General features: G+C 40.7%; 1 protein-coding gene across 2 annotated transcripts; it reads right to left on the bottom strand.

The window, feature by feature from the left end:
• Positions 1-49,112: 49,112 nt before the first annotated feature.
• Positions 49,113-127,870, bottom strand: LOC132899350 (zinc finger protein 883-like). 2 transcript variants are annotated; one of them, XM_060941143.1, is made up of 9 exons: positions 127,695-127,870; positions 124,237-124,309; positions 120,074-120,209; positions 114,151-114,261; positions 112,237-112,508; positions 101,328-101,395; positions 101,021-101,211; positions 89,623-90,306; positions 49,113-50,062 (listed from the first exon to the last, which is right to left on the bottom strand). In XM_060941143.1, the coding sequence occupies exons 2-9, from the start codon at positions 124,297-124,299 to the stop codon at positions 49,422-49,424; spliced, it is 2,166 nt and encodes a 721-aa protein (XP_060797126.1). In that variant the 5' UTR covers positions 124,300-124,309; positions 127,695-127,870; the 3' UTR covers positions 49,113-49,421. The 2 variants fall into 2 exon arrangements, with proteins under 2 accessions (XP_060797126.1, XP_060797125.1); XM_060941142.1 differs by lacking the exons at positions 89,623-90,306; positions 101,021-101,211; positions 101,328-101,395; ... (3 more) ...; positions 124,237-124,309; positions 127,695-127,870 and adding exons at positions 55,561-55,757; positions 55,883-55,950; positions 56,041-56,312; ... (3 more) ...; positions 69,161-69,694; positions 70,341-70,438 and having other exon boundaries at positions 49,113-50,476.
• Positions 127,871-128,830: the final 960 nt, after the last annotated feature.

The raw sequence follows: 128,830 nt of genomic DNA, 5'->3' as shown, positions 1-128,830 counted from the left end.
GAAAGAATAATTACAATTAAATTATAAAAGAAATCAAAGAATGCAAGAATTAAATATAACATTTGAAATGCTGATATGTTTGGGCCTTTTCTGAAGGCCCTGACGGTTCCCCTCTGACAGTAATGAACTGGCCTGGGAACCAACCCACGTCAGATTACACCATGCAGTTCGGTGTCGCATCCACATTCACATCCACAACACAGACATCAAACATCAAGAATTACATCCTGACCATATAGTGTAGTTATACAATGTAGTTCACCAGAGAACTCAGCAACTTCCTTTAGGAGTGTTTTAACCCTTAGAACCCAACTGACACAAACTGCATCCAAATTCAAAGCCCTTCTTCTCAGTTGAATTACTCACGAAGTGTTCATCACAGCAAGGTGTATCACATATCACATGAAATGGCACAACTTAACCTTTCCAATGATGCTAGTTGCTTGTTTATGTGGTGAAGTGTTAATCAGAAAAAAAATTGAAGTTTCATGAAATTTAAAAAGAGTTACAATCTGCATTGATCTCTGCATCCATCTCCACACCCAGTACTCTTGTTTGAATTACTCATGAACTCGTCATTGCTTAGATATGGAACATATATCACAAGAAAGAGCAGAACTAGTGATTTGTAATAATGCACATCTGAACACATTTGTATAGTATTTGTACATACTGAAGTAAGCATGTTATGAATACAGATCAAACTTCTGCAACATAATATTTTTACTAATTTCTTCACCCATTTTCACACTCCTGCTTCTTGGTTGAACAAGTCTTGAAGTCACCTATCGCTTCACAACATACTGCAAAGTAAACAGCAGGACTTATCCTTTCTGATGATATTAGTTGCTTCCCTGTGTGACAAAGTAATCAAGTAATCTGGTTTTGAGATCAGAGGGTCACTGGGTCCTGAGAAACCAGTGGTGCTGACCTCTTCTGCTCTCCAGACCTGCCTGATCCATCCTGATGCCCTACGTCTGGCTGGAGTCTCATCACATTGCTCCTGTGGAGGATGGCTCCATATGGACAGTAGAAAGTCGCACTTGGAAGACGGCTCTGGACACTTACAGTAATACATTTATGGCTGAGGACTACAATTGACTTGCTAACTTTAGGACTGCGGTTGTCATGAACAGTTTTGCATTCAAGTTTCCATCAATGAACAGTTTATAACTTTAACAAAACAGACTTCATGTTAAAACTATAATAATTTTCCTGGTTACACAGTTATACTTTGTGAGTCTACAGGACACAGTTATAGAAGCAAGTTATTTATACTGTAATCACGCTATCTGTTATCACCCAAATGAGGATGGGTTCCCTTTTCAGTCTGGTTCCTCTCAAGGTTTCTTCCTCATGTTGTTTGAGGGAGTTTTTCCTTGCCACCATTGCCACAGGCTTGCTCATTGGGGATAAATTAGCGATAAAATTAGCTCATTTTTAAAGTCTGTAATTTTCTGTAAAGCTGCTTTGTGGCAATGTCTGTTGTTAAAAGCACTATAAAAATAAACTGATTTCACTTGATCAGAGCAAATAAAACAATGATCTTAATTTCCATTATCCACTAAGAATTTTATAAGCATTTTATGGTGAGATACATGTAAAAACATAACAATTTCACAACCATTTTCCTCCTTGATGTAAAGGTTAATTAAAAATGTGTAAGTATTATTGTATCAAATGATGGAAGATCTGTATGGAGTGATCTGAAAAAAAAAGACAAGATACTACATGTATGGCTGTGGTTCTGCTGCAATCCAAACACTGAGTGTGATGTCTGTATTACCTGTAGACTGGGAAACTCCTGAACAGAGTAAAGATTCAGGATTGTTTCTGATGATAGCTCATAAGAGAACCTGGATTGCCTGACACCTAAGCCCAGTGAGAATCCCTCACAGTCAGGTGGTTCACAGTAACACAGTGTAATCCCTTACCTGGCCACCAGAGATCTCAGCTCACCACTAATTGCACAGGTGTAGTTAACCAGAGGGTGGCACTGTGGTGTAGTGGTTAGCACTATCGCATCACAGCAAGAAGGTTCTGGATTCAAGCCCAGTGGCCAACAGGGGCCTTTCTGTGTGGAGTTCTATGTGCATTTCCTCCCCGTGTCTGTGTGGGTTTCCTCCGGGTGTTCTGGTTTCCCCCACAGTCCAAAGACTTGTAGTTACAGCGCCCTCCACAATTATTGGCACCCCTCATTAAGATGTGTTCTTAGGCTTCTAATAAATTCATTTAAAAAAAAATAATATAGGACAACAATGCAAAAAAAGAGAAAAATCCAACCTTTAATTCAAGTGCATTTATTCAGTGGGAAAAAAAATCCCACATTAAGAAATAATTATTTTACATGAAATCATGTGTGCCACAATTATTGGCACCCCTGATGTTAATACTTTGTACAACTCCCTATCACCAACAAGACAGCACTTAATATTCTCCTATAACATTTCACAAGATGGGAGAATACAGAGAGAGGGATATTTGACCATTCCTCTTTGCACAATCTCTCTAAATCATCCAGAGTCCTGGGTCCTCTCGTATGCACTCTCCTCTTCAGCTCACCCCACAGGTTTTCAATTGGGTTGAGGTCTGGGGACTGAGATGGCCATGGGAGGAGCTTGATTTTGTATCTGGTGAACCATTTTTGTGTAGATTTGGCCACATGTTTAGGATCATTATCTTGCTGAAAGACCCAGTGATGACCCATCTTCAGCTTTCAGGCAGAGGCCACCAGATTTTGATTTAAAATGCCCTGGTATTTCAAAGAGTTCATGATGCCATGCACCCTAACAAGGATCCCAGGGCCTTTGGAAGAGAAACAGGCCCACAGCATCACCGATCCTCCCCCATACTTCACAGTGGGCATGAGGTGCTTTTCCGCATACTCATCTTTTGTGATGTATTAGAGTGTTTGTTGCCAAAAAGCTCTATCTTGGTCTCATCTGATCAAAGCACACGGTCCCAGTTGAAGTCCCAGTATCGCTTAGCGAACTCCAGACGTTTACATTTATGCTTGTAAGTGAGAAAAGGCTTTTTCCGTGCATGCCTCCCAAACAGCTTGTTGGCATGTAGATAGCGCCTGATGGTCGTTATGGAGACTTTGTGATCCCAAGATGCTACTCTTTGATGCAATTCTCTAACAGTGAGCTTTGGAGAACTTTTTACTTCTCTTACCATCCTCCTCACTGTGCGTGGTGGCAAGATAAACTTGCATCCTTGTCCAGGCTTGTTTGCCACTATTCCAGTTGTTTTAAACTTCTTGATGATTCCTCTGACTGTAGATATGGGCAGGTGTAGGTGAGTGGCTATTTTCTTGTAGCCATTGCCTGACTTATGAAGGTCGACACACATCTGCCTTACTTGAATGGTGTGTTCTCTTGTCTTTCCCATGTTGAAGAGTGGATAAGAGAAATAGGCCTCTGTGTCACATTATATTTATACCCCAGGGAAACAGGATGTGATGAATTACTAATTAAAGGTTCCTAGATACTCTAATCAACTTTATAAACTACAGTAGAAATGACAGAAATGCTTCAATTACATTTATTTTCTAGGAATTGTTATGGGTGCCAATAATTGTGGAACAGGTGATTTTATGAAAAATAATTATTTCTTAGTCAGGGATTTTTAATTTTTTTTAATTCACTTGAGTTAAGGGTTACATTTTTTCTACAATTTTCAGTGTGAGATTATGCTTCTGCAATAAAAATTGAATTTATTTTAAGGCTTTTAACACATCTTAACCAGGGGTGCCAATAATTGTGGAGGGCGCTGTAGGTTAACTGGCTACTCTAAATTGCCCATAGGTGTGAATGTGTGTGTATGTGTGAGTGTGCAGAAAGGAACTGGCCACTCTACTGCTGCAATTCTGGCCAAATCAACCAAACATGGTTTGCCTCAAGCCCTGATCGGGTTCAGCAGTGACGACGACAAGTTTATCAGAAATAGTTCTCACAGATCACAGTTACTCGTGTTTACTCAGACACATCCATGTACGTGGATATGTCATTAACCAGGAGAAATGATTTTGAGCCTGGTGGTGTAGTGGTTAGCACTGTCGCCTCACAGCAAGAAGGTTCTGGGTTCGAGCTCAGTGGCCGACGGGGGCCTTTCTGTGTGTTCTTCATGTGTCTGTGTGGGTTTCCTCCGGGTGCTCTGGTTTCCCCTACAGTCCAAAGACATGCAGGTTAGGCTAATTGGTGGCTCTAAATTGACCGTAGGTGTGAATGTGAGTGTGAATGGTTGTTTGTCTCCATGTGTCAGCCCTGCCATGATTTGGTGACTTGTCCAGGGTGTACCCCGCCTCTCACCCATAGTCAGCTGGGATAGACTGAACCTTGCCCGCGACTCTGCACAGGATAAGCGGCTACGGATAATGGATGGATTTTGAGCTGTAATGAAAGCCAACCAGTCGTCCATGAAATTATTTTACTTTTTATATGTGTACTGGTGTAAGCTATGAATTGAACCTGGAACACAGTGGAGGCATTGGTTATTTTTTATCAAATAAACATACAAACGAATAAGTAAGTTAGAAAATATCCTAACTGATATCCCTACAGGTGCAGTAAAACAAAAGTGTCACTATACTTTAATTCAGCAAAAATCTAAAGATTCCTGATGCAAAGATTTCTATTTCTGCAGAGAAAAACCTGAACTAACCACAGAAACTTTTCAGCCTCCGGGGTAGCACATGGTGAGATGTTTATCTCACAGAGTCAGCCTTGTAGAGAAACACACACACACACACACACACACACACACACACACACACACACACACACACACACACACATCTCACTTCACCTTCAACCTGTGAACTCTCAAACCTGTGCTGAGTTTCACAGATGCTTTTTACAACAGGAGAAATGTGAAGCTGCGTGTCTCCTGAGGTCTCACGATCCCGCCTGAGCCTCAGTTTCCTCTGTTAAGCACACTAAACATTTCCTGAATGTGAATCAAAGCCTTCATCACACCCTCTTTTTTCAGGTATGTTGTTCTCTGCTGTGATTAAATCAGCCAGATTTTAGTGAGGTTCAGAATGAGCTATCCCACAAACCCACAGCTCAGGAACCAAGTCTTGCAGGAGAAAAAAAAATCAGATAGATGTCGTTTTAGGCGCTTTGGGTTACCTAATGACCTTATGGAATCACTCTAATTTATAAGAAACAAGATCAGGAGGTTCTTGATTTTGGGGACAAGGGAGTAAAGAGCAAACTTTCTTTTGGTAAATTTCAACACAGAAAAATTCCACAGACGCCACAATTAAAATGTATTCATTCCATCTCTTACCATTCTAAACATGCTCTCTCAAACACCTCACCACAGCAGCCGTGCTCAGAAGGTGGGCAGCACATCCAAATGAGCATTATGACTCACATCAATGATTCACTGATTCAGTTCTTTTGAACGATCCTTTACTAACTTTGATTAATTTGGTTGAAGGACCCCTGAAGTACTTTAGTGGTGAAAATGAGAGGCAGATTCAGACTGAGAGGTGGGGTTAATATGATGAGTGGAGTTAAGCTGTTGGCAGGGTTAGGATTTGTCACTGCTATCACTGATACGGCAAAGAAAGAACTTGAATATCTGCATGATAAACTTGATATTTTGTGTCGAGAGTGGGCTACAGAAATATGAATAATTAATGAGTGCATGCAGTTTTCATCCTATTACTGTGTAACTAAACATGTGGCAATGCAGGAGCTGCATCCCAAACTAGAGAAAATGCAATCTATAGGATCCTAAAAGAGTAATGACACTATTGCTGATATACAGTGTCTTGCAAAAGTAATCATCCCCCTTGGTGTTTGTCCTGTTTTGTCACATTACAAGCTGGAATTAAAATGGATTTTTGGAGGGTTAGCACCATTTGATTTACACAACATGCCTACAACTTTAAAGGTGAAAATTGTTGTTTTATTGTGACACAAACAATAATTAAGATGAAAAAAAAAACAGAAATCTGGAGTGTGCATAAGTATTCACCCCCTTTCATATGAAACCCCTAAATAAGAGCTGGTCCAACCAATTCACTTCATAAGTCACATAATTAGTTGATTAAGATCCACCTGTGTGCAATCAAAGTGTCACATGATCTGTCACATGATGTCTGTATAAATCAACCTGTTCTGGAAGGATCCTGACTCTGCAACACGACTAAACAAGCAACATGAAAACCAAGGAGCACTCCAAACAGGCCAGAGACAAAGGGGTGTGAATACTTTTGCAAGACACTGTATTTAGCAAAGCATTTAACACTGTCTTATGCAGTTCTCTAGATATACACCACATTTAAGTAGATAGCAATCTATCTTCCCAACATTTTTATAAAATAAAAAAGGGAGACTAAATGGTTAAAATTGTTACTAATACACAGTCATGCTCTGATTTAGTCACTAAATATCACAGAATGATAGAGCGCTTTATAATATCAAGTTAAATTTGTGTTTCAATAAAAATGGGTTATAATTTGGGGATGACATTAGTTTAGAGAAATCAGGAAAGAGAGTAACTCAGTGCTGGTGGCAGCATGGTGGTTAGCATTGTCGCCTTACAGCAAGAAGGTTCTGGGTTTGAGCCCAGTGGCCAATGGGGGGCCTTTCTGTGTGAGTGTGCCTGTTCTCCCTGTGTCTGTGTGGGTTTCCTTCAGGTGCTCCGGTTTCCCCCACAGTCCAAAGACATGCGGTTAGGTTAACATGGGGTGGACTTAGGCTGAGGTGCCCTTGAGCAATTGCTCCTCGGGCACTGTAGCATAGCTGCCCACTGCTCTGGGTATGTGTGTGTGTGTGCTCATTGTGCATGTGTGCGTTCACTGCTTCAAATGTGTTAGCCACGTAGCTCTGCGTGGCTGAGCTTCTCTGCTCGCTTTGTGGATCCACGGCGTGGTGTTCGAGCGATGTTGCTGACGGTGTCACGGCGGCGGTGCTGGAGATGTGGGACTTGTTTTCGTGTGCCTTTTGGTGGGACTGTGGCTGCTACACCACGGGAATTACATCCTGACCCCTACTTGGTGGACTTTTTACTTTTTATTTATTTTTTATTTTTTTTATTATTATTATCTTTTTTTTTTTCTTTCCTTTTCTATAATTGTAAAGCGTCCTTGGGTTTTTTGAAAGGCGCTATATAAATTTAACTTATTATTATTATTATTATTATTATTATTATTATTAAATGCAGAAAGGAATTTCACTGTGCTTGAGTGGAGGTGTGATGAACAAAGTTGTTGTTCTTCTTCTTCTACTTCTTGAGACCTAACTTCATATATCTCAACAATACACATGGGAATGTGTTAACAATCCCATTAGTGGCATGTTTATATTTACAATCCAAAAGTCTGCTGTTAAAACAATGCTTAAGAGGCAGAGAGTAGAAAGAGAGTACTTGTTATTCTGTGAGATAAATACAGTGTCTTGCAAAAGTATTCATCCCCCTTGGTGTTTGTCCTGTTTTGTCGCATTAAAAGCTGGAATTAATTTGCTAATGATTGAGGTATAAAGCCTGTGTTGTTTGAGTAAACCATGTATGCTTATTAATTATTCACAAACTTTCTCTAATTATGTGTAGAAAAAAAATGTCCTACCCTAGCCATGGAAAACAACTTAAATACACAGAATAAACAGTTCCATCTTGACATCTGTGGTGTTCCGTAAAGACATGAAAACACACACACACACACCTCAGTGGACTTGTTAACTAATGTCTCCACCTTAAAGGTTAATCTGTTGTTTACCCAGAATCCCCTGCTCAGACCAGGCAAGGGCACTTCCTGTTCCAGAACACGTTCCTGTTTCCTGAAATAAATATCTCTTTCACACCCACACTGATGAAGTGTTTCAGAAGAACAAGAACACTTTATTCAGCACACATACACTTAAGCACACACTGTAAAAAACAACCTATAGAATTTACCCAATTTATCTAAGGTAACAATTTGCATAGACTTTATTTGGGTAAATTTCAACCATTATTTTGAGTAAATACCACCTACATTCAACAGCTATAAATTACTCAAAGAAATAAGGTAAATATTGCCTATGATTTTCAATAAAAATTACTCAAAATTATTGAGTAGTAATAACACTAAATGTTTAGCCATTATTTATGTAATTAATAATTATTAATAATTATTAGCTACTATGACAAATTAACTATTACCTATTCCAGGAAGGTTAGATTTACTTGAAGCTATTTTCAGACACAGCAGACGCCAGACAGTATTAAAGTCAACTTGTTTAATCAGTCACTCAAGTCTTAACATGCAACATATCCAACATACTGTATTTAAACAATGTAAAACACAATGCACACATATATACACTCACCGGCCACTTTATTAGATACATGTGTACAACTGCTCGCTGACACAAATTTCTAGTCAGCTAAACACATGGCAGCAACTCGATGCATTTGGGCATGTAGAAATGGTCAAGAGTGGAGGGCACAGTGTAGATATAAAACAATAAAAGCTGTTACAAAAATAGAAAACAAATACACCACACAACTGTTTTTCCCCTTAGAGAAGTTTGCACATGTATTCATACAAATGAGAATAACTAAGAACAATTTAAGAAAAATATGAACACCTGCAGCACTCACCCAACAGTGCGTTTTACCAATTATTCAGATTAAGCCACTGACACAACACAACACAAGCTCTGTGTGTGTGTGTTCAAAAAAGACAAGAGAAATCTGTTTGTGTGTAGCTTAACCTGAGTAAAAGCAGTTCACTCTCTCTCTCTGCTGTGCCAAAGGTAAAAACCTTCCAAAAAAAAGTTAGTGCCAAGATAAAAGTTTAAGAAAAGGTTATTCTTGTACATATTTAGCACTCTTCCGCCCCCAAGACAAGTTTAGACAGTATTCACATAAATCAGAATAACTTAGAATGTGGAGTGATGCTACATGTGTTCATATCTCTTAAATGGTTCTCTGTTCTGCCAGACATTCAGGTCAACTGACACACACACAACAAAAAAACAAAATAAATCCTGCTCAACTGTTTGCGTCCTTGTAAATGTTAATTCGCAATTCCCTTCGAGACGCAGACTCGCTCCAGTCTCTTCTTCTGGGAGCACTACATGCACGAGTGCTGTTTTCTGCTGAATCATGAGCACGGTACGAGCATGCTCCCATGAATCATTGCGCGTAGAATCGAGTAGGCTATATTTTAGTCATTTTAGGTAGTTATACCCTACCTATTGCGTTACATTATTTCCTGCCTAATATTTCTGATTATTATTTAATCCATTTTCATCACTTCAATTGGGTGTAGTTTACTCATTTCTCACCATTAGAAGTTTATACTCTATATTAATAGGTAGCGCCTGTATGATCTACCCCCTTGCAATCGATTACCTTTGCTTACCTATTTTTTTTGTGGAAAAAAGAATCATTTTTTATCAGTAAAATATACAACCCCACAAAATCATTTTTTACAGTGCAGTGAAATTTCTCCTCTGCATTTAACCCATCTGAAGCAGTGAACACACACATGCACACACATGAGCAATGAGCACACACACATATCCAGAGTAGTGAGCAGCTATGCTACAGCACCCGCGGAGCAGTTGAGGGTACTGGTAGGTGTCCTTGCTCACTTCAGCCCAACCTCAGCCCAAGGCTGCTCCATGTTAACCTAACCTGCATGTCTTTGGACTGTGGGGGAAACCAGAGCACCCAGAGGAAACTCACGCAGACACAGGGAGAACATGCAAACTCCACACAGAAAGGCCCCCATCGACTGCTGGGCTCAAACCCAGAACTCTCTTGCTGTGAGGAGACAGTGCTAACCACTACACCACCTCGTTACAGTTTAAATCACTTAATTATTTCAATCAGTTTTTTGAAACTTAATTGCTTCATATTAATGACCTGAAAGAAAGTGATTCCAAACCAAAGCCATAAATGAACACAGAGATTTAGTGCACACTGTGCTTAGTAGGTGCTCTTTGGAGTTTATGGAGTTTTATGGGTGTCGCTAAATGTAAATCACTTGTGTGCTTGGAAATTTATGGTTAATTAGAATTTATCAATATACACATGTGAGTACAAAGAAAATCAGAAACTTTTGTAAATCTGGCAGGAATCTTTTAAACCTAACCCTAATCCCCAAATCCCCAACACTAACCATAAACTCTAATGCTTAACTTTGTATTTTTCCTGACCCCTTGCATCCACAGTACTTCAGTACCACAACAGAACCCCGTGTTTGTAGTGTGTGCATGTGAACCATGTGGATGTGTAGTTTTTACACACATGTACCCATTTGTGACCTTGAGTGTTTGTGATGTTCCTTTTTAAACATCATTTCATTTGTGTTAAAATAAATAAAATGTGCAAATAATCAAGATAGTTTTATTGCAGAACCTACACACACATGCGCACACGTACACACGCACACAAACACATGTCGCTCAAAGATGTTTATTTTCCTCTTTAATAAGGGCTTTATTAACAGAGGGTGAAAACAATTACGTGTGTGTGTGCAAGCGATTTGGCTTTAATCGGACTGAATAAGTGCACTCACATCCAGTTGGCTTGAAGAGTTGAGTTAACTACAGACAGAACCAGTGTGCGTGTGTGTGACAGAGTTTTTCTGACACATTTAATTAGCTGTAATACACTCTCACTTTCAGTGTTTCAAACAAAGCAGCAGTTATGGGCTGTGTCCCAAACCTACATACTGTTGCACCATGGTTACCATGGCAACACATGATTGTGTGTGGCTATACGTGTACAAAATGACATGGTATTGCAAAGACAGCAGATTTCCACAGAGCAGAACACTGCCATAATGTATATTACATTAGTATATGATTTGGGACACAGCCCATGAGCCTATGATGAAGAGCCCTTTATTCACATTGCATTTTCCCTTTCATACAGTCATGGGCTAAATCCCAAAAAGTACTAAATAATGAAATGTTATAATAGTACCTTAAGTGTCCTATTATTTTGGAATTATATTTAGGTTAGTAGTCTAAAGGTTTGGGACACAGCCGAAGGCAGCAGTGTACAATACCACATTGTGACCTGTAGGATGTGATTTGTGATGTGGCCCATGGGGGGACCTGAACACACACACCATGATGATTTACACCAAATGCACACCAGTATGAAAACAGTGTATGGTTATGAAAGGTTATAATAGGTTTATGCTACTGTTATGTGCATTCTTGCTTCCCTCAGTGTCGCTCATACACAATAAATCTGTTAAACATGGAATTAAAATACACAAGATTGAAAACAGACCTGCTGTAAGTACCACCATCTTGGACTAGCCCCCAAGCATAACTACTTCATCACTTGTTTACCGCAATGCATTGTGGGGGATCGCCAGGGTTGGTAGTTGAGCGATATAATGGATGTCAGATTAATTTTACTTGAGCGCGATGTGAGAGGAGCGATTTTGCCATGCTCTGTCATGGAAGACAATGAAATTGGTGATTTAAAAGAGGTGGATAACATGTCGAGGGTTTACAGCAGGAAAATTGGAATCCAAATCAAGCTTGGTGAGAAGGTAAGTCTAGACCAAGTCTACCACATTGTACAACTACATCAAATCTCAGAATGTCTCATTTCTGAGGACGTATATTGGATCACAAAGCAATCTGAGACTTAAGTCTAAATTTGTTTCTTTTAATCTTCAGTTATTCCTTACCATTTTCTAAGAAGCTTTGTTCTAATGAAATCTTAGCCTTGTACTTAATCTTGATCCAGCACAATGAAAGTTACAGATGCAGTAAGGGAAACTATTCTGAAAAATCAACTGTTGACTGAAGTCTAAGATTGCTTCGTGATCCTGGGCCCAGATGAACAGCATCAAAACATTTATAAATGAGTGATTAGTTAAATAAAACTTGACATCAGGAAACATTACAAAAAAAATCTTTGGAAACCCGCTGATCTGCCATGTCATGTTCAGTATAAATGCATTTTCTTCAATAAATGCTGCTAGTGAGGTTCACTGAACATTATACATACCCGAAAGAGAACACTTTGTGGTTTGGGAGTTTTATCGGTCCGACAGGCTCGTTTGGCTGCCGAGTGCTTCGGCATGTTGAGAGGCAAAGGCCGAAGAATGCTTCTTTGTTTTACAGGCTTTGGAATATCGATAGTTTCAGACAATGAACAGTGTTGATTGTTATAATCTTCTATAACCGAAGGCCATTCCACAGACCATGGAAATATTGCTGGGTCACAGTTTAAGTCTGTCTTTTTCCCACCAGAGAAATGTAAACTACAAACACTTGTCCACTTCGATTCATTTCAAAGGTTTTCATTGCGGATTAAACGTATCCATTTCTTTCTTCTCTTCTTCTCGACTGGCAGCTGATAAAAGCTCAAATTAGGTGTTGTCTTTGTTGTGGAGACACAGTAAGGCACACAGCAGTTCACTTTAGGCATGGTTAAAACTGGTTAGACAGAACAATGCAGTGTTTAACAAAGGCAAAAGTAAACAATACGGTCATGCTGACCCTGGGTATCGCCCATAATGTATTGTAGTAAACAAGCGATGACGTAGTTATGAGTTAGGTCTATTGTGGAGGTCATATGATGTTTCTGTTTTTGCCCCGTCCCCATATAATGTGCAGCATGGTGGTGTAGTGGTAAGCACTGTTGCCTCACAGCAAGAAGGTTCTGGGTTCGAGCCCAGTGGCCGACGAGGGCCTTTCTGTGTGGAGTTTGCATGTTCTCCCAGTGTCTGGATGGGTTTCCCCCACAGTCCAAAGACATGCGGTTAGGTTAACATGGGGCAGCCTTGGGCTGAGGTTGGGCTGAAGTGCCCTTGAGCAAGGCACCTAACCCCCAACTGCTCCCTGGGCGCTGTAGCATAGCTGCCCACTACTCTGGGTATGTGTGTGTGCTCATTGCTCACTTGTGTGTGCATGTGTGTGTTCACTGCTTCAGATGGGTTAAATGCAGAGAGAAATTTCACTGTGTGCTTAAGTCTGTGCTTGAGTGTACGTGTGATAAATAAAGGTTTCTTGTCTTCTTGTCTTGTCAGTTGTGTTCATGTGTTCTGTAAAAGCTAATTTATTCATTAGCTTGTGTATTTGTACCTTGGTGTTTCACAGATATTTTTTCTGATTATGATCATTGATTATTGCAGTTTGTTATTGTTGCCTGTGTAGTGTGCTCTGCCATGAACTTTAGCCATGCTTCTTGTCTGGAAGTTGGACTTGAAGTTGAACTTTTTGCACAGAATATTTTTTTAAATGAGTGTACAATTAGTCTGTCTTCCAGTTTCTGACACAGATTTGTTAGACATTTTAGGTTGATATATATTTTAAAATGCTCAATATCAAGAGATAGGCTCTCTCTTGACTCTGTGTGTGTGTGTGTGTGTGTGTGTGTGTGTGTGTGTGTGTGTGTGTGTGTGTGTGTGTGTGTGTGTGTGTGAGACGTGTGATTTCAGCTGTGGAACACAGTGAAGCTTCAACCCAGGAACAAGGAACAGTTTAAAAGCACCAATTGCTGATTTCATTTCATAGCGGTCATTGAGTCTGAGAATACACACCCTCAAACATTCCAAATAATCTCCATCAAGAATAGTGTGTATACTTTAAAACATTCTGTAGATTTACGATATTTATTTTACAGCAAAATACCATTTAATCATTTTACAGGCATGTACTCTAAATGATTAGGGAGTGCATTTGTTTACCGTAAAATACTAGAAAATGCAATGCATAGTGGGATATCTAATGTTTTTGCAGGGGTGAGGAAATAATCCTCCTTGTGTTGAATCAGTGCAGGCTAGTTAAAGGAGAACTGAAGGCAATTTTTTTTATCAAAATTCTATTTATCTCATTTTATTAAATATTGGAATGCATTTTTGATAGCTATTTTGTCACTGCTATAGCAAGTTATGAGTGTTTGAAATATGCTCTGTAATATATCAGTCCATATGTCACAGCAATGGCCGTAAATGAGATTCGCTGAGACCTGTGCGAGACATCATAGGACGGAAGTAAAACATACAGTGGAAATCAAAGTGACCGACGTCTGCCGATGTTGTCAAAAGACGCGCATGCCTTCTTTCAAATGCTGATGTAATCAAGCCGGAAGTTTTGTTTGTTTTGATAGCAATCAGGAAAGTTTGAAAAAAGTAGGCAGTAATCATCATTTAAACTTGTTTTTGTGCAATATTTCGTTTGGAAAACAGTTTTCAAAATGGCGGCACTGACACCTGGCTGACACTTCACGTTTCGAAGTCTTGCACAAGTCTCGTGAAGATCGCGCAGATAAGCGACGCCTGCCGTGGACCAAACGAATTTAAATTCAACATGGCTAAAAACCGAACAGGCTGATAAGTATATTTAATTGCAATTAGTTGCCAATATAAGTCACAATATAAGGTTACTAAAACCGAAAACGTAATTGAATAACACGTTAATTAAGAAATAAAGCAAGTTTAAAAATGACTTCAGTTCTTCTTTAAGCTAATTGTGGTGGCTCAGAAGATTGTGTGTTCAAATCCCAGCACTACCATGATACCATTACTGGGTCCTTGAGCAAAACCCTTCACCATCTGGCAGTTGTATACTGCCTCAACTGGAAGTCACTTTTTTGAAAATCATCAGCCAAATGAGCGAATTTACTGGATTATGTGTTATTTTATACTATATCAGATATTAAAGTACTTTACTGTGTTTGGCAATTATTTATTGTACATTTTATAGTACTTTACTGGCAACCCTGCTATCAGTAAATTACTATGAAATTTGCAGGGGGTTTTTTTTACACTGTGTGTGTGTGTGTGTGTGTGTGTGTGTGTGTGTGTGTGTGTGTGTGTGTGGTGTGTGTGTGTGTGTGTTCTGCTGTTCAGGACTGAAGCTGTAAAATGACCAGGGACCCAGTCAGCATCCTAACTTGTGCCATAATGAGGTTTGGGATTGAGCTGGTGATAAACAGAGCTGTGAGTGAAGAAGATGACTCGCTTGACTTCAGATCTAATATTTTATACCCCGGAGACTCATTAGTAATAACACAGTGTAAAACAATCCTCAGTGGTAGGATGCGACTGACAACACGAGAATGAAAACCTCAAAATCCACCCACAACAGATCATTATGGAATAGTTAAGGAGGAATAAAGCAGAAAAGTATGTCTCTGGTTCGCATTAAAGGATTTGGTAAAGATTATGTAAAATGGAAAATTTTGACCGTGTGTGTGTGTGTGTGTGTGTGTGTGTGTTAAGCACATTAATCTGAAAGCATTTGTCCAGAAAGTGGAAATCAAAAAATTGAAGCTGGAGCCCTAAGCTCTATAAGAGCAGAATAAGTGTTTCAGTATGAGCGGATTTACATCAAATAACAAGAGAAACATTTTTTTTTAAATGAAATAAAATAAAATGTTTTGTCTAAAGACATTTATTAAACCTGAACTAGATTCCACCATTGTTCACTAATAAAAGTAAAAATAAGTAAATAAAACCCACAAGAAGTGCAAACAAATATCTAGCGAGCTAGCAAATATCTAGCTAGCTATCACCACCCAAACAATGTGTATTAAAATGAGGTGTGTGTAATACACATGATCTTTTGAGTGTGATGAGCATGTGTACATGGTGAAGAACTCTGTGAATTACTACAGATACATGGATTAATATTAATAACAATGTTATAACGGGGGAGGATTCTGTAATAACATACATATAAAGCTCTCCGACAGTTTATTTCCTCTTTCTGAACATTTTGTCCTGGAGAACACAAACACCTGAGGAAATGTGAGAAAATTCCTCTCTGATTACTGACACACACTATTATAGCCCCCCCCTACACACACACACTTGAACTGCTCCTTTTCTCTCACGACATTCGCTAAGTAAACGTTATAAAATCAGTGAACACTCGTCAGAAACACAGCTCCCCAAACACCATGAAAACCTGACCTGTCCATCATCGAAACACAAACTAGCATAGCAACTGTGCTGAAGTGATCCCAGCAAAGTGACCTTTGACATCACTGCAGTCTCACATGGCTTGTGAGTGAGTGAGGAAATGCAGAGAAATGTTCACGCTTTCTTCTGAGACAAGAATAAGTATCAGAGAGGACGAGTGTGTGTCAGAGAGGACAAGTGTGTATCAGAGAGAACAAGTGTGTGCCAGAGAAGACGAGTATGTAAAAGAGGAAGAGTCAGTGTCAGAAAGACAGTTATGTGTCAGAGAGGACGACTATACAACAGAGAGGAGTGTGTGTCAGAGAGGAGGAGCGTGTGTCAGAGAGGACAAGTGTGCATCAGAGAAGACAAGTGTGTGTCAGAGAGGACGAGTATGCAATAGAGAGCACAAGTGGGTGTCAGAGAGGACAAGTGGGTGTCAGAAAGGAAAAGTGTCAGAGAGGAGGAGTATGTGTCAGAGAGGACAAGTGTATTAGAGAGGAAGAGTGTGTATCAGAGGGGAGGAGTGGGTATCAGAGAGGACAAGTGGGTGTCAGAGAGGAAAATTGTCTCAGAGAGGACAAGTGGGTGTCAGAGAGGAAAATTGTGTCAGAGAGGACAAGTGGGTGTCAGAAAGGAAAAGTGTGTCAGAGAGGACAAGTGTGTGTCAGAGAGGAAGAGTGTGTGTCAGAGGGGAGGAGTGGGTGTCAGAGAGGACAAGTAGGTGCCAGAGAGGACAAGTGGATGTCAGAGAGGGAAGTTGTGTCAGAGAGGACAAGTGTGTGTCAGAGAGGACAAGTGTGTGTCAGAGAGGAAAACTGTGTCAGAGAGGACAAGTGTGTGTCAGAGAGGACAAGTGTGTGTCAGAGAGGAGGAGTGTGTGTCAGAGAGGACAAGTGGGTGTCAGAGAGGAGGAGTGGGTGTCAGAGAGGAAAAGTGTGTCAGAGAGGACGAGTGTGTGTCAGAAAGGAAAAGTGTATCAGAGAGAAGGAGTGTGTCAGAGAGGACAAGTGGGTGTCAGAAAGGAAAAGTGTATCAGAGAGAAGGAGTGTGTCAGAGAGGACAAGTTGGTGTCAGAGAGGACAAGTGGGTGTCATAGAGGAAAAGTGTGTGTCAGAGAGGACAAGTGGGTGTCAGAGAGGACAAGTGGGCGTGAGAGAATGAGTGTGTGTCAGAGAGGAGGAGTGTGTGTCAGAGAGGACAAGTGAGTGTCAGAGAGGAAAAGTGTATCAGAGAGAAGGAGTGTGTCAGAGAGGACAAGTTGGTGTCAGAGAGGACAAGTGGGTGTCATAGAGGAAAAGTGTGTGTCAGAGAGGACAAGTGGCCATGAGAGAATGAGTGTGTGTCTGAGAGGAGGAGTGTGTGTCAGAGAGGACAAGTGGGTGTCAGAGAGGACAAGTGGGCATGAGAGAATGAGTGTGTGTCAGAGAGGAGGAGTGTGTCAGAGAGGACAAGTTGGTGTCAGAGAGGACAAGTGGGTGTCAGAGAGGACAAGTGGGTGTCAGAGAATGAGTGTGTGTCAGAGAGGAGGAGTGTGTGTCAGAGAGGACAAGTTGGTGTCAGAGAGGAAAAGTCTATCAGAGAGAAGGAGTGTGTCAGAGAGGACAAGTTGGCATCAGAGAGGACAAGTGGATGTCATAGAGGAAAAGTGTGTGTCAGAGAGGATGTGTGTGTCAGAGAGGACAAGTGGGCATGAGAGAATGAGTGTGTGTCAGAGAGGAGGAGTGTGTGTCAGAGAGGACAAGTTGGTGTCAGAGAGGACAAGTGGGTGTCAGAGAGGACAAGTGGGTGTGAGAGGAGGAGTGTGTGTCAGAGAGGACAAGTGGGTGTCAGAGAGGACAAGTGGGTGTCAGAGAGGAAAAGTGTGTCAGAGAGGAGAAGTGTGTGTCAGCGAAGACAAGTGTGTTAGAGAGAACGAGTGTGTGTCTCAGAGAAGAAAAGTGTGTTAGAGAGGAGGAGTGTTTGTCAGAGAGGAGATGTGTCAGAGAGGACAAGTGGGTGTCAGAGAGGACAAGTGGGCGTCAGAGAGGGCGTGAGAGAATGAGTGTGTGTCAGAGAGGAGGAGTGTGTGTCAGAGAGGACAAGTGGGTGTCAGAGAGGAAAAGTGTATCAGAGAGAAGGAGTGTGTCAGAGAGGACAAGTGGGTGTCAGAGAGGACAAGTGGGTGTCAGAGAGGAAAAGTGTGTCAGAGAGGAGAAGTGGGTGTCAGCGAAGACAAGTGTGTTAGAGAGAACGAGTGTGTCTCAGAGAAGAAAAGTGTGTTAGAGAGGAGGAGTGTTTGTCAGAGAGGAGATGTGTCAGAGAGGACAAGTGGGTGTCAGAGAGGACAAGTGGGTGTCAGAGAGGACAAGTGGGTGTCAGAGAATGAGTGTGTGTCAGAGAGGAGGAGTGTGTGTCAGAGAGGACAAGTTGGTGTCAGAGAGGAAAAGTCTATCAGAGAGAAGGAGTGTGTCAGAGAGGACAAGTTGGCATCAGAGAGGACAAGTGGATGTCATAGAGGAAAAGTGTGTGTCAGAGAGGATGTGTGTGTCAGAGAGGACAAGTGGGCATGAGAGAATGAGTGTGTGTCAGAGAGGAGGAGTGTGTGTCAGAGAGGACAAGTTGGTGTCAGAGAGGACAAGTGGGTGTCAGAGAGGACAAGTGGGTGTGAGAGGAGGAGTGTGTGTCAGAGAGGACAAGTGGGTGTCAGAGAGGAAAAGTGTATCAGAGAGAAGGAGTGTGTCAGAGAGGACAAGTTGGTGTCAGAGTGGACAAGTGGGTGTCATAGAGGAAAAGTGTGTGTCAGAGAGGACAAGTGGCCATGAGAGAATGAGTGTGTGTCTGAGAGGAGGAGTGTGTGTCAGAGAGGACAAGTTGGTGTCAGAGAGGACAAGTGGGTGTCATAGAGGAAAAGTGGGTGTCAGAGAGGACAAGTGGGCATGAGAGAATGAGTGTGTGTCAGAGAGGACAAGTTGGTGTCAGAGAGGACAAGTGGGCGTGAGAGAATGAGTGTGTGTCAGAGAGGAGGAGTGTGTGTCAGAGAGGAGGAGTGTGTGTCAGAGAGGAGGAGTGGGTGTCAGAGAGGAAAAGTGTGTCAGAGAGGAGAAGTGTGTGTCAGCAAAGACAAGTGTGTTAGAGAGAACGAGTGTGTGTCTCAGAGAAGAAAAGTGTGTTAGAGAGGAGGAGTGTTTGTCAGAGAGGAGGAGTATGTGTCAGAGAGGACAAGTGGGTGTCAGAGAGGACAAGTGGGCGTCAGAGCGGACAAGTGTGTGTCAGAGAGGAGGAGTGTGTGTCAGAGAGGACAAGTTGGTGTCAGAGAGGACAAGTGGGTGTCAGAGAGGACAAGTGGGTGTGAGAGGAGGAGTATGTGTCAGAGAGGACAAGTGGGTGGCAGAGAGGACAAGTGGGTGTCAGAGAGGACAAGTGGGTGTCAGAGAGGAAAAGTGGGCGTGAGAGGAGGAGTGTGTGTCAGAGAGGACAAGTGGGTGTCAGAGAGGACAAGTGGGTGTCAGAGAGGACAAGTGGGCGTGAGAGGAGGAGTGTGTGTCAGAGAGGACAAGTGTGTGTCAGAGAGGACAAGTGGGTGTCAGAGAGGACAAGTGGGCGTGAGAGGAGGAGTGTGTGTCAGAGAGGACAAGTGGGTGTCAGAGAGGACAAGTGGGCATGAGAGGAGAAGTGTGTGTCAGCAAAGACAAGTGTGTTAGAGAGAATGAGTGTGTCTCAGAGAAGAAAAGTGTGTTAGAGAGGAGGAGTGTTTGTCAGAGAGGAGGAGTATGTGTCAGAGAGGACAAGTGGGCGTCAGAGAGGACAAGTGGGCGTCAGAGCGGACAAGTGGGCGTCAGAGCGGACAAGTGTGTGTCAGAGAGGAGGAGTGTGTGTCAGAGAGGACAAGTTGGTGTCAGAGAGGACAAGTGGGTGTCAGAGAGGACAAGTGGGCATGAGAGGAGGAGTGTGTCAGAGAGGACAAGTGGGTGTCAGAGAGGAAAAGTGTGTCAGAGAGGAGAAGTGTGTGTCAGCGAAGGCAAGTGTGTTAGAGAGAACGAGTGTGTGTCTCAGAGAAGAAAAGTGTGTTAGAGAGGAGGAGTGTTTGTCAGAGAGGAGATGTGTCAGAGAGGACAAGTGGGTGTCAGAGAGGACAAGTGGGTGTCAGAGAGGGCGTGAGAGAATGAGTGTGTGTCAGAGAGGAGGAGTGTGTGTCAGAGAGGACAAGTGGGTGTCATAGAGGAAAAGTGTGTGTCAGAGAGGACAAGTGGCCATGAGAGAATGAGTGTGTGTCTGAGAGGAGGAGTGTGTGTCAGAGAGGACAAGTTGGTGTCAGAGAGGACAAGTGGGTGTCATAGAGGAAAAGTGTGTGTCAGAGAGGACAAGTGGGCATGAGACAATGAGTGTGTGTCAGAGAGGAGGAGTGTGTGTCAGAGAGGACAAGTTGGTGTCAGAGAGGACAAGTGGGTGTCAGAGAGGACAAGTGGGTGTCAGAGAGGGCGTGAGAGAATGAGTGTGTGTCAGAGAGGAGGAGTGTGTGTCAGAGAGGACAAGTGGGTGTCATAGAGGAAAACTGTGTGTCAGAGAGGACAAGTGGCCATGAGAGAATGAGTGTGTGTCTGAGAGGAGGAGTGTGTGTCAGAGAGGACAAGTTGGTGTCAGAGAGGACAAGTGGGTGTCATAGAGGAAAAGTGTGTGTCAGAGAGGACAAGTGGGCATGAGACAATGAGTGTGTGTCAGAGAGGAGGAGTGTGTGTCAGAGAGGACAAGTTGGTGTCAGAGAGGACAAGTGGGCGTGAGAGAATGAGTGTTTGTCAGAGAGGAGGAGTGTGTGTCAGAGAGGAGGAGTGTGTGTCAGAGAGGACATGTGGGTGTCAGAGAGGAAAAGTGTGTCAGAGAGGAGAAGTGTGTGTCAGCAAAGACAAGTGTGTTAGAGAGAACGAGTGTGTGTCTCAGAGAAGAAAAGTGTGTTAGAGAGGAGGAGTGTTTGTCAGAGAGGAGGAGTATGTGTCAGAGAGGACAAGTGGGTGTCAGAGAGGACAAGTGGGTGTCAGAGCGGACAAGTGGGTGTCAGAGCGGACAAGTGGGTGTCAGAGAGGAAAACTGTGTCAGAGAGGACAAGTGTGTGTCAGAGAGAACAAGTGTGTGTCAGAGAGGATGAGTGTGTGTCAGAGAGGACAAGTGGGTGTCAGAGAGGAAAAGTGTGTCAGAGAGGAGGAGTGTGTGTCAGAGAGGAAAAGTGTGTCAGAGAGGACGAGTGTGTGTCAGAGAGGACAAGTGGGTGTCATAGAGGAAAAGTGTGTGTCAGAGAGGACAAGTGGGTGTCAGAGAGGACAAGTGGGCATGAGAGAATGAGTGTGTGTCAGAGAGGAGGAGTGTGTGTCAGAGAGGACAAGTGGGTGTCAGAGAGGAAAAGTGTATCAGAGAGAAGGAGTGTGTCAGAGAGGACAAGTTGGTGTCAAAGAGGACAAGTGGGTGTCATAGAGAAAAAGTGTGTGTCAGAGAGGACAAGTGGCCATGGGAGAATGAGTGTGTGTCTGAGAGGAGGAGTGTGTGTCAGAGAGGACAAGTGGGTGTCAGACAGGACAAGTGTGTGTCAGAGAGGACAAGTGGCCATGAGAGAATGAGTGTGTGTCTGAGAGGAGGAGTATGTGTCAGAGAGGACAAGTGGGTGTCAGAGAGGACAAGTGGGTGTCAGAGCAGACAAGTGGGCGTCAGAGAGGACAAGTGAGTGTTAGAGAGGAGGACTGTGTACCAGAGAGGAGGAGTGTGTGCCAGAGAGGACAAGTGTGTGTTAGAGAGAAATAGTTCGTATCAGAGAGGATGATTGTGTGTCAGAGACGATGAGTGTGTTTCAGGGAGGAGGCGTGTGTATCAGAGAGGAAAAGTGTGTAACAAAGAGGATGAGTATGTAACAGAGAGGACAAGTGTGTTTCAGGGAGGAGGAATGTGTGTAAGACAGAAGTGAGTATCACTGAGGACGTCTGTGTCAGAGAGGAGGATTGTGTGTCAGAGAGGATGAGTCTATGTCAAAGAGGAGGAGGGTGTGTCAGTGTGGACTCAGAGGAGTATGTGTCAGAGAGGAAAAGAGTCTGCCAGAGAGGAAGAGTGTGTGTCAGCGAGGAAGAGTTTGTGTTAGAGAGGAGGAGTGTGTATTAGAGAGGATGAGTGTGTCAGAGAGGAAAATTATGTACAGAGAGGTCATGTGTGTAACAGAGAGGAGAAATGTGTTTCAGAGAGGACGAGTGTGTCAGAGAGGATAAGTATGTGTCAGAGAGGACGAGTGTGTATCAGAGAGGACGAGTGTGTATCAGAGAGGATGAGTGGGTGTCAGAGAGGACGAGTGTACTGTATGTACGGTATGGCCTGTATGAATATTACTACATTAAATACCACTATGATTAATTCTATTAAATATTACCACGTCATTTGAACTGAATCTGTGGGTTTTGGAGTTTGACATAGTGTAAGTAGAGGAGATCAGGGAGACTTGGGACAAGTTTTCATTTTTTGTAGGTTGTGTGAAATTCTTTGCAGGTAGCGTCACATTCATATTGCATTAGAGAGTATTTACTATATCATCTTACCACAACATTAGTTTCTCAGCTTGTCACATACTGTATACTGGCCTTCAGGCTTCACTTTTTCTCTCTATGTTTTTGTGGAGAGACATGAGACATTGAGGGGAGATATGGGACATTATGTTGGGAGACTTGGGATATAATGGGGAGACATGGAACAAAAATAAAATACCTAGGCCTACAGGTTTCATTTTTATTTATTATCAAAACTTGTAACATATGAACTGTATGACCACACACTGTTGGTACATTGCTAGAAAAATATCAGTTTACCCAAAACCTAACTAGAAAAAAAAACCCAGTTCCATTCTCAAGAAAGAATGAAATAAGCCTCATCCTCATACAGGTACACTCAGAACACATTTTTCACAAATATTTTTAAACAATTTTATATTTGTAAACTACAAGAAAATACCTGTAACATGAACTGTCCCAACTCGACCCATCTGGCCAGTTTGAAAAAAAAAATCCTGAAAATGCTTCCCCCCCAGAATATGTTGAATAAATAATACTATATATGGTAACTCTAGGCTATACATGTTTTAATTCCTAACAAATCCTGAATTCGCCAGCGTACATTACAGCATAGAATGGAGGTGGACTGAAGTAGAAAATACAAGTTTTGGTTGATAAAAATATTTAACTGCACAAACCTTCCTGCAGTGTCCAGCTTCATGGCTCCAAAGGAAGTAGATTACTCTAATGGGGAACATCTAACTTCTGATGTAATCTAAAACCTGATTGGTTGAAATTAATTTACGAGCATACAAACCGTCCCAAGTCTCTCCGCTCCCCCCTGTGTAGTGTAAGTGTAAAACAATGAAAGATTTTGTGGTATAAAATTCGCTTTAATGAGCTGCAGAGCATCCACAAGTCCTGAATCCTGAATGAATCAGCAGACGAGAGGAAAAACTCCCCTGCTTTAGTTTCACCCCAGGGTAAAAGGGACAATCCTCACAGGGTACATTACAGGGTCAAAGGTCAACTATGCATAGAGTTCTGTAGGGCTCAAGTGCTCATTAGCGTCACTCGTGGTCTGAAACAGACTGACAGCAGCTTTAATACCTGTGAATATGTTTAACTGCTGAAAATTAAAACCAGCTTTAAACAGCAGCACACATTTCAGCCTGGTGTTTAAATGGCATGTGGGCAGAGCCTCAGCACATCACCTAAAAATATAAAGATTTTAATCCCAGCTCCTTCACAACCTCATCTCCTCTCTGGTCCACTGCTTCCTGCCTCACTGACACGCCCATGATGTTGCAATCTACTTTCTGGTTTTGCAGTAAATACAGAAGCCAAATTTCATCTCATTCTCCAGTTCGTTCAGATTTGAACTCGCATTTTCAGGTTGTTTAAAAAATTTCAGCATTCAGTCAGTAATATAAATGAGACCAAGTGTTAGCTCTGAGTAGGTACAGCTACTGATCAGGATTAATATATTAATATGCTAATAAGAATTAACAAAAGAATATGAATGACATCAAATTGATTATTTTAAAGAGTACTTTTGTTACTTTAGCTGTAAGTGACTGTGAATTTTTCTCCAATGTTTTCACATAATGATTTTTATCTTTGGTGAATAAAAGTAATGGTAGCCATGAAAAATATTTTTTGTTTATTTAAAGCCAAGTATGCATTGTCTATTTGATACAATATTTCTTGTAATTATACTAATAACTGAAGTTATATACTCATTCATTTCAGTATTTTGACTATTTTCTGCATTGCAGAACAATACTGAAGACATCAAAACTATGACATAACATATGGAACATATATGGAATTATGTGGAATTAAACAAAAAAGTATTCACAAACAAAATATGTTTCATATTTTACATTCTTAAAAGTATCCAGCATTTACCTTCATGACGCTTTGCACACTACTGGCGTTATCTTAACCAGCTTCATGAGGTTGTCACCTGGAATGCTTTTCAATTAACAGGTGCCTCGTCAAAAGTTAATTAGTGCAATTTCTTGCCTTCTTAATGCGTTTGAGATCAAACAGTAAATAGTAAATAATAAAAATACAGTAAATAGTCCTATTTCACAACTGTAGTAATCCATATTATGTCAAGAACCGCTCAACTAAGTAAAGAGAAACAACATCCATCATTACTTTAAGACATGAAGCGTCTTTTAATTCATAAAAATAAAGAAAAAACATTGAATTAGATGGTGTGTCCAAACTTTGACTGGTACTGTATACACTCACCAGCCACTTTATTAGGAACACCCATACACCTGCTGTTTTACGCAGTGATCTAATCAGCCGATCCCTTGACAGCAGCACAATGCATAAAATCATGCAGATACAAATCAAGAGCTTCAGTTAATTTTCACTTCAAACATCAGAATGGGAAAAATTGTGATTTCAAATTGTGACTTTCACCGTGGCATGGGTGTTGGTGCCAGATGGACTGGTTTGAGTATTTCAGAAACTGCTGATCTTCTGGGGTTTTCACACACAACAGTCTCTCGAGTTTACACAGAATGGTGCCAAAAACAAAAAACATTGAGTGAGCGACCTGTTCTGTGGGTGGAAACAAACGCCTTGATGATAAGAGAGATCAGAGGAAAATGGCCAGGCCTGAGTTTCCCAAAAGCATCGCAGCAGCATCCAGCATCCAGTCACTAAAAGAGGTCATTGTTGAAGAATGGAAAAAGATTGATGTTGCAAAATGTTGCCAACTTGTTCATTCCATGCCTAGAAGACTTGGTGCTGTCATTAAAAATCATGGAGGCCATACAAAGTACTAGATGTAGTAGTTTTTGTTGTGGGGTGTACTCATTTTTGCACCAACCTAATTTGAGTAAAACTGAAAAAATGTGTAATCTAAGTTATATTATTAACCTTACTTTCACGTTATAAGTTAAACAGATGTTATATTAAACTTTGTCTTGTCAACATTTTGGAAATTGTTTGTATTCATTGAGATATTGTTTAAAATGTTACTTTTCAAAGGGGGTGCACTCATTTACGCTGAGCACTGTGTGTATATATCACATGTAATAACACAGTGAACATCATGTATGTATTAGCCAAAGAAATGCAGTTAGCATCTAACTAAAAGTGCAAAACAGCAAGTAGCATGTACAACTGTAAAAAAATAAAATAAAATAAAAATAATAATAATAACAACATCTGGTTCTAAAATTGACATTTAAAAAAAAAACTCTGATTGCTGTAATAGAAACACCTAGTTTCCAGTGAGGCAGTGTTCCAAATCTATAATCATCTAATTTGTGGTGTTGAGTGAAAATTACCCCAAGTGAAAAGCTGAAAATAATCAAACCATGAAGACAAAGAGTCAAAAAGCAAATGTCAAAGTAATCAGATTTATAGAAGAGCTACAGAGTTTATCTAACATTCAGACAAGTGTGTAATCAAATAAAGTTAATACTCTGTTCTCTGAAACACAGAGCTGGAGGTCATGTGTGTGTGTGTGTGTGTGTGTGTGTGTGTGTGTACGAATTTCACATTTTAAAGTCACATTTCAGGATGAGATGTGCTCAGCTTTGATTAATCTGCGCTGTCACGGGAAGTTCCTCTGTTTTACTGATTTCACATCTGGAACCTCTCTCCATCTCTCTCTCTCACACACACACACACACACACACACACACACACTAATTTTCACAACACTGAACAGAATTCAGAAGTAACTGCAGGAAGATGATGTAATACGTGTAAATAACGTTGATTTTTATAAATTAAAGTGAGTTTCAGCAGCAAAACTGACAAGAACTGAAATGAGATAAAAACTTACATTTCTTTATTAGGACCAGAATCAGAATGGACCGCTGGAGGATGCAAAAAAGATATTGTGTGTGTGTGTGTGTGTGTGTGTGTATCTCCTACATACGTGTTCACATTCACACACACACACACACACACACACACAAACACACACACACATACTTACTTAACCAATTATATTTGTTTCAGATTCACACTTTAACACCCCACAGCTGCTGTGTTTATAGATGTGATGGTCTTTACAGATGTGACGGTTTTTGCAGATGTGATGGTGTTTAATGTGGTGTGTTTTTGTCCAAACACTGATAAATGTAAAACTGGTGAATAATCATGATTTGGCATAATTCTATTTCATTTCTATAGTGCTTTTAACAACACACTTTGTCACAAAACAGATTTACAGAAAGTATTTTCACAGCATTTATACAGAATACATTCTGTATACGGCCTCTATTTATACAGTCCTGTGCAAAAGTCTTAGGCACCCTATTTTTTTTTTCAATTATAGATTTCTATTTTATGACTTCTACATTATCAAGTCAGTACAAAAATATTTTAGAGTCCAAATGTTCGTTTTCCAGCATAAAATTAAATGTTACAGAAAAAGAATGTTTGTATCTGAGCAGTATATTACACGAGAGAGCACTTTTCAGATTAAAAAAGAAAACCTAATGAAGGCTGCTGGGTTTTGGTGCAAAATGAAGAAGCGAGTGTGACAGTCAAAGTGTCCAGAAGAACTGTGGCTGGTTCTGTAAGATGCTCAGTAAAACCTACAGCTCGTTTCCTTATAAAGCTGCACTCACTGTACCTGAGACTACTATTTTTATTTTTTTTAAAGCAAAGGGTCGTCTCACACCAAATACTGACTTTGTTTCCTTTATTATGGCTTACTGCTGTTTCTAATATATTTTTTTTAATGTTGAAACATTTCACTTCATTATTTTTAAGCCATTTTTGGTCTCCAGCATTTCTTTGCATGTGCCTAAGACTTTTGCACAGTACTGTATCTACACGAGGAAGCAGATACAGGAACTATGATTTATTGATGTAAAAATTAGATCAACAGCGCCCTCTAGTGAACAGTCACGCGCCATAATTTCATTCTGTGACCTTTTCTCAGTTTAGGACAGATAATGAAACAATTGTAATGGATTTTGTGTTCTCTACTTTTTGATTGTCACAGGAAAAATGAGTTTTAAAGAATTTAATAATGTCTCAAATCCTGTAGATTCATTATAGTGTGTGTGTGTGGGGGGGGGGGGGGGGGGGGGGAGGGAGGGGGGTGTCTAATTTAAAACTCCAGGGAAAGTTGGCGAAACTGCCCTGTGCAGACCACTCTGTGTCACACACCATCTATAGTAATGCCACTATCAGTGAGGAGATTCTTATTTTCTGTGTAAAAGCATGTCTGCGGGTTCTCCCCACAAAATACAACTTATCACTCTGGTTTCCCTCCTTCCATTCACCCCTCTGCATGCTGCATGACCCCCCTCAACACCTGGAATAAGTAGCCCATATCATGAACAGCTGTCCATCATTTAAAGGATTATATACTGCCAGACACGACAGACTTGTGGACCTCATTGCTGCTCAGATCCCCTGTGTGGCTGATGAGCAGATTTTTAAACATACTACTATACAGTCTGAATGGTTTAACTCACCTGTAAACACTTTTTCAGGAATTGCTAACGCACCAGATATGGTTATTATCTCTAAGAATAGCAAATTAGTAAAAATATTTGAGGTATCATGTTCATTTGACTTGTTTATGGAGGATTCTTACTGCTCTAAGATTCTAAAATACCAGTCATTGATATCTGCAATTGAGAATCTTGGGTACAAATGCCAGTTCATTGTGCTAGTGTTTGGTAGTCTAGGTCATGTACATAGACTGGTGGTCCGTGGACTCTGTATTGGGGGGCTAAATAAAATAAGGGCCAAACAGTTGGCAAAGTACTGTTCAATCTCAGCAATTATAGGGAGTATGTTTATTTGGAAAAGAAGATGTTTTCTATATCCTTGAAGTTGTAAAATCCATAACAATGTGCTGTACTGTCTTAATCTGTCGGATCATTCAGAAAATTTGATTCCTAAATTAAATGTAACTTGTAATGCGGGATCAAATAAAGTATATAAAAATGTAAGTGTGGAAGGGAACTCCATAAATGTATGTAAAATAAATACAGTGCTTAATGAGAAGTTTTCTGACCCTGCAGAGAAATGGTACCTTTTAACATTACTTAAACTTTTTTTTAATTAATTATTATTATTATTATTATTATTATTATTATTATTTTACTATGTTGTTTATGTGCTGAAACCAATGTGATGAGTGGACGGACATCAGCAAGTTCAAAATACAAATTCAGGAAATTTGATTTCATTCTCTGCATTTCAGTGAGCTGCAGCAGTTTCACTAATTAAAAGGTTTATAAGTTTTATAATTCGTTAACATAATCATTGATTAAAATCATCATTGAATGTAACCACCGCAGCTTTAATGTGGTTTATAGTTCCATAAAAACAAAAACTCAACTATGCTCTGTGACTCAACTCTTCATCAGAATAAATAAGTGACATTAAGAATGATAGTAACATTCAGAAAAACAAAAAATAATGATTATATTATACAAAATGGAAAGAAATGGATTCAAACATTACTGGCTTTATTTCATTGATTAGTTTGAGTTTATGTTAGTGTCATATAATTGAACTAATTATTAGTGTTAGTTAGTGTTAATTATTAGTTAAATTCTGCAAAGATGTGAACAAAAACAACAACGCTAAACCTAGAAAATGATTTATGAAAGATTTTCCAAAATGTTAACTCGAGTTGTATGGTGGAAAAACAACACTGACACAGCGACACCCAGTTTCACTCATGGTCACTTATGAACGATATAAAATGAATGAGCAGAAAAGAAGTCACTAAATATTTTGTAGTTGTGGTGAATGATTTAGCTAACTACAGACAGTGGTAGTGAGAGTGGAAATGAGACAGAACCATCAGGAATATCAACATTTTGCGCATATCCCTTTTCAACCAACAGGGAACGGGTTCTCGAACCGGTTCCGTTCAGGATTCTTTGAACTTTGGTGCCAGCTAGAGAACAAGCCCATATTTTCACCAGTTTTGAGGGAAACCATTGTAATCAAGGATCCATTATGAACAGAGAGCGTCGCACAATTCACAGCAGGAGTAAACAGTAGTAGCAAGATGGAGGTGTGGATTGATTACCTGTGAACTTTTGTTCTGTTATTGCAGATATTTGTTTTTGGTCCATTTTTTCTGAAGATGTATCCTCTTCCATTGTGTTCTCCAATTCTGTGCTCTGCTTCCTCTCCAAACTAATGACACGCCCACTGATGTCATCATGGTTCCAGCTGGGAACCAACGTTTCATGTTCCGAAACAATTTATTTTTGGTCAAAATGCTCTGAACAGTTCAAAATTTGGTGCGCAAATCAGAATGGAGCCCATTCCCTGTTGGTCAAAATGTGGAATCAGACATGTTGAAAAATGACTGCAAAAATACTAATATTGAACTGAAATTACATTTCATCAACCACTAAAAGCACTAGCATGAGGAGAAAATTCTGCCTCAGGAGGATATCTATCTAACATGACAGCGAGGCATCAAGGACCGTTCGAAAATGATCAAACTCTCGTTTCCAGTCTTCAAAGATGCGTTCAAACTGCCCCAATTGAAGTCATCATTGATGTATCCTCAGTGCTGCCTATTACCTATAAATCTCTATATCTGTGTGACAGCTCCCACAAGCAACAGAATTGGAAAAAAAAATGGCAGAGGAAGTTTCACAGAAAAGCAAATTCATATGCATTTTGTTTTTTGTTGCTTAGATTCTTGAAAAATGACTGAAAAATAAATATTGTATTATCTTATTTGTGAGGTATCTGTTAGTCAACTAGCTCATGTTTGCGAGCTCGGTCAATATGAACAAGTTTAGTTCTGGTGTGCTGATATCACGGCGTGTTTACAACACACGTTACCATAAATGCTAAACTAAAAAGTCTTTGAAATGAACATTCTTAGAAGACGCCTTCAGTTGAAAGTCCTGCCTGATGAGATGCCTATCTGTTACAGCAACGTGGCAACAAGGCTGCAACCTTCTGTTTCGAATGCAGCCGAAATCTGCCGTAATGAGAAACTTCCATATGATGTCACAACTCGTGCTTTCAGTAAAGTTCAGTTTCTGAAGTAAAAATCAGAGCGTGTTTTTAATTGTGTGGAGTGAGTATGTGAGCGTGAATGACAGCTAATATAAAGAAGATAAAAATAAATAAAGTCATCACCAGAATTCCTGAGTAATTCAGCAGAATCCTGAATGTGTTAATAAAAGACTCGAAGCGAGGCAGCTGAGGGAGAAACTGCGGAGGAGAAACAGAAAGAAAAGGAGGGAAAGTTCAGCATCTTCCTCTGATTCAGTGCTGAAACAAAAAGCTGTCCAGCGTTCTGTCAGCACGCAGAACCCTGAGGGAGTGGAGCGAGAACCCACACGCAAATACACCATTGTCTTAAAAACCCACACAGTCACGCCTCGGAAACACTGATGACAAGACGAACACTGACCTTACAAACAATACACATTTAACACACACACACACTCCTCCATCAGCGTTTTCATTTTCTTCTTCCTCTTTCTCATTTTATTCCCTTGAACCTTTATTCAATCAGTCTTTCTTTCTTATTTTTATTTTTTTTATTTCTTCCCTCTCCCCATTTCATTTTTTCCTTCAACTTTTCTTTCTTTCCTCACTCCATCCTTCCTGTTTTCTTCCCTGCATCATTTGTCTCATCTCATCTCATCTCATCTCATTATCTCTAGCCGCTTTATCCTGTTCTACAGGGTCGCAGGCAAGCTGGAGCCTATCCCAGCTGACTACGGGCGAAAGGCGGGGTACACCCTGGACAAGTCGCCAGGTCATCACAGGGCTGACACATAGACACAGACAACCATTCACACTCACATTCACACCTACGGTCAATTTAGAGTCACCAGTTAACCTAACCTGCATGTCTTTGGACTGTGGGGGAAACCGGAGCACCCGGAGGAAACCCACGCGGACACGGGGAGAACATGCAAACTCCGCACAGAAAGGCCCTCGCCGGCCCCGGGGCTCGAACCCGGACCTTCTTGCTGTGAGGCGACAGCGCTAACCACTACACCACTGTGCCGACCACATCATTTATTTCTTCTTTATTAAATGAAATACTCTTTATCTCAAGCATGAAGGAACTACACAGTGAACACGTGTGTGTGTGTGTGTGAGAGAGAGAGAGAGAGAGAGAGATTTATAGTGGAATGAAACCCCAGCCAAACACACAGGAAATATTTTAGACGGTAGATTTAAAATAAAAAATCCCTTGGCTTACAGTCATATTACATAAGCTCAGGGTCAAAGGTCATGTCTGTGGTGGTCTGTCTGTGTGTCATCCATGATGATTGTTATGATGTAACAGAGTGGGTGTGGTTTGGTTTGTCAGTTGTGTGTTAGAGAAATTGGTGTTATTCTATCTTGCAAAATAAGTGGATAAATGCAAGTCAGACCTCCTCAGGTGGTTTAAGCGATATATATTAAACAATGATCACTTTACATTTTCCTTTAATGCATTTCCACCTACATGTTTATGCAGATGATCCTGAAATTCAACCAGGTGTAAAGTTTTATTTTCCAGATTCAGAATTCCAGCTCGGTGAACAGCAGCACTAATCTCAAACTCAGACTGAATCTGATTTTGGCAGAATAGACCTGTAACTGTGACTTCATCCAATTTATTAAATCATCACTCACAAAACACTTCAGCATGTCTGTCCTCATAAGTGTGGGATTCTATCCATATAAATTTTAAAGCATTCAAAATGCCAAAATGCGTTTAAAAATGATATCGTACTGAATATGTTCCAGTTTCTGCATGGCTGTATCCCAGACCGCCACTCCACCACATTATACAGGGGCTATGTTTCATTCTGATTTGGGATCAGCTGATTTAGCCATCAACACTGAGCAGCATTTTTACTTAATCAGAACTGTTCTAGACATCGTGTTCAATATCAATGCATCACACTTTAGTCCTACATTTATTTATCTGTCATTACTACAACAGATGAGATGAAAAAATACTGGCCATCACAACACTGAAAACCTTGCACAATACTCCTTCACAGTATCATGACATTTACCTCTGCTGAGGATTTACTAACAAACTGCCAGCAAACAATATAGCCATTTAAAAGAAGATCAACTGTGAGCTACTGCTCACGTACAGTACGTATCCCCCAGCTCTCGCTTATATCAAAATGCAAGCAACCGAAGGAACAGGACACTTATTATGAATGTTGATTCAACAAATAATTAACCCTGAAACAAGTAAGTAAAGAGCAGTGTCTCTCCCCAGGGATTTCAAATAGCATCCTGGCAAACTGTCATTTTGAAATAGCATTTTGTTTCTTGAAATAGCGTCAAAATCCACCCTATATGTTTCGTAAATACATTCAGTCGGTAAACAGGAAGTCTATGTGGGACAGACCTGAAAACGGTACACACAGTATAAAACCCCAAACTGAAGCTCAATACCAAATATCAAGCAGTTGTGATTTGTAGTTGCTGAGAAAAGTGTTACAAAAATTTTGTAAATCCAAGCTATATGTTTCGTAAATACATTCCGTCTGTAAACAGGAAGTCGATGTGGGATGGACCTGAAAACGGTATACACGGTATAGAACCCCAAGCTGAAGCTCGGTACCAAATATCAAGCAGTTATGATTTGTAGTTGCTGAGAAAAATTTTATGAAAATTGGATTTATGAAACCTATAGCATGGATTTACAAATCCATGCTATAGGTTTCATAAATACATTGTCATTAAACAGGAAGTCAATGTGCGACAGACCTGAAAATGGTATACATGGTATAGAACCCCAAGCTGAAGCTCGGTACCAAATATCAAGCAGTTGTGATTTGTAGTTGCTGAGAAAAATGTCATGAAAATTGTGTAAATCCACGCTATATGTTTCATAAATACGGTACATTGTCATTAAACAGGAAGTCGATGTGCGACAGACCTGAAAATGGTACACATGGTATAGAACCCCAAGCTGAAGTTTGGTACGTGGCTATGGTTTGTGGTTACTGAGAAAAAGGGTATTTCTGACGGACGGACGGACAGAGGTAAATAAACCAGTATACCCCCCCCAGAGTGGGGGTATAATAAATATGTTTTTACTGCCATCTTTTATTCAACATTTACAGAAAGGTTCTTGTAAAAACTGTTTCTCTCTTTTCCTCCTTCTGACACACAGATCTCCACTCGCATCTCTGCTTGCCTGTGTGACATCCAGAGCTGGATAGACAACCATCACCTGAAGCTCAACCCAGGCAAGACAGAGGTAATCTACACTCTTGCTCCATCCTCTCCACCCCTGGATATTGTTGTCTCCTTGGGGGACATCTCTAGGTCTCCTTCACCCAGTGCAAAGAACCTAGGGGTCATGTTTGACAACAAACTCTCCTCCTCAGTGAACATCGCTACAGTGACCTGAACATGTAGATTCCTCCTCTACTAAGCTCCCGGTCCAAGCACTGATCCTCTGCAACTCTCTCCTTGCTGGCCTTCCAGTTTCTGCCATCAGACCCCTGCAGCAGACCTGGCTATGTATCACAGCTTGCATCAAATTTTAGACATTGGTGCAAGCTTACCAGGCTCTCAAGGGGTTAGGGCCAGTATACCGCCCCTACATGCCAGCTAGAGCCCTATGCTTTGCTGCTACTGTTCACCTGGCCCCTCTTCCTCTCCACTCCTGCCCAGCCCGCTCAAGTATACTGTCTGTCCTTGTTCCCCATTGGTGGAATGACCTTCCCATTGAGGTCAGAATTGCCAACTCCCTGACCACCTTCAAGCACAGACTGAAGACTCACCTCTTCAGGCTGCACCGCTCCCCTTCTTCCCTGCCCACTGTGTAATTGCATTTCAGTCTAGACCAACCCAGGCTGTGTACAGTCTAGCCTGGAGTTAGCTGTTTTGAGTTCTCTATTTAGTTATACTTTATATGGTTGGTTTATTTTCTTGGCTATTTGAGTATTGGGATTTCAACAGCATATTACACTTGGTATTGCTGTCACTTGTTCAACTGGCACTAGAACTTTCTTGTCTAGAAGTTCAGCACTTTGTGTACCTGACTTTTGCGCTTGTTGTACATCGCTCTGGATAAGAGTGTCTGCTAATGTAATGTAATGTAAAAAGAAAAAAAAAAGGATGTTTCTATAATCAGGTGTTTTCTACGCTGTTTAACACAGGAGATATAAAAACACTGACACCTGATATTATTCATGATTTAATTTTTTTATGTGTCAAATGTTTTTATTAGAGCACGTTGTTGTAATGTCATACATTTATATCAAACACAATGTACATCCATATAGAAATACGTGCACTGTGCAGCTAGGACATATGTTTAAATAAAAATATTTATTTTGATTGATTGATTTAATGTTTTTGAATGAAATTATGATATCACTATTTCCATATGAACATATGTTCATATCAGCCAGTGCTGATCACTATTACTTGCTAGTTTTTTAGTTTATAAGAGGCTGAATTCCATAAAAACCAGAGGTGGGTAGTAACGCGCTAAATTTACTCCGTTACATATACTTGAGTAACTTTTTGGATGAATTGTACTTGTAAGAGTAGTTTTAATGCAGCATACTTTTTACTTTTACTTGAGTACATTTGTGAAGAAGAAGCGGTACTTTTACTACGTTACATTGGGCTATACCTGTGATGACCTGGTGACTTGTCCAGGGTGTACCCCGCCTTTCACCCGTAGTCAGCTGGGATAGGCTCCAGCTTGCCTGCGACCCTGTAGAAGGATAAAGCTGCTAAAGATAATGAGATGAATGACATTGGGCTATATTCTGCTCATTACTCGCTACTTTATTTTTATTGATCCGTGCGATGCGTGGTCTGTTTGTTTATGTTTTGTCGAGACTTCCAGCAGAGGCTCTGTCACATGACCGCATCTCACCGATCAAACGTAGCAGCCAGAGCCATAGTGGGAGGAGCTATGGTTTAACTCCGTTTTGCCAATCAAACAGAGCCAAGCTGCCGCGTGCGCCCGCACACAAAATTCCCGCGGCAAGAGCAGTCCAGGTGGAAAAGAGCACAGAAGCAGAAGAAAAATGGCAGAGACAGTGGCCAGTGTTTCTCATCAAGCTGAAGAGGTACACCCCTGGCCACACATACAAACCATGTTCACTCTCCAAACAACAAAAAATAATAGTTATGTTATGCGGTGTCACATGTGTCTCCCCAAACCAGTGGACGTTTCAGCTTATAAAAACTCACCGTCGAATTTGAGGAAACGCATTGCGGTAAGTAGGCTGTGTGCTTTTGGCTGTCTTCGTAGGCAGACGTTAGCATGTTGTAACATCATAAATAACTGTAAAATACATTGTTTTGTGGAAATGTATTGACGCACTGCGGCCTCAGATGGCAAGATAACACACACCAGAGAACCAAGAAATACAACTACAAAAAATCTTCCTAACAATCACTTTTTTTTGATGTGAAACCAAAAAAATGCTCATGAAAATAAGGTTGCTCGCCTAATGTCAGCTCCTCAATAGCGTTACAGTTGTACACAGCTCTGGTCAAAAACTGGGAATGGAAGACTGGTGAAAACTTACTAAATAACAAAACGCGTAACATATCGTTTGTGAAATCTCCATTTTTCAAGCTACTGTATTTGTTGTGGATTACAGGGATTTGTGAAGACTTTAGGTGTTTTTTCCTGTGAGATTTGTTTTATTATTTGTCTACAAGTGCTTGTTCACAAAAGGAAGGGCATTAGCTTGTTAGCTTGACCGCTTGCTAGCAATCCCCACCACCACCCAGTCAAGCTGGGCACTGGCAGCTAGTTAGCAACCTTTTGGCTTGTTACTTCCACTTGCTAACTCCTCTGCGAGATGGAGCCAGTAAACAACTTTTTGGGAGATGAAAGGATTAACATCGTTGATCGCATCTTAAAGGATTATTTCTAGTCTTTTTCGTATGAGGAGATATTATGTGTGATGTTCAGCTGCTGTTAAAGCTGAACAGTCACTTCACAGAGTGAACATGCACGCGCACACACACAGTGTTATGGTTTATGTGCAGACTGCCTTTTTCTTCTTTTTCTTTGTAACCTCTACCCATTGTTTTGTTATTATGTTACTTTGTAAAGATTTAATTAATTAATATTTAATTTATTATTGTTTTCACCTGTTCACGGCTAAAAGGTCACAGCTTCACAGTGCAAAATTGAGAGCCAGCTGCTGTTAAAGCTGAACAGTCACTTCATGGAGTGAACGCGCACATGCACACACACTTATGGTTTATGTGCAGACTGCCTTGAGCTTCTTGTTGTTATTGTTAATACACAGAACTATACACACACACACAGAGTTTATGTGTGAAATATATATGAAATCTCTGCCTGTTATGACATCCTGATCAATAAACAAAAGTTACTCAGCAGTTACTCAGTACTTGAGTAGTTTTTTCACTTGGTACTTTTTACTCTTACTCAAGTAATTAATTGGACGACTACTTTTTACTTTTACTTGAGTAATATTATTCTAAAGTAACAATACTCTTACTTGAGTACAATTTTTGGCTACTCTACCCACCTCTGATAAAAACACAACAAGAGTACTTTTTACCCAATACCTAATGCTAACTAGAGAAACAGCAGCATAAACTATAGCTGCATGAGCTGCAAGCTGACATTATGTTAGCAGGTTCATTGTTAACCACCGAATAACTTCCAACACAAGTCTGACTGTCAGCTATAAGTTGATTAATTCATTTACATTTGTAAATGACTCCTTGGCTCACCTACATTCATAAATAACTCCTGGGATGATTCACTTACATCTGTAATGTAATTGACTCCTTCGCTGATTCATTTACATTAGTAAATGACTCCTCAGCTAGTTCAGTTATATTTGCTTTTCTACAACCGCAAATCAGAAAAAGTTAGGATGGTATGTAAAATGCAAATAAAAAAAGAAAGCAATTAGTTCTAAATTTACTTTGACCTGTATTTCATTGCAGACAGTATGAACACAAAATATTTTATTTGTTAAAATACATCCATTTCATTCAAAAAAAAAAAAAAGCAGTTGGGACTAAGGCAGGTTTAGGGCTAGTAATGAGGTAAAACAATTAAATAATGACTTGATTTGAAACAGGTGATATCAACAAGTGATTGTAATCATGATGTGGTACAAAATCAGTACCCAGGAAAGGCCCAGTCTGTGAGGAGCAAAGATGGGCCGAGGATCTCCAGTTTGTCAACGAATGCATGAGAAAATTATTCAAGTCATTAAAAACAATGATCCTCAAAGAAAGCTAGGAAGGGATTTGAATATTTCACCCTGTATGATGCATAATATCATTAAATGATTCAAGGAATCTAGAAGAATTTCAGTGCATAAAGGGCAAGGGCACAAGCCTAAGCTGAACACCCGTGATCTCCGATCACTTAGATGGTACTGCATCAAGAACCGTCATTCATCTATAACTGATAGAACCACATTGGCTTAGGATTACTTTGACAAACCTTTGTTAAGTACTACAATACAGAGTTACGTCCACAAATGCCAGTTAAAACTTTATTGTGTAAAAAGGAAGCCAGATATTAACTGTGTCCAGAAGCACCGTCAATTTTCTCTGGGCTCAAAGGCATCTGGGATGGACCATCACACAGTGGAAATAAGTAGTGTGGTCAGACAAGTCAGTATTCCAGGTCTTTTCTTGGAAGAAATGGACACCGTGTGCTCCGGACCAAAGACAAAAGGACCATCCAGACTGTTACCAGCACCAAGTCCAAAAGCCAGGGTTTATCATGGTATGGGGTTGTGTCAGTGCCCTTGTGAAAGGTAACTTACACTTCTGTGATGGCAGCATTAATGCTGACAAACACATTGAGATTTTAGAGCAACATATTCTGCTTTCAAGATGACATCTTTTCCAGGGAGATTTCAACAAGACAATGCAAAACCACATTCTGCACACATTACAAAGACATGGCTGTGGAAGAAAAGGGTGTCTGTCCCTTCTGTCACTAATAACGTCGGTGAATTCTGAAATGAAAAATATGACAATGACAACCCCGTACTCTTGCACACCTTAAGACCTGTTTGCAGGGACAAAGTAACACCTGAAACACATGATCACTTGGTGTCTTCAGTTCCTAAATATAGTTTAAGTGTTTTGAGAAAGAATGGCAACATTACAACATGGTAAATGCTTTACCATCCCAACTGTTGTATGATGTGCTGTTGTATTGTTTTGAATGCAATACAGGTCAAAGATTATTTACAAATCACTGTTTTCAGTTTTAAGTTCAATTTCAACATACCATCCCAACTTTTACTGATTTGGGGTTGTATTATGTTTGCAGATACTTTTACTCGTACATTCACTCAGGTGCAATGAACAGAATTCTGGGATTGTTGGTCACATGATGCTGCCATTCAGTGTGGCCTAAATAAGGAGCTCAGAGTGGACAGATGGTGGAGTGTAACTCACGCCTACCTTGGGATCTGTCCTCTGATTGGAACACAACACACATATCTGATATTTTACTTACTTGATAGATGCTGGAAAACAAACTGAATTGTTCAGCACAGTACAGAATGAAAAATGAATTACAAGATATTGCACAATTCCTGGTACAATGAAACTCCATCTGCTGTTCATTAATCTCTCTCTCTCTCTCTCACACACACACACACACACACACGACAGTTATATAAAATTATACAATGAGTGCATAAATTACTTCTTGGAGCATTTCTTTTTTCACAGTGATCATTAATAGTTGATCTAAAGATCAGTGATCTCACTCACCCATTTACTCACTCACACAGAGTGTACATCATAACTCACTCCACTACAGTGGGCATGTTCACTTCCCAGATTCCTCATGTGAACTGAAGCCAGACTGTCGGCTGTGTGTGTGTAAGTTTTCCTCTAGCTCATTGAACTGTTGAGTATTAAATCAAATCTCCTGAAATGATTTTGCTGACATTCCTCCACTCATCCGTTCTTCACAGTGTGTGTGTGCGTAAATGTGGAAGAGACACCGTAGGTTTCTAACATTAGTGAAAGACATGATTTCTTACTGTGTTGTTTATGTGCTGAAACCAACACTAAATCATGTGGCTCTCACTCACACACACATGCACACAAATTTAAGTATGTATAAATGAATTCACATGTTAAAAAAATAGAAAAATGTGTAGTGTATCGTTCTCGTCCTTGCTGAAGTGTGCTGATTTGCATTTAGTTTTTTATGTTTGCTTGTATTTCTGACCAACCAAATAAATATTGTTTAAGCCGTCAAATTGATCACCTGAATGCTGGCATAATTTGGCAAATTACTCCCTTACCTGAAGTAATCAATCAGAATTGAAAAATTAACGATGTCACAAAGCTTTATCTTGTCTTTATTTCATGTACTATTGTTATATTTTAGGCTAAACAGCTTGACTGATTTCTTTTGGCTGCAATTCTGACCTGAAATGTGGCATCAATTTAAATCAGGCTGGAACGTTCAATTCATCTTCAATGAGGAAATTTCATAATCCAGTATTTCAGTATTTTACAGCAATTTATTTATTAAAACATTCTAAAAAAGGATGCGTTCATATTCAAAGCTGTGCTCATCTTGTGGCAAATTTTTGCCTGATAGTTTCTAAAGAAGCTTTTGGGCCTCATTCATTTGAGCCTGATGTTTCAGACAGTTTTTTTCCCCCTGCAGTGTGAGATTTCTTCCAGAAGATCAGTAATAATCCTCTTCTGGGTTTTATGAAGGAATTTAATTCAGAGCAGATTTTTTGTCATAAATCTGACTCAGGAAGTGAGACACTCTGGTTAGCCACAAATAAAACAGCAAAACGCAAAAGTTATGACCAAACACGTTCTCTCACACACATGCATGCAAGTGCTTGCATATGTGTGCGTGCACACACACACAAACTGGTAGGTTTGCTCCTATGCTAATTAACATAAAATAAAATCCTGAAGATTTGTTGTTTTAATAATTACTGAGCATCTCGGCTGTTCGAGAATCTTCTAGAATTACTTATAGCTAAGATGTTGCACTTTAATGGGTGTGCACAGGGTTGAGGAAAGGCATATTTTGGTTTTAGTTTTGTTTGTCCAGCTCAAAGTCTATCACAGCAATAACAAACTTCTACTAGGCCAATAGCTATAACACGTAGAATGCCTAGAAAATGACTTTTGTGGAAACTATCTTGGAACTACTTTCTGAAATGTTTTTTCTGGTCTCAAATATGTATCCAACTATGTGATAAAAGTTCTCCACGAGATACCTGCACATAAGTGAATAAAAATTCTATGATTGTCAGAAATAATGAATAGGTAATAATATTTCCTTCAATATTTCTCACTCTTTTACACTTTTTTCTCAGAGTGGCCTCATTATTTGGGGGACATCTGGGCACTTTTGTCACATGCTGAATCAATAATTTCTAGTGGGGATGTAAGTGACGGCATCTTGGTTATGATGAATAGTGCTATAACTCATTCTATTAGACCCCTGCATAAAAATGCATATTACCCAGCAACTACCTCAAACTGTATCCATCAATAATATCATCTCTGAAAGATAAACCTACCCAGCAGGTTGTTTTCTTGTAAGAAACTTGGTGTAGTCAGCATAGCATGGTCTGTGGTAGCAGACCTCAATTGCTATACAGTCTTTTTCACGAATATGTACAAGCACGCTTTCATCTTTTTTTGCCTCTGCAGCATTTCGCAACAAACCTAGAAAAGTAAATAAAATAATATGCCTAAGTTTCATCAAATGCCAACAAAAATCACAACAAAAGAAATAGCCATGTGGTCAAATCATATCATTTTAGCCTATGAATTCTTTATTCATGAAAAAATTCAATTTTGATAAAACCTATTTAATTTGGAACAAGCTTGGGGGTTTACATCCCTCATTAGGCCTACATGTATTTAATAGATTGGTTGGGCCAGCCATTAAGATTTTAGGACTTTTTATAGGATTTATTTTAACAACTATCTTTTTACTTACCTCCATCAACTGTCTCAGTTTTTACAAGTTCAGCTCTTGTTCTTTTACCCTTGGCTGTGATAAATCTGTCGATTTTCTTACATATTATGCAGACAGGTGGTAATATGTGGCTTTTTTCTGTACCAGACAATCCAAGCATTGTTTCTGTTTTCCTCCTTTTGGTGTGCTGTAGTTGTTGTTGGCCAAAATCTTCTGTTCTAGATCGTAATAGTTTTGGAGAGGAAAACCTCTGTTGAGCCGACTCAGCTTTGGCTGTCTGCCTCTTTCTAGCGGCAGCTATTCGCTTCTTGTCGACAAACCGTCGATAACAAGTAGGATGAAAGCCTGTACCGCTCGGTAGATCTTCACATTCCAGATGTTGTAGTGGTTCAGTGTTCTCGACAATTGTCCGCTCAATCCCATCAGTTTCCTTCCAGTCAGAACAACATTTACGGAATGTATCCCACCTCTTTTTCGAAAACGGTTCAGAGTCTTCATTTCCAACTGACGGGAGGTGCATAAGACATTTATACTTTGCTGCAGAAGGTTTTTTTTTTTGCGATTTTCTCTCTCCCCGCTGCCCTCCGTGGGCGCAGCCATCTTTGTTTATACTACGTCACGGCCTACTTAGGCGCTCGCTCATTGGCTGGAAAGCTGACCTAGATTACTCTTCATCGCGCTAATTTTGAACATTTCAAGGTGCTATAACTATCAGTGTGCGTGGTTTTGAATGGAGAACTTTTTATTCTACGTTCTAAATATCGTTATCAATCATTCTACGTAAAAATTATGTAGTTCCACGAGATGTGCCACGAGAGTGAAATATACAAGTTACAGCTACCGGCCTATACTGCAAACGGGGAAAAAGTTGAAGTGTTGTGTGATGCTGAGGATGGAGTGTTTTTGCAATGATATGTCCTTGTGTGCATCCTTATTTCATCCAGATCCACAGCCTACAGACAGACAACTATTCATGCAAACAATTAGAAAAGGCGCTCCATCACCTGAACCAAATTAAACACCAAAAGACGTATACAAGACTGTACACTGGAATCGAAGACAGCTGTGTAAAACTGGACCAATGGGATATGTAGGACGCTAACTTTTTAGCCGTTACAAGAACATCATCTAAGTGTTACTGAGAAGTAATTCATGCTTTCATCCCAAAAGACAAGACAGTGTGACATGACTTTTCAACTAATCTAGTGAATTCAATTAATCCAGGTGTGGAAAGTGTGGATGGATGTTTAATTTGGTCTACAATCATCTTTTTAAATAAGAATCTGTTTATTGTTGCAGCACCAGTATCCCAGATATTGTTGAATACAAGTCCCTTTAAAGTGGAAAGTAAACCTGAGTTTGACAGAGAGGACACTGAAGTTGTTTTTGTACAGAAAGAAAAGTATAAGAGAGCATACAACCCTGAGGTACACCTGCACTGAGAGGAACAGGGTATTTGATATTGTCCAATCACACAACGTTTCAGAGCTGTCTGAAATTCTAGGAGCTACCTGCACATGTAGTAGAGGGGATTGGGTGGCATGGTGGTATAGTGGTTAGCACTGTCGCCTTGCAGCAAGAAGGTTCTGGGTTCGAGCCCAGTGGCCAACAGGGGCCTTGCTGTGTGGAGTTTGCATGTTCTCCCCATGTCTGTGTGGGTTTCCTCCGGGTGCTCCAGTTTCCCCCACAGTCCAAAGACGTGGTTAGGTTAACATGGGGCAGCCTTGGGATGAAGTGCCCTTGAGCAAGGTACCTAACCTCCAACTGCTCCCCGGGTTCTGTAGCATAGCTGCCAACTGCTCTGGGTACATGTGTGTTCACTGATTCAGATAGTGAAATTCCTCCTCTGCATTTAACCTGTGCTTGAGCATGCATGTGACAAAGGCTTCTTCTTTTTCTTAAATTAGGTGAGTTAATTGTCCAGGATCTCTGCAATGACTGTTCTATTAACAGGATTCTCACAGGTTCCCAAGCTGTCAAGATACTGGCAGACAAAGTTTAGGCTCATCCACTGATCCATTCACTTTGTAGATTCCCTTGAGACTCTGCAATGTTTTGTAACACTTGAAGTAACTCAACATTAAACACATTACAGTGGTGCTTAAAAGTTTGTAAACCCTTTAGAATTTTCGATATTTCTGCATAAATATGACATAAAACATCAGATTTTCACACAAGTCTTAAAACTAAATTAAGAGAACCCAGTTAAACAAATGAGAGAAAAATATTATACTTGATCATTTATATATTGAGGAAAATGATCCAATATTACATATCTGTGAGTGGCAAAAGTATGTGAACCTTTGCTTTCAGTATCTGGTGTGACACCCTTGTGCAGCAATAACTGCAACTAAACGTTTCCGGTAACTGTTGATCAGTCCTGCACACCGGCTTGGAGGAATTTTATCCCATTCGTCCGTACAGAACAGCTTCAACTCTGGGATGTTGGTGGGTTTCCTCACATGAACTGCTCGCTTCAGGTCCTTCCACAATATTTCGATTGGATTAAGGTCAGGACTTTGACTTGACCATTCAAAAAAAAAAACTTTATTCTTCTTTAACCATTCTTTGCTAGAACGACTTGTGTGCTTAGGGTCGTTGTCTTGCTGCATGACCTACCTTCTCTTGAGATTCAGTTCATGGACAGAGGTCCTGATATTTTCCTTTAGAATTCGCTGGTATCATTCAGAATTCATTGTTCCATCAATGATGCCAAGCCGTCCTGGCCCAGATGCAGCAAAACAGGCCCAAACCATGATACTACCACCACGTTTCACAGATGGGATAAGATTCTTATGCTGGAATGCAGTGTTTTCCTTTTTCCAAACGTAATGCCTCTCATTTAAACCAACAAGTTATATTCTGGTCTCATCTGTCCACAAAACATTTTTCCAATAGCCTTCTGGCTTGTCCACGTGATCTTTAGCAAATGAGCAGCAATGTTCTTTTTGGAGAGCAGTGGCTTTCTCCTTGCAACCCTGCCATGCACACCATTGTTGTTCAGTGTTCTCCTGATGGTGGACTCATGAACATTAACCAATGTGAGAGAGGGCTTCAGTTGCTTAGAAGTTACCCTGGGGTCCTTTGTGACCTCGCCGACTATTACACGCCTTGCTCTTAGAGTGATCTTTGTTGGTCGACCACTCCTGGGGAGGGTAACAATGGTCTTGAACTTCCTCCATTTGTACACAATCTGTCTGACTGTGGATTGGTGGAGTCCAAACTCTTTAGAGATGGTTTTGTAACCTTTTCCAGCCCGATGAGCATCAACAACGCTTTTTCTGAGGTCCTCAGAAAGCTCCTTTGTTCGTGCCATGATACACTTCCACAAACATGTTGTGAAGATCAGACTTTGATAGATCCCTGTTCTTTAAATAAAACAGGGTGCCCACTCACACCTGATTGTCATCCCATTGATTGAAAACACCTGACTCTAATCTCACCTTCAAATTAACTGCCAATCCTAGAGGTTCACATACTTTTGCCACTCACAGATCTGTAATATTGGATCATTTTCCTCAATAAATAAATGGCCAAGTATAATATTTTTGTCTCATTTGTTTAACTGGGTTCTCTTTATCTACTTTTAGGACTTGTGTGAAAATCTGATGTTTTAGGGCATATTTATGCAGAAATATAGAAAATTCTAAAGGGTTCACAAACTTTCAAGCATCACTGTAATTTGAAACAGACCGGAACAGTGCATTAACCCACATATTTATTAAATATATCTGCAAACAGAGGACTTAGTTGTTCTGAACAGTGCAGGCAAGATTAGATCTGAGCCACCTTTTATTTTGCTTCTTGAATATCCAGGGGTGACTCATATCAACGGGGTAGCAGGGCTAAACCCCACATCTTTCAATGATAAAGAAAAAAAAAATCAATGTAAGGTTTCATTTTGAGCATCCACATTATCTTATCTGTGGTTAACAAATGTTTTAAAGGGAATTATTTGTGATGTTTTTTTAAACAGGGTGTAACTGCACCATTTAGCTCTCATACCAAAAAAAAAGTAGATAGAACTCGACGCCAAAGGCGTCGATGGGGATGCCTCCGCCCGGTAGACTACACGCCTTATGAAGTTGTGATTTGGGCATGGACATTTGACCTCACAGTAATCTTGGCCTGGTGAAATTACTTGTATCAGCCTTGGAGATAGGGTGTTCACAAGGTTTTTGGACAGACATTTGACCTCACAGTGACCTTGACCTTAGACCTTTTGATCTCAAAATCTAATCAGTTCATGTTTGTCCCAAAGCGCACAAATGGCGACGGTTTGGTGAAATTCCTTTCATTAGCCTTTGAGATATCGCGTTCACAAGGTTTCGGGACGGACGCACGCACGGACGGATGGACAACCCGAAAACATAATGCCTCCTGCACCTTATGGTGGTGGAGGCATAAAAAAAAAAAAAACCATACAAGACCTGAAGCGAGGCTGTGGGTCAACTGTAACAAGCCCATTGCCGTAGGTTCATGCAGCCAATTAGGGATAGGCATGGCACGTGACGCGTCACCTATTGGTGTGTTACAGACTCAAGTGTTACAGGTGTAATTAACACGAACAAAGTGGATCATTTACTCTAATTTTTTTTTTCAACTAAAATATGTTGAGAAAATGAAAGTTGATAGATTGAGTACATATTGTCTACAGATTTCTCAGGATAGATGACAAAAGCAGAAGTTTAATGCTTCTCATTTGAACAAAAAGGTTACAACTTTGTGTACCGTGGTTAAGATGAAACACAATTCAGATTCAAATGCCAAAAGTTATATAAATCAACTTTTAAATGATATATTAAATGGTATATTTTATTCACTATTCACTGCCCCCCCCCCCAAAAAAAAAGACCAGCAGCGGCCACTGTGAAGATCAGATGTTGAAGCTCATCAATATTGCTGATACTTGAGATGTTGAGTAGAAATATACACAAACACGGAGATCTGAACTCTCAAATCTGGAGACCAAGCTTTTTTGCCTCTTGTCCTCCATCCATTGGGTAGTGCCAACTCCCATAAATAAATTAAGATGCTAGTCAGACAATAACATGTGACTAATACATTTTTCTTTGCTTTCTCCAGAAGAGATCCTACAACTTCTCTTGTCCAACAATACTACCATCTGTTAACTGTATCCCATCACTTCCATCATTATTTCTTCACAGAAGCTCCCCCCTGTGGGCTGTAACTGAAAGGCTTTATGCCACTAGAGCAGTTAAACAGTCATCAGTCTTTTCCTCTTTGACCTGTCAAAAGCCCCTAATGCAATCAGAAGAATCTACTGTCCCCATTCTCAAGAGCCTTGGAATTTGTTGCACAGCATGGTGGTTTGCATCCTACCTGGAAGAATGGGCACATCATGTAACGTAGAGGAAATTATATTCCACAAGGAAAAGTACAGGGTCCTCTTCTGTTCTCCCTTTAAGCCCGCTCTCTCGGCGAGGCCGTGTCCCCTACACTTGCTCTCTCTCTGCGAGGCCGTCCTCACATCACTGCTATGCTGATAAAATAAATAAATTTGACCCCACCTAGCTGCCTCTACCATAGCTCCACTGAACCAAATATCCCTGCAGGTACAAGGAAGATATGCTTCAAGGCTATTCCCTAACCTGCACTCAGGTGGTAAAATAACTTTCCCTGGTTGTATGAACAGCTTTCCATCTTCAAACAAAGACTTAAAACCTACATCTTCACTGAGTGACTTTTTTTGTAGTGCTGTTCTTGTTAAACCAACTCATTGCACCAACTCCAATCAAACAGGGTTCTAGCTTGATAGCATTCTTAAGGCCCGGTCCCACTGGCCGATGGACACAAAACGTATGCAAAAAGGACACAGCGGACGAGCAAAATTTCGGGGGTGGCTCTATCCGTTTTCATCCGCTCCAGAAATGGACAAAATTGGCGAAAATTTGCGAAAACAGAACGGAAAAGAACGGACGTGGGTAGTATATAGCGGGGATGTTAAACGCATGTTCATAGGAAGCCTAGCGGATGAAAGCGGATGACAGCTCCGAAGGGGTTACTGGTGATAACTGAGAAGCAGACGCATAGCAGAAAGAGCGGATGCATAGCGGATGAAGGGGATGCATCACGTACGCCTAACGGAAACAAAGGGGATGTTGCGCGGATGTATATCGGATGCAGACCGTTCACTGCGCATGCGGGGGGTATGAATTGCATCTGCTCTGTGGATATAAAGGGATGCAGCACGCACGCCGTCAGCATAAAGCGGAAAGACGTGCTGGCGGCTACATCGATACATCTCTACTACATCTCGTTTTTGAAGAAGGCTACATTGATGCATCTCTACTACATCTTGTATCAACACCATGGCTGTTCGACTCGTACTGAGATCCAGATGATTTTCTCCCCCCTTTTATACAAAATATCGATTGTCCGCTAGGTGTCCTTCTACATACTCTAGACATACTCCAGACATCCTAAATATACGAGATACATCCCAGATATAAACGCTTTGTCCGTTTTGAATACTTTATATACGAGATGCATACGCTTACATCCTTTCTATTTCCGTGCTACTAACGATGAATAGACGTTTCATGTACCTTATCTTTCCTCCCTCTTTCCGTTTTCAGCTGCAGCGGATGTGAGTTGCGAGGATGCCCAGAGGATGCAGAGAGGATACAGCAGACGTTTAACGGATGATAACGGACATAGACCGTTTGTTGCTCGTATATGTCGCGGATTTACATCGTACACGGCGGAAAGTTCATCCGTTCTAAAAGTTTTGTGCAGCTCAAAACTTTTAGCGCGGATGAAATCACAGTGGACGGATGCTCGATGGATAGAGCGTATGAAGCACGTATGCAATGAGTACACAACGGATGCACAGCGTTTTCCAACGGATGGCAAAGATTTTTTTACGTTTTACATCCTCTTTGCATCCGTAAGTGCAGTGGGACCGGGCCTTTAGAAGTTGACCTACTTGTTCTAGCATCAGGATATTTTAGTGGATACTCCAAAGCATTCTGCAAGTCACTCTGGATAAGGGTGTTTGCAAAATGCCTTTAAAGCAATTAACCAGGAAATTTTGAAATTACAGGGTTATGAAATGTCATTATACATCAATACAATATGTTCTAGAAGAAAAAATTAAGCTGACATGTTAAATATGTAACATCATGGGTGCAGCCATGCTTTATTAGCCAGATACATGGCTGCATCAGGACACGAAAATGAGGGCGGTGCTGTGTGACGTAGGATTCCACATGTCGTCTTCATTCTGTCCTGGATCCAAGACGTTTAGCCAAGTGGCTTCATCCAGTAAGAAAACTTTACTCGTTGGGGGGGGGGATGATTGTGCAGTGAGCATTACAGAAGATTGTTTTGTGGAGAACTTGTATGAAAAAAATAAAAATCCACCGGGAAGAAGCGAGACATGAGGCAGAAATGACAACTGAAGCCAGATGCGATCCCAACTTTGCTTTACCACAAAACACCGACAGCACACCGTGTCATGCATCAAACAGAGCAGGCAATTTTTTTTAAATAAAAGGAGGCAGTAAACTACCCACTACTTTATTTTGATTCTTTTTCTAATACTGCATTGCCATAATTTTTGTGGAGAAATGCAAGTCACGCTAGACCATATTACATTATAGTCTAGTATAGCACGCACTTGTCATTTTCTGCGAGCACAGTGATGTACATCACACACGATGGAGTTATAGCGGCCTCCCTGACAAAAAAAAAAAAGTCCCGTCTATTTTCATCACTTTAGTGGTTATATCATTAAGAACAAAAATTCAACATGCAGCTTTTTTTTTTTTATAAAAGGACAAACAAAGACTGACTTTTAGCTCAATTTGTTTATTTGCGAGATATTTTCTTTAACCTCCTAGGGCTTAGCGGTCACATGCGTGGACAGCACTTTTTAGAAATTCGGAACAAGAATCCACATATGTGGATATACTTTTTCTCTAAAAGTACATCTTATCAAAAGATGATGCTTAGTTTTTATTCTAATCAGGTTCTAATAAGCCCAAATAGCAAAGAGAAATTAAAAAATGCATGTAAAAAAAACAGCTTGGGCCTTAGGAGGTTAAAATGTAAATATGGGGAAAAAAAAAAAAAAAAAAACAACTTTACATACATCTCATCAACCCAACAACTTGTCTGTGTTCGTGCATGTGTGTCTCCTGAAAGTGCTTGAGAAATTGAAGTTCCTTCCACACTGCAAGCAGGAATATGGTTTTTCTCTCGTGTGAATGCGCTGGTGTTTTTTAAGTGCACCACTCTCAGTAAAACGTTTGCCACACTCAGAGCAAGGATACGGCTTCTCTCCTGTGTGTACACGTTTGTGTTTCTTCAGATCACTTCTTTCAGTAAAACCCTTATCACACTGTAGACAGCGATAAGGTTTTTCTCCCGTGTGGATTAGCTGATGTCGTTGAAGACTACCCTGTTGAATAAATCTCTCTTCACACCAGAAGCAGTGATACGGTTTCTCTCCTGTGTGGATGCGTTGGTGTCGCTGGAGAGCACCTTGTTGTGTAAAACTCTTTCCACACTGCGAGCAGTGATAGGGCTTCTCTCCGGTGTGAATGCGCTGATGTCGTTGGAGAGTACTGTGTTGAGCAAAACTCCTCCCACAGTCAGAGCAGAGATATGGCTTCTCTCCTGTGTGAATGCGTTGGTGAGCTTGGAAGTTACGTTGCTCACTAAAACTCTTTCCACACTGTGAGCAGTGAAACGGTTTCTCTCCTGTGTGAATACGTTGGTGGATTTGCAGAGTACGTTCTCGATTAAATTTTTTCCCACATTCGGAGCACTGATACAGCTTCTCTCCTGTATGAATGCGCTGGTGAATTTGGAAGCGACTTAGTTGTGTAAAACTCTTTCCGCACTGTGAGCAGGGATAAGCCTTTTCTCCGGTGTGAATGCGCTGATGTAGTTTGAGATTACCCTGACGAATAAACCTCTTCCCGCAATCTTTGCAATGAAGTCCTTTTTGCATTTGGCGACGAGAGACCGTGGTATGGCGAATATCAGGTGCAGTTTTCTGACACCTGGAACTTCCTGATTTCAAAGTATTACAAGTAATTTCTTCTGATTTCAGCATTCTCACGTCCTCTTCATTCTGGCATCTCTTGACGGGTTTGTGACGGTAAATTTGAGACGTACAGGAAAGTGGACACAAAGCATTGTTCGTTTCTAGAAAAGAAATAGAAAAACACAATATAATTGTAGTTTTGTGTGTTCCGAATGACCAAAAGGTGGAAAGTGAGCACAAAGATTTCATGCCAAGAAAGGGGGGGGGGGGGGGGGGGGGGGAAACACATGTAGTGTGACGTAGAATCTTGTAGTTTCTTTATGACTTCTAGTTCTGAAAAAAAAAAAAACACTGCTACTATGAACACCACATACAGTCATGTGAAAAAATAAGTACATCCCATGGATACTGTAGACCTCTCAACATATTTAAATGAGCAAACATTGCACCCTTTTGATACACTGCCTACAGATAAAAGGTGATGAACAAAACAAGAAAAATTAGATCTTTCAATCATTTATCCAACAAAAATATCAGATGTAATATTCTTCTGAAGAGAAAAGAAGTACACCCTTGTCTTCAAAAGCTAGTATTAGCCCCTTTAACAGAAATATCTTCTTGGAGCCATTTTACATAATTGTCCACCAGTCTCTGATATTGGCTTGCTGAAATTTTTGACCACTCTACCAAGCAAAATTCCTCAAGGTGTTTGAGGGTTCTCTTGCATGTACTGCCCTTTACAAATCTCACCACATCATTTCAGTGGAGTTCAAATCTGGGCTTTGACTAGGCCATTCCATAACCCTCCATTTCTTCTTTTTGAGCCACTCTTTGGTGGATTTGCTAGTGGGCTTAGGATCATTATCTCGTTGAAAAGTCCACCTCTGGTTCAACTTCAACTTTTGAACAGATGGCCTCACATCTTGAAGCATTCTTCAATATGATTCAGAATTCATAGCTGAATCAATGAAAGAAAGCTTCCCAATCCCTGAAGCAGCGCAGCAACCCCAAACCATAACATTTCCACCACCATGTTTCACAGTTAATATGAGGTTCTTCTCTTGAAAAGCCAACTTTGGTCTATGCCACACATGTACTCTTACCTTTGATTCATCTGTCCAGAGCAGGTTATTCCAAATGGCCTGGCTTTTGCCTATATGTTCATTAGTAAACTGTAGTGTTGCTTTAAATCAGTGCGTTTACATGCACATCCAAATCGAGCTACTGTCAGTAATCGAGCTAAGGGTCCCAGAGAAATCCAATCCTACGTGCACACAAGGAAATCGAGCTATTGTGTGAGGTACATTGTGCACCCGAGCCACAGGTGGCGCTACACGCCCCATCGTGTTGGTACACTTCCGGTTGTCCTCATGAAGAAGAGCTATTCAAAAGTATAAACAAAGTTATCAGTTCCGTGTTCACAAGAAGAACGACGACGAGGACAGCAACATCGAGAGAGAGAAGATGGACAACAACGAAGCAGCTCAGCACTTGCTGAACATTCTGTACACCATCGTGTTGTACTTGAACTATACGCGAAATCATCACTCCCGGAAGGGGCAGTGCTGAAGTAAGTAGCTCGACAGGGTTTACATGCACTAAGTAGCTCGGCTACAATCGCATAATCTAGCTCGCGTAGCTCGATTACGAGAAATCCAGTTCGGTTCGATTTCAGCCGAGCTAAGGTGTTTCCATGGCATTTAGAACTTCAATTTCAGTCGAGCTACGGCAGAAATTCGATTTTCTCTATGGTGCATGTAAACGCACTGAATGTTTCTTTTGGACAGCAAAGGTTTTTCCTGACGTGCCTTCCATGCAGGTCAAATTTGTCCAAGCTCTTTCTGATTGTAGCTGTTTGAACTTTCACACCAACAGTTGCAAGAGTTACCTGCAGATGCAGTGATGACATTTTGGGGTTCTTGGAGACTTCTTTTAGCATCAAACTGTCTTCTCTTGGGTTGAATTTGCTGGGGCAGCCAGGCCTGGACAAATTGCCAGTTGTGTGAAATCTATGCCACTTGTAGATGATTTTCCTTACAGTAGAATGATTTATTTCTAATAATTTAGAGATCTTTTTAAATCCTTTACCAGAATCATAAAAATCCACAACCTTTTTTCTGAGACCCTGAGAGAGCTTTTTAGATCACAGCATGATGACACCCCACACACAATTCAATAGCAAAGATAGCACCAGACCCTAGAGGTCAGGTTTAAATAAGATGGGTTCAACCTGCACCTCCACCTGTAGGAGGTTCTCATCAACGGCACTTAATCTGGAACACCTGGTGCTAATTTTATGGACCTGAAAGTGTGATAAATATAAGGGTGTGCTTACTTTTTCTGACTTTTTTTTTTCATCTCATCATCTCATTATCTCTAGCCGCTTTATCCTTCTGCAGGGTCGCAGGCAAGCTGGAGCCTATCCCAGCTGACTACGGGCAAAAGGCGGGGTACACCCTGGACAAGTCGCCAGGTCATCACAGGGCTGACACATAGACACAGACAACCATTCACACTCACATTCACACCTACGGTCAATTTAGAGTCACCAGTTAACCTAACCTGCATGTCTTTGGACTGTGGGGGAAACCGGAGCACCCGGAGGAAACCCACGCGGACACGGGGAGAACATGCAAACTCCGCACAGAAAGGCCCTCGCCGGCCCCGGGGCTCGAACCCAGGACCTTCTTGCTGTGAGGCGACAGCGCTAACCACTACACCACCGTGCCGCCCCGACTTTTTTTTTTATTTATGAAAATGACTACAAAATGGCAATTTTGTGTGTCGTTTGTTGGAGCATAAATCACCATGATCTGTAGGCACTGTATCAAAAGGGTGAAATCTATCCATCCATTATCCATAACCACTTATCCTGTGCAGGGTCGCGGGCAAGCTGGAGCCTATCCCAGCTGACTACGGGCGAGAGGTGGGGTACACCCTGGACAAGTTGCCAGGTCATCACGGGGCTGATACATAGAGACAAACAACCATTCACACTCATTCACACCTACGGTCAATTTAGAGCCACCAATTAGCCTAACCTGCATGTCTTTGGACTGTAGGGGAAACCAGAGCACCTGGAGGAAACCCATGCAGACACGGGGAGAACACGCAAACTCCACATAGAAAGGCCCCTATCGGCCACTGGGCTCGAACCCAGAACCTTCTTGCTGTGAGGAGGCAGTGCTACCCACCGTGCCGCCTGCTATAATACTTCTTGGAAAAGAAAAAAAAAGGTTCCGTTCTTACCATCATATACTTTCATTCCTTATTTTATTGCTTTTTTTTTGGAGTTTTGTTTGAGTCGAGTTTTATTTCGCCCCTGGTTGGTTCAGCAACATGCTCCGCCATTTTGTTTTTCCTCTTCTCACGGTATATGAACTGATAGCCTGGTAGTAGAGTAGCCAATCAGAGCATGCGATTGCTCATATCCAGTGAATGTGGCAAGATTATAAAATATCCTCAGCAGTGGCACTGGAGAAATAGTCACAATTTTGTAACTTGAAAGGTATGGTTTGATATTATACAGCAAGTATCGTGATCAGTAGTCACGCTAAGGTTTCTCTATAATGATGATAATTAGCCGAGTTTCACCCTGGTATTGTGTTAAGAAGTTTATGAATGCATGCCCTTTATCAGCTGGAGGTGGTATTTCTTCCTCGAGCTCTAATTTTTCGCCGTACATAGCTTATAGTCGACTCGGTGCTCCATACCTCGTCGGCCATTAACTCATGTACGACTCGATTTCGTGAAATAACTGTTAAATAGTTTACTCATTTAGCAGACACCTTCATGCAAATTATCCTATAACCAAATATTGGAGGTTAGAGGCCTTGCTCAATGACCCCACAGTGACAGCTTGGCATTGATTTTAAACTTCCAATCAGTAGCCCAGAGTCTTAACCAAATGTGCCAAAACTAGGCTAACAGAAATTTAAACAAACATAAAAAATAAATTAATTTTTAAAAAAACCACAACGCAAGATTACATGTAGCAAATATCACTAGCCAAGACACATCAGGTAGCTTTTGCCAAGACCATGCCTAGATGTCCTGAAGCCCCTAGAGATTAGCAGCTGCATCAGGCATAACACATTTGACAGGGTCCAGTTCTTCAGCACTCAGCTAGTATTACTAGTGCTATATAAGTCGTGATTTCATAGCCCAAGTAACAAAGGGAGATTCAGGGAAGATTAATGGTTTCTTGAGCATCTGGTCTTCAGACTTGTATTTTGAAGCTTGCAAATAGAACACTAGGGTATCTGACAACAAGGAAAGCCAGTCCATGCTGCACACTGCAAGTGAGAAATCTAAATTACCAGCCTGGGTCACAGCAGGAACAGGAATGAGGTCTTCTTCAGTATGAGAAGAGAATTTGCATCGCTGGCTATGGTACGAGTTACTGTAAAACTGTTTTGTAAGAGCTTAACCCAGCTGTGGGGGTATGAGGAGCATCCACAGGACTCAAGTAACTTTCAGGAATGAATGCTTGACATGGTTTTGTTCTAACACTCCACAATCAGCTAATAAAAGTTCTTACTATTTTGCTGATATACTGAATTAGGGCTAGAAAGATAACGAAATAATGATGTGCCACAATTCATTTCAGTTTTATATCCAAAAAATCAACTTGAAGACCAAGTACAATGCAGGGCTTTCCCCAAAGTGCGATGTCAGCGCCGCACTGCCACTTACACACAAATAAATAAATAAAACCATAAATTGAACAATGCAGAGTACTTTCTGTGCCTAAATGTCTCCTATTCCCCTCTAAAAATGAGTAATAACGATCACTATCCTGGTACTTAGTCCAAAAATGAAAATAAAAGGTTTCGCTGTGTGCACTGACTGCCATTCGCATCCATACATAAAACCGTGTTCTAAGCCCTGGTCGCTAGATGGCGCTGCTGCATGATTTGACCTCGATTCTGTTCCTGGCATCCTGGAATTGGAAAATGAAGAAGCGTGCTATGAAGTGTTTTCATTTCTAATTTTGCCCCTTGCATATTGACAAGGTAAAAAAAATAAATAAAATTATGTAATAATGTTGAATTGTGCCTAAATCAGATGTCACCAGAATGCACCATTTGAAGCCTCCAATTTCAAAATTTTACAGTGGAGCATGTCCCCAGACCCCCCTAGCAGCCTTCAGGGCCGTCCGGGCCGGGCTCCGCATCAGTAGCACTGCTTGGATCTTTTTCTCTGGAGAAAGCCCTGCAATGAAATTAAAATTTTTGGACATTACCATCGCCAAGTGGAGAGGACTTTTTCTTCCAGATTTCTTCAAATGCAGTGCTGAGATTGTTCGTGTACTCCTCCGTGTACCACACCAAAAGCTCCTGTCCTGGTTTGATTGGTTGACAGCAGCGGTATAGAATCCCCCCTCGATACTGGAATACCACAAGATTGCACTCTTCATGATCTCGAGCACAGTTCACATACCTGAGACAACGACAAAGAAAGATTAAAAAGAGAAATAAAGGATACAAAGTGAGAGAAAACAAGAGGGAAGGACTCCAAATAAAGAACTCTGAACAAAAGGTCCAACAGCCAGCAAGCTTCCTGACCTCATCCAGTTAGCATGCATCTCACTGCTGGCATCTATATATCTCTCAGACTGTCTTCCCTTGTATATCTGCAAAAAAAAAAAAAATTATGTAGATGACAAAAAAATACTTAATGAAAATAAATTTTTAATAAATGTATAATTAAGAAAATAACTAACCACCCAGGAGTAGCCACTGTTCATAGCTTCCTCACACTCTACCAAGTCTCCCTGATAAGGGCCGAAGTGCGCACCAACTGGAACGGTCTCTCCCATATTGACCACTCCCAGACCTGCATCAGGAATACCGGACTCATGGACCTCTAGACCAGGTGGAAGTGTTTGCCTGGCTCGGTCTGGGACTCCCAGGGAAACAGTGGTATCAGGGATGAAGAGAGCCGGACCATGAACCTCACACTTGTTGATAAAGAATGACCTGCAATCCTCGCAGTCTAAAAGAAGAACAGGCAACAAAAGACAGACATTATGTCCATGCTAATAAAACCATCACTCAAAAAAGGTGCAAAAGGTTGTGGCTTGATAGTGAATAAGTCCAAATCACTCATGCTAAATTCAACAACATTTATGACTAAGTTACTATGAGTTATTCTGCTAGAATTTCCAAAGTGAATTACAGCACTGAAAACGCCCTTTTTTAATGACTTTATGCACCATGCTGATACAATAACTTTTTTTTAATCTGTTTTTGGTTTATCTTTTCTGCTTTTCACCTTTTTTTGTCATTGCTTTTTTTGTTTCTATGGTCCCTGTTGTAAAATTTTTTTGTATCCCCTTGTTTCTTATGTGGGCTGTCTTTTTTTTACGTCACATTAGTTCCATGTGTGTTCCCTATGTTGTTCCAGAGTTTTGGTGTCTTCAGTATTGTTCTGCGGTGTAGAAAATGGTAATACAAAAAAAAAAAAACTGATACAAAATCACTGATACGATATAAATCCCTTAAAAGTAGACGGCCTTTTGATTTCATAAAACCGGTGAAATTTGGTTCCCTCTCAAATTTGGTCATTGTGATGCATGTTTATTTCTACAATACCTAAAATAATAATAATTTGAAGGGATTCCCTTGCAAATAATGTGCATGAAATCGCTCACTTCACGTAGTCAAGCAGACGGGGAAGTCTGGTATGCACATGTGCATGTTTACCTTTCGGCTTCATCTCCTCCTCTTGGGTTTTATGGCAGCTGGCATCCAGTGTTGCATTACTGCCATCTACAGGTTTACCTTGACTGTACACTGACAGTTACATCATTCTGTCGCTAAACGAACAGCTGATCACACCGAGGTGCTCGCTGACTGCCGATATTTATTAGTTTGGTCCTGCGTTTCCTTTCCTTCGCAACATAGCATCTTTTCTTCTCGCGTTCCGTTACTGTAGTTGGTCTTTCACATTTCATTCGCAAAAATCACATCCTCCATTTTCCTCTCCTGTTTCAAAATTATATCCCACAATGCCTTGCGCAAACGGGGAAAGCCCACCACGTGATGAATGACGTAGTATCTTCTATTGTGTCATGGTGAAGAAAGAAATAATAGCGGAGAATTTAGGGCCATGTGGCCCTAAATTCATTAATTGTTCTATTTAGATAAAAATCCTACTAATAAAATTGGAAGTCTGTGATTTGAATTCAGTAGCTTTTGGTCCACTAAACAAAAATAATTGGGTGTCGGGGAAAATCCGTTTCATGGCCTAAACCTGAAAAATCTGAAAGTCAGTCTACCTTTAAAGATTTAATTTGCACTTTTGAAAATCTACCTCTTCCCTTGGTTCACTGCACAGCTTGTGTTCATTGTTTGTGCACGGTTGTCTTCGTTTTGGTTTGCTGTAGTGTATAGCCTTTGTGTTGGTATAAATTCAAAAAAAAAAAAAAAAAAGGCCACCCATTTTTAGAATTTGTCGCACTACTGACTCAGTAACTTAATTTTCAATTAAAAAGTAACGCGAATTTTACATAACACAACGTACAGAATTCTTATTTCGCCTCACTGGACTCTACGGTGCCATACTGTCTTACAGAGATAGTAGTCATCTTCAGCTTCCTCCTTTTTTAGAGGCTTCATCTGGAATTCTCCATCCTGCTGGTCAACAGGGGTGATACAGCTCACAGAGTTTGATGTACCTCCATCTGAAACGGCATCATTTACATACAAAACCTGTCATCTAAATATAATGGGGGAAACGGTAACCCATCCCAAATAAAACCTAGTTAAAAAAAAAAAAAAAAAAGTTGTTTAGCCCAGACTGGAGTGTAGTGCAAGGTCTTACAGAGGTCTTCATCTCCAGATTTTTCCTCTTTTATAGGTTTCTTCAGGAACGTCACAATCTCTTTAGAGAGGGGGGTGAGGTGTTTCACATAGCATCTCTCCTCATCAGTGGCACAAGTTTCTGTATTCACATCTTCAGAATGCTAGTGATCAAAGAGCAAAATATTTTAGCTAACAAACAGAAACGATATATAATCTGCACATAGAATCTAGTTTTAAGCTCATACAACGATTAGGTTTGTGCTAAACACAACTTTCTACTCTGCAGGATACAGAGTAGAAAAGCCTGAAATAATAACTACAGACTCCAGTATCGGGATGGTCTCTTCTACTTTGGGGTTCCAACAAATTATGAGGCTGCTCAGTAGTCCCAGGCTGGGGAGCTTCAGTACTCATGTTGAGAACGATGGAGATACTTGGTGTGACTGGGAAGAAAAGCCTGCCGAATTGGAAACTTGAGCAGTGGCGTGTTAATGGACTGCTACTGTATTAGCAAGAACAAAAAAAAAAAAAAAAAGGTTGCTCATGTACTTGCCTTGTGGCTTATTTTCATACCATACCCACCTCCCCAACAGGGTTTTAGACTGATGATACTCCTTATCCATTACCTAGCAACCTAGTGTGAAGGTGCGTTTCTGATAGAGATTACAAAGTTGTTCTGCAAGTTTTTTCTGGATAAAGGCATCTCCAAAATGCTGGAAATGTAAATGCTGGGTTCACCAAGAATGAATGGATCATATTCAAGTCCTCAATCTTAAAGGCACCAATGGCGAGGCCGTCCATGCTCACAGATGGCTTTGTCAAGTCAGTTTATTTGTACAGCACTTTTAACAAAAGAGACATTGTCACAAAGCAGCTTTATGGAAAATTAAAGACTTGAAACATGAGCTGATTTGATCCCTAATCTATCCCCAATGAGCAAGGCTGTGCTGACTGTGGCAAGGAAAAACTCCCTCAGACATGAGGAAGAAACCTTGAGAGGAACTAGACTGAAAAGGGAACCCATCCTCATTTGGGTGATCATTTATATTTTGTTATTGCTAGATTATTGTTAACCGTGTCCTATATAGTCACAAAGTCTGTGTAACCAGGAAATTCATTATAGTTTTAACATGAAGTCAGTTTTGTTAAAGTTATAAACTGTTCATTGGTGGAAACTTGAGTGCAAAACTGTTCATGACAACTGCATTCCTCAAGTTAGCAAGTCAACCGCAGTCCTCAGACATAAAATCATTACTGTAAGTGTTCACCGCCATCTTCCAAGTGCGACTTTTGTTTGTCCATATGGGGCCATCCTCCACAGGAGTAACATAATGAGACTCCAGCCAGACGTAGGGCATCAGGATGGATCAGGCAGGTCTGAGGAGGTCCGAGGGCTTTTCTGATTCAGGTGAGAGGGACAGGAGAACCAGAAGGGCTGAAGCAAAAGCAGTTGCAGAGGTCAAGTATAGGCAGGGTGGTTTTAAAGATGGCTTCACAAGTGGTTTCAAAGATCTTCTGGCATACATCTCAGGAGAAGGTGAGGTAGAAAACAAGGCAAAACCAAAAAATGCTCCAGATATTGTTGAGCAATGGTCATACCACTTTGATGAACTCCTTAACTCAGTGGGCAGCTCCACACTTCAGGACGCTGTGCCAGAAATCTCCAGTGTTTTAGAGTCCATCTCTCTGACTCAAGGATAGCATGGTGGTAGGAAATGGATGTGATTTGGTCAGCAATTCTGAAAGCACTGGACAAGGTTAGGGTTGTGTGGTTCAGTATGCAAGACTAGAGGTAACAGCCCTGTTATGTATTTGCCTATGATGTCCTTTTGGCACTATAGATGACTTGCAACCACGTGATCAAAACGTGCTACATTATGAGCGTTTGCCTTGATGGTGGATATACAAAGCAACTAGGATGGCAGGCGCTGAAAGCGTGTCTGTAAACAATGCTGAATTTTCTCAGTATTACCACAATTTGAACAGTCAAGCGAAGATGGATGTGTGTGGTTTTGATCCATATTATTTAAAAAAAGTCAGGCTTTTCTGAAGATAAGACGCTTCTACCAACCATCGAGTACAAATACAGGTCATTTCGTCCCAACCCTTTTTCATACGCATGATCAGTCATTTTATATTTCAGGTATTTCCTTGTTTAAAAAAAAAAAAAGAAGGAATTCTCAATGGAATTTGACTAAAGCAAAACACATTTTTGTAGGAGACTTCCGGTGGTGCTGAAGCGAATGGCAGCCTAAAAACCCCGTTCCCAACCGGTTGGATATTTATCCTCTTTGAAGAACTTCAAGATATATAAAAAAAAAAGAAAAAACCCACACTTGTATTGAAATTTAGCATGGAGGAGGATAAACAAAAAACGACTAAATGTAAGCAAGGCTCAAGACGTGATAAAGGACAGTCCGTCGAAGAAACATACAGCGAGGAGGAAAACTATGAGAACAATGGCGACGCTAACGAGGAGGTAGTCAGCCCCATCATGCAGGCCATCTACAACGAGATTCGTGCACTCAGGTCGGATCTTAAAAGTGAAATGAGTGAATTCCAACTTTCCTTTCGCAACGACATGGAGTTGAAGGAGTTTAGAGGAGAAATCAACCAGAAACTCCAGGAAGCTACAGGTGAACTACAGGCTACTATAGCAAGAGTGGCGGAGGCCGAACAGCGCATATCTGACATTGAAGAATGGGACACGGCAGCGAAGGAAGCTCTCACCCAGGCACTAGAGAACCAGGAGGCTTTGCAGGCTAAGCTAACCGAGCTAGAAGCACGCTCACGCTGGAACAATCTCCATATATACGGAGTACCAGAGGAATCAGAGGGGTCCAATCTACCGGAGTTCGTAACGAAGCTAATAAAATCAGAAGTCGGCCCGCCGGTCGCGGACATGGACTTCGGAATACAGCGCTGCCACCAGGCACTTGGCCCAAAGCCTCCCAAAGATGCACCGCCTAGATCATTGGTGATTTGCTTCCTTGAGTTTAGAGTGAAAGAGCAGGTATTGCATACTGCGTGGAGAAAGAAAGATGTCTGCTATGAGGGAAAAAGGATTTATTTTGATCAAGATTACCCTCCCGAGATACAGAAGAAAAGAAAGGTCATATGTGGGGATATTGAGAGAGCTCAAAGCCAAAGGAATCCACTTCCAAACGCCACATCCAGCTAAGTTGAAGGTGTATCTTGACAGCAGCACCCAGGTCTACGAGAGTGCAGCAGAGGCGGATAAAGACCTAAAGAAGAGAGGATTCCCTATGGAAAACGTTAAGGTGCTACTCTCTGCAGCATTGAAGCATCGGAGATTGGCAACGTGGGAAAAGGCAGGCGCAGATCGCCGTGGACAGGTAGTGGACCATGGGCGGATAAGAGAGAGACTACGGAGTTTTCAACGTGCTCCACCGGGAGCATCTGTTGCTGGCAAGTGAAACGCCTGAGCGTAAACATTTCCACACTATCACGGGGTGAGTGACTGGAGCCATGTACATCTATAGAAGGTAAACCCAGTGACTGTTAATTGAAATACCAATGTGTGACCTGGGACCAACCCTCCAGCTTGGACCCTCTTCTTAAACACTGGGCTTCAAAAGAAAAGTGTTATTGACCCTCATGTAAAGTGGGTGACCAGATTTGTTTAAGTTGACTATATACTTAAGAGTTAAATACTATAGTTTTGTTTCTACTTAAATTTACCCAAATCAGAATTATATAGACCTACCTACGATAATAATGCTTGGGCTTTTGAGTTTTTGATTTGCCAACTTACTATGAAAGTTTAAGTAACTCCTTAAACTTATCTATGCTGAATTTTTATACCCATTTTATTTTCGTTTCCTAAAAGTGCCTATTCCTACCCATATACCTGAGAGGGTAATACTTGTGATTCTCATCTCTCTGTTAATTTACAAAGAGACTTAATATTATTATTTACAGAGCTTGATAAGTTGGAACTTTATACCGGTTATGGGGAAACTGGCTTGAAAAGAATGTCACTGATGCAGAGTATCTTTTTTGATACTGACGAGAGGCCCTCGATGGACGCGAGGATCTCCTCTCAACTGGAGGTTTTAGTTGAACTTCGGACTTGGAAGTCTTTGGTTTTTGTTCTTAAGTTTTGTTGTTCACTGTTCCTGTTTGGGATATCATGGGTAATGTTACACAGGTTGAAAAGAGTATATGCATCATCGGGAGTACAAGAGTCACACTAAATGTCAACGGGCTGCATAATCCGATTAAAAGGAGTAAAATTATAGCTAAAATGAAACAAGAAAAACTGCAGGTAGTTTTTTGGCAAGAGATTCATCTGTCTTCTTTAGAACATGAAAATTTTTAAAAACTTTGTTTCCAAAATACCTATTACTCATCTCACAAATCAGGCCGTAGAAGGGGAGTGGCTATGCTGATCCCTAATGCAGTAAATTTTGAATTTATTTCAGAAATGAAAGATAAGGAAGGGAGATGTTTTAGTAAAGGGCAAATTAGACAATGAAGTAACTTTACTTAATGTCTACGCCCCTCCAGGGAGCAAAATGTTTTTCAAGAAATTATTTGAATTGATAGTTTTTGAAACACGAGGGGGGCGGCACGGTGGTGTAGTGGTTAGCGCTGTCGCCTCACAGCAAGAAGGTCCTGGGTTCGAGCCCCGGGGCCGGCGAGGGCCTTTCTGTGCGGAGTTTGCATGTTCTCCCCGTGTCCGCGTGGGTTTCCTCCGGGTGCTCCGGTTTCCCCCACAGTCCAAAGACATGCAGGTTAGGTTAACTGGTGACTCTAAATTGACCGTAGGTGTGAATGTGAATGGTTGTCTGTGTCTATGTGTCAGCCCTGTGATGACCTGGCGACTTGTCCAGGGTGTACCCCGCCTTTCGCCCGTAGTCAGCTGGGATAGGCTCCAGCTTGCCTGCGACCCTGTAGAAGGATAAAGCGGCTAGAGATGATGAGATGAGACACAGGGAATCTAATTTTTGGTGGTGATCTTAATGTTCAACTTCAGCCTAAATTAGATACATCTAATCAGCGGCAAAAGAAAAGTCCAACTGCCATTTTAGTTCAGCGGATGCTTGCAGAGCCGGGTTTGATTGACGTGTGGAGAGAATCTCATCCAGGAGAAAAACAATTTCACCTATTATTCCCCATGCCACTCTGTATATTCACGAATTGATTACTTATTTACGTCTAAATCAGACTGGCACAGAGTCAGGGACTGTAAGATAGGGATCAGGGATGTATCTGACTACTCAGGGGTATACCTAACCCTGCAACTAACTAATCAATGGAAAAATACACTTTGGAGACTTAATACGAACATCTTAAATGACAAAGCAGTACAGAAACAGATTCAACAGAAATTTGAAACATATTTACAAAATAATGATAATGGAGAGATGTCTCCAAATATTTTATGGGACGCAGCGAAGGCGGTCATTCGAGGTAAAATTATTGCCCTCACAGCCTCTCGGAAAAAGGAAAAACAGAAGACTTATTGAACTACAAGAGGAAATGAAATCATTAGAAATTAGACACACTGAACAAAAAGATCCTCAGATACTAAATAGAATAAACAAAATATAAAATGGTATATATGATGAGGAAATTGAAAAACAACTCAAATTTACCAAACAAAAGGTATTATGAGACGGGGTCTAGGGCGATGAAACTACTTTCCTGGAGGAAAACAGGGAAAGAATACGATTTATAAGATTAGGAACCCCAAGACACAAAAGGTATGCAGTAAATCAGAGGATATCCAACATGCTTTTGAACTATATTATAAAAGACGTGTATACCCAACCGACCATGGCAGATATCACAACAATAGAGACCTTCCTAAGTTCACTAGACCTACCATCTATAGGAGGACAACAGAATAAAGAAATTATTGCTGAGATAACAGCAGAAGAACTGAATAAGGCCATCTCAAGATTGAAAGCAAATAAGGCTCCGGGCTCAGACAGATATCTGTCCAAATGGTATAAAACATTTAAGCTTCAAATTACACCTGTGCTGCTTAACTGTTTTAACCATACGTTGAGAACAGGGGAAGCTCCCCCCCCCATTCATGGAAGGAAGCAGTTATCTCCATCATCCCAAAAGAAGGAAAAGATAAAGAATGCAGCTCATACAGACCAATATCAGTCTTGAATGTAGACTATAAATTATTTGCTTCAATTCTATCTAAGAGACTGGAAACTATTGCTCCAGAGCTGGTAGATTTAGATCAAACAGGCTGTGTGTTAAATACACAGACACAGGATAATTTAAGGAGAACATTACAAGTGGTGAGTCATATTACATTAGAAAACATCAGTGCAATGTTGGTCAGCCTAGACGCCGAAAAGGCATTTGACTCGGTGGGATAGGAATATCTATACAGGGTACTTGCAAGATTTGGCTTCAAAGATAGCTTTACTAAATGTATTAGAGCATTATACTTCTCACCAACAGCCAGGATTAGAGTTAATGGACACCTGTCACAAACTATTTATTTAGAAAGAGGGACACGCCAGGGCTGTCCCGAGTCCTACCCTATTCGCATTATTTATTGAACCCTTGGCTCAAGCAATTAGAGAGGACTCCAAGATAAAGGGGATTACAATTAGAGGAGAAGAACATAAGACGTGCATGTTTGCTGATGATGTTCTGCTTTTTATCACGAGCCCAGACTCAAGCATCCCTAAACTGATGTCCCTGCTAAATAAATATAATTCATATTCTGGATATAAGCTAAATATTCAAAAAATGCAAACCCTCACATTTAATTATACTCCTCACCCAGATACAAAAGGGAAATACAATTTAATTTGGGCGAGTCCCATTTGAAAATATTTAGGAATAAACCTTACTAAAGATATGTCAAAACTTTTTGAAAACAACTACGGCCTCATTAATAAAGAGATCAAATCGGACATCTCTAGATGGACCCTCCTCCCACTAGATATGAGTAATAGAATAGAAATAATTAAAATGAATGTGTTGCCACGGCTTCTTTATCTCTTCCAGTCATTGCCTTTGGAGGTACCCCAAAAACAATTTGATGAGTGGAATGCCTGGATCTCAAGGTTCGTCTGGAACAGTCGAAGACCTAGGGTTCGGTTAAAGACACCGCAGCTGAAAAAAGAGAAGGGAGGAAGAGCTTTACCATGCTTACAGGATTATTATTACGCTGCGCAATTGAAACCCTTGGTACACTAGTGTGCTCCAAATTATGAATCCAAATGGAAATACTTGGAAATTAAGCAGATAAAAATTCCAATACAATCTATAATAGGAAATAAAAGCCAAACTGAAAAACATTATAAAAGCTTGAATCAATGGACTTTATTTACTCTTAAGCTATGGTTTAAGGTTTTGAGGAAGTTACAAATAGAGAAACAGGCTAGGGTCTTGAATTGGGTAGCATATGATCTAGAATTTGAACCTGCTAGATTGGACAGGGGCTTTAAACAGTGGGTTGGGAGAGATATCACTTCTTTTTGTTCCCTCACCCCAAACAGTAAATTTCAGAGCTATGAATTAATTTCAGATACATTTGGACTGGAAAAGCAGGACTTCCATATAGATATCTGCAAGTCAGAGACTATTATAATAAATTATGAATCAAAGAGGAGAGGGAATACAATCTGATTTCTATATTTCATGATGCATACCAAAAAAGAGACAATAAAAAGTTGGCCTCAAGAATATATGGAAGTATACAAGCCTCTAAAAAACACTCTACGATATCCATTAAACAAAAATGGGAGAGGGAGTCAGAAACACAAATATCAGAAGAGATCTGGATGGAAATGTGAGAGACACAAGCGACCACCGCAAACTCGAGATTGTTGAGAGAGTTCTGCTGGAAGAATGTAGTGAGATTTTTTATAACTCCTAAATTAACAGCACTGCAAACAGACACACAGAGCAGAGGCTTCTGTTGGAGACAATGTGGAACCTCTATGGCTAATCACTTCCATGTTTTTTGGGCCTGTCCGAAAATCCAGTCATACTGGAGGGAGGTGGCTACCAAGATAAATAAAAATAATAGGGGTGGATTTAGACTTCTCTTTTGTTACCTTATATCTAGGTAAAATACCAGAAACAGTTCTACAGAAGGATAAATACCTATTGAAGATATTTTTGGCAAGTAGTAGGAAAGCTATAACCAGAAAATGGTTGCAACTTGATCCTCCAACATTGGACCAGTGGTGCGGGATCATTAAAGAAGTTTACTGTATGGAGAGACTTACCTTTAAGACTTCAGTTGGAGAAATGTACAGAACGCTGGGAAAAATGGATTGTGTATGCACCTTGAAAAGTATGACATCATACCATGATGTACATGTAAAGTAATATTTTGTTTTTAACTGTAACACCCATGATGATCTCATGTTCTTTGTATAAGTAAATAAATAAATAAATAAAAAAGTAAAAAAAAAAAAACATTTTTGTAAAGCAAATGAGTCCCACAGTATGGATCATGTTAAATCTTTAGGCACCAAGCAATGCTCTCGCAGGGGCTTCATTCACGAATCCCAGGCCGAGGCACAGTCCTATTGACCCAAGACCATGCTCTTTCGATGAGGGAGGCTTAGAGGGAGGTGCCTGTAAAATTTGGCCTCGCTGTGAGCTCTGTTGGCAGAGTTATTAATTTTTAAAGCCGGCTGGATCATATTAAATCTTTAGGCATAGAGCAGCGCTCTTGCGGGGAATTTCATTCGCGAACACGAATACCTGAAATATAAAATAATTGATAGTGTGTATGAAAAAAGACTTGACAGACTGTCTTAACTATTGGACGAAATGGTCATTGGACGAAGTGTCCTGATCCCCTCATCTCCTCTCCGTACTAAGCCTCAGAGTTTCCTCTTTCCGAATCACGGACGGAATTCTAAAAAATCGGAACGTGCCATGGTCACGAGTACTGTTGTGACCACAACCATATACAGCACAAAAATATGGCATAGCTAAAAGAACACTTAAAGCAGTGGAAAAACAAAGAGTTGCGCACGCGTGACTATGTTTTGTATGGAATGTCACTTGACCCCGCATTTGTATATCCACCAACATGGCCAACATCCAGGTTTCTATTTTGCTCTGACGTCATTTGCAAGTCAAGGATACTAACCAGACCTCTGACACACTTTCAAATTTTTTCTCTGTGGAGTGTGAAGCTGCTGAGATGAAAATCAGCACTTCCAAGTCCAAAGCCATGGCTGTCTCCCTGAAAATAGTGGGATGTTCAGGTGATGGAAAAGACCTTACCTTTAATGAAGAAACCTTGGGTTCTTATTCACAATCGATGGAAAAAGTGTGTGTGTGTGTGTGTGTGTGAGAGAGATTGGGTCAGCAGCAGCATTACAGTTGCTGTATCAGACTGATGTGGTGAATCAGGAGCTTAGCTTGTTGTTCCATTTCGCAACAGAAAAGTTGACATTTGTAACTCAAAGCTCATCAGTCCTCTGATCTGAAAGTGCCGCGATTTGTTAAGACACAAGTGTGCTAAAATATACAGACATTCCTCTCTAAAGCTTTAAAAATAAAAAGAGACTGTTAAACATCTCCGTTACCTGTAAGTGCTGCGCAGCAGGAGTGTGTGAAGTTTCTCTCTCAGGGCACAGTCCAGCTTTTGCTGAGTCCATTAGAAAACATCTACAGGGGTGTGACAGTGGAGAATCTTTAATGTGGTGTAATCAAGTATCATTTGTCCACTGTAATTAAGCTTCCCTTCTGTCCATGTGGTTGTGTTTAATCGATGTAATTTAAAAAAAAAAAGTTACAGAAATATTAAACACACACAAAGTTCTAATGATGATCAGCTCAGTGCTTCAGCCTGGAGCATTATTTTGTGAAACTTAACTGTTCCAGGAGTGATCAGTCAATCTCAGATAATTAATGAAGTTTGTGATCAAAGCAGCAACTCAGACTTACAATCTTTTCTTATTCCTGTATTTATCAGCGTTATATAAAACAGTATGTCTCAGTTATCTGACTATTTCAGTCCATTTCAGAGCCACTGTCTGACTATTTGGTGGAAAGACAATATTCAAATGTTTAGAGGAAAAAACTAAGGAATACCTTTTGAGTGCTAAATTAGATGTTTAAGTTGGGATGCTCTGATCTGATATTCGGTATCGGTCCGATATTGACAAAAAACATGGGATTGGGGACTGGATTTTTTTTTTTTTATTTAATCTGATATGGGACACAGGACAATCTAGCCTGAAATGCTTGTAATTTGCTACAAGTTTTGTTTTTTTTTTAATAAAAAATAAGACTGACTTTGCTAGAAACCTTTAAAAAGCTCGATGCACTTCTCCCCAACAGCAACAAAGCAAAGTTCATAATCCAAAACTTGAGTTTATCATGCTGGATGAACAACCACTCTCCATGGTAGAAAATATGGGGTTCATGTGCTTCTTCGAACATTTGGAGCCATCCCTTATAAGCACAGTTTACAGTTATAGTCAATTATTGAGGAACTGTTTAGTGGAAATGCTATTTATTGGGGTATATTTAGGTTTACATTTTTTCATGTTACACTGGAATTATGGTTCATTTATTTTTACTCAGAGGCCCTGAGAGGCCCTAGTCCCAAGGAGCCTCTGATGATGATGTGGTCGGCATGAAGCTGGACTCTCTGGTGATGGTGGCAGAGAAGAGGACTATGGACAAACTACTGAACATCATGGACGATGCCAGTCACCCTCTGCACAACCAGAGGAGCCTGTTCAGTGACAGAATCCTCCTTCCCAAGTGCAGGACTAACAGACTTAAAAACTCCTTTGTCCCTCACACCATCAGACTGTACAACTCCTTCCTGGGGGGGGGGGGGGGGGGGGGGGTAACAGGAGTACAGAGGATGGGAAGGAGCAGTAGTCTAGCCTGACAAAAAGCAATACTGGACAATGTACAATATAATGTGCAACACCTCTCCTGCTGGACACCCCCCCAATATCTTATCTCTTTTTTATATTTGTATATGTAAATACTTATGAGAGTGTAGTGAAGATGCAAGGAGCAGACGTAAAGAAAGTTGGTGAATTCAAGTACCTGGGGTCAACTGTGCAGGAAAACGTGTGATAGTGAGAGTGTGTGTGCAGGCAGGGTGGAGCAGTTGGAGAAGGATTTCGGGAGTCATTTGTGATAGGAAAGTCCCAGCAAAAGTGAAAGGTCAGATGTATAAGACAGTAGTGAGACCAGCTGTGATATCTGGATTGGAGACCGTACCCTTAACGAAGAGACAGGTGGCGGAGTTGGAGGTGGCGGAGTTGAGGATGTTACGGTTTGCGATGGGAGGTTGGACAGGATAAGGAACGAGCACATCAGAGGGACGGCACATGTGGAGAGCTTGGGAATGAAGCTAAGAGAGATGAGACTGAGATGGTATGGGAACATCCTGAGAAGAGATGAAGAGCATGTTGGAAGGAGAATGTTGAGGATGGAGCTGCCAGGCAAACGAAAACGAGGAAGGCCAAAGAGGAGATACATGGATGTGGTGAGAGAGGGCATGAAAGTGGCAGGTGTGGTAGAGGAGGACGCGGAAGACAGGGAGCAATGGAGACGAAAGATCCGCTGTGGCGACCCCTAATCGGGAGCAGCCAAAAGAAGATATGTAAATACTTAATTTAATTTATCTAGAAGTTCTCCATTTTCTATTCTCTGTTTATTCTGTAATGATGCGCCTGGAATTTTAATTTCCCTGAGGGAACCCTCCCAAAGGCATCAATAAAGTTCTATCTAATCTAATAATAATAATAATAATAATAATAATAATGATGATGATGATGAAAAACTCCTTTAAACTGATACATTTTCAGATGTGGCAAATTATTAACCATATGGTTATTACTATTATACTACTTTAATACTATTCATGACTATTAAACTGCATATTCTCAATACATTTGAAATACTATGAGATTTTCCTTACATTATTTTGCCTTATTATTAGCATATTATTTTTATTGTCCTTAATATCATTTAACTGTCTTTCTGGCGGCGCTGGAAATTAAATTATACTCAGCAAATAAATCCTCAATAACAGTTAAGTGTATATAGTGCACTATATAGTTTGCATACTATTTAGCTTGACACTTAGTTAAGCTAAATAGTGCACTATATATAGTGTGCATCAGTGATTATTTCATACCCTATATAGTGCACTTACACAAACATTATACATCATTCTGGGACTGAGGCACTAACACTTAACCAAGTTAGTGAAACTGACCTGAGTCTTTCCAGCAGAATGGAGTTAAAACTCCTCACAGCCACACGACAGCGAACTCTTCTCCTCAACCTGATTAACTCCAACTGGGGCTGGAAAACGAACTCAACCACAAACCTTCACTGTCCAATCAGGAAACCCGCAGCTCGTCTTCTTCTCTGTCTCCCACTGCTTGGCGGACTGGTCGCGCGCGCACTGCCCCCTCCTGGACGGCGGTGGAGCCTCATCTCATCTCATCTCATTATCTCTAGCCGCTTTATCCTTCTACAGGGTCGCAGGCAAGCTGGAGCCTATCCCACGAAAGGCGGGGTACACCCTGGACAAGTCGCCAGGTCATCACAGGGCTGACACATAGACACAGACAACCATTCACACTCACATTCACACCTACGGTCAATTTAGAGTCACCAGTTAACCTAACCTGCATGTCTTTGGACTGTGGGGGAAACCGGAGCACCCGGAGGAAACCCACGCGGACACGGGGAGAACATGCAAACTCCACACAGAAAGGCCCTCGCCGGACCCGGGGTTCGAACCCAGGACCTTCTTGCTGTGAGGCGACAGCGCTAACCACTACACCACCGTGCCGCCCGGCGGTGGAGCCAAGGTAAACATATTTAAAGTTAATAGCAGTGGTAGTGATGTCTCAGCAGTGAGATACAGTGGTGCTTGAAAGTTTGTGAACCCTTTAGAATTTTCTACATTTCTGCATAAATATGACCTAAAACATAATCAGATTTTCACACAAGTCCTAAAAGTAGATAAAGAGAACCCAGTTAAACAAATACTTGGTCATTTATTTATTTATTTATTGTTGAGGAAAATGATCCAATATTGCATATCTATCTGTGAGTGGCAAAAGTATGTGAAACTTTGCTTTCAGTATCTGATATGACCCCCTTGTGCAGCAATAACTGCAATTAAACGTTTGCAGTAACTGTTGATCAGTCCTGCACACCGGCTTGGAGGAATTTTAGCCCATTCCTCCGTACAGAACAGCTTCAACTCTGGGATGTTGGTGGGTTTCCTCACATGAACTGCTCGCTTCAGGTCCTTCCACAACATTTCCATTGGATTAAGGTCAGGACTTTGACTTGGCCATTCCAAAACATTAAGTTTATTCTTCTTTAACCATTCTTTGGTAGAACGACTTGTGTGCTTAGGGTCGTTGTCTTGCTGCATGACCCACCTTCTCTTGAGATTCAGTTCATGGACAGATGTCCTGATATTTTCCTTTAGTATTCGCTGGTATAATTCAGAATTCATTGTTTCATCAATGATGGCAAGCCGTCCTGGCCCAGATGCAGCAAAACAGGCCCAAACCATGATACTACCACCACCATGTTTCACAGATGGGATAAGGTTCTTATGCTAGAATGCAGTGTTTTCCTTTCTCCAAACATAACGCTTCTCATTTAAACCAAAAAGTTCTATTTTGGTCTCATCCGTCCACAAAACATTTTCCCAATAGCCTTCTGGCTGGTCCACATGATCTTTAGCAAACTGCAGACGAGCAGCAATGTTCTTTTTGGAGAGCAGTGGCTTTCTCCTTGCAACCCTGCCATGCACACCATTGTTGTTCAGTGTTCTCCTGATGGTGGACTCATGAACATTAACATTAGCCAATGTGAGAGAGGCCTTCAGTTGCTTAGAAGTTACCCTGGGGTCCTTTGTGACCTCACCCACTATTACACACCTTGCTCTTGGAGTGATCTTTGTTGGTTGGTCACTCCTGGGGAGGGTAACAATGGTCTTGAATTTCCTCCATTTGTACACAATCTGTCTGACTGTGGATTGGTGGAGTCCAAACTCTTTAGAGATGGTTTTGTAACCTTTTCCAGCCTGATGAGCATCAACAATGCTTTTTCTGAGGTCCTCAGAAATCTCCTTTGTTCGTCCCATGATACACTTCCACAAACATGTGTTGTAAAGATCAGACTTTGATAGATCCCTGTTCTTTAAATGAAACAGGGTGCCAACTCACACCTGACTGTCTTCCCATTGATTGAAAACACCTGACTAATTTCACCTTCAAATTAACGGCTAATCCTAGAGGTTCACATACTTTTGCAACTCACAGATATGTAATATTGGATAATTTCCCTCAATAAATAAATGGCCAAGTATAATATTTTTGTCTCATTTGTTTAACTGGGTTATCTTTATCTACTTTTAGGACTTGTATGAAAATCTGATGATGTTTGTCATATTTATGCAGAAATATAGAAAATTCTAAAGGGTTCACAAACTTTCAAGCACCACTGTAAACATCATTTCTGATGGGGTTACATGATGTTAAATATGTTAAAGGAGACATTGGCATTAACATTTAAGTAATACATTTTGAACATATCTGACCAATTTATGTAAAATTAGTTGGAAAAAAAAACCCAACCTTTTAGTCAATCCACTACTGGGTTCATACAATCTAACTTTTAGGTGGGGAAAAAAGGGCAAAAATACACAAAGTTCACCGAACTGCTGAAATTGAGACCTGGTCAAGACAGCACTGCTATTTTATAATCTTCACATGTACCATCAGCCTATAGTTTATGTTACATGCCTCATCAAAAAATTCCCGTGCAGGGATTGCCCAAGGATGGCTCACGTGACATAAAATAGTTCCACCATTTATTAAGCAATGTATCTCGTGGCGTCAAAAAAAATGGATATGGTGTGAGTAAGTAATGGTCTATCCTGGAAATACCATGAACTGACGTCACAATTTCAAGCTATATAGCTGACTCAAGTCATAGCTGTGGCTCTGCAAGCATTTGTGTGTGTAGAGCTGCGTATCATGATCATGCCTAGTGAGGCAGACGATAGCATGGTACATTGCAAGTGCGCAGATCGAAGGTCACGCCGACGTAAACAACAAACGTGGCTGCCTCGAGTGAGTTTATGCCGAGATTCAATCTTAACATTCAATCTTAACACTTTTAGTTTGGAATATTTTGATGAAGGATATAAATTAAATATACCATGCGCTAAGAGGCACCGGTAAATGTGGTTTCTCTTCGGTGACTGGCATAGTACAATGCCAGTCACCTCAGAGAATCCATAATTTCAACCAGAGCCTCTCAGTGCATGGTATATTTGATTATTAGAACTTGCTTAGTTCAGCATTTAGCAAGAAAACAGCCACAGCAACTCATGCATCAGTAGTGTACAAGACCACTACGGCTTATGATACAACAGATGTGTAACTGAACCCAACTGTCACAGATCATGTTCAAATTCACATCCCATTATTTCTGTTGAATTGTACAGGAAGTGTTTATCACAGTGAGGTGGTTTACATCATATGAAATGGCACTTCTTGATCTTTCCAACAATGCCAGTTACTTGTCCATGCAACAAAGTGTTAGTGAGAAGAATAATTTTGAATTTTCATCAAATATGATCATAGTTGCAAACAGCATATAGCTCTGCATTCATCTGCACACCCTTTACTCTTGGTTTGAATTACTCATGAACTCATAATTTCAGGGATATGAAACATATCACAAGAAACAGTGGAAGGAATATTATCTTTACTAATTTCTTCAACCATTTTCATGCTCCTGTTTCTCGGTTGAATAAGTCACAAAGTCTCTTGCTTCACAACACATATCAAAATAAACAGCACAATTTACATTCCTGATGATACTAGTTGTTTCTCTGTGCAATAAAGTGTTGTCAAGTAATCCAATTTTTAATTCACAGCAAATAAAACGACATTTATTCAAGATTGAACTGATTGTCAATACGTCCATATACAAGTATACAGTGCACTGAAATAGTCAAGTCAAGTTTATTTGTATAGCGCTTTTAACAATAAACATTGTCGCAAAGCGGCTTTACAGAATTTTAACGACTTAAAACATGAGCTAATTTTATCCCTAATCTATCCCCAATGAGCAAGCCTGTGGCGACGGTGGCAAGGAAAAACTCCCTCAGACGACATGAAGAAACCTTGAGAGGAACCAGACTCAAAAGGGAACCCATCCTCATTTGGGCAACAACAGACAGCCTGACTATAATATTAACAGTTTTAACATGAGGACAGTTTTGTTGATGTTATAGCTCTTCATTGATGGAAACTTGAGTGCAAAACTATTCATGATAACTGCAGTCCTAAAGTTAGCAAGACAACTGTAGTCCTCAGCCATAAAAGCATTAGGGGAGAGCGGGGTAAGATGAGCCACTTTTTACATTTTTCATCATAACTACATGTTAAAGCCATTTTTGCTTCCAGTCTACACACCATACCAAATTTCAAAGTGTACTGTTACTATCTGAGCAAAACATAATTGATAAGCTCTTATGGTTAGAGTGATATTACCTCTTGAAAAAAAAATGTCAAGTGGCTCAACTTACCCCATGCACGGGGTAAGATGAGCCACTGTGTGGGGTAAATTGAGCCAACACAAAACATGTTAGGTTAACAAAGTAAACAACTTTTATTATTAGAAATGCAATCAGTGAATCAAGTCAAGTCAATCAAGTGGGGGATAGGGCCGTTGCATAGAGAAGGGGGGATGAAGAGAGAGGTGATAGAACGAGATGGGATAGGGAGGGATAGATAGATGGATAGAGAGAGAGATATGCGTAGATAGATAGAAAGAGGGATGGTTAGAGAGGGAATGAGAGATATACTATATTATAGAAATTACTAAAACAGTAGAACAGTGCCAAAAAATCTTATTTCTTTCAGTAGGTTAAAACATTGCTAAAACATGCAGCAATCATTCCATCAATCATTTCATCATTATTCAATGTTCCAAGCGTTCAAATTGCAAGGGAACACCATTTGCCTCTCCCTCCGTGCTGTCCCACCAACAGTAAAGGGGCGGGGCAATTTTTTCACAATATCCTGTCTTGACAGGACAGCCTCATCTTTCTCTTTGAAGACAAAGGATGGCTTTCTTGCAGAGCCATGGCATGACCGGCTTCTTTTGAGAAATCTTGCCTCTATTTCGAAGACATCCAATTTGATTATCTGGCCAATGAAGAAATGCACTTTCTTCTTCCCCGTGAATTTTGCCACAACATAATCCCCCACATCTAACAACTGGTCTTCCTCATCTGATGTCATATATATATGTTGTTGTCATATATGACCAGTAAATGTGAAAACTTAAGTGTCATCCATATTGGGTAAGCTCAGCCACCAATGGGGTAAGTTGAGCCAGTGGCTCAACTTGCCCCACATCTAATGGCTCGTCTTACCCCATGGCCACCATTTTGTAGAAAAATGCTAATAAAGGGGATTAGGCTAATCAAAATTATTTTTATTAGCATTCATATCATAGCTTAGAAAGCCACTAACTTAACCCTAATGTGTCTAAATATTATTCTACTTTTGTCTTCTCTAAATCATCTTCACTGTGGACAAACATGGAATTGACTTAGAAAGCACAAAAACACATTTTTATAAATATCCCCCTCACCTAGTTTGACATGTGGTGCTCCTCTCCACAAGTGTAAGTAAATGGTCCCGCCCCCCTTTGAATGTGGTCACATGGTCACATTTGTTTACTGTTTCTTAGAAACAGGGGGTGGCTCATCTTACCCCGCTCTCCCCTACTGTAAGAGTCCAAATACTGTTTCCCTCAGACTCCCCATCTACAGGGTCACAGACAAGCTGAAGCCTATCCCAGCTGACTATGGGCGAGAGGCGGGGTACACCCTGGACAAGTCGCCAGGTCATTGCAGGGCTGATACACAGAGACAAACAACCATTCACACTCATGTTCACACCTAGGGTCAATTTAGAGCCACCAATTAACCTAACCTGCATGTCTTTGGACTGTGGGGGAAACCAGAGCACCCGGAGGAAACCCACGCAGACACGGGGTGAACATGCAAACTCCGCACAGAAAGGCCCTCGTCAGCCGCTGGGCTCAAACCCAGGACCTTCTTGCTGTGAGGCAACAGTGCTAACCACTACACCACCGTGCCGCCCTTTATTAAAGTCAGGAGTCAATATACCTATGAACTTTATGCTGAGGATTGAGATTATTCAGGTAGCAACTAATGGTACTGTAATTATGTAGTTTAAATTAGTTCAGGTGCAAAGCATCCAGCAACAACCTTATTTAAATCATGATTTGTAGCGTTTCATTGGAAAAGGCAACTGGAAACATGGATTGCATCCAAATACTCATACTGTACTATCTTACTATATAGGACACCCCCATCAAATCACCTACTGTTAATAATAGCGATATTTTAAAAATAAAAATCACTCAATACCCCCAAATAACTATATTTTAATGTAGATGAGATGCATTGATTGGATATTGGGTGTTAAACATGTGAACACTGATACAGTGTCTTGCAAAAGTATTTATCCCCCTTGGTGTTTGTCCTGTTTTGTCGCATTACAAGCTGGAATTAAAATGGATTTTGGGGGTTAGCGCCATTTGATTTACACAACATGCCTACAACTTTAAAGGTGAAAATTGTTGTTTTATTGTGACACAAAGAATAATTAAAATGAAAAAAAAAAAACAGAAATCTGGAGTGTGCATAGGTATTCACCCCCCAAAGTCAATACTTTGTAGAGCTATCTTTTGCTGTAATTGCAGCTGCAAGTCTCTTGAGGTATGTCTCTATTAGCTTAGCACATCTAGACACTGGGATTTTTGCCCATTCCTCAAGGCAAAACTGCTCCAACTCCTTCAAATTAGATGGGTTGCGTTGGTGTACAGCAATCTTCAAGTTATGCCACAGATTCTCAATTGGATTGAGGTCTGGGCTTTGATTAGACCATTCCAAGACATTTAAATGTTTCCCTTTAAACCACTACAGTGTAGCTTTAGCAGTATGTTTAGGTCATTGTCCTGCTGGAACATGAACCCTCGTCCCAGTCTCAAACCTCTGGCTGACTCAAACAGGTTTTCTTCCAAAACTGCCCTGTATTTAGTGTCATCCATCTTTCCTTCAGTCCTGATCAGCTTTCCTGTCCCTGCAGATGAAAAATATCCCCACAGCATGATGTTGCCACCACCATGCTTCACTGTAGGAATGGTGTTCTCAGGGTGTTGGGTTTGTGCCACACATGGCATTTCCCATGATGGCCAAAATTTTAGTCTCATTTGACCAGAGAATCTTCTTCCATGTGTTTGGAGAGTCTGCCACATGCTATTGGGCAAACTCCAAACGTGTTCTCTTAAACAATTACTTTTTCCTGGCCACTGTTCCATAAAGCCCCACTCTGTGGAGCGTACGGCTTAAAGTGGTCCTATGGACAGATACTCCTATCTCCATTGTGGATCTTTGCACCTCCTTCAGTGTTATCTTTGGTGTCTTTGTTGCATCTCTGATTAATGTCTTCCTTGCCCGGTCTGTGAGTTTTGGTGGGCAGCCTTCTCTTGTCAGGTTTGTAGTGGTGCCATATTCTTTCAAGATGACAAGATGGCGGCGCTTGTATTGCAGAGCGAGGCTCTGCGTCTCTTCAGATTCTGCAAATTAGTAGTTTTTCCTCATACTCTGTTCGGGTCTGGTCAAGGTGACAAGATGGCGGCACTCGTATTGCAGAGCGAGGCTCAGCGTCTCTTCAGATTCTGCAAATTAGTAGTTTTTCTCATACTCTGTTCGGGTCTGTTCGTACAGAACAGCATCTCCCTAACATCGTACACCCGACAAGAGCTTCTGGACATCAGATTTCAACCATCGGACAGTTTTATCAGCAATCTTCATCTCTTCCCTGAGCTACGGAGATCACCGGACACTCCGGGGACTACCAAGCCGACCGGAAGTACTCATAGGCGGCGCAGGGACCATAAACAAAGGCAGGGAAGACGCAGAGGGGTGAGAGCTAAGCTAAAGCTAACACCACATCGACTGTCCTTACCCAGCATTTTCCTTGCAAACGTGCGGTCCCTGGCAAACAAAATGGACAAACTACGACTTCGGATTACAAGCAATAAACGGATTATGGACTGTAATGTCATGATATTCACGGAAACGTGGCTACACAACGAGATACCCGACAATGCTATCCAGCTAGTCGGGCGGCACACTCTCCGAGCAGATAGATCAGCTGACGGCTCCGGTAAGACAAGAGGCGGTGGATTGTGTATTTATGTCAACAAGGCTTGGTGCACAGACTGTCATTGTTGAAAGCCACTGCTCAGCGAACCTAGAGTTTCTCTTGGTTAAATGTAGACCTTTTTATTTGCCGAGAGAGTTTACATCTTCTATCATTACAGCTGCATATATACCCCCAGATGCCGATGGCAGACAAGCAATGTCTGAACTCCACACAGCCATCAGTAAACAACAAACTGCACACCCGGAGGCTGCATTCATCGTAGCTGGCGATTTCAACCACACCAATCTAAAGACTGTACTTCCCAAATTTAATCAACATGTCTCATGCCACACCAGAGACAACAAAACCTTGGATCATGTGTATACCAACATACCTGGAGCCTACAAGGTTACCCCCCTTCCCCACCTCGGACAGTCTGACCATCTCTCTTTGTTCCTCACCCCCACCTATTCACCACTCATCAAACATGTGAAACCAACTGTGAAGACCATTAAGGTATGGCCAGCGGGGGTAGATTCGGTACTCCAGGACAGGTTTAACGACACAGATTGGAGTATGTTTGCCTCCCAGGCTACCTGTGGCTCCCAGATAGACATTGACTCTTAGGTGGTGTTTACATTAGACCGTATCCGTATCATTGTCATTGCGGATGCACTGTCCGTACACATTAAAATGCCGGGAAACGACTCCACAGGTGGAACAGTTTGAATCCGCCAGGGCCCACGTATTCAACCCAGTATGTATCTGATCCGGTGCTGTGTAAACATTGAGGAACGAGGATACGCAGTGCTGAGCTCTAGCTGACGTCGTCATTGGACAACGTCACTGTGACATCCACCTTCCTGATTCGCTGGCGTTGGTCATGCTACGTTGGTCATGTGACGCGACTGCTGAAAAACCTTCTCCTCTTTAGTCCCAATGACACGGCATCCCTGATTTCTATAAAGAACTTCAAATTTTGATTCTTATGCTCTCTCACACTCTCTCGTTCACTTGCTCTCTCTTTCTCTCTCCTCTCTCTCACACTCTTGCTCACTCTCTCTCTCTCAATCTCTCACACACTTTATGTGCTTGCAAGTGGTGAGTGACTTGCGCATGCCCGATATGCACTGGGATCATGTGACGTGCCGTCTAATTAGTCATGTGATTAGCGTATCCGTGTATTGGCGTTGCTGTGTGCACGGGGAATGGTTTTGTTGCGGGCACAGAAATTTGTGTGTGTACGCGAATCGTTTTAAAAACGTTAATCTGATGATCCGCTGATTCGAAATAATGTAAACAGGGCCTTACACTCACGCAGTAGTGGAGCATATCAACACCACTATAGAGTGCTCCGAGATGATGCTAAAAATAGTAACCATGCGGTCGGCGCGGCCATCTTGGAAGTCACTCACTCCAGAGTGCGCATAGAGTACACATCATAGAGTAAACATTCACCGATTCGTTTCCGCATTAGAGGGCTTAGAAGCTTTGATTTTTTAAGAATTTAGACATCTGAAGTGATGGAGCACTACTGTGAAAGTTTGGATAAGCAGGCACGGGAGCGTTATGCTGAGAAGGTACGTTTCATTGGGAATGTAGATCCATACACTGTTAGTGAGAAGGAATGGAAAGCTGACCCCAGCTTGTTGCCGCATAATTATCAATTATTTTAGTCAGTGAATAAAATGTAGGCCTAGTATGTAACTTGTACTAACAGCATGTGTACATAAACATTACTAGGCCTAGATCTTAAATGCCATTTGATGCAACAATGCACTGCAGTAGACATAAGCTACCTAATGTGACAAATATATCCATTAATCATTGCTGAAAGTACATAGAAAAGATAATAGTTTGTATCACATTTATTTTAGTAACTATGAAATTCAAGACAATTTAACCTACCTGTCACAAAGTGATCAGAACAAATCCAGATACAGTCTAGTTGTCCTAAATTTGATCGGTTAATGGCAGCCAGCCACTGTCGTCTCCTCCGCTCGCTTTTCTCCTGTGCTGCAATTCCCTGGTTTGTCACGACTTTAGGGAGTCTGTGGAAGCTTTTGCCACCCTTTTCCTCCCGGCTACTACAGCCAACAATGACACACGTATTCGGCATTTTGCTTCGCTGAGCAACAACGATGCACTGACACAGCGACGTTTGACTTCCAATATGGCCGCCGCCGGGTTCGCGTTGATCTCGAAGCACTCTATTGACAGTGTTACCACAGAAAAACAGATCACCACATACCCCAATCAGAAGCCTTGGATGAACAGGGAAGTGCGGCTCCTGCTGAAAGCACATAACGCGTTCAGATCAGGAGATGCACTCGCCTACAGTACATCCAGAGCAGAACTGAAGAGGGGCATCAAGAAGGCACCAAGCACGAACACAAGCTCAAGGTGGAGGAACACTTTGCGAACAACGACCCCCGGCGCATGTGGGAGGGCATCCAGGCCATCACAGATTACAAGAACAGCAACACTTCATCAGCCACTGTAGATGTGTCCTTCCTAAACGAGCTCAATGATTTCTATGCCCGTTTCGATAAGGACAACAAAGAAAAGGCCATAAAGATCACACCCTCTGTTAACCCTCAGCTACTCATTCTTTCACACACAGACGTCCAAAACGCACTGAGTCGCATCAACGCACGCAAGGCTGCGGGCCCTGATGGTATTCCAGGACGTGTGCTCAGAGCTTGTGCTGAGCAGCTTTCAGGAGTATTCACGGACATCTTCAACCTGTCCCTGGCCCAAGCAGTAGTACCGGCGTGCTTTAAATCAACATCCATTGTGCCAGTGCTGAAACACTCCTCCCCAAAGTGCCTAAATGACTACCGCCCAGTGGCACTTACTCCTATAGTGATGAAGTGCTTCGAACGACTGGTCCTGGCACACCTCAAAGACTGTCTGGCCCCCACACTCGACCCACACCAATACGCCTACCGCAGTAACAGGAGTACAGAGGATGCAGTCTCCACAGCGCTGCACTGTGTACTCTCACACCTGGACAATAAAAACACTTACGCAAGAATGCTGTTTGTGGATTTCAGCTCAGCATTCAACACTGTCATCCCCGCCAAGCTAATTACAAAACTCACAGACCTTGGAATCAGCACCTCCCTCTGCAACTGGATCATGGACTTTCTGACCAACAGACCACAGCATGTTAGGTCAGACCACATCACATCCTCCACCCTCACACTCAGCACAGGAACTCCGCAAGGATGTGTGATGAGCCCCTTCATCTACTCCCTCTTCACCCACGACTGCAGACCTATGTATGGATCCAACTCCATCATAAAGTTTGCAGATGACATCACAGTGATTGGACTAATCAGGAACAACGACGAGTCAGCGTACAGGTCAGAGGTTAAACACCTTGCTGCTTGGTGTGCGAACAACAGCCTGCTCCTTAACACCAGTAAAACAAAAGAAATCATTGTGGACTTCAGGAAGGAGAAGGGAGGCACCCACACCCCCCTCCACATCAATGGCATGGAGGTGGAACGTGTCTCCAGCTTCAAATTCCTGGGGATCCACATCTCAGAGAACCTGACCTGGTCTACCAACACCTCCCACCTCATCAAGAAGGCCCATCAGCATCTCTTCTTCCTAAGAACACTGAAGAGAAACCACCTGTCTGCTGTCATCCTGGGCAACTTCTACCGCTGCGCAGTAGAGAGTATCCTGACATATGGCCCTTTTCCACTACCCTTTTTCAGCTCGCTTCAGCCCGACACGGCTCGCGTTTCGACTACCCCAGAGCAGCACAACTCAGCTCGCTTCAGCCTTACTCAGCACCCAAAACTTGCACGGTTTTGGAGTGGGGCTGAAGCGAGCCAAACCGAGCCGAGTGGGGCTAGGGGCGTGAGGAGACACTCCCCTGTGCACTGATTGGTGAGGAGGAGTGTCCTCACATGCCCACACACGCCCCGCGAGCACGCTGGGATCTGTAAACACCGCAAACCCGGAAGAAGAAGAATTACGAATTATGAGAATTATGAAGCCTTATGCGCCTCGCCTCATCTATACGCTCTTGCCAGTATCTGTTGGCGTTGTCGGTGACAACAAGCCACAGCACCAAGACCAGCAACACTAACGACTCCATGTTTATTGTTTACTATCCGGGTTGTGAGACTACCGCTTAAAAGGTCACTGATGTCACTGTTTGCGCCGCCTAACGACATCATGTGATGTCCACCCACTTTCGCTAACTCCACCCAATGTGTCCACCCACTTCCAGCCAGCACGGTTCAGCGCGGTTGTAGTCGAAATGCAACTCCAACAGCTCGACTCAGCCCAACTCAGCACGGCACGGCTCAGCCCAACTCAGCCGCGTTGGTAGTGGAAAAGCGGCATAATTGTGTTACAGTGTGGTATGGAAACTGCTCTGCTGCTGACCGCAGAGCACTCCAGAGGGTAGTGAAAACTGCCCAACGCATTATAGGTGCTCCACTTCTGGACATTGAGGGAGTCTACAAGAAGAGATGCGTGCGACGGGCATGTAGCATCCTCAGAGACTCTTCCCACCCAGCCAACAGACTCTTTCAGCTCATCCCGTCCAGGAAGCGATTCAGGAGTCTGCAGACCAAGACAAGCAGATACAGGAACAGCTTCTTCCCCACAGCCGTCACCCTACTGAACTCTGCCACCAGATGATCCCATATCCTCCTTCTACCTGTGTTGACTCTTGTTGCATTTGATAACTGCACATCTGGTTCCATAGCTGTACATATTCATCAATATTCTCTACTGTTGGATCTATTTACATAGCCAGTCTTGCATGTGTGTGTATATATATATATGTATATGCTTACATCCACACTTGAGTTTAGGTGTGCATGTGTAGATGTATGTATGTATGTATGTATGTATGTATGTATGTATATTGTGAATGCCTATTTAACTATTGTTTGTATATTCACTAGACATCTGTATTGCAAGTTAGTTCTTCTGTATATAGCCTTAAGGATAATTATAACCACCCCTTTTTTATAGCCGTACCTATACATACTTCTCCCGTAACTTTGTACATATACTGCACAGATGTATATGTGTATATTCTGTATGCTTATTTAACTCTTATTTTTTTACATTCACAAGACATCTGCATAGCAAGTTAGCTACTTCTGTATATAGCCTTAAGGATAATTTTAATTATTTTATAATTATAATTTATCTGTATTTACTGCACTTCTGCTATTTACACTTCTGATTAGATGCTAACTGCATTTCGTTACCCTGTATTTATACTGAGTAATGACAAAGTTGAATCGAATCTAATCTAATCTTTCCATTTTGCTATAATGGATTTAATGGTGCTTTGTGGGATATTCAAAGTTTAAGAGATTTTTTATAACCCAACCCTGATCCATACTTCTTCACAACTTTGTCTCTGACCTGTTTGGAGGCTCCTTGGTTTTCATGTTGCTTGCTTAGTAGTGTTGTAGAGTCAGGATCCTTCCAGAACAGGCTGATTTATACAGATGTCATGTGACAGATCATGTGACACTTTGATTGCACATAGGTGGAGCTTAATCAACTAATTATGCGACTTATGAAGCGAATTGGTTGGACCAGCTCTTATTTAGGGGTTTCATACGAAAGGGGGTGAATATCTACGCGCACACTATATTTCTGGTGTTTTTTTTTTTCATCTTAATTATTGTTTGTGTCACAAAAAAAAACAAAAAAAAAAAACTACCCCCCCCCATTTTCACCTTTAAAGTGGTAGGCATGTTGTGTAAATCAAATGGTGCTGACCCCCCAAAAATCCATTTTAATTCCAGCTTGTAATGCAACAAAATAGGACAAACACCAAGGGGGATGAATACTTTTGCAAGACACTGTAATAGTATTTTAATATGGAGGTTTTTAATTTGCTAATGATTGAGGTATAAAGCCCGTGTTGTTTGGGTAAACTAGTAAGTGTGAAAGTAAGAGTACCACAAGCAAGTATTGTTTCACATTCCAGCACCATACAAGGAAAAACAGGGACTTTTACTCAAGCTTTTACTACATGTGAAATTACAAGATAAATATTCTGTACAGTGACTGGTTATAGGATTAACAATGAAGATTTGAGGGCACTAAGGAGGTAGAGGCTCAACCTGGAATAGTCACATCAACCAAGGAAGGCTGATGGTTATTGGAAATGAGTGTAGGGAATTGTCTGATAGTGGCCAAGTTGCCAACTGTCTCTGACATACAAGTTGAGGAACTATAATTATATGAATACTTGTTAATCAGGTACTGTTAGTACTGAATGTAGAGGCTGCTCACAAGTGTGAAGATGCTGAACAGAAGGAGTGTGTGTTTGCTGCAGCATGAGTAACTGGTGGGCAGCATGCAAATCCTAATTATGTATGTAACTGTTTCTACAGACTCTCCAGGGATCTACCAATGGCAGTGAGAATCACCTGGATACTGAGCTCCAGGTGTGTTTCAAGATCTTCAGTAAAGTCACAAAGTGACCAAATGACACAGTATTTACAATAACCTTCTTGCAGAGTTGGAGTGGTTCTGATTACAGGGCACCTTATCTGCTATCCAGCATTCATAGAAATGACACAAGCTTTCTATTTCACCCCTTCTAATCATGAGGGGTCGGCACGGTGGTGTAGTGGTTAGCACTGTCGCCTCACAGCAAGAAGGTCCAGGTTCGAGCCCCGTGGCCGGCGAGGGCCTTTCTGTGTGGAGTTTGCATGTTCTCCCCGTGTCCGCGTGGGTTTCCTCCGGGTGCTCCGGTTTCCCCCACAGTCCAAAGACATGCAGGTTAGGTTGACTGGTGACTCTAAATTGACCGTAGGTGTGAATGTGAGTGTGAATGGTTGTCTGTGTCTATGTGTCAGCCCTGTGATGACCTGGCGACTTGTCCAGGGTGTACCCCGCCTTTCGCCCATAGTCAGCTGGGATAGGCTCCAGCTTGCCTGCGACCCTGTAGAACAGGATAAAGCGGCTAGAGATAATGAGATGAGATGAGATAATCATGAGGGATAGTGAGAAGCAGCTGGATAACTTATGTCATATCATGAGGAAGTGACCCACTTTAGGACTAAATAGAAAGGGGCTTGGAGATAATCAGCAACTCATATCACTGTAAAGAGCAGAAATTCCATCAAGTAATGTCCATGAGGAGGAGATGATCCTTTCAGAGTGGCATGTCATGGCAGGGGAAAGGTGTCCAGCCCATCTACTCTATACAATGACATGATGACGTTCACCACCCAGTGAACCAGTCTCTGCTTAGCCAAGGGAGTCCCTTATTTCTTTCCTTTATGACAAATGAAAAGTTAGTCCAAGTACCAGATGGCCACCATTCAGTAGGGCATGCTCTGGGCACACCTTGCTTGTGGTCAAAAACCACAAGGTCACCCCAGGGTCATCTGGTGACCCCCTCAAAGTGATCTCATCACTAATGCATGAAGTTCGCTCACATTTTTTGCTAACGTCATCACTAATAAAAAAAAGACAGTTTTTTAAAGGGCCCCATTTCAGTTCGCCATCCTGCATCCCCTGTGCCCCTGGAGCACCAGACTACCTTCCAGCCAGTGAGGAGCGATCAGTGATCTCTCTCTTTCCCCCTCCCTGAGGGGGCATCACTCCCAAGTGGACCCCTTTTGTTAGGTTTACAGTAAGACTGACCACCATGTGTGCAAGGATGCACACGGGGCAGCACTGTGGTATAGTGGTTAGCACTGTCACCTCACAGCAAGAAGGCGCTGGGTTTGAGCCCAGTGGCCAACAGGAACCTTTCTGTGTGGAGTTTGCATGTTCTCCCTATGTCTGTGTAGGTTTCTCCCACTGTCTAAAAACATGCAGTTAGGTTAACTGGCTACTCTAAATTGCCCATAGGTGTGAATATCTGAGCATAAGTAGCATAGTGGCTGCCAGCGGCACCTTTGTATACCTTCGATTAGGCCATGTTGAGCTGTGTCCTTCATAATTCAGCTATAAGAAAGGACTATTCCAGTGCTATTGAACTCCCAGAAATGGCACTATACAAGTCCAGTATCTGTAGGGCTGGTTTCTTGGTGGGGGCTCAGTCCTTTTGTCCCATCATATATTGATCCAGACTCCATGATAATGAGGCTGGAGTTAAGCATGGTAGTTGAGCTCCTGGGTGATTAACGAACCTGGAAAAAGAAGGTGTTAATATGCTTGTACAGAAAGCCACATCTTCCTCCAGGTTATCCACACCTTGAAACCCACTCCAGTTTCTAGCGCTTAGACAGGGTTAAATAGAACCTTGCTTTGTCAATAATGATTAACAGTTCTCTTTTGAAGGACCATGAAAACGTAACTCAGTTTGCCAGTTAGTGCGGCATCAGTCACATTAAATATAAAAAGGACCCAGAGTTAAATTACATCTCTTTTACTCAGTCCATGCAAGAATGTATCATGTGCAGTGCAGTTAAAGGATATAAAGACAGGTTACAATAAAAAGTCAAATCAAAAGGACATGCGAACAAACACAAAATAAAATACACAAAACATCCAATTTGACAAGCATCCATAAGGCCCTGGTCATGGTATTGGTCCCAGTTACATTGCACAAGGGGTAAAATTGAAACATCCTTGTATGTACCCAGTGCTATACTTTTTGATTTCCTAATACCCTAAAGTTAACACATCACGGGGAGTGAGAGCTTAATGGGACCTAGTGCACATTATCCAGGCATCTGAATGAAGCAACGAGAAGGCTCGTCTGCTTTAAATAAAGGTGGTGGTGTAAACTCAATATTTCTAAAATTCACTTTACCTAGGCTTGTCAATGATCCAAGCACGGTAAACACTCCTTTGCGGCACAACTTGAAAATAGCAGAATTGGAACACCGGTTACAGAGGTAATTGCAATTCCCTACGTGGCATAAATGTTTACAGAAAATAGTCAAATGAACTTTGGCCAAATGGCACATCTTAAAATTCTCAGTGTTTCAGAAGTCTGCGTATTACACCTATATAAGTTAAACTCCGCCTTCTCAGAGAGCATTTTGAATGACTCCAATTCTTCCCTGTTGGGACACAGCAGCCTACTAGAAATAACTTAAGTTGTTTACGGAAAATGTCGCATACGGAATCGTGGGGTTGCATTGCATCTGGTGAGACTGAAGTTCAACATGCAGCTTGAACTTTACTACACATTTAAATGATCAACTCTTAGTAATCCAACCAACAAGAAATTTCTAGGCGATGCCAAATACAGATGCGAGTGGGGAGTCAAACTCTCACGGTTACCAGAGGACTAGCCCCCCCACTGTAACCCTAGCTATGCAATATAGGAGAGAGGCGGAGGGCTACGAAACGGAGATCGGCGCCATGAATGGTGTGGGAAGGACTTTGACTTTAAAGACGTTTTAAGTCAAGTTTATTTGTATAGCGCTTTTAACAATAAACATTGTCGCAAAGCAGCTTTACAGAATTTGAAATGATTTAAAACATGAGCTAATTTTATCCCTAATCTATCCCCAATGAGCAAGTCTGTGGCGACGGTGGCAAGGCACTCCCTCAGACGACATGAAGAAACCTCGAAAGGAACCAGACTCAAAATGGAACCCATCCTCATCCAGGCAACAACAGACAACATGACTATAACATTAACAGATTTAACATGAAGTCAGTTTCGTTGATGTTATAGCTCTTCATCGATGGAAACTTGAGTGCAAAACTGTTCATGACAACTGCAGTCCTAAAGTTAACAAGTCAACTGTAGTCCTCAGCCATAAAAGCATTACTTAAAAGGTGTTTCATCTACATAAAACTAGTGTCGATTCAAGAATAAATAACATTTACGGAATCTATTGTTAATTTTGTGCGGCGTTGTGATGAGCTTTTACTTTAAGCGTTTAACGTTGTGTAATGCAATACAACAAATTCACACACGCCGCCATCTTGGGTTTTTTAGTGATATTCATCACCGGTCCGGGTGTTTTGTTGTTGTTGTTTCCAGCTCGCTCACTGTTTGTTCAACGAGCTTGAACCTCATGATTCCCACCTAGCGGTCGTATATCTCATGCCGACTTGATTTTCCAATAAAATCGGCTGAACACTTTGCTGTCTCGTGCCTGTGAAAGATCAGATCACTGAGGAAAATTTTGTATCCTTTCTAAAAATCAAATAAATTATTTTCCTAATATTTTTTTTCATGGAGAATAAAATGAGGTGGTGTATAAATATCAGTAATACTGTTTTGAAGAGAACTGACAAAAGTTTGACCCTCTTATACACAGCACATTTGAGCACCACCGTCATTAGTCATGCTTGGTGTCCACATTTTAAAGTGAACATACTGTACCCGCTAAATTCTGGCTTTTATGTTTAAACACAAAGGATGGACGAATTTCATTGATGTACAGTACTACTTTTCAGCCTTCTAGGTGCATAATAGGTGCATGACTAAAAGAAGAAGCCTTTATCTGTAATTCTTACTCTGATACTCAAAATACTAAATCTCTTTATTTTTGGCTTTTTGGTCTATTAATTTTTGATTGAGTTTTTTTCTCATGAATGGAAAACAATTGCTGGTTTGTGAGTGGAGCAATGGACAGAAGTGGAAATTTTATAAAAACACTGGATTTTCAAATGTTCATAACTTTGTTTTTTTTAAAGACAGTTACAAAATTAAGCAAGTTTTCAATTCAGATCTTCACACTCTTTAATTTGATACATCACACAACACTATGACAAATCCTTTTTTTAAAAAAAAGGCCTGTCATTGCTACTATTGCTACTACTACATGTTGTGCTTTTGGTGATAAATATCCAACATGGTCTAACAAGAGCTTAGACATGACATTTTTTGGACTGGGACCAATAGCGTGACCAGGGCCATAACTTGCATGATAAAAAGATGCACTTAGAGCTAGTTTTCACCCCACTTGATTCAGGTAAAACACTCAGTGAAAGAACAAAGTTACATTTTCTTCCTGCCTCTCTATTTAATAGGTAGAGTTGATAATTTGTTGCTTTGCAACACAAGTCAGTTATGTACTTCACCTACTGATGTGTCAACAATACTTAAGAGATCTGTCTGTTGGAGCTTCATGCATACAAGTTCATCTTTTCCTGTCGTGGCCTCTTCCATTTTCAATAATAGTACAGTACACCATAGAGAAAACAACCACCACCAGGGTAGTGTGGGGAAATAGCAAAGTCAATTGCACCAAATCACGTTCAGTTCATTTTTTAACCTATAAAAAAAAATCTATGTGTTGCAAGCTGTCAGCTCTGTGGTAGCACACTTGTGTGTACTAAAAGAACTCGAGAAAGTGAAGCTGCGTCCACACTGCGGGCAGTAATATGGTTTCTCTCCTGTGTGAATACGCTGGTGTTTCTTAAGAGCACTTTTCTCAGTAAAATTCTTCCCACAATCTGTACAGTGATACGGCTTCTCTCCTGTGTGAATGCGTTGGTGTTTCCGAAGCGCACCTCTCTCAGCAAAACTCTTCCCACACAACGGACAGTGATATGGCTTTTCGCCAGTGTGAAGGCGTTGGTGTGACTGGAGGAGGCTCTGGTGAATGAATCGCTCGCCACAGTAGGGACACTGATATGGTTTCTCTCCAGTGTGAATGCGCTGGTGTCGTTGGAGAGTACTCCTTTGTGTAAAATTCTTTCCACACAGAGAGCAGTGATACGGTTTCTCTCCAGTATGGACGCGTTGGTGTCGTTGGAGATTACTCTGGTTAGAAAACTTGTCTCCGCAATGCGAGCACAGATACGGTTTCTCTCCAGTGTGGATGCGCTGATGTCGTTTGAGAGTGCTCTGCTGTGTAAAACTCCTTCCACACTCCGAACAGCGATACGGCTTCTCCCCGGTGTGAATACGGAAGTGTTTGTCGAGAGTACCTCGCTCAGTAAATCTCTTACCACACTGTAAGCACTGATGCGGTTTTTCTTGTGTGTAAATCCACTGGTCTGTTTGTTTTTGCTTCGTTTTCATTTCTGGAGTTAAAATAAATAAATAAAATTATATTAAAAATCCAATTTGAAATCCAACAAATTAGTTACCCTCCAACAAAACACTCAGAAAGTGACAGAACATAGCAAGGCTCTAAATGGAGTTTAAAAAAAAAAACACCACACTACATCTATAGTCATATAATGGATTGGCATGCGGGGTTACATACACATCCCAATGAGAAATCTCCAATTTTCACTGACAGCCCAGTTATTCCCAATTTTAAGTGATGAGCCCAACTACGAATCGTTCAGTTTTTATGAGCTTAGACTGAGCCCTTCAGATCTACATAGGAAGCTGGCCTTCTTCCACGGAGCCGCCATGTTGCACCACTACAGTAACCAAGAATGAACAAACCAAACACTGGTACAGTTGCTGTACCATCAAAATTTCCAGCTAGCATTGCTGCTAGAAGAGAAAATATATTTTTTAAGGTCATTTCTATTCAAAATTATATAACTGTGTTAGAGTAGCCACATACTGAGAGCATTAACATTTTCATTTACATGTTGAGAAGGATGTGTGATGAAATCCACTTCATAGTTATTTATGGCTCAAAGTGTGGATTGTAAAAAAGGTTTAAACAATAAAGACAAGATCTTACAGTGTCCTTCAAAACAAACAACGGTGGTAAAGGAGCCAGTAGCAGCAAGGAATTTACTAATCAGAGTTTTACTGTGCATAGTCTTCATTGGCGAGGTTGTCCAATGTTCACAGCTGTGTGTGGATGACACACATGACTTTGCTTCTGTACTGGATATAATTCTTGTTTGGAAGCTACAGTGACGAGGTCTAACAGAAGGACGAGAAGAACATTTGGCATATTGTGAGCCAAACCATGGTGAAACATTTCTTGGAGAAGTTACCACAGCACTGAAGACTGCTCAGTTTGGCCTTGGAATATATTGTCAGTTTCAGCATGAAAAATGCTTTCCCTGATTCACAAGTCTAGGTCTGAGTGAATGTTCAGACAAATAAATAATCAAACTTTTGCTCTCTAGACACATGTTCTTATCCTGAATAATAAATGTTGAAACTGGGTCATTTTATCATCCAGCACATGACTGAATATGGAAATTTACACAAAATACCAAAGAATGAAAATTGAGCTCTGTCCCAAAGAAGCTACATTAATTCAAGGAGAGCTTCTCTGGATAGTATTAACAGGTCGTGTACTGCAGATTTTATAATATATTACAGTGGTTCTCAAACTTTTTTCACCAAGTACCACCTCAGAAAATACTTGGCTCTCCAAGTACCACCATAATGACCAACATTAAAATACAGCCGTATGGCTACCCAGAAGCACTTGCAAACTTTTTAAAATTATTAACTTAATTTGTATCTCCTTTCATTTTCTTGTCATCGGTTGATATTTTCATCCATTCGGATATTATGGATAATATTTCACGTTTTATTTTATTTTTTAAATTTTATTTATATTTAATTGATTCTTTGGCGTACCACAGTTTGAGAATCACTGATATATTAGATATCCACCCCCATTCTATCCACATTCACTGGATATGAGGAGCAATCATGTGCTCTGACACTCTACTACTAGGATATCAGCTCACATACCATGAACAGGGAACAACAAAAAATGGTGGCTTTATCATCAAGTATTTAAAAGAAACAAATAGCTAAAATAATTAGTCCCCCCCCCAATATCTCCTGTTCCACACTCCAGCCCAGTCGGTGGCAGTAACACACCTTTAAGTTGGTTTGCCAACTGCCAAAAAAACCCTAAAGAAAAAGAACAAAATGGCAGAGTGTGTTGCTGGACCAACTGAGGACAAAATAAAAACACTACTCGAAGACAAAACTCCGAAAAATAAAATTTATTTTATAAATGTGTGTGTGTGGAAGGGGCGGCACGGTGGTGTAGTGGTTAGCACTGTTGCCTCACAGCAAGAAGGTCCGGGTTCGAGCCCCGTGGCTGGCGAGGGACTTTCTGTGTAGAGTTTGCATGTTCTCCCCGTGTCCGTGTGGGTTTCCTCCGGGTGCTCCGGTTTCCCCCACAGTCCAAAGACATGCAGGTTAGGTTAACCGGTGACTCTAAATTGACCGTAAGTGTGAATGTGAGTCTGTGTCTATGTGTCAGCCCTGTGATGACCTGGCGACTTGTCCAGGGTGTACCCCACCTTTCGCCCGTAGTCAGCTGGGATAGGCTCCAGCTTGTCTGTGACCCTGTAGAACAAGATAAAGTGGCTAGAAATAATGAGATGAGATGTGTGTGGAATAAAAGTATTTGATGGTAAGAACGTTATTTTTCAAGAATTATTATAGCATTTTTCACAAATGGCTACTGTCATTTCACTGGTTTGTTTGCATTATAAGCGGAAATGATTTTGTCAGATGTTTTGGAGAAAGCTTTTAAATTGATCGAATTTGCAAAAAATAAAAATGCTCCGTTTCTCAAAATCCAGTGAATGTGGATATAATAAAAGTTATTGAACTCAATCTACAGAGCTCCACGCCTCATCAACTATCAGCTCATGTGAACCCTTTGGAATTTTCTATATTTCTGCATAAATATGACCTAAAACAACATCAGATTTTCACACAAGTCCTAAAAGTAGATAAAGAGAACCCAGTTAAACAAATGAGACAAAAATATTATACTTGGTCATTTATTTATTAAGGAAAATGATCCATATATTACATATCCCTGAGTGGCAAAAGTATGTGAACCTTTGCTTTCAGTATCTGGTGTGACCCCTTTGTGCAGCAATAACTGCAACTAAACGTTTCCGGTAACTGTTGATCAGTCCTGCACACCGGCTTGGAGGAATTTTAGCCCATTCCTCCATACAGAACAGCTTCAACTCTGGGATGTTGGTGGGTTTCCTCACATGAACTGCTCGCTTCAGGTCCTTCCACAACATTTCCATTGGATTAAGGTCAAGACTTTGACTTGGCCATTCCAAAACATTAACTTTATTCTTCTCTAATCATTCTTTGGTAGAACGACTTGTGTGCTTAGGGTCGTTGTCTTGCTGCATGACCCACCTTCTCTTGAGATTCAGCTCATGGACAGATGTCTTGACATTTTCCTTTACAATTCGCTGGTATAATTCAGAATTCATTGTTCCATCAATGATGGCAAGCCATCCTGGCCCAGATGCAGCAAAACAGGCCCAAACCATGATACTACCACCACCATGTTTCACAGATGGGATAAGGTTCTTATGCTGGAATGCAGTGTTTTCCTCTCTCCAAACATAATGCTTCTCATTTAAACCAAAAAGTTCTATTTTGGTCTCATCCATCCACAAAACATTTTTCCAATAGCCTTCTGGCTTGTCCACGTGATCTTTAGCAAACTGCAGACGAGCAGCAATGTTCTTTTTGGAGAGCAGTGGCTTTCTCCTTGCAACCCTGCCATGTACACCATTGTTGTTCAGTATTCTCATGAACATTAAAATTAGCCAAATGTGAGAGTGGCCTTCAGTTGCTTAAAAGTTACCCTTTGATTGATTGATTGATTGCTTGATTCCGAACAGTAAAGCAAATATAAAAACAAACACACACAAAAAAAAAAAAAATGCAATCATCGCCATCAACAGAATAGCGTAGCCACAAGGCAATAACATAATGTTCGGAAAGGATTAGGAAGAAGTAAATAACTTATCCAATCCTAACCCTTTATACCACCATTAATCAAACATCACTTTCCACCATAATAAACTATATATACAAAAGATAGCAAAATCAACAACAAAAAAAAAAAAAACCAAGACATACCAACATGGTATCAACCAAATCAAATCATATATACAAATACTCATGCTATGCGCATATTATATATATATATATATATATATATATATATATATATATATATATATATATATATATATATATATACATACACACACACACACACACACTACATACATATATACACAGTACATACATATAACTATACACAGCCATACATACACAGACACCCATATCATAATTATGCATTTTATACATACATACATACAGTTAGGTCCATATATATTTGGACACTGACACAAATTTTGTTTTTTTACCTGTTTACTGAAACATATTCAAGTTATATAATGGACATGGACATAAAGTCCAGACTTTCAGCTTTCATTTGAGGGTATCCACATTAAAATTGGATGAAGGGTTTAGGAGTTTCAGCTCCTTAACATGTGCCACCCTGTTTTTAAAGGGACCAAAAGTAATTGGACAATTGACTCAAAGGCTATTTCATGGGCAGGTGTGGGCAATTCCTTCGTTGTGTCATTCTCAATTAAGCAGATAAAAGGCCTGGAGTTGATTTGAGGTGTGGTGCTTGCATTTGGAAGATTTTGCTGTGAAGAAAACATGCGGTCAAAGGAGTTCTCCATGCAGGTGAAACAAGCCATCCTTAAGCTTAGGACCCCCTTGAAAATGAGATGCCACATCTCAAGGGGTTATCCTCAAAATAAATAAAAATAAAATAAAGCTGCAAAAACAGAAAAAACCCATCAGAGAAATTGCTACAATATTAGGAGTGGCAAAATCTACAGTTTGGTACATGCTGAGAAAGAAAGAAAGCACTGGTGAAATCAATCCAAAAAGACCTGGATGCAGAATAATTTCCATGGTGAAGAGAAACCCCTTCACAACAGCCAACCAAGTGAACAACACTCTCCAGGAGGTAGGCCTATCAATATCCAAATCTACCATAAAGAGAAGACTGCATGAAAGTAAATACAGAGGGTTCACTGCATGGTGCGAGCCACTCATAAGCCTCAAGAATAAAAAGGCTAGATTGGACTTTGCTAAAAAACATCTAAAAAAGCCAGCACAGTTCTGGAAGAACATTCTTTGGACAGATGAAACCAAGATCAACCTCTACCAGAATGATGGAAAGAAAAAAAAAAGTATGGCAAAGGCATGGTACAGCTCATGATCCAAAGCATACCACATCATCTGTAAAACACAGCAGATGCAGTGTGATGGCTTGGGCATGCATGGCTGCCAGTGGCACTGGGTCACTAGTGTTTATTGATGATGTGACACAGGACAGAAGCAGCCGGATGAATTCTGAGGTATTCAGAGACATACTGTGTGCTCAAATCCAGCCAAACTGATTGGTCGGTGTTTCATAATACAGACGGACAATGACCCAAAACATAAAGCTAAAGCAACCCAGGAGTTTATTAAAGCAAAGAAGTGGAATATTCTTGAATGGCCAAGTCAGTCACCTGATCTCAACCCAATTGAGCATGCATTTCACTTGTTAAAGACTAAACTTCAGACAGAAAGGCCCACAAACAAACAGCAACTGAAAACTGCTGCAGTAAAGTCCTGGCAGAGCATTAAAAAGGAGGAAACACAGCGTCTGGTGATGTCCATGAGTTCAAGACTTCAGGCAGTCATTGCCAACAAAGGGTTTTCAACCAAATATTAGAAATGAACATTTTATTTACAATTATTTAATTTGTCCAATTACTTTTGAGCCCCTGAAATGAAAGGATTGTGTTTAAAAAATGCTTTAGTTCCTCACATTTTTATGCAAACATTTTGTTCAACCCACTGAATTAAAGCTGAAAGTCTGAACTTCAACTGCATCTGAATTGTTTTGTTCAAAATTCATTGTGGTAATGTACAGAACCAAAATTAGAAAAATGTCTGTCCAAATATTTATGGACCTAACTGTATATACACACACACATACAAATACTCACTTTTCATATAATATATCCGTATATACCCATACCCACATATATTATCAATAGCATGTTATTGTAATTCCTCCTCCCTATACCTCATAAAGATCTGTTCCTTATACCTTTTTTGAACTGGTTTATAGTTGCACATTTCATGAGCTCCACATTCAAACTGTTCCAGAGCTTTACTCCACAAATAGAAATACTGAACATTTTTAACGTCCTAGCACTGCGAATTTTAAATTTCAATTTCCCCCTAAAATTATAGCCCCCCTCTCTGAGAACATTTGGATATTCCTTGGTACTTTATAATTCCTTACTTTGTACATTACTAAGGCAGTTTTATATTATATAATATCCCTGAATTTTAAACATTTTGAATTTAAGAATAGTGAACTAGTGTGATCTCGGTAACCAGCACTCCATCATGAATTAAAACATGAATTATTCTTAGAGCTCTTTTTTGAAGTATAGTTATTGCATGAAGTGAACATTTATACGCATTTCCCCACACCACTGAGCAGTAATTTAAGTACGGTAAAACCAGGGAACAGTAAAGAATGCAGAGTGAATTATAGTCCAGGACATGCTTAGCGTTACTCAACACAGATATGCTTCTTGATAGTTTCATTAGTATGTATTTTATATGTGATTTCCAATTAATTCTATCTATTATTACCCCAAGAAATTTATTATTAGAAACTTTCAATATCAACACCATCTACCTGTACATTTATTGCCCTATTTATTTTATAATTATTAAATAACATGATTTTTGTTTTAGACAGATTTAATGATAAATTATTTCGATCAAACCAACTTTTTAACCTGCACAATTCTGAAGAGATTATGTTTTCTAACTCATGTAAATTTGTTCCAGAACAAAACATGTGTGTCATCTGCAAATAATACCATCTTAAATATCTTTGATAAATTGCACATATCATTTATATAAAGAATAAACAGTTTAGGACCCAATACTGACCCCTGAGGGACACCACAATCAATATTCAAACGAGTTGAGACAGAGTCACCCAACTTCACAAATTGTGTCCTGTTGCTCAAATAACTTTTTATCCAATTTAATACAACTCCCCTTATCCCATATTGTTCCATCTTATTCATTAATATATCATGATTAATAGTATCAAAAGCTTTTTGAAGATCAATAAATATCCCAGCGACATGTTTCTTATCATCTATAGAGTTACTGATTTCAATTGATTCCATTAGTGCCATCTCTGTTGATCTATTTGCTCTAAATCCATATTGACTATCACTGAGTAGTTTGTATTTTTCAATGAATTTATCTAATCTGTTACTGAATAGTTTTTCAAGAATTTTGGAGAATTGAGGAAGTAAAGAAACAGGTCTGTAATTTGTGAAGTTGTGTTTGTCCCCAGATTTATAGAGTGGAATTACTTTTGCTATTTTCATATTGCTTGGAAATGTACCGGTTTGAAATGACAAGTTACAGATGTATGTTAATGGTTTAGAAATCCCCCCTTTCACTAGTTTCATATCAATATCATTACAATCTGTGGATATTTTATTACTACATTTATTAACTATATCAATAATTTCCTTCTCATCTACTGGTGTAAGAAACATAGAACAAGAATTCCTCTTTATAATATTATCTATACAATCATTTGTTACTGGATCAGAGATATTTTGAGCTAATCTTGGTCCAACATTAACCAAAAAAATTATTAAAACTATTAGCAACTACATCCATGTTATAATTTTCGATACCTTTGTCATTAAAGTATTTAGGGTAATGTATTTGTCCAGAACCATCTTTAATAATACTATTTAATATATTCCATATTCCTTTAATATTATTTTTGTTATTATATATTAATTTACCATAATAATCCTTCCTACATCACCTTATGATACTTGTTAACTTTTTATATTTTTTATATTTATTTTCTGCCTCTTTGGTTCTTAATTTAATAAATTCTCTATATAGTGTGTTTTTCTTCTTACAGGCATTTTGTAATCCCTTAGTAATCCAAGGTTGGTCATTATAGTTTTGCTTTGTACTATATTGCTTCATTGGGCAATTCTTATCATATAATAATTTGAATATACTTAAAGTTATCATATGCTCCATCAATGCTATTCTCTATATAAACTGATTCCCAGTCTTGTATTAATAAATCATTATTTAATGCAAACATGGCCTCCTCAGTCCTAACTCTTCTATACTTAAGTTTATGGTCTGTCACATTTTTCTTATGATTACAATCATAAATTGTAAAAACTGGTAGATGATCACTAATATCATTGATTAATATTCCACTTATAATGTTATCTATATCATTGGTAAATATATTATCTATTAAGGTACCGTAGCACTATGGTCAGTAATTCTGGTGGATCTGGTAATTTTTGGGTGGAGACTCATACTGTACATGGTACTAATAAATTCCTCAGTCATATTGTACTTATTAGGGTTCAAAAGATCAATATTAGTATCCCCACAAATGAAGATAACTTTATTATCTACTGTAAATGTCTTTTCTACCCAGTCCTTAAACGCCTCTATACTAGTTTCTGGCGCTCTATATATACAGCTAATTAATACATTTCTACTTTTTTCAATATTAATTTCGATTGTTAAACATTCTAATAAGTTATCAATCACAGTTGTCATGCCATCTATTAACTTATAATTCAAATTACAGTCCACATACACCGCCACTCCTCCTCCACCTTTATTTTTCCTGTTTATATAATTAAATTCATATTCAGCCAGTTCAAAATCCACTCCTTTCTCCAGGTCAATCCAGGTCTCCGATATGGCAATTATGCTGAATGGATGAGTAAACTGACTTAAGTATTTCTTGATGTGTTTGAAGTACATGCTTCTGCTGTTGAAGTGTATTATTGATAATTTTCCCACAGCCTCAGTGGACTGTTCCTCTGTGTAATAGTGGCAATTGTCCTTAACGGTTGAAAAAAAAGTTATTGTCTGGGTCTATGTCATTTTCTGTATCCAGTAGTTTATGGTCAGTGAATTCATGTGGTTTCAGTTCCAGGTTTTCATAATCAACAAGCATTACCCTGGGGTCCTTTGTGACCTCGCCGACTATTACACGCCTTGCTCTTGGAATGATCTTTGTTGGTCGACCACTCCTGGGGAGGGTAACAATGGTCTTGAATTTCCTCCATTTGTACACAATCTGTCTGACTGTGGATTGGTGGAGTCCAAACTCTTTAGAGATGGTTTTGTGACCTTTTCCAGCCTAATGAGCATCAACAACGCTTTTTCTGAGGTCCTTAGAAATCTCCTTTGTTCGTGCCATGATACACTTCCACAAGCATGTGTTGTGAAGATCAGATGTTGATAGATCCCTGTTCTTTAAATAAAACAGGGTGCCCACTCACACCTGATTGTCATCCCATTGATTGAAAACACCTGACTTTAATTTCACCTTCAAATTAACTGCTAATCCTAGAGGTTCACTCACTTATTTAAGTGGCAAAAGTAACATTGGATCATTTTCCTCCAGAAATAAATGACCAAGTATAATATTTTTTGTCTCATTTGTTTAACTGGGTTCTCTATCTACTTTTAGGACTTGCGTGAAAATCTCATGTTGTTTTAGGTCATAGTTATACAGAAATATAATACTAAAGTCTCACAAACTTTCAAGCACTACTGTATATATAATTTTTTTCCCCCGTTACAATTTAACAATTTTAATTGATGCATTCATCTAAAAGGCAACAGTGAAAATTGATCAATGCAACAATCAAAGGATTAACCGAGTAAAGACAAAACAACTGGTTTGTTAAAAAAAAAAAATCATATTTTTAAACTGACGCTTACATAATTTAAATAGGCTTGCAAGCTGATTTGCCCAGAACTGATACTTTTAAAATAGTCCTTCTCTCCATCATAATTTGCAAATTAACATAAGGCCTACTCCAGATTCTGAACAAAAGTTGGTCACATATGGCCCTTTTCCACTACCCTTTTTCAGCTCACTTCAGCTCGCTTCAGCTCACTTCAGCCCGACACGGCTTGCGTTTCGACTACCTCAGAACAGCACGACTCAGCTCGCTTCAGCCCTGCTTAGCACCCAAAACTCGCACAGTTTTGGAGTGGGGCTGAAGCGAGCCAAACCGAGCTGAGTGAGGCTGGGGGCGTGAGCAGACACTCCCCTGTGCATTGATTGGTGAGGAGGAGTGTCCTCACATGCCCACACACGCCCCGCGAGCACGCTGGGATCTGTAAGCACCGCAAACCCGGAAGAAGAAGAATTACGAATTATGAGAATTTCTGAAGCCTTATGCGCCTCGCCTCATCTATACACTCTTGCCAGTATCTGTTGGCGTTGTCGGTGACAACAAGCCACAGCACCAAGACCAGCAACACTAACGACTCCATGTTTATTGTTTACTATCCGGGTCGTGAGACTACCGCTTAAAAGATCACTGATGTCACTGTTTGCGCCGCTTAACGACATCACGTGACGTCCACCCACTTTCGCTAACTCCACCCAATGTGTCCACCCACTTCCAGCCAGCACGGTTCAGCGTGGTTGTAGTCGAAATGCAACTTCAATAGCCCCGCTCAGCTCGACTCAGCCCGGCACGGCTCAGCCCAACTCAGCCGCGTTTGTAGTGGAAAAGCGGCAATACTGTACTAACTGGAGTCTCCAAAATAAAAACGCATCATAGCAGACTCCGTGGTGTCAAATGTCAAATATGGAATTGTTGGTTTAAGAATCTAAATCATATCATGTTGTGTAGAAGCCAAAGGTTTACACCACTAATCACTGGTTAGTGAAGTGGATCGTTTCTATAAGGTCCTGGAGCAGCCACTAGGTTAGATGATATAACCTATTTCAGCTCCTGAGCTACGGGTTTGTTAGTCACTGTTTATGTAAGTTGAGGTAAAACTAAACAAAACCAGGGCCTGCAGTCCTCAAAAGTGAGGCAAGCTCAGCTAGCATGTGGTTAATACAAATTTAAAAGACCAACAAAAGACAAATCATGTTTAAAACATCACCATTTGCACAGCACTTTTTCTTCCAGATGTAGCCAAATGCAATACTGAGATTTCTGGCATACTCCTCTGCGTACCACACCAAGAGCTCCTGTCCTGGTCTAATGGGTCGACAGCAACGGTAGAAAATTCCACCATGATACTGAAATGCCACGAGGTTCTGCTCCTCATTATCACACGAACAATTCACAAACCTGAGAGAATGACGAAGGAAGATAAAAAGACACAGAGAGCGTGAGGAAGAGTGAAATAAATTTGTCAGGTGAAATAAAATCTTTCCACCTGTAAAGGGTAAAGGATGTATTCTCACCTCATCCAGTTAGCATGCATCTCTCTCCTGCCATCAATGTACTGTTCACACTGTTCGTCCCTGTAGATCTGTAAAATATATATTATTACATGTTTACCGTACACTTTTTTATACAACATAAATAATGCCGGCGGCACGGTAGTGTAGTGGTTAGCGGTGTCGCCTCACAGCAAGAAGGTCCGGGTTTGAGCCCCGTGGCCGGCGAGGGCCTTTCTGTGCGGAGTTTGCATGTTCTCCCCGTGTCCGCGTGGGTTTCCTCTGGGTGCTCCGGTTTCCCCCACAGTCCAGACATGCAGGTTAGGTTAACTGGTGACTCTAAATTGACCGTAGGTGTGAATGTGAGTGTGAATGGTTGTCTATGTGTCAACCCTGTGATGACCTGGCGACTTGTCCAGGGTGTACCCCGCCTTTCGCCTGTAGTCAGCTGGGATAGGCTCCAGCTTGCCTGCGACCCTGTAGAACAGGATAAAGCAGCTAGAGATAATGAGATGAGAATGAGATGAGATAAATAATGCCTTCCAAGTGAAACAAGTATGATTTTCCATGAAAGTGTTGCTATTGGTCTAGTAAATGTAATAAATTCAAAATTTGTCTGTCTCTTTAGAGTTTTGTTTTAATGAAACTATGTTCCAAATCTTGTCTAAGGATCATCGCACCTTAGGCATGGAATGAACAAGTTGGTGACATTTTGCAACATCAACCTTTTTCCCTTCAACAATGACCTCTTTTAGGTGACTGGATGCTGGATGGAGAGCGATGCTCAACTTGTCTCTTCAGAATTCCCCATAGGTGTTCGATTGGGTTCAGATCAGGAGACATACAGTGGTGTAAAAAAGTATTTAGTCAGTCACCAATTGTGCAAGTTCTCCCACTTAAAAAGATGAGAGAGGCCTGTAATTTTCATCATAGGTACACTTCAACTATGAGAGACAGAATGAGAAAAAAAAATCCAGAAAATCACATTGTCTGATTTTTAAAGAATTTATTTGCAAATTATGGTGGAAAATGAGTATTTAGTCAATAACAAAAGCTCATCTCAATACTTTGTTATATACCCTTTGTTGGCAATGACAGAGGTCAAACGTTTTCTGTAAGTCTTCACAAGGTTTTCACACACTGTTGCTGGTATTTTGGCCCATTCCTCCATGCAGATCTCCTCTAGATCAGTGATGTTTTGGGGCTGTCGCTGGGCAACACGGACTTTCAACTCCCTCCAAAGATTTTCTATGGGGTTGAGATCTGGAGACTGGCTGGGCCACTCCAGGACCTTGAAATGCTTCTTACGAAGCCACTCCTTCGTTGCCCGGGTGGTGTGTTTGGGATCATTGTCATGCTGAAAGACCCAGCCACATTTCATCTTCAATGCCCTTGCTGATGGAAGGAGGTTTTCACTCAAAATCTCATGACACATGGCCCCATTCATTCTTTCCTTTACACGGCTCAGGCGTCCTGGTCCCTTTGCAAAAAAAACAGCCCCAAAGCATGATGTTTCCACCCCCATGCTTCACAGTAGGTATGGTGTTCTTTGGATGCAACTCGGCATTCTTTCTCCTCCAAACACGACAAGTTGAGTTTTTACCAAAAAGCTCTATTTTGGTTTCATCTGACCATATGACATTCTCCCAATCCTCTTCTGGATCATCCAAATGCTCTCTAGCAAACTTCAGACAGGCCTGGACATGTACTGGCTTAAGCAGGGGGACACGTCTGACACTACAGGATTTGAGTCCCTGGCGGCGTAGTGTGTTACTGATGGTAGCCTTTGTTACTTTGGTCCCAGCTCTCTGCAAGTCATTCACTAGGTCCCCCCGTGTGGTTCTGGGATTTTTGCTCACCGTTCTTGTGATCATTTTTACCCCACGGGGGGGGGGATCTTGCATGGAGCCCCAGATCGAGGGAGATTATCAGTGGTCTTGTATGTCTTCCATTTTCTAATAATTGCTCCCACAGTTGATTTCTTCACACCAAGCTGCTTACCTATTGCAGATTCAGTCTTCCCAGCCTGGTGCAGGTCTACAATTTTGTTTCTGGTGTCCTTTGACAGCTCTTTGGTCTTGGCCATAGTGGAGTTTGGAGTGTGACTGTTTGAGGTTGTGGACAGGTGTCTTTTATACTGATAACGAGTTCAAACAGGTGCCATTAATACAGGTAATGAGTGGAGGATAGAGGAGCCTCTTAAAGAAGTTGTTACAGGTCTGTGAGAGCCAGAAATCTTGCTTGTTTGTAGGTGACCAAATACTTATTTTACCGAGGAATACCAATTAATTCATTAAAAATCCTACAATGTGATTTCCTGGATTCTTTCCCCCCATTCTGTCTCTCATAGTTGAAGTTTACCTGTGATGAAAATTACAGGCCTCTCATCTTTTTAAGTGGGAGAACTTGCACAATTGGCGGCTAGCTAAATACTTTTTTGCCCCACTGAATCACTTTCACCCTGTTCTTCAGAAATCCAACAGTGGCCTTAGATGTGTGTTTAGTCATGTTGGAAAAGTGCACAACGACCAAGGGCATGGAGTGATGGTAGCATCTTCTCTTTCAGTATAGAGCAATACATCTGTGAATTCATGATGCCATCAATGAAATGCAGTTCCCCGACACCAGCAGCACTCATGCAGCCCCACATAAGGACACTGCCACCACCCATGTTCCACTGTAGGCACCATGCATTTTTCTTTGTATTCCTCACCTTTGCGATGCCATACAGTTTTGAAGCCATCAGTTCCAAAAACATTTATCTTGGTCTCATCACTCCAGAGTATAGGAGTTCCAGTAGTTTTCATCTTTGTCAGCATGGGCCCTGGCAAACTCTAGGCGGGCTTTTTTGTGCCTGGGCTTTAGGAGAGGCTTCTTTTGTGGACAGCATCCATGCATGCCATTCCTCTGCAGTGTACGCCGTATTGTGTCACGGGAAATGGTCACCCCAGTTTGGCTTTCTACTTCTTTAGATAACTGCAGTGAATTTGCATGCCGATTTTCTTCAACCCTTCTCATCAGAAGACGCTCCTGTCGAGGTGTTAACTTCTGCAGACAACCTGGACGTCTCTGTGAGATGGTTGCAGTTCCATCTTTCTTAAATTTTTGTACCACTGTTGCTACAGTATTCTGACTGATAAGTAAAGCTTTGCTGATCTTCTTGTAGCCTTCACCTTTGTGGTGTAAAGAAATTATTTTCTTTGGGGAATTCTGAAGAGACAAGTTGAGCATCGCTCTCCATCCAGCATCCAGTCACTAAAAGAGGTCATTGTTGAAGAATGGAAAAAGATAGATGTTGCAAAATGTCACCAACTTGTTCATTCCATGCCTAGAAGACTTGGTGCTGTCATTAAAAATCACGGAGGCCATACAACGTAGTAGATGTAGTAGTTTTTGTTGTGTGCTCATTTTTGCACCACCCTAATTTGAGTAAAACTGAAAGAAAAAAAAAAAGTGTAATCCAAGTTATATTATTAACCTTACTTTCACGTTACAAGTTAAACAGATGTTATATTAAACTTTGTCTTGTCAACATTTTGGAAATTGTTTGTGTTCATTGAGATATTGTTTAAAATGTTACTTTTCAAAGGGGGTGTGCTCATTTACGCTGATCACTGTAACTAGCCTTTTTTTGCCTTACATTTACAACCAATTTACATTTAGCTATTGATTTTTTGTATTATTTGAATTATTGGATTTGTATAATCTATTTTTAGCACATTGTATACTAGTGCATCTCAAAAAATTAGAATACCATGAAAAAGTTTTTTTTCATAATTTAATTCAAAAAGGTAAACTTTCATATATTCGATATTCATTACATGTAAAGTGAAATATTTAAAGCCTTTTTTGTTTTAATTTTGATGATTATGGCTTATAGCTCATGAAAATCAGAAATCCAGTATCTCAAATTATTAGAATATTCCCTAAGACCAATCAAAAAAAGGATTTACAATACAGAAATGTCCAACTTCTGAAAAGTATATTTCATTTATACACTCAATACTTGGTTGGGGCTCCTTTACCATGAATTACTGTATCAGTGCGGTGTGGCATGGAGGTGATCAGTCTGTGGCACTGCTGAGGTGTTATTGAAGCCCAGGTTGCTTTGATAGTGGCCTTCAGCGTATCTGTATTTTTGGGTCGGGTGTTTCTCATCTTCCTCTTGACAATACCCCATAGATTCTCTATGGGGTTCAGGTCAGACAAGTTAGCTGGCCAATCAAACATAGTAATATCATGGTCATCAAACCATTTGGTAGTAGTTTTGGCACTGTGGGTAGGTGCTAAGTCCTGTTGGAAAAGGAAATCAGCATCTCCAAAAATCTCGTCAGCAGATGGAAGCATGAAGTGCTCTAAAATCTCCTGGTAGATGGCTGTGTTGACTTTGGACTTGATAAAATACAGTGGACCAACACCAGCAGATGACATGGCACCCCAAATCATCACAGACTGTGGAAACTTCGCACTGGGCTTCAAACACCTTGGATTCTGTGCCTCTCCACTCTTCCTCCAGACTCTAGAACCGTGATTTCCAAATTAAATGCAAAATGTACTTTCATCTGAAAAGAGGACTTTGGACCACTGAGCAACAGTCCATTTCTTTCTCTCCTTAGCCCAGATAAGACATTTCTGACATTGTCTCTGGCTCAGGAGTAGCTTCATATTAGGAATGCAAAAGCTGTATCCCCTTTCTTGAAGATGTCTGTTCGTGATGGGTCTTGATACACTGACACCAGCCTCAGTCCACTCCTTGTGAAGCTCTCCCAAGTTCTTGAATCAACTTTTCTTGACAATCCTCTCAAGACTGCAGCCAGCCCTGTTGCTTGTGCACCTTTTCCAGCCACCCTTTTCAGCAATGACCTTTTGTGGCTTACCCTCCTTGTGGAGGGCATCAGTGACCATCTTCTGGACAACAGTCAAGTCAGCAGTCCTCCCCATGATTGTGGCTGTGTGTACTGAACTAGACCGAGAGATACACTGTGTTCATACTGTTTTACTTAAACTCGAAATGAAATATTCTAATATTTTGAGATGGGTTTTATGTTTTTGTACTGTATGCCATACTGATTAAAATTAAAATAGAAAAAATGCTTGAAACATTTTAATTTATGTGTAACGAGTCTATAACTTTCACTTTCTTAAATAACTGATGGAAAATATTGAACTTTTTCACAATATTCTAATTTTTTGAGATGCACTAGTATATACACAGTGGTATGCAAAAACGTTTGGGCACCCCTGGTCAAAATTGCTGTTACTGTAAACAGTTAAGCAAGTTAAAGATGAAATGATCTCCAAAAGGCATAAAGATGACTCATTCCCTTTATATTTTAAGCAAAAACATTTTTTTTCATCTTTTACATTTTCAAAATTAAAAAAAAAGGAAAGGGGCCCAAAGCAAAAGTTTGGGCACCCTGCATGGTTAGTACCTAGTAACACCCCCTTTGGCAAGTATCACAGCTTGTAAACACTTTTTGTAGCTAGCTAATCATCTTTCAGTTCTTACCTGGGGGATTTTCACACATTCATCCTTGCAAAAGGCTTCCAGTTCTACAAGTTTCCTGGGCTGTCTTGCATGCACTGCTCTTATGAGATCTATCCACAGATTTTCAAATGATGTTTAGGTCAGGGGACTGTGAGGGCCATGGCAAAACCTTCAGCTTGTGCCTCCTGAGGTATTCCATTGTAGATTTTGAGGTGTGTTTTGGATCATTGTCTTATTGTAGGACCCATCCTCTTTTTAACTTCAACTTTTTACAGATGGTGTAATGTTTGCTTACAGAATTTGCTGGTATTTATTCGAATCCATGCTTCCCTTGACCAATGAAATGTGCCCTGTGTCACTGGCTGCAACACAACCGATCTACACCCATGCTTCAGAGTTGGAGAGGTGTTCTTTTCCTGGAATTTGGCACCCTTTTTTCTCCAAACATACCTTTGCACATTGTGGCCAAAAAGTTCTATTTTGATTTCATCAGTCCACAGGACTTGTTTCCAAAATGCATCAGGTTTATTTAGATGTTCATTTGCAAACTTCAGATGCTGAATTTTGTGGCTAGGACGCAGGAAAGGTTTTCTCCTGATGACTCTCCCATGAAGGTCATATTTGTTCAGGTGTCGCTGCATAGTAGAACAGTGCACCACCACTTCAGGGTCTGCTAAAACTTTCTGAAGGTCTTTTGCAGTCAAACAGGGGTTTTTATTTGCCCTTCTAGCAATCCAACGAGCGGTTCTTTCAGAAAGTTTTCTTCATCTTCCAAACCTCACCTTAATCTCCACTGTTTCTGTTAACTTCCATTTCTTAATAACATTACAATCTAAGGAAACAGCTACCTGAAGACACTTTGCTACGTTCTTGTAGCCTTCTCCTGCTTTGTGAGCATCAATTATTTTATTATTCAGAATGCAAGGGAGTTGCTTAGAGAAGCCCATGGCTGTTGATTTTAGGGACAAGTTTGAGGAGTCAGAGAATTTATACAGCTTTGAAATCTGCATCATCTGACCTTTCCGAATGAAGAATTTGAACAAGCCACAGCTCAATAGCTAATTAAGGTCTAGAACCTTGGTAAAAGTTACCGGAGAACTCAAATCAATTGGGGTGCCCAAACTTTTGCATGGTATTCCTTTTCTTTTTTCACTCTCCAATTGTACAAAACAAAAATAGTACACAAATCTTGCAGAAAATACTGAAAAGAAATGTGTCATCTTTACCTTTATGCCTTTTGGTGATCAGTTCATCTTCTAAGATACACACACGCACGCACACGATTCCAAAAAAGTTGGGACAAAGTACAAATTGTAAATAAAAACGGAATGCAATAATTCACAAATCTCAAACACTGATATTGTATTCACAATAGAACATAGACAACATATCAAATGTCGAAAGTGAGACATTTTGAAATTTCATGCCAAATATTGGCTCATTTGAAATTTCATGACAGCAACACATCTCAAAAAAGTTGGGGCAGGGGCAATAAGAGGCTGGAAAAGTTAAAGGTACAAAAAAGGAACAGCTGGATGACCAAATTGCAACTCATTAGGTCAACTGGCAATAGGTCATTAACATGACTGGGTATAAAAAGAGCATCTTGGAGTGGCAGTGGCTCTCAGAAGTAAAGATGGGAAGAGGATCACCAATCCCCCTAATTCTGCACCGACAAATAGTGGAGCAATATCAGAAAGGAGTTTGACAGTGTAAAATTGCAAAGGAGTTTGAACATATCATCTACAGTGCATAATATCAAAAGATTCAGAGAATCTGGAAGAATCTCTGTGCGTAAGGGTCAAGGCCGGAAAACCATACTGGGTGCCTGTGATCTTCGGGCCCTTAGACGGCATTGCATCACATACAGGCATACTTCTGTATTGGAAATCACAAAATGGGCTCAGGAATATTTCCAGAGAACATTATCTGTGAACACAATTCACCGTGCCATCCACCGTTGCCAGCTAAAACTCTATAGTTCAAAGAAGAAGCCGTATCTAAACATGATCCAGAAGCGCAGATGTCTTCTCTGGGCCAAGGCTCATTTAAAATGGACTGTGGCAAAGTGGAAAACTGCTCTGTGGCCAGACGAATCAAAATTTTAAGTTCTTAATGGAAATCAGGGACGCCGTGTCATTCGAACTAAAGAGGAGAAGGACGACCCAAGTTGTTATTGGCGCGCAGTTCAGAAGCCTGCATCTCTGATGGTATGGGGTTGCATTAATGCGTGTGGCATGGGCAGCTTACACATCTGGAAAGACACCATCAATGCTGAAAAGTATATCCAGGTTCTAGAGCAACATATGCTCCCATCCAGACGACGTCTCTTTCAGGGATGACCTTGCATTTTCCAACATGACAATGCCAAACCACATACTGCATCAATTACAGCATCATGGCTGCATAGAAGAAGGGTCCGGGTACTGAACTGGCCAGCCTGCAGTCCAGATCTTTCAACCATCATGAAATTTAAAACCACCTAATTTTTCCTCTTTAAATGATACATTTTCTCAGTTTAAACATGAGATATGTCATCTATGTTTTATTCTGAATAAAATATGGAACTTTGAAACTTCCACATCATTGCATTCCGTTTTTATTTACAATTTGTACTTTGTCCCAACTTTTTTGGAATCGGGGTTGTGTATATATATATCTCTCTCTCTCGTGTAGACACACACACACACACACACAGGTGCTTGAAAGTTTGTGAACCCTTTAGAATTTTCTATATTTCTGCATAAATATAACCTAAAACATCATGAGATTTTCACACAAGTCCTAAAAGTAGATAAAGAGAACACAGTCAAACAAATGAGACAAAAATATTGTACTTGGTCATTTATTTATTGAGGAAAATGATCCAATATTACATATCTGTGGGTGGCAAAAGTATGTGAACCTTTGCTTTCAGTATCTGGTGTGACCCCCTTGTGCAGCAATAACTGCAACTAAATGTTTCCGGTAACTGTTGATCAGTCCTGCACACCGGCTTGGAGGAATTTTAGCCCATTCTTCCATACAGAACAGCTTCAACTCTGGGATGTTGGTGGGTTTCCTCACATGAACTGCTCGCTTCAGGTCCTTCCACAACATTTCGATTGGATTAAGGTCAGGACTTTGACTTGGCCATTCCAAAACATTAACTTTATTCTTCTTTAACCATTCTTTGCAAGAACGACTTGTGTGCTTAGGGCCATTGTTTTGCTGCATGACCCACCTTCTCTTGAGATTCAGGCCCTGTCCACACAGCAACGGATTCAGGTGAATCTGATAAAATTGTTTATCGTTTCGGCCTGGCGTCCACACGGCACCGGCGTTTTGGGTGCCCCAAAACGAAATCTTTTGAGGTTCCAGAGTGAAAAAATCTGGCAACGGCGCCATTGCGAAGTCGTCTGGATGAGTAGAACGGATTTGTTTACGATGACGTCACAACCACATGACTGTCAGTGCTTCACGCTGGGTAGAAGTGTAACGAACTCGATGCGAGTTGTCAACAAATCCTATAACTTGGTTCATGAAACGCGCTTACAAAATATTTTCACTGTGAATATTTATTGTGTAATGGTGCAGAGAGAGAGAGAGAGAGAGAGAGAGAGAGAGAGAGAGGGAGAGAATAGCCCTTAGGGCAGAGTCTTTAGTCCAAACACTGTGGAAGTACTGAGTATAACCAAAACCGTGCACCACCCGTGCGCTTTCCAAAAACAAAAACAATCCCGCCAGCAAAAATAGGAAAAAAAAATAAAAAAAAGGAGCGATCTCACCTCTTCAGATGTTGGTTTAAGTCCGACAATACATTCCTCAAAAAGGGCGTAGAAGAACAAAGTAATCCATCAACGTGTAGCATTCAATTTATTCCGGACCATTAAAGAATTCTGGAGGATATCAGAATGTTGGCGTACCGGCTTCCATCTACCCCCATTCATTCCTCTTTCCGCGTCTTTCGTTTTACGCTACTGATTAATAATCAAAACTTTATGTGGCTGATGCTACAGAAGAAGGGGTTTATGCGCATGCATCTACTTCTATTGTTCTGGTGTCTCCGATGGGACCGTCTTACAGCGCACGTAGTGGTGTAGCATGTGTATTGCATCGTTTTCAGCAAGCATTGCGTTGCCATATGAACCTGATATTTTACTGATCCGTTGCCCATGTGGACGCGATATTTAACAAACAAACAATCTCATTGCCGTTGTCGTGTGGATGTAGCCTCAGTTCATGGACAGATGTCCTGACATTTTCCTTTACAATTCACTGATATAATTCAGAATTCATTGTTCCATCAATGATGGGAAACCATCCTGGCCCAGATGCAGCAAAACAGGCCCAAACCATGATACTACCACCACCATGTTTCACAGATGGGATAAGGTTCTTATGCTGGAATGCAGTGTTTTCCTTTCTCCAAACATAACACTTCTTATTCAAACCAAAATGTTCTATTTTGGTCACATCCTTCCACAAAACATTTTTCCAATAGCCTTCTGGCTTGTCCACATGATCTTTAGCAAACCGCAGATGAGCAGCAGTGTTCTTTTTGGAGAGCAGTGGCTTTCTCCTTGCAACCCTGCCATGCACACCGTTGTTCAGTATTCTCCTGATGGTGGACTCATGAACATTAGCCAATGTGAGAGAGGCCTTCAGTTGCTTAGAAGTTACCCTGGGGTCCTTTGTGACCTCGCCGACTATTACACGCCTTGCTCTTGGAGTGATCTTTGTTGGTTGACCACTCCTGGAGAGGGTAACAATGGTCTTGAATTTCCTCCATTTGTACACAATCTGTCTGACTGTGGATTGGTGGAGTCCAAACTCTTTAGAGATGGTTTTGTCACCTTTTCCAGCCCGATGAGCATCAACAACGCTTTTTCTGAGGTCCTCCGAAATCTCCTTTGTTTGTGCCATAATACACTTCCACAAACATGTGTTGTGAAGATCAGACTTTGATAGACCCCTGTTCTTTAAATAAAACAGGGTGCCCACTCACACCTGATTATCATCCCATTGATTGAAAACACCCGACTCTAATTTCACCTTCAAATTAACTGCTAATCCTAGAGGTTCACATACTTTTGCCACTCACAGATACAGTATGTAATATTGGATCATTTTCCTCAATAAATAAATGACCAAAGATAATAATTTTTGTCTCATTTGTTTAACTGGGTTCTTTTTATCTACTTTTAGGACTTATGTGAAAATGTTATGATGTTTTAGGGCATATTTATGCAGAAATATAGAAAATTCTAAAGGGTTCACAAACTTTCAAGCACAATTGTGTGTGTATATAAGTTTTGTACTCACAACAACAATAGGCTGTGTCTCGTTACATATGGAAACTCGGGTGAAAGCATTTCTAGCAGGTTAAGCGCTAAGAGAGAAGAATTCAACTCCAAGGCAACATTTAATATTTTTAATAAATGTATAATTAGATAAATAACTAACCACCCAGGAGTAGCCACTGTTCATAGCTTCCTCACAATCTACCAAGTCTCCCTGATAAGGGCCGAAGTGCGCACCAACTGGAACAGTCTCTCCCATATTGAACACTCCCAGACCTGCATCAGGAATACCGGACTCATGGACCTTTAGACCAGGTGGAAGTGTTTGCCTGGCTCGGTCTGGGACTCCCAGGGAAATAGCAGCATCAGGGATGAAGAGAGCCGGACCGTGAACCTCACACTTGTTGATGAAGAACGATCTGCAATCCTCACAGTCTGGAAGGAGAGCAGGCAACAAAGAAAAGGAATTATTATGGACAGTCACAGCAGCTCAAGAGCTCGGTGTTTTAGCAGGTTTTACTCCCATACACCTAAATCACTCAGGAATTATACATTAATTGTTTCACTGATGAGATTAAGGAGCAATTTTGAGTCAAAATCAGCAGTTCTCTCAGTGAAGTCTGTGATTTTTTTTTTTATTTAGTTACAGTAGAGTCAAAACCCACCATCAGCATTATGTTTATTATTGAGTTCTTTATAGTTATTTCTTAGATTACCCTGTATGAACTGACTGCTTTAATCCAAACCTTAAAGTCACTCAAAAGCAAATAATTTGTAAACCAACCTGAATTCTATTAATTTAACATTCAGGAATAAAAACCTCTTTGATTCTAATAAATAGTCTAATAAATAGCCAGAATTTTACTGGAGACAATAATGCTCATAAAATAAATCTGTACTGTGGAGGTCTATAGAGTTTATTTCATAGTTAAAGGGGTCCCTGGATGCCAAAAGTCTAAGTTCATGTACACACGTAGCCGGGTATTTTTAAAACTGAACATTTTCCCCCCCCTCCGTTTATAAAAATGTTTTATCCACACCACCTCGTCTTCGAAAAAAATCCCTTCCACACATAACCGAACATCTGCGTTTTCAATCACATTCATAAGCATTCCAAACCTGTAGATGGCATTATTTCCCCAAATCCGACCCCCTAATCACATCGCCTGTGCTCTTGGAGCAGTAGTTGGGCTTCTAAAATTAAACATGTAAATAGCACCTGCACAATAATTAACGCTTTCAAGGCACTACTCCGATCCATTACTCTTTAGCAATAGCCAATCATATCTTTCGTATATAACATGTGACATCATTAAACACAATTTCTAGCGCGAGAAATACGTGTTGGTAGCACCTAATGCAGGTATATACTGTAATTCCATAGACTGAAGCTTTATCCATAGACACAGTGGGCTGGAAAGCCACTCTGCTCAAGTTGTGTGGCTGAATTCCAAATCGCTTTAACTCCCCTATATAAGTGCACTATTTAAGGTTGGAAATAATAGCTCATGCAGCCTAGATAGTGCGCTACATATTCCATGTTGTGTCATTTGTAATTCATCCTGTAGCATCTTCAAGTGTTGGATTTAACAGTAACTATATCCAATAGCCAATCACAAAGCTATTAAGTTGTCACGTGTCGCTTCAATCGCGACTGCACTCGTCAACAGTCGGGGGATATGTGCGTGCCCTGTCGGGAGTCGGCTCTGAAATGGGTCGGTTCGGTACCGCGTGGATCGCCGTGGTGTGCGGCTAGCTTAAGTCCATGCTTAATCTGGCTTCTGCAGTAAACAAAGGTCGCACGTTTGACGTCAGGGCAGATTTGTCGTCATTTTTTTGGCGCAGATTGTGACGTTCTAAAACGCAAACCTCCGGTTATCTCTGTCCACACGAAAAGGCATACACGGAGTTTTCAAAAATCTTCACTTTGCCCGGAGTTTTTTTAAATATTCGTTTTTGATGTGTTTTCATGTGGATGACAGGCCAAAACGTAGAAAAATATCTTCGATTTAGCAGATACCCGGCTACGTGTGGACGGGGTCTTTAACACTTGGTCTAAAGCTCCATAAAGTCTTACAGAGGTAATCATCATCTCTGGGTTCCTCTTTTTTTGGACACTTCATCTGGAATTCTCCATCTGGATAATCAACAAGGGTGACACAGCTCACAGAGTTCGATGTACCTTCATCTGAAAAGCCACAATTTACATTTAAAAATATTCAGAAGAAAACTTTAATTGCAATACACAAAAAAAAAAAAGGATGAAAAGTAACCCTTCATCTTAGGACTGTTGTGGTGTCACAGTGTATTATCAGATTGTTCTCTCATCATACTGATTAAAATTCTACCCAACACACACACTTAAAAGTTTGGACACACCTTCTAATTCAATGTTTATTTTAATTACTGAAAATAAAGAAGGCACTTCATGTCTTAATGATGAATGTCGTTTCTCTTTACGTAGCTGAGCACTTTGACATAATATGGATTACTACAGTTGTATAATAGGGCTATTTACTGTATTATGATTTACTGTTTGATCTCAAACACATTAAGAAAACAAGAAATTGCACTAATTAACTTTTGATGAGGCACCTGTTAATTAAAAAGCATTCCAGGTGACTACCTCATGAAGCTGGTTAAGATAACGCCAATAGCGTGCAAAGCGGCATCAAGGTAAGCACTGGCTACGCTGAAGAATCTAAAATATGAAACGTTTTGTTTTCAACACTTTTTGTTTACCACATAATTCCAGATGTTATTTCATAGTTTTGATGTCTTCAGCATTGTTCTACAGTGTAGAAAATAGTCAAAATACAGGAAAACCTATGAATGAGGAGGGGTGTACAAACTTTGACTGGTCCTATATGCAGTGCCCTCCACAATTATTGGCACCCATTGTAAAGATTAATTTAAAAAAAAAAGGCTTATTTAAAAAAATATATATATTATTATTTCCACCTTTTGGTGAAGTAGCTTCATCTCACTTTTTTTTTTGGGGGGGGGAGCCAATCTTTTATAGAAATACATTTATTCTGCGAAAAACAAATCCCTAATCAAGAAATAATTATTTTTCAACAAAAACACATGAACACATGTGCCACTATTACTGGCTCCCTGGAAATTATAGTGAACACAATGTAACTGAAGCATGTTTGAGTTGATTGGAGCGTGTAGGAACTTTCGAGCTGTAGTCCATGACTTCCTGATTAACTGGGGAACAAATATGAGGTGCCACAGAGGCCAAATTCCTTTAGTCATCCATCAACATGGGAAAGATAAGAGAACACACAAACCAAATGAGGGAGAAGTGCGTTGACCTTCATAAGTCAAGGAATGGTTGTTAAAAAATAGCTACTTGACTGGAAATGTCCATTTCTACTGTAGGGGCAATAAAGTGGACACCAACTGAAACTGTTACAAACTCGCCTGGAACAGGACCCAAGTTTATTTTGCCCCCACAGACAGTGAGGAGGACGGTAAGAGGCAAAAAAAAAAAAAATCCCCAAAGATCACTGTTCGTGAATTAAAAGTCTGTGAGTAAGACTTTTTGTGTTCTCCCCATGTCTGCGTGGATTTCCTCCAGGTGCTCTGGTTTCCCCCACAGTCCAAAGGCACATGGTTAGGTTAACATGGGGCAGCCATGGCCTGAGGTTGGGCTGAAGAAGTGCCCTTGAGCAAGGCACTTAACCCCCGCCAACTGCTCCCTGGGCGCTGTAGGATAGCTGCCCACTGCTCTGGGTATGTGTGTGCTCATTGTTCACGTGTGTGCGCACGCATGTATAGATTTACTGCTTCAGATGGGTTAAATCAGAGGTGGGCAAACTACGGCCCGCGGGCCACATCCGGCCCGTTGGCGTTTTTAATCCGGCCCGCAGAAGACAATCATATAAACACGATTGAGCAGATCTATAAACTATAAGTGTCAGTGTTATCACGTAGACAGGTGTTCTAGAGATCCGTCTTTCCAGTCAGTCGTATTCACACGATATTACATTTGCAGAGTGGTGCAGCGCGTGCCATGGAAGTCATTCTGGCGCCCGTGCCACTGATGATCTCGAGAACACAGGATAAAACTTTACAATGAGTGGTCCTAAAAAAAGAAAAGTGGACAGTGAGTTCAGGGTGTTCAATAAAGAATGGACAACTAAATATTTTTTTGCTGAAGTCCGATCAAAGGCTGTATGCCTTATTTGCAAAGAAACCGTTGCAGTTTTAAAGGAATATAACATCAAACGGCACTTTTCCTCCAAGCATGCTAATTATGCTAACACCCAGTCAGCGCAAGCACGGACGAATACAGCTCAGCGGTTGCGGAGTGAAATGTGAGTATTAACACTTTCTCTTTTTAAAACTATGTTGGAGCTGTAATAAGATGGTAGTCACATGTTTACAGACAATAATATAAAAAGTATAACTCTTAGTAATTTTGGTGGTCGTGGGTGGCTGCTGTAGTGCTGGTGTTTGTTTTTAAGTACCGTGTGCTTTTGGGTGTCTGCTCTGCCCCTCATTTATGTCCCTGTCTGCTATTATAGGTGTATTATGAGCAGCTGACCTTGCTTCTGCTTATATCTGTTCCTGGACTTTTGCCTGTGGAGGTTATTCTGATCTATGAGTGGCCTTTTGGAATATGAAAACCTGTTTGGAACCTGTGTTTTGATTTTTTGAGGACTGGAAATATTTCAGTGAGTGACTTTGAACCTGAAAACCAGTTTGGAGTTTTTTGCTTTCTTGAGCCATTTTGTTTGATTTTGTGGGCTGGATGGATCCAGTGCCAAACCACTGAACTGCAAACATGTTGGCATGGGGTGGTACCCAAACTGTTGAACTGCAAACATTTTGGAATGGTGTGGTACCCAAACTGTTGAACTGCAAACATTTTGGAATGGTGTGGTACCCAAACTGTTGAACTGCAAACATTTTGGAATGGTGTGGTGCCCAAACTGTTGAACTGCAAACATTTTGGAATGGTGTGGTACCCAAACTGTTGAACTGCAAACATTTTGGAATGGTGTGGTACCCAAACTGTTGAACTGCAAACATTTTGGAATGGTGTGGTACCTCTCCTACTAATGGTGGTTGGTTGTACTGGCAGGCTGGAAGTGGATGGTTAAAAAAAAAAAAAAAAAAACTCAGGTGTAAATCTACAAGTTCAGTGAAATGTACAAAAATGATATGTACTGATATGTAATTTAGTTCAATTTAATGATGTGCAATTTAGTTGTATGTATAAAATGATACAAATATACAAATACACTGGCATCCTACTCATCCTGGCAGCTCAAAGATGTAATTTAAGAATTAAGTGTGCTACTTTTCTTACTATCACGTGTGTGTGTGTATTACTTGGCACTGGATCCATCCAGAAAATCTATTGAACTGCAAACATTTTTCTGCTCTGCCTTTGTTGACTGAGAACTAAAATAAATGTCAATCTGATCTGCATTTGGGTCTCTGTCAGTGAAGGCCTTACAATAACACTAAAGCTTTTCCGGTTTATGTTCGATATGTATGAATTTGGTGTTGGCCCGGCCCGCCTGGCAAATTTCAAAAGTCAATGTGGCCCTGAGCCAAAAAGTTTGCCCACCCCTGGGTTAAATGCAGAGAGGAATTTCACTGTGTGCTTCAGTCTGTGCTTGAGTGCACGTGTGATAAAACAGCTTCTCGGCATACAAGAAAAAAGTAAAAATTTGGGATTTTGGCAATTCCATGTAAATGTCAACCTCACCATGCAAAAATAAAGCAACATGTAATACATCAAAACCACTCCCAGAGATATCACCTAGGCCTGTATTTTACAGATGTGAATAAGTTGAACCAATTTGTAACCAACCTAATATGTCACTGTCAGTCTTTCTTTCTTATAATGTAAAACCCAAGGTAAAATCAACTTTGATCATGTACAATTCTATATTATTGCCACAAGCCACAGAAATGTATGCTAAAATCCACAAAACAATAGCCATCCTAAATATTATTTAAGAACTTTGATAGTTTTAGCTGATATTTAGAGAGTTTTTCAAAGGGTTATGGTGGTTAAATTGCTGATTTTCTAAACATATGCCATGTCTATTTCAGACGCGTCACATCCATAACGGAATTTCGTCACATCCATAACGCTGACTTTTCCTTCCGAAACTCTGCATGAAATACAAAATATTTAAAAAAATATTTTTTAATATTCACCTTGGACCCCTCTATCAAATGGATATCTCCATTTCGACATTAGGTTTACAATTTCACAGAGTTTGATAAAAATGTACAGTCACCCAAGAAAAGTGATACTTTTTCTGTCACATCCATAACGCATCTTTTATTGGCATTTTCTGGCATGCCCTAGATGTACTATGGGGATTGTTCTTATTCTATCACTTCTCCAGTATGGTACAGCCTTAAAATATGCAACACCTGTTTAAATACTGGAGACAATAAAACATGCACTGGGTCATTTGTTGCCATTTTGAGTTCAAGTGTCACGTCCATAACGCTGGAATTGCTCATTTCCAAGTCTCTAAAACAACCATCAGACACAACCTCCATTATGTGGAAGGTTTGCCAGAGGAAAAAAAAAAAAAAGCCTTTTCTGTCAGTTAACCCTAACATAAGCCCCTGAAGTTTGCGAAACGCTGCTACAACTTTGACTGGAACCGTGCTCTATGGTCCAATGGAACAAAAATGGAACTTTCTGGCAATAAACACTCAAGGTGGGTTTGGTGTAAAAAGAAGGATTGTGATAATGAAAAGAACCCAATCCTAACTGTAAAATATGATGGAGGTTTTGTGATGTTTTGGAGCTGTTTCTCCTCTAAAGGCCCTGAAACTCTTGTTAGGGTACATGGCATCATGGACTCCATGAAATATCAGGACATTTAAAATCAAAATCAGGACAGGACAGCTGCATTTGCCAGGAAACTAAAACTGGGTCATCATTGGTTCTTCCAGCAGGATAATGATCTGAAGCGCATGTCCAAATCGACACAAAAATGGATCACTGAGCACAGAATCAAGCTTCTGCCCTGGCCATCTCAGTCCCCTGTGACTTGAACCCCTTCGGAAACCTGTGGGCTAAGCTGAAGAGGAGAGAGCACAAGAGCGGGCCGAGGACCCTGGACGATCTGGAGAGACTGTGTAAAGAAGAATGGTCTCAGATGCCCTGCTCCGTATCTCCAACCTTATAAAATGTTATAGGGGAAACTCAGTGCCGTTTTACTGGCAAAGGGAGGTTGTACAAAAGTATTAAAACATGTGAGGTTAACATGGGACGGCCTTGGGCTGAAGTGCCCAAGAGTGGCGGTGTACACGTACGCAGCAGCTTTGCTCTCCTATGATGAATTAAATTCGTTGTACATCTGTGCAGTGACAATAAAGGTATTTTATCCATTTTTAAATGCAGGGGCTCCAATAATAGTGGCACGTGTTTTTGTTGAAAATAATTATTTCTTGACGAGAGCTTTGTTTTTCTTTGAATACATTTATTTCAATTAAAGGTTGGATTTCTCTCATTTCTTTTTTTTTTTTCCAGTATGAGATGAAGCGACTTCACCAAAAGGTGGATTTCTTCTAATCTTTACAAAGGGTGCCAATAGTTGTGGAGGGCACTGTATATAAACAAAAGCAGAACAATAAAATCTAGATAATGTCTAAAAGGATGCGTCAGAATCAACCTTGGGGTTGAATGTTAATTCGGGCTTTGCCCTGTATTCTTCTCCTGCCACTTTTGTTATTTATGTATTTATTGTGGCAAACCTCAATAAATAAATAAATAAATAAATAGAAACGATTACTGTCATGTTATGCTCATGAGACACCCTAATGGCCACACCCCCTACAACAAGCATGAATAAGAAAGATCTAAACTCTACAGTATTTCGTTGCATGTAAGACTTGCACAGTATGCATTATATCTATAAATACACACACATGCACGCGCACACACATGAATGTAAATGTTTCTTTGTACAAAGATATCGTAACATTTTTCCATTAATTTTTGATCTTACAGAGAAAGTCTTCATCTTCAGATTCTTCCCGTTTTAGAGGATTTTTCAGGAAATCTCCATCCTGATTGTCCACAGTGATGATTGACATTCCTTCACCAGAAGTGATAAAAGCCTCCATTCGCACATCTTCAGAAAGCTGATGATCAAAGAGCAGAAATGTAATTCAATTCAAGCTTCTCAGCTTTGCAGAAATCCAGATGCTGATAGATCTCGATAAACAAGCCTTCTATAATGAACAAGCCAAGATGCTACAGTGTCAAGGAAAAACTCTCGGAGATGACACTGAAAGGAAGAGACCCTGAGAGACACCAGACTCAAAAGGGAACATTAGAGTTATGTAACAAAGAAAAATCAGCATTATTGATATAAAAATCGCTGTGTGTTTAAGAACTAACAGTACTACCGGTACTTTCTTCCATGTTACAGCAGGATGAACAGTCTCTCGAAGCACAGGTCTAGTTCACTGATGAGACTATGATAGTGACAGTACTTCTTAGTCCCCTCAATACTCAGAACCTGACCATATTCAGTTATTTGCCAGATAAAGCGACGGTCACACTACAGCTCGTGATGGGTTAGCACAATGCATGGGTGAGCTAAAAGTTGTGGTCACACAGCAGGTGAGCACTTGACTGTCACGCCTTCGCACGCTCGAGCCTGGCGCATCTCGAGCAGCCACGCTTGCTCACGGAGTGCATTGTGCATGCTCTTGGGACCCAGTCATTATGGGAAACAACTGATATGGATTTAAGCACAATCAGCACGCACATATAAGGACGCTGTTTTCAAAGACACTTTGCAAAGTACAACCCCGATTCCAAAAAAGTTGGGACAAAGTACAAATTGTAAATAAAAACGGAATGCGATGATGTGGAAGTTTCAAAATTCCATATTTTATTCAGAATAGAACATAGATGACATATCAAATGTTTAAACTGAGAAAATGTATCATTTAAAGAGAAAAATTAGGTGATTTTAAATTTCATGACAACAACACATTTCAAAAAAGTTGGGACAAGGCCATGTTTACCACTGTGAGACATCCCCTTTTCTCTTTACAACAGTCTGTAAACGTCTGGGGACTGAGGAGACAAGTTGCTCAAGTTTAGGGATAGGAATGTTAACCCATTCTTGTCTAATGTAGGATTCTAGTTGCTCAACTGTCTTAGGTCTTTTTTGTCATATCTTCCGTTTTATGATGCGCCAAATGTTTTCTATGGGTGATAGATCTGGACTGCAGGCTGGCCAGTTCAGTACCCAGACCCTTCTTCTATGCAGCCATGATGCTGTAATTGATGCAGTATGTGCTTTGGCATTATCATGTTGGAAAATGCAAGGTCATCCCTGAAAGAGACGTCATCTGGATGGGAGCATATGTTGCTCTAGAACCTGGATATACCTTTCAGCATTGATGGTGTCTTTCCAGATGTGCAAGCTGCCCATGCCACACGCACTAATGCAACCCCATACCATCAGAGATGCAGGCTTCTGAACCGAGTGCTGATAACAACTTGGGTCGTCCTTCTCCTCTTTAGTCCGAATGACACAGCGTCCCTGATTTCCATAAAGAACTTCAAATTTTGATTCGTCTGACCACAGAACAGTTTTCCACTTTGCCACAGTCCATTTTAAATGAGCCTTGGCCCAGAGAAGACGTCTGCGCTTCTGGATCATGTTTAGATACGGCTTCTTCTTTGAACTATAGAGTTTTAGCTGGCAACGGCAGATGGCACAGTGAATTGTGTTCACAGATAATGTTCTCTGGAAATATTCCTGAGCCCATTTTGTGATTTCCAATACAGAAGCATGCCTGTATGTGATGCAGTGCCGTCTAAGGGCCCGAAGATCACGGGCACCCAGTATGGTTTTCCGGCCTTGACCCTTACGCACAGAGATTCTTCCAGATTCTCTGAATCTTTTGATGATATTATGCACTGTAGATGATATGTTCAAACTCTTTGCAATTTTACACTGTCGAACTCCTTTCTGATATTGCTCCACTATTTGTCGGCGCAGAATTAGGGGGATTGGTGATCCTCTTCCCATCTTTACTTCTGAGAGCCGCTGCCACTCCAAGATGCTCTTTTTATACCCAGTCATGTTAATGACCTATTGCCAATTGACCTAATGAGTTGCAATTTGGTCCTCCAGCTGTTCCTTTTTTGTACCTTTAACTTTTCCAGCCTCTTATTGCCTCTGCCCCAACTTTGAGATGTGTTGCTGTCATGAAATTTCAAAAATGTCCCACTTTCGACATTTGATATGTTGTCTATGTTCTATTGTGAATACAATATCAGTGTTTGAGATTTGTAAATCATTGCATTCCGTTTTTATTTACAATTTGTACTTTGTTCCAACTCTTTTGGAATCGGGGTTGTATTATCACGGTCAGGTTTGTTTCTAGCCATGTTTATGACTCTGGTTAAATCTTTTGCTTTTGGTTTCGTTTGCATTTTGTTACTCGGACCTTGCCTCACGGTCTGTTTTTGTAAAGATCACGCCTGCTAATAAACACTCTCCCTGCACTTACAGCCGTCTACCGCCACACACCTGACAGAATACTTCACAAAGTCTGTGAAAACAGCATCCTTATATGCACGTGCTGATTGCGCTCAAATCAGCATCAGGTGTTTCCCATAATGACTGGGTCCCAAAAGCGTGCACAACACGTGCCAGTGGATCCCTGAATGTACAGCAAATGCACTGTTTAAGTCTTGGGGAAAGTTAGGCTGTGCCTCACTGCTGTGTTGAAGAGGCTCCCGCAAGCATCGGGGACATGGATTCGAGACAAATACATCTCAAGAGGTTTGAGAATCTGTGGCATGGTTCCCTGAGCTTCAGGAAGTATTCCCAAACCTATCTGCGAATATTCGTTGCTTAGTCTGCCAACGAAAACATCACCACTAAATTTCAAAGCGTGCATTGAAATTTTTCACAACATTTCTGGCCACTCATGAGGCAGACACACATCCAAAAAAAAAAAAACCACAACAACATTCTCCGTGCATTACACGATTGGTGGCCTTATTACCAAATTTTTCATCAGCAAGTATTCACAAACCCGCATTTCCGTTTCCGGTTGAGAGTACGCTGTGCGCATTCTGGCTGCCGCTTCTCACTGGAGCCTTTTATTTATTTTCTCTTTTTTGTGTTTGTGTAGTTTGATGTCTGTTTTCGTTTGAGTGTTTTTGTTTGCCAGTTGTGGTGTAGCTCCAGACCCAGTTTTGGGCGTCGGTTCCCTCCAGGCCTTGGTTCGCTGTGGGTGATGCCTGTGCTCCTAGCTATGGACTGCAGGGAGCTCGTTGCTCATTTTAATATCGTGGTTGTCCAGCGCCCTGTGCAGCGGGGCTTTAGAGCTTGGCGTGATGTTCCGAGCGATGGTGCTTGGTGGCATCACGGTGGCTGTGCAGGCGGCTTGGGACATACCAGTGCTCTGTGTGGCGGTGCGTCTGTGCTCGCTTTGTGAATCTACGGTGTGGTGTTCTGAGTGATGTTGCCCGGTGCCGTCGCGGTGGCTGTGCTGGCAGTGTGGGACTTGTTTTCGTGCGCCTTTTGGTGAGACTGTGGCTGCTACACCATTGAAATGACATCTTGACCTTTATTTGGTGGACTTTTTTTTCCCTATAATTGTAAAGCGACCTTGGGTTTTGAGAAAGGCGCTATATAAATTGAAATTATTATTAGTAGTAGTAGTAGTAGTAGTATTATAAACCCATCACGAGCTGTCATGTGACCAGGGCCTAATATGAAGTGATGAGGGTGTACAGGTGTGTAGAAGAGGTGAATACACAAACACAGTCCTGTAGAATTCAGACAACATGAAAGGATACACCATGAGTACTGCAGCCAATCTACTCCTGTTATGAAACGGGACTCTAAAAAGGTGTTTCTGATTTTCTGACTCTCTCCTGATGAAAATGCTGTTGAATGGCCGCAGGCTGACAGAGCTGGAAGGTTTACATCATGCTAGCATCATGCTTCCTGCGTTAGCGGTCTGGCTAACCTTGGCTAGGTATATTATTCATCTATGTGAAACCTTTACAAATACCTTAAAATAAAAAGCGTAGTATTATAGATGGCTGAGTTACATAAACTGAAGTGTTGGACAGAAAGTTATTCAAAGATGTCTTTATTTGTTCATTACACACATCACTCACTGTTACCTGGAAGTGTTGGGCAGCAGGAGTGTGTGGAGTCTCACACACAGAACACAGTCCAGCCTCCATTACCAGTCCTCTACAGAGTCATGACAGTAAAGCGGGGGGGGGGGGGGGGGGGGGGGGGGGGGGGGGGATGACACGTTCTTACATAAGTAAATTATAATCTTTAAAAATAAATAAATACATACAAACAAACCACAGGGATTCAGAAAGAGAATCACAACTCCTTCCTGTCACCAGCACACTCAGTGTGAACATCACTGTCAATAATCTGAACATCAGTCTCAGTGTAATCCTCCTGTCTGTCTTTCACACACGAGAAGTAATGTAATATTGGAGTAAAAATATACATATTACCCAACAAACTTCACCATCCAGATCAATCAAATCAATCAATCAGGAAGCAAGCATATTAATGAATTATAGATTCTATTATAATTAATATAAAAAAAAGAAAGTGATTTTGAGGAAGCTAGAAAAGTTGTCTCAGGATCAAATAAAAGTAATAAATATTTGTAATAATTTACTAATGTGTATACTTCCAGGTAAATTAATTTACTCGCTAAAATTATTGAACTGACTTGCATTTATTTTAAAATAAAAACACTGATAAATTAATTTACTATATCAGTAATAACTAGAAAAGCACACGGAGAGCGCAGACCTCCGCCAAGAATCCTTTAAAAAAATCCGGGATCCAGAAGGTGATCCGGATCGCCGCCAAAATTTAATGGATTGTTACTTGTGCCCAGTCACACCTCTGGAAAAAATTTCAGAGCAATACGTTCATTACTTTTTCCGTAATGTTGCTAACAGACAAACCAACAAACCAATGCTACCGAAAACATAACCTCCTTGGCGGTATCAGTATGGACAAAGTTATGTAATATAGATATTTAGGCAGTGCCTAAAAGTGGAGCTCCTGATGAGTGTATGAGCAAAATATTTACAAGCGCACAAAATCAACCTGAATAGAATAATAATATTATAGCATATGAACCATCGAATTGTGTTGTGTCGTGTAGCCTATTTCAGGGCAATAAATTACTGCATTGTTTTGTAACAGTGACACCAATAATGAGATACACGTCGCAGTTACGAATACAAATTTCCTTTCTTTGACACCGCATGCCATGCTCCAGAAAACACCACGATGACATTTACTATGGTGTGACTCTGCTGGGTGCCTGGTGGACAGCAGTGAACCAGCGCTTTCACTTTACATCATTACTATATCATTACGATCCAATATCAGACTTGATATGTCAAACAGTTTTCTGGGTACATCTGTCACATCTACACGCGTTGGCACTCGGAGCGCACAGCCACCATTAGGAGTAATTACCATGTACCTGTTCCTGATTAGAGCACAACCACAGCACATACATATAAGGACTTTCAGTAACAGACTTTGTGAAAGCCTTGTATTGTGTATTACTTTTCTGGTTTTGACCCAGTTTGTGTTTTTGAACTGTGAGTATTGTAATACCTCCGATATCCTGTCTGTGCCTCACTCGATCACTGCCTGTTTTTCGACTCTGCCTTTGTCTGTGTTTTGGATCTGTTCGTTAGTGCGCTTTCAATAAAACTCTCCCTGCGCTTACATCCATCTAGCGCCCTTACATGACAGAAACCGTCAATTGTCCAACAAGCGAGTGGACTAATAAAACTTAACTAGTTTTATATAAAACTGTTGTGAATATTTTCCATAAAACATGTTAATAAATAATCCTACTTTAAAAATATATATATCAAATTAAAAGCAAGTGCTGGATAAAAACCCATCAATCTTATGTAAATAAAGATACAAATTTCATTGTTCAGTGGTCAAGTGTTTATGAAATATGTTGTCTTGCACTTACGTTCAAGTTCCCTGTGGTGGTACACGTTCATCCATACGTATGGACATCATATGGTCGCCAAAGCCATCAAAAATCAGGTTGATGCATTACCATATTCTCTTTAGTCTGGGGCACCACTATTAAACTTTTACTGTGATACAGTTTGTGTGATAATTAGGTAAAGTGACGAAGTAAAATTTTATTTCCTGGCCATTGTTATTTATGTAATACTATTAAAAGTTATTATAAGCAATTTAATAAGTTAAAAATAATTAAATATTACAGTAAAATGCTTCAAACAGACATGTCTCAGTTTATAATCATTTATAAAGAAATCTCATAACTGGAAAACCCAATCTGACTCAATGAACAGTGCCAAGTTTCCCAAAAGCATTGTAGCACAAAGATCATCATTAAATGGTAGCGCGAGCAGCACAATGAACACTCTCTCTCCTAGATAAGATGCTCTTAGCATTAAGAGGCTTTTGAGAAACCCATCTCAGTCTGATTTCTTTAAGCGATGTTGCTGCAAACATTTACTCTGTTCATTACACTGATGAACATCCCATTATAATTAACAGTTATTCCATGAAATTGAGTCATGCATGAGCGGATGGCTGACGAGGTGCGTAGTGCTGAATTGGCTATAAGCCAGGTACAATGAGATTGAGTGAAATAACTTTTATTCTATCCACATTCACTGAATTTTGACAAACAGAACACTTGTTTTTATTTTTTGCAAGTCCGATAAATTAAAAAGTTTTATACAAAATGCCCAAAGAAATCATTTCCGCTTAGAATGTAAACAAACCGGTAAAATGACAGCAATTTGTGAAAAATGCGATAATAATAATTATTGAAAAATAAAAAAAAGATATGTTCTTCCCACCAAATACTTTCATTCTATATTTTGTTGCTTTTTTTGGGTTTTGCTTTCAAGTAGTTTATATATATAGTCCTCGGTTGGTTCAGCAACACGCTCCGCCATTTTGTTTTTCTCTACTCACGGTATATGAGCTGATAGCCTAGTAGTAGAGTAGCCAATCAGAGTACGCGATTGCTCATATCCAGTGAATGTGGATAGAATAAAATACATTCTATTAATATGCATATTCCATAATTTGAATCTTTGTTGTGTTAGAGCATATCTAATACTTAATATTCACTCTTTATAAAGAACATGCATAAGAATATTTACAATTAATATTTTTATATTCACTAAGTGAACTGCTGTGTTTACTCATGATAGTATAAAAAAAAAGTGACGACTATGTAGTGTTGACATGCCACGCCCCCTACATCATGATGGCACGTGACTTATGTCTAAAATTGTTTTGGGTGAAAATTTATTTTGTGTAAACTCAGACATGATCAGAATAAAATAGAAGAAAGTTTAAGATCATGATTGGTGTTTTACAAAAAAAACTAATGTCTCATTTCACTCATGCTGTTGTTGTTTAATCACTCAAATTCTGTATGGTGCAAGTTCATTTCTTTAAAATTAATTTATGAAGTAAAGGAACAAATAAGTGAAATTTTTAAATATTAACACCAGAAGTCTGGGACTGAGGCACTAACAGTTAGCCGAGCAGCTCAGTTAGCCGAGTTAGTGAAACTTACCTGAGTCTTTCCAGCAGAATGGAGTTAAAGCTCCTCACACTACAGCCAGCTTTCCTCCTCAACCTGATCAACTCCAACTGGGGCGATAAAACCCCGCTACGAATATTCTGATGTAAAGATGATGAACTCGCTCCCACAGCTCAGCTGTCCAATCAGGAAACCCGCAGCTCGTCTTCTTCCCTTTCTCTCCCTGGTTAGCAGATGGCGGACTGGGCATGCGTACTGCCCCCTGCTGGAGGACTGTGGAAACACAAACTAACCTCCAGGGTTCCGGTTCTTAGATTAGATTAGATTAGATTAGATTAGATTAGATTAGATTAGATTAGATTAGATTAGATTAGATTAGATTAGATTCACTTTATTCATCCCACATCGGGGAAATTCACGTGTTACAGTAGCAAGAAAATGTCAAACAGATAACAAATAAAACAAATAAAAATTAGACAAACGAAGGATTAAATACAGAGGGCTATTTGCATTATCTACCGTGAAAAAGTATAGAAAAATTGCATTATTGAGAGGCTCGGAAAAATTGCACATTACAGGTAGACTCTGTATATATACACACATATACATACAGAGGTGGGTAGTAACGCGCTACATTTACTCCGTTACATTTACTTGAGTAACTTTTTGGATGAATTGTACTTGTAAGAGTAGTTTTAATGCAGCATACTTTTTACTTTTACTTGAGTATATTTGTGAAGAAGAAGCGGTACTTTAACTCCGTTACAATTTACACTTGCATCCTGCCTCTAATGCCGCTTTTCCACTACCAACGCGGCTGAGCCGTGCCGTGCTGAGTTGGGCTGAGTCGAGCTGAGCGGGGCTGTTGGAGTTGCATTTCGACTACAACCGCGCTGAACCGTGCTGGCTGGAAGTGGGTGGACACATTGGGTGGAGTTAGCGAAAGTGGGTGGACGTCAGGTGATGTCGTTAAGCAGCGCAAACAGTCACATCAGTGAGCTTTTAAGCGGTAGTCTCACGACCCAAATAGTAAACAATAAACATGGAGGACATGGAGTCGTTAGTGTTGCTGGTCTTGGTTCTGTGGCTTGTTGTCACCGACAACGCGAACAGATACTGGCAAGAGCGTATAGATGAGGCGAGGCGCATAAGGCTTCAGAAATTCTCGT

Source organism: Neoarius graeffei, chromosome 15 (assembly GCF_027579695.1).
Source record: "Neoarius graeffei isolate fNeoGra1 chromosome 15, fNeoGra1.pri, whole genome shotgun sequence".
In the NCBI taxonomy this organism is placed as follows: domain Eukaryota; kingdom Metazoa; phylum Chordata; class Actinopteri; order Siluriformes; family Ariidae; genus Neoarius; species Neoarius graeffei.
This window is presented reverse-complemented; position numbering and strand designations above follow the sequence as displayed.

Bases quoted from the DNA above. Each gene is read 5' to 3' on its own strand.
- LOC132899350 (XM_060941143.1), bottom strand. From the start codon at position 124,299: ATGGAGGCTGGACTGTGTTCTGTGTGTGAGACTCCACACACTCCTGCT. The intron at 112,509-114,150 runs GTAAGACTTTAT...CTCTCCTTCCAG, and splicing joins CAGAGATGATGATTACCTCT to ACTGTGAGGATTGCAGATCG. The intron at 101,212-101,327 runs GTGAGAATACAT...TCATTCTCTCAG, and splicing joins ATGCATGCTAACTGGATGAG to GTTTGTGAATTGTTCGTGTG.